At 35.7% G+C, this 144,179-nt stretch overlaps 1 pseudogene; it reads right to left on the reverse strand.

The window, feature by feature from the left end:
* Positions 1-8,070: 8,070 nt before the first annotated feature.
* On the reverse strand, positions 8,071-8,916 carry LOC129514609 (nucleophosmin-like; annotated as a pseudogene).
* Between the last annotated feature and the right edge of the window lie 135,263 nt (positions 8,917-144,179).

The raw sequence follows: 144,179 nt of genomic DNA on the forward strand, positions 1-144,179 counted from the left end.
ATAAAGATTATTTGATTTGAGAGGGTATGTTTTTCTTTATTTCTTTGCGACATATCTTGAAAGTTCTAATTCATTGTGAATTCATTAGAACTTGTGATTTACTTTATTCTCAAAATGTTTGTTTTAAGTGCAGTATGTGGTTTCAATGATGAGAATATTCCTGGATATATCTAATTGACTTTAAAATTCTGTAAGAAGTTGATGAAGTTGATAATGTACCTAAAATTGGAGTGAAATAAAAGAAGTTACTGAAAAAATATCCACAGTTAAATTTGGTAGTTTAAGCAACCTGCACAGGCAGTGAACCAAAACTTTTTCTTTATTCCAGCGAAGCTTTGTTCAGCACCATACTTTGTACATTTTTTTTCCTTTTTATTTAAGGTCAGAGAGTTCACATTCATTGTTACTTTTATTTTTTTAACATTTGACTTCTATTTTTTCTTACTCTTTCTCTTTCTCCTTTTGCTGCATTTGCCAGATTTTGTATTGAAAAGTTTGAATAGAGCTGTAAAGGAATAGCAGAAAAAATGGCTGGGATCTCCTCACTTGTCAGATAAATCCCAGGGTGCCTCTGCTGTCTAACCAACATATTGATTGATTTCTTTACTCCTGGAAGTCTGTGACATTATGGCACCGTTTAAGCTCCAAAATGAAAAGTCTTTGCCTTGAAGGTACACTGTGTTACAGGTACATGTCTGTAGTATTCATGATTGAATATCATTTTGCAATTTGAATTATCATCCAACAAATATCCCCTAAAACAAAAATACTGGACTGCGGCTTATTTGGGACATATTTCATATAATGTGGATATATTAATCACCTAATGTACTGGATGAGCAATTTGCTTTTTTGTTCCTTCTCCATCTTCTATATATTTTTATATTTTTGGCTTAATGAATATCCATAAAACAAATGGGAGTAGCATTCTCTCCCATTCAGGGTGGCTGTTACAATTGGAAGTACTTTTTAACTAGGTAGATTTTAATAGAGTAGATCTAGCAAATATGCTTCATTTATTGCAATTTTACTTTTATAACATAAGGTTTTGTGCTTTTCATTGCTTCAAAATCAAGTAATCAATATTCTATAGTTCAAAAATAAGCTGAAAGAAATTAACCTAACCACATATTAAGTTGGTGCGTAAACGGAGAAAATAATTTACTCGTGACTACAATATAGCATTAGAATGTTTTTCAATTCCTCCAGAGATTCTAAGTACAAAAAGAGCAACAAAGAAATTTTAACTTTAAAATGTATTCATAGATTTATTGTTACTTTGAAATTATTATCATACAAATAATATAAAACAAATGCATTATTATATTGCTTTTAACAGCACTGGGTTTTTTTTTTCAGCACTGAAGTTTTCTATATATAAAAAGATATTGGTATGAAATCAGGGCGGTTAAAACAAAAAGTATATAATCTTAAATCTCAAGTAGAAATTTCAGATGTGAAATTTCTGAAATTATGAAATATATATTTATCTGTTTTGTTTTATTTTTGAGAGCTGCTTTTTATTTCAGTACATGATTAACATAAATAATGAGAAGAAAGAAAAATAATCATTGAAACTAGTAATGAATAAATGTATCTTCTGAAAAAAAAATCAGCAAAGTAATCAAAACATCTCCTAACATCAAAGGAGAAAATGTTGTCAGAGGGACAAAGAAAAACACAATACACAAAATAGGAATTGGCAAGGAGAAAATAAGTATCAAAAAATAAAGAAAGAAAGAGAATCGTTAAACACCATACTGAATGTTAGGACACAAATATATATATAAATACCTGGATGAAATGAGACTATGTTATGAATGAATTATATAGTAAAATAAATCTCATTAGAAAGAGAATGTATGAAAAAATAATTTGCATATAGCACTCCCTCCAAGTTAACCAGCTTTTCTTGTTTCATAACTCAATGATTATCAATAACATAATACCATAATCCTATCATAAAAGATAATAAAACAAAGAGGGAAGATAGGGACATTTTAAGTGAAAGGAATGATAGTGAAATTAATAAATTACAAAATGAAAAGAAAAGATGGCAAATAGTGAAAGAGATAGAATAAGGCAAAGTACAGTTAAAAATTTATTTTTGAGCTAAGTAATATGCTTTGGGAGAAAGGTGCTTTAGTGAAAAATATTTATTTGCTAGATATTTTCTAGAGCACAAATGAGTTTTATTACAGTGAATGAAAATATTCATAGTATATCTGCTATATAAAATACAGAAGAATATTTATAATTTGTGAGTACAAATTATATTTGGGACCAAAATGAGCCAGTATTTAATAGCAGTGATTACTACAATTTTTCCTCTCCTTTATTCTTACTGCCAACTGTATGATAATATTTGCATATGTGCTCCGCCAGTTCTTTTAAAATGACCTTTTTTACATATAATTATTTAATCTACCTAGGTGTATATAAAACATGAGGGAAGCATCTAAATTATTTTCTTTTTCCAAAGAAACATTGTTCTTAATACCATATATTGAAAACATGAGCTCAATAAATTGACCACATAAAAATGGTGCTAGTGTTTGTAATCTTCACCAACATTCTTAGATCAATTTTAACCCTTCACAATGTTGCCATAAATATGATGTTTATGAAGTTTTCAGGTTAGGAATGCACAGTATTAGGAATATTATTTCTTAATACATGTATTAGGAGCACATAAAGATATAGTTACTTAAGCTTAATGTTTTAAGATTATAATATTAATGACCTTTGAAGAATATTATATTTTGAGCATTTTTTCAGTGTCTGTTAGCCATCTGGATTTAGCCTTTGGAGAAATGTCTATTCATGTCTTCTGCTCATTTTTTAACTAGATGATTTGTTTTTTGGGTGTTGAGTTTGAGAAGTTTCTTATAGATTTTGGATAACCCTTTATCAGTTATGTCTCTTGCAAATATCTTCTCTCATTCTGTAGGCTGGCTTTTAGTTTTGTTGATTGTTTCCTTCACTGTGCATAAGCTTTTTGTCTTGCTTCTGTCCCAAAAGTTTATTTTTGTTTTTGTTTCCCTTGCCTCTGGAGATGTGTATAGTGAGAAGTTGCTATGGTGGAGGTCAAAGAGGTTACTGCCTGTGTTCTCCTCAAGGATTTTGTTGAGTTTCCCATCTCATATTTAGGCCCTTCATCCATTTGGAATTTATTTTTGTGTATGATGTAAGAAAGTGGCCCAGTTTCACTCTCTTGCATGTGGCTGTCCAGTTTTCCCAACATGATCTTGAAGAGATTTTTTTCTATTAGATACTCTATCCTGCTTTGTCAAAGATTAGTTGACCATACTTTTGGGCCCATTTCTGAGTTTTCTATTCTGTTCCATTGATCTATGTGTCTGTTTTTATTCCAGTACCATACTGTGTCGATGACTATAGCTTCATACTTGAAGTCTGGAAATATGATGCTTCTAGTTTTGTTTTTCTTTGTATTTCTTTTTTCGGGATTACTTTGACTATTAGGGGTGTTTTGTGGTTCTATACTCATCATCAGGGAAATATAAGCCCAAACTATGATGAGATATTACCTCACACCTGTCAGAATGGCTACAATTAACAATGCAAGAAACAACAGATGTTAGCGAGGATGTGGAGAAAGGGGATCCCTCTTACACTGTTGGTGGGAACGCAAACTGGTGCAGCTACTCTGGAAAGCATTATAGAGATTACTCAAAAAGTTACTAATAGAACCACCCTATGATCCAGCAATTGCACTGCTAGGTCTTTACCCAAAGGATACAAAAATACATGTTCAAAGGGGCACATCCACCCCAATGTTTATAGCTATCAACAATAGCTAAGTTATGGAAAGAGCCCAAATATCCATTGACTGATGAATGAATAAAGCATATGTGACACATATACACGACAGAGTATTACTCAGCCATCAAAAAGAATGGAATCTTGCCATTTGCAATGACATGGATAAAACTAGAGGGCATTATGCTAAGTGAAATAAGTCAGTCACAGAAAGACAAATACCATGTGATCTCACTCACAAGTGGAATTTAAGAAATAAAACTGATGAATGTAGAGGAAGGAAAAAAAAAGAGAGAGGGGGAAGCAAACCATAAGAGACTCTTAACTAAAGAGAACAAATTGAGGGTAGATGGAGGGAGGTGGACGGGGGATGGGCTAGATTGAGGATGGGGATGAAGGAGGGCACTTATTGTGATGAGCACTGGGTAATATATGTAAGTGATGAATCATTAAATTCTACACTTGAAACTAATTTTACCATATATGTTAACTAAGTAGAATTAAAATAAAAACTTGAAAAGAAAAAAGTATCTTTTTAAAAATTTTCATCTCTTAAGACTAGGATGCAAAATGTCTCAGAATTTCAGAAAATATAGTAACAAATTTGAAAATGTACATCCTGTTATAGTATTTTCTGCAAATTCACCAACTTATTTAAATTCTATTGATTAATAAGTATTTAGACAATAGTGAGGGTAAAAAGTAATTGAAGCCATCCTGTTATCATATCTTTCTCTAACAATTGTATTGCTCTTTACATTCACAACCAATTGAATTAAATCAACTTTTAGTAATTGTAATTTATATATATTGTTCTCCTTTATGCTTTTAGAAATTAAACTACAATTATATGATATGAAATTCATGTCCTATATAATAGTACAATATTCAAACATGAAGACAACATAACATTAAGTGGTAAAACTATGTAGATAAGGGTAAAGATAGATATAGATAGATTTAGGTCATATTTTATAATGATGATAAAATATACACAACATAAAATTTACCATTTTTATCATTTTTAAGATTATAATTCTGTGGCATTAAGGACATTCACATTGTAGTGCAACCATCACCACCATCCACCTCCAGAATTTTCTCCTCTTGCAAAACTGAAACTCTGGACCAATTCAATAATAATCTGCCATTTTCTTTCCCTCTAGTCCCTGGTACCCACCCTTCTACCTTCTATCTCTGTGATTTAGAATACTCTGGGTACCTCTTGTAAGTGGAATCATATGGCATTTACTCTTTGTAACTGGCTTTTTCATTTGTCATAATTTCTTCAAGGTTCATTTATGTTGTAGCAGATGTCAGAATTCTCTTTCAAGACTGAATAATATTCCACTGTATATCCTTCATACTGTGTGTATATATATCACAATTTATCCGTTCACCTATTGATGGACAGTTCAGTTACTTGCACCTTCTGACTATTGTGAATAATGCTGCTATGAACACACATATACAAGTATCTTTCCCAGCTTTCAATTTTTTGAGGAAGACACATATTCTCATAATGCGTTTCTAGTTACCTCCCATCAAAATTTAATAATTTTTGAAATATAACTAAAGCCCAGAAAATATTTATTGAAAGTGTACACTGTATTCTATGGTCTGATTATTTGGCAATTCCTCCAAAATTATGGCATATTTTTATGGATCCTCAATTCTCATAATTTTTAAATGCAGTAACTTGGACTCATTCCAAGAACACTCTATCAATATGAGCTCCTCCTATAGAAATACAATAACATATGCTTATATTAGTATTTTAACTTTTAAAATAGCTTTAAACTGCAAGTGAGATGCTCATATAACGTAAGTTACTAGCACATTTTACAATTATTTGAAAATTCTGCACTCCCTTTGAAATGTACCTATCCACATAATATATCTAAAGTGTTTCATAAATATCAGTTAATTCTTTCAAGGCTTTAGTCACATATAATCAAAGCATCCTAATTTATATATTGAAATTGTTTTGTTACCTATTTGCTAACGTTATGTTTATCTACTTCCTTTAACGGCAAATTATTGATTTTTCACTTTCTTAGTTGTAATTGAATAAGCTTTAGGTAAAACTTAATAATTTATGGTATTATTGACAATCTATTCCATTTGTTTGTAGGCTTACTTCTTAAAATTTGTCCATTTTGACTTTACCAGTTTCTTCAATGGTATTGGTAAGTATGAACTTCTTGTAATTCCTTTTCAGACTTAACATTTTGGAAATAATGCTGCTAACTCTAAATTGTAAAAACTCATGTTGACTATAAAAAAGCCAAAATTTTCTTCACTCAAAGGTATTTTTCCAGATTGTATTCTCTTTCTTTCAGTTTTTCATTTTATTTTAATTATGAAATTAGACATTTAGCCTCTTCTTAACATGTTGGAATTTCTCGATTTATAGAGTAGGAGGGAAGAGTTAAATAGTGATGTTCAAACTTACATCTAATGCATTCTAATACATTTTGAATTTGCTTCTTAAATAGGCTGACATGTGGCAAATGAAATTTAATGTTGACAAATGTAGACTAATTCAAATTACCCTCAGATATAATAAGTGACAGATAAAAAATTATAGATAATTGAAGTGATGCATAAAGACCTTGAAAAAGACATTCGATTGTTTACAAACTTTAAGGAATCTTCTCCACTAAAAAGCAACTTTGTGCCCTTTCTTGAGGTGTCAGAAATTAAATGCAAAAATCCCAATCCCTCCAGCTACCTACTAAGTAATGTTTAATTGGACCCCATGGCTCCAAATTGAAAAAAGTTATATTCTTTTTCTGGCCAAGTCATATGTCTTCTAGAGAGACAATTAACTTTATCTCACTTTAATGCTTTCTAAAGTACTTGAACACAGAATAAAGCCATTTCTCATATTAACATCTGGAGTGCAACTGTTGGTATAAAGACCAGAAAAGACTGCAAGTGCGTTCTGGCATGGAACTTCAACTCAGATGTCTCGCAGTAGGGAAGCAACTACCAGATAGCAGTCTTGTCCAGCTCCTGGGTCCCACACAGGTAAGCCATTTAAGACATTTTTCTGTCTTAGGCTATGTCTTTCACCGTAGTGGAGATAAACATTAGATTAGAATCTGCTTTAATTCCTTTTTAACGATACAATTCTTGAGAGAGTAATCAAAACCCACTAACCATTAAAAAATATGAAGCCAGAATTGGAACATCAAACGTTTCCCTGTTTGCTTCTTTCTTTAATCCATACAACCACAGGAAGCTAGACAGTATTTTCCTTCACTTGTCTCTAGCCCTTAAACTCAAAACCTTGGTCTGAAGTCCTATCCACAGAATATATGCACTACAACATAATAAATTAGAATTTCCTAATTGGCGTTTCTAAATACAAAAACTAAAGAAAGTGGTGCACTTACATGTATTTTATGGATAAATACACATGACATATTTGTGTGATCACACTATATTAATGCATGTAGTTGTTTTTAGGAATATATAATTTATGTTACACATATTCTCACATGAGTTTACTTCTTTGCCACACTATTATACATCTTTATAAATGAAGGAGTTCAACAACAGAGATGAATAGTCTTCTGCTTTCCTTAGTTATAAGTAACCTGTAGGAGTAGAAGAAATAAAGCTTAAAATGCACAAAATTTTAAAGGACTTCCAAAACAAATTTAGATAAGAGAGTATTTAATGCCTTCAATTTCAATCTAACTACAAACAGCTCTTGGAAATCAACCTCTTGTTTTTTTTTTTCCTACTTTATTAAAATACTGAGTTTATTTCACATGTATATTTTTGTCTCCCCAACACTTCCATTTGTCTGACCACCACTACTACTACTATGTCTTATCATAATATTCCATACATAATTAAACCCAAGCAAAGGGTGGAGTTCCATCTTTAAAAATTAAACAGGGGGATCCCTGGGTGGCGGAGCGGTTTGGCGCCTGCCTTTGGCCCAGGGCGCGATCCTGGAGACCCGGGATCGAGTCCCACGTCGGGCTCCCGATGCATGGAGCCTGCTTCTCCCTCTGCCTATGTCTTTGCCTCTCTCTCTCTTCTCTGTGTGTTCTCATGAATAAATAAATAAAATCTTAAAAAAAAAAAAACTTAAAAAAAATAAAAATAAAAATTAAACAGGCATTTTGGACAGCACATTCATGGCAATGGAACCTGGACAACATTTATCAGACATGGTAGGGAAAGTTCTCACTCTGCATTGTAAAAAGGACAGCCAGATATCAACTGTTACAGAAATGAAATAATGCAGAAAATTTTAACAAACTGTTTAAACTATTTTCTTAAAGAGACTTCCTCCACTGCCAGAGATCTTGAATAGCCTCTTGGTCAGTCATCTGGATGCAATTCTTCACATAATTGATGAACTTGGTTGGTAAGAGAACCACCTTTTTCTATACTTGCTTGCATGTTTGCTTTAATGTCTTCTACAGAACTAGGTCCTTTTGGCGCTTGGGGAGTCTTTTCCTGTTTTTTGAGAGATTCTTGACCTTTTCATCTTGGTGTTGATGGTTTTGACTCTTTTCCATTCTGGTTTGATTTTTGGGTATTTTTGGCTGGAGTATCTCATATAGATTTCCTTACTGGAGCCTTTTCTTCAGCTTACTCATCATCAAAATCATCATCATCTTCTTCATCATCATCATCATCTTCATCAGCAGCAAGTTTTACTTTTTTCTGTGGAACCTTGCTACCACTTTCAGGGGAAGAACGCTTCCCAGATATACTAAGAAGTTTCACATCCTCTTCTTCTTCATCTTCTGACTCTACATCTTCCTCTATAGCTACTACGTGCTGTCCACTAATATGCAAGGCCGGGAACCACACTTAACTGTAAGACCACAGGTGGTGTTATTTCAAAGCCCCCAAGGGACACCGTTGGCTGTACAGATATTTTCAAAGTTGCCAGTGTGACTTTAATTGGACTGCCTTCATCATTCATTGCCTCTGCTTTTCATCCTTTGCACCAGCTCCCAAACAGACCGTTCTTAAAGATAACCGGTGTTCATTTTCATCATTATCCACCTTAGAGTGGTAATCTTTGTCAGTCTTTAGTTCACAAACAAAAAGATAGTTTTGGGGCCGCAGGGGGCTCATGTCCATGTCCATCGAATCATGCATGGGGTGGTGGCACGCACTTAGGTGGGCGAGAAGGCGACAGAGATACACAACAACTGTTCCACAGAACATCTGTGCAGGACGGAATCACACCAGGGCGGAATCCAACCTCTTGTGTGGTAAAGGACTGACTTACCTAAGTCTTCCCCACATCAGTAGTATATAACTACGTACATATGAAACTTGACAAATGCTTTTGATAATGGTGGCATGTTCTTACATAGGACTGTATGTGGCATTGAGAAAGACAAAAAGAAGGTAATCAAATATCTTAAAAAAGATAGGTAAAAAAGAAGATAATCAAATATCTTAAGATTTTTATATCTTACAATGTACACATGCAGGTATCTCATTTAATCTTCATTAAAAATGTAGTGAAATTAGGTATTATTCTGCTTTATAGAACACTGCATATGTGCATGGAGCATCCTTCATTTCAATGTGAATATGATTATAATATATAATATTAAACATGTAGCTGTATTCAGAGATTTAAGAGAGGAGGAGTTGCCTATAATTCTTCATGAGTCATACTTGGGTAAGCATGCATCAGTGTTTACAAACCATGATAACTGAAAAATGAAAAAAAATATCAGGATACATATAGACACTTTTGTAATCATGATTATAATTAAATTTCATAATTTTAACTAATATATTTATAACAGGAATTTCAACCTTCTTGTATCTAAATTATTACAGATGGATGTACTGATAAATCTAATATACTCATTATACACACCTGGGGAAACCAATCTTACATGGTATTCAGAAAACAGAGTTCAAACTGTTTCTTTTCCTTTTAAAGCATTCATTTAGTTGAATTTTTTGTTCATTTACAGTAGAATAATGTTCTTCCCAACAGAGTTGAACAGAGGAGTGCTAATCTTTATTCATAAGGCCAATAAATTTGTTCAAAGAATACATCTGCTAAAGGCTAAAATGACTATGAGCAAGATGAATGGTGACTTTGTTTAGTTTTCTAGTGACAGCTACTACAAAAGGTTTAGGTTATTTATTTTTGGCTCACTGATAAAGATTGTGGTATGGCAGATAAAACACCATATAAAATGCTCTCAGATTTGGTTTATAATTATATCCCTAAGAGAAAAAATTTTATATTTATATATAAATATATATATATATTTATATATATGTTATATATATATATATGCAATTTCAGTTCACCAAGGAAAACATTTTAAATTTTATGTAAGTCCACATGTGATATTATGATTTCTTTTGGGAAAGTAAGCCAACCATTCACAGTTTATGTTGCTTTACTTTATTACAAATATTTCTAATAATTTTATTACCTTAGTTTTATGACACATTATTCTGAAAGGCATTATTTCTTCTGTTCAGCAAGAATAGCAAAATTCTCTTTTACTACTAACAAGTCAATGGGGGCTTGAAAAGTTATGTGGCATTAAAAGAGAGGTCTTTGTGAAAGATTATCAGAAAGTGTTGTTGTCCTTAGTAAACATGAGGTTATTTACTGTTTGTGATACTTTAGTTAATTGTTTTGGCTTTTGAGTCTATTGATAATAATTTTTGTGGCTTCCATGATAGAAAGGCATTATATAGCTTCATCCAAATATATAAACAACTAAATCCCTTCTTCAAATAATTCTTGCTTTGTTTTGATTTTGGCCTTAGAAATTGGGAGCCTGCTAATTGGCTGTTAATTTGTACGTAGCATGCTTAAGGGTAGATTTATTAGAGTTAAACATAATATCTAATTTTTTTAGTGCTAATTCAGATTTTACAATGAATTTTTGAAAAAGTATTGTTTATGATTAAATACAAACACAAAAGCATTTCCCAAAGTCATGTGTTCGTGCTGGATTATAAATTTCTATATATTCCCTTTATGGCAGTTAACAATGTTAACTTCATTATTTTGGTCAAAACATTTCGAACTGTCAAAGTAAAACATGGCAATTAGGTGCTGAATACCTCTGGTCTTCTCTTATCGGCTCTCTGTGGTTAGGGTTAATCTTGCTGTTGGGCTTTGATGAGAACACACTGTCTCTGCTCACATCTGCTCTCTTAGTTTAAAGAAATACCATCTTGTGAAAGCCTGGGTGGCTCAGTCAATTAAGCGTCTGCCTTTGGCTCAAGTCATGATCCCAGGGTCCTGGTATCAAGGCCCCCCCCCCCCATGTCTGGCTCCTTGCTTATGGAGGAGTCTGTTTCTCCTTCTGCCTCTGCCCCTCCTCCCTACTCGTGGTCTCTCTCACTCAAATAAAGAACTAAAATCTTAAACAAACAAACAAGCAAACAATGAAAAAATAAGAAATTCCATCTTGTTTCACCATATTTCTTGGACCATCGTGGTGAAATACTATTCTAGTTTCTTTTTCTTTCTTTTTTTTTTTTTTTAAATATAATTCAGGCTTTGATTGGTTGTAGCTAGAGAACTCAATCGAATCACTGCTAAACAAATTCTCTCTGCTTCAGCTAAAATTCTACATTAAAAAATCTTTTTATATCTTTGCTAAGAAAAGGGTGTGGGGTGAAATCATTAAATTATTTTATTCCCATTTCTTTTTTACTTTTCAGAAAATTATTTTGGAAGGAATATTGTTACAGAGAGAAAAGGAAAGAAGGGAGGTAGTATGGTGGGAAGGAGGAGATGGGAGGGAAGGAGACAGAGAGAAAGGAGAAGATAGGAAAAAGCAGCACAGAACATTTTACTCTGATTTTCTGTTCCAGAGAAAGACTTGGTGATAGAGTGAGCACATACCTCAACTAATGTTCTGGGAGCTGTCTTTTGAGATTTATAAAGCCTTTAAAAATATAATCATCTTAAAAGCTGGTGTGTGAGTATGAGATGCCAAAAAAATCCATAGATGATTTGTATATTGGCACTGTAAAGTGATTGATTAAGAAATTCTTCCATTGAAATAAATGATTGTTGCTCCTCTATGTAGACGTCTTAGCAATTTGGGTGAGACTGTGCTTTAGAATTTGCCATGCTGAGAGAGAGAGAGAGAGAGAGAGAGGAACAGAAAGACAGAGAAGAGAACCGAATTAGACTTGTACATTCTCACACTTGTAGGAAATACTTGTTATGTCTTGGTCATAAATGTCCACCTCACAATCACCTTTCTTTCCTTTCTTTCCTTCCTGGGCTCTCAAAAAGAGAGAATTGCCACAGCTTTCACATGCATCTGTATTTTCCTGTCTACAAATCCTTGCTGCTTATTCATTTAACAGCTATTAGTCAGTTTCTGCCTTTCTAGGCACAGTGTATATCACAGCCAATAAAATGAACAAAATTCCATTGCCTTTGAATTTACATTATAATAGAGAGATGTGCAATAAACAAATAGTTTTTAACTAATTAGGTGTGGTATAATCATAGGAGGAAAATAAAGCATAGAAGGTGATAGGGACTTCATATGGGAGTCAACTGACAGTTGAAGGTCTCATAGTGTAGGAAAGATTTGCACAGAGAACGACTAATATGAAACATGAAGTCCTAGGGGTACCTGATACAAGATGAGTCAATCAGGCAGATGTATTAAATACAAAACCTTGAAACAAAAACATGTCCATTCCAGGCATAACCAGGCTGCATGGAATGGCTGGTGCAGAGTTAAGTGGGTGGGAGAGCAGAGCTTAGCCAGGTTATCCGTTTGGGGGTATTCGTGTAGGAACTCAGGGAGCATGGCACAGATTATGGTTTTTGTCTCCATGAAAATGGGAGCATCTGCAGGCATGATGTGACTTGAATACAGTTGTGACAAGACTGACAGGAGTCCAGTGTACCCTGGTGGTTTGCAGCTTGGGCAATGGAGTTCAAATTAGAGATAAAATTTGGATGGCAAGTTCAGTTTTCAAGATATGCAATATCCATGGAAACTAGTTACATTTGGTGTCTTATTTACACACATTCGATGCTACCAGATACGTCAGAGAGCTTTCTCATTTCATTCTAATGTTAGGCTGCTTCTAAAAAAACACTATAATTTTTAAATCTTTCATTTAAATAATGAAGTGGACTTATTTGTTGCCGGAAGGCAACTTCAGCCATTAGTGAAATTTTCTTCTAATATAATATGTGCCTTATGCGGGATGAGAACATAACAGCACTTAACATATTTAGAATCTCTATCCTTTACCAACTCAAAAAGTACATTTGGACTAATATGACACTAAGGAAGACATAATAGCTATTTAGCATGATGTCTCTGTCAGATTTCCATGATTGTGCTTGTGATACATTCTGTGGCTATGTAAAATGTAAATGTTGTCTAATGAGGGGTTTAAATAAGTTTCTTAAAGTTCTGGAGAATTCACAGGTGTTATGTTTGACATTAGAAAATCCACTTCCTTTACATAATATCATAAAATACTATGTTTCTTTTTAAAAGATGATAGCTGCTAAAGGTTTTTTGAGTTTTGAGTGCTCATCATATTCCAGAAATGAATCTAATTGCCTTATCACTTCACTTTATTGATTCTTTGTTAATCCCTTAACATAAGTATTGTATCAATGGAAAAGCTGGGGTTTAGAAAGCTTCAATAATGTACTAATAGTCCAAAGATGAGTAATTGTTGAAGATAAATGCTAAACCAAGAAAGTAAGAATTGAGAGCATGTTCACTAACCTTGCTACAATCTATTCCATATGAAATTGAATCAATTTAGGACTGATATGAGGGAGAAGCCTCCTGAAATAAAGACCACAAAAGATCAATGAAGAGAAAGACTTTATTCACTGCAAGAAGCAAGAATAGTCTGAAAGTTAGCAGAGGTTTTATGTTATAGGCACTCAGATTGGTCAGAGAGAGAGATGGAACAAAGAAATGAAATTGTAATGCACAGAGGAGCAAAAAGTATCATTATCAGTTCTTACACGTGGGCGACCAAAGGAAAAGCAACTCCAGAAAGTGCATTCTATATATTTGAATTTCTCAAGGGAAAGGAAAGTTTAAGTGAATCTGGGACAATATGGTCCATGGTTTCAGTTTTAGGTTCAGAAAAAAAAAAAAAAAGATTCTTTTGACTATAGATGCAACTTCTAGTATGAAAGCCGAAAAAAATAAAAAGTTAATCCTTTACCTGTTTTATTCAGTTTATTGTTATTTAATGCCTAGTGAGAACAGTGAATGCATTAGCCTTCCATTTATATCAATTCCTACTTGTTCAAAACTTATGTAATAGTCATGGAAACTATATTTGAAGCTTTTTAAAATATCTAGCCTCAGATTGTGAAATCTAATTTTAGTTCAGTGATATCCAGCTCTGGAGTAATTTAACAATACTGTCAAATTAATCTCTTAAATACGTAAGTGATACCTCAAAGTCCCTAAGACAGAATTTGAGACAATATTGAGCAAAGCAAACACTATTTCATTTCACCTAGTTAACAATTTCAATATCCTTCTGTGTGTCATTTTAATTTACTCTGCCTGAAAAAAAAATGAAATTTTATATAGAAAATGTAGTCTCTTTAGGAAATGAGATTTTAATCTGTTCCATAGTAGTAGTAGCATATTTTATTCCAATCCTACAGTAACCATGCACTGATTGTCTACTGTCTAAAGAATTGATTTTAGCTGCCGTGTGGCCTATATACTATGATGAATTAGAAATGTAACTTCAAATGTAAATTGATAAGTACAGATTTTATGTTTACTACTAGTAAATCCTGTTTTCTGTACTAGACAGCATAGACCCATAAGCTCCATGTAGTCTGTGTAAAATCTTGAGTGTAAACAAATATCGATAGTAATAGGAAGAGATAAGTGAACGTAAGGGGCACAGTTAAAATTTACATTCATTATTCAGGATTCCAGTCATTGAATTTAACTTGATGTACTCTCACTTGGCATACATTCAAATGAGCATGAATTCACAACTGTCCCACACACATGCTGAGCTTTGATATGGGCTACAGGCTAATTTTAGTCAACATACACAAAAAATTTGCCAATGTGATAAGGACATATTTTCAAAAGAAGGAAGATAAAGCTCCTCTTTAAAAAAGTGCTTTTCTGTAGCTTCTTGTAGTTTCTATTTGTCTAATATATTTTTTTAAACTGCCTAAAAGATCTAATTCTTATTTCTTGGAAGACAGGAGTAAAATTCAAGAGAGAGAACACATGACATGGGCAGTTCTGGGAAAATCCAGTTAGGCCTTCTAGGAAGATGGCTTCCTTTGTGCGACCTTGTCTCAAGTTTGGAGGAAAAAGACACAGATATTTCCCCAGAGCCTTCTCCACCTGTTTTTAAGCTAAGGAGTGAAACCCAAAGAAGAGACAATGAGAACTAGAAACAGAGTTCAGGATACAAAAAAGATTTCCATTCTCCCAGTTCACCATAATTTTATACTGCCCAGAGACTCAGCAGGAGTGATTCAATATTGGGCAAATATTTAGAAACATAACATTCTACTTCTCCCCTCAATATCTGAGATAATACTAATATTCACCATGAAAAATTTAATCTTACACTTTTCAAACATTTTTTTAGTTAGTTGAGTTGATGAAATAGGCTTAAATTGTCTCTTATTTCCACAGGGTATGTGAAATGAATGCCTTTCAATGATTAAAGTATGACATGTTAAACTATTATATTTGTTAATGTATTAAAAATAAAAGTAAAAAATGAACTAAGGCTATATTTGTAAACTGTTATAAAAATATATAGTATTTAAAGGTATTGTTTGTGTGTGCATTAAAAATGCACTATACATGCAGAAGAATAAAGAATGGTTGCAGTTGCATCTGATAATCTGAAAGCCTGTTGAGAAAAGAAGTAACATTCTTCTGAAAAAGGTAACAGAACTCAATACTACTCTACTTTGTGTCATCTACAAAGAACTGTTATCTGATGTGAAATATAAAGTAAATAAAAACAGTAGGGACAGAGATAGCCAAAATATAGGACAGAAGAAGATACTCTATATTTAATAATAATAACAGTCAATTGAAATTAAATTCAAAGGTCAGATCCTGGACTTGAAAGGGATTTAAAGAATTAAAAGAATATATGTTCAGGTACATAAATAAATGATCTTAATAAGGAAAGAGTCAATAAATCTTAACACAGAAATTAAACATTAAAAAAAGAATCAGAACAAAATGGACTACGTAGCTTATGGTCTGTATGGAATAACTGGGACAGGAGCTGCTTCCCCCTGTCAACAGCTGGGAAACTGAACAAAATATTAGTAGTTGAGGGCTTTAGGACATTGGATAATTGTCAGTGCAACACCATGATCCCTGAGAGACAGGGAACAGATGGGTGGCCTCTTTGATGACCTTGGATTCTGTCTGGAGTTGCTTTCTGGATCATAGTCCAAGAAGGGTTGTCCCAACAGAGCATTGCCTCTTCTTATAATGAGACAGAGATCATAGCTCAGGGGCTGCTGCTTCTGGGATTTGCAAAGAGCAGATCTGATCTCTACATAGGTCTCTGATTCTGGATGTTAAGCCATGTACATGTAACATACAAATCCACAACATGGGCAAATCGTAAGAGGCTGGTGTAGACTGCACAATTTCTGGAATCACATATGATAGAGTCTCTGGGACTTCCAGCCAGCCAGGGTGGATGTACTTTTAATGGCTTCAGACCTGTTCCTATTATGGCATCCCTGCCTGTCTCACTCTCAGTAATAAAGTATCACTATGTGGCCATTGTGACTCCGGGAATCCTTACAGAATTCAAAGAACCCACTTTGAGTGTCCCATCATTGTCTTGTCTACAGGTAACAGTCACTTTAGAATTCTTCAAGGTTATTGGGACTCTTGTCAAGAATGTATTTCATCTCTCATGAAAAGACTGTCCTCTGGACAGTCTTGAGGGACAAATTTAGGGTTGGTCAGTCTTACATGATAAATGTACCCTTACACTCCAATCTCCATAAATCATTGGATACTTTTCTCTGTAATACACTAAGGCTGATATTTTCACTTGATTGCTGTAGACCATTTTTAGGGTCCAAATTTTAGTCAACTGAACTGTCTATTCATGATGGCCACTTTAGCCATCATAGCTCCCCCACCAAGGATGGGATGAGGTCTCTCATTGATAAAAGAGTCTCGATGGCATTTGGGACCATCAAATTCAACAGAATCTGCCTATCTCCATACCTCCCCATATTAAGGATCTCACACCTTCCCAATTAATATTATTTTGCCCTAACTTTAACATTACAGATCTTGTGAGTTAGTGGATTAAGTGTGTGTTTAATTCAGTCACTGATAGGAAGGGATTTTGTATCACATTTACACAAATCCTGGCCAGGAGGATGGAGGGGATAAGATTTTCTTTTCATGAAATCATAGATGTTTCTGGTCCCTTACAGGACATTGGTTTGATGATCAGTAGCTCTGATATTGTCATTTTTTTCCACCAATTTATCTGGTACATATAGAAATAACTGATGAAACATATATTCCTTAATTATATTAAAGAGTTCTATCACAGCAATCACTTTGTTACCCAGAGCACTTGCTTTTTACTCATTGGATATCTTTGTAATTACAAGTGGTTATTTAAGTAACTGTTTTGCCACTGTGTGATGTGTGGATAGTGTACCTTTTATCAATAGAAACAAGTTTCAGGGCACTTGGGTCACTCAGATGGTTAAGCATCTGCATCCTGCTCGGGTTGTGATCTCTAGGTCCTGGGATTGAGCTCCATGTTGTGCTGTCAGCTCAGTTGGGAGTCTGCTTCTCCCTCTGCCTCTCCTCTTGCTTGTGCTTTCTCTATCTCTTTCTCTCTCAAATGAATAATTTTTTTAAATCTTAAAAAAAAAGAAATAGAAACAGATTTCTTACTCCCTTTTAATCTAATCAGACCAGAGAATAAACTCCAGAAAACAAAACAAAAAAAAAAAAAAAACTAATTCAGATGTTCACTTTTAACTTCATCAAAAGCATTCTCAGTACCAATCTAGGTTGATCACAGAAACTGCTTAAAAGACAAAGAATAGAAGATTACCAAGGTGCCAAAAAGGTATGGATTTGGGGGAGATAGTTTTGCTAAGAATTGAATTCTTTCCAATCTTTTCTTGCTCTAGTAATTGAACTCTGGACCTAATCATCTGTTTTAAGCACTCTTCAGTTTGGAGGAGGTGTTGCACCACTGATATGCTGGAAGGTAGACCTCTGGCTTAAATTATAGCCTTTTAAATGATGTGTAATCCCTTTCAGCTTCAGTGTACTTGTTCAGTGCATGGCTTGCCCCCAGCATACCTCTCAAAAGCCTGAGACATCACACCCATGAGGTCTTGAGGAGGAGGAGGCTCCTGAAGGCCAAGGCAGTTCCTGGAGAGAAACTTAGCTGAGAGCTGCCAGCCACCTGCACTTGCAGCCTTTGAGTGCTTGCTTCCAACCAGTAAAAGACAAGAGTGGTCCGAGTAGAGCACCAACCTGTCCAGAAAATAGAGCAAGAAGCAATACCTTACAACTAGTTTTATAAGATCCGAAAATGTCATCAAGAAATATAAATTAAAGACCAATCTCTATCAGGAATTCTTAAGTACTACCAAATCAGATCCAACAATACAAAAGAGGAATAGATGACTAACTGGGGGTCGGGATATCAAGAGTGCATGTTGGCATTAATATCTAAAGGTTAGACAATCACCATATTGACAGAAGGAGACAATCTAGACACCCTTCTCAATAGATACCAAGAAAATTTTTGTCAAAATTCAAGCCAATTCATGAATAAACTCATGGAAAACTAAAAATAAAAAGATATATTATTTTTCCATTGAGAGTCATTACTGGAAAACGTACAGCAGACATTATACTCAAACACAGAATATTAAGCAATGTCCCTCCTCTGGTAGAAATAAGTAAAGAGGATCTGCTCTCACTACTTCTGTTCAACATTGGATAGATGGCACGACACAGCACAAAACAAGAAAAATTTACATGGTCTTAGCATGGGAAAAGAAGTAAAATTGCAGTTAGTTACAGAAGGCATGAATGTTTCCAGAAGAGTCTGAGGCATATAGAAAACACCGTGATAAATGATTTTAGCAGGGTTGCATATATGAAGTAATATAGATATATCTCATTATTATGTGCAATCTATAAGCTATTAAAAATGAAACAATTATTCAAAATAGTATAAAAATGATAAACTGTTTAGGAGTCATTGCACAAAAACTATTGAAGATTCTATGCTGAATATTAAAAAGTATTGCTGTCACAAATAATGAAAGACACAACTAAGTGATGATTTTAAAATAAGTAAAATTTTATAAATGCTTTAAAAATAGCATTTTTCCATGGCATGAACATTATAAACATTTTTTAGCCAACACTACAATGAATTTAGAATTTCTTTTTTATCCCTCCTGTATCCACTTTCCTCCTCATTTTCTATAGTTTGTCATCCTTCACCACACTCAACATAAATACTTTCCTCTGTTATATGATGTAGATGTCATTCAGCTAAGTGGTTAGTTATGCCATGTACTCCACTTTCATTAACTCAATATCCATAAAAGTCTATAATATGAAATATGATACCAAATTTGTAGATTTGAAAGCAAGAGGAGATTTATCAACCAATGAAAAGATGAATGAATCTATGTCTCAGTTACTTCAAAGCTAGACTAATCTCTGTACCATTTTATTCAAAGGATAAAACTATTTAGGCTATGATGTCCATCCAGAATATTTTACAAAGTAATGAAAGCAAAAGAATAAGGTCACCACACTAAGGGTGCCATAATTTGGAGCAGTCATAGATATATTTTAGGCATGTTAGGAACAGTTTGTTTTAAAATTTATCATGTTGTAATGATAATATTGGACAGCCCACATTCACTGGTTGCCTAGTAATATAAGTACAAGTACATTGATTTAACCTGCTGGTCTATAAATTTTGAGATAGATATTTAACTATCTATGGGGTCAAGTTATTTTCCCTTTAGTTTTTAAAAAATTATTGTAATATTCATTTAATACCTAACATGCTGAAAATTTCTTTCCAAAATGGATGTCACATTATTTTTTTCTTAAGATTTTATTTATTTGAGAGAGAGAGACAGCAGGGGAAGGAGCAGAGGGAGAGGGACAAGCAGACTCCATGCTGAGTTTGAGGCCTGATGCAGGGCTTGATCCCATGACTCTGAGATTAGGGCCTGAGCTGAAATCAAGAGTCAGATGCTCAATAAACTAAGTCAACCAGGCATCCCAAATGTCACTTTAGATTTTAAAATACTTTCAAAGTGAAACAGTTTTAAATGTCTTAGAATTATTTTTTTTAATTTATGATAAAATACATTTTTTATTCTAGCTTCATACAATGACTGTAATGATATTGGTCAATCTTATCTTAGACAGTCATATAATCTGTTTTCTGTATATTGATAACCCTGAAACCTATATTATGAATTTTTGCTCATAAAACTTGAGTCAGAATTTAGGAATGAATATTTTCTTAGAACCAGCTAGAACTTTGAATAGTTTGGAAAGGATCACATTGAAGTTAGAATACCTAGTCATTTGCACTTGACATCAGCATTAACAGATTGTGATAATTTTTCATGTAAAATTATTGCACATATTCAAAGTTGCCTTATTTTGAAATTACTTCTGCGCACAATTTTTGCTACATGGTACTAAATTGAGATGAAGTTCTGTTTTTTCATCCTGACTTTTTTCTTAGCCCAGCTTTTCTATGTGTTATTCATTCATAAAGTATGACTCTTTTCCGTTATGTTAGGAGCCCTGCAGACAATTTTTAATGTTTTTCCCACTCTTCAGCGTGAGCATGCTTTCATTTGTTTCCTATCTTAACTCACTCTTTTCTGAGTAAATTGCAGGCTAATAAGTGATGAAAACAGGAATCTATTGGTTCATAAACTACTCCATTTGGTGGATTGAGTACAATGGGTGGCTAATTAAAGCTTTTACATCCTGAGGAAAGTGTTTACATTGAATCTACATGGGACCACCGGCCATGCAAAGCAGGCAAAACCTGGTTTTGTTAGCAAACCAATTTCAAGAGCTTCCAGAGGGAATCCCTTTCCTCGCCACCAATTTAGAGCATTATGAGATTGCCATGGCTGGGCAGCTAGGAAAAATGTGTGCTCACAGCATAAAAGCATTGCGAAATGGTCTAGTTTGTGACCTGGATGTTCAATAACAGAAAAAATAAAAATAGTAGTGAAGTCAATGCAGACAGTAAAAGAGAAAAGATATGACTCCCTCCACCCCACCCCCCACATACCCACCCTCAAAAATATGACAACCATAGTTATAAGAAAGTAAGTCATGGGTAAGGGGCACCTGGGTGGCTCAGGCGGTTAAGCCTTGACTCTTGGTTTCCACTCAGATCACAATCTCAGGGTAGTGGAATTGAGCCCCACATTGGCAGTGGGGTCCACCTGAAGATTATCTCTCTCCCTGTCCTTCTGCCCCTCCTCTCCCCTGCTCACACATTCTCTCTCTCTAAAATAAATAAATCTAAAAAATCATGCGTAAACATTTTCCCAGAATGAAGCTAAGCAATTTTTGATTTTGGGAGGAGACGCTAACATTCTTCAAAATCTACCCCGTTGCCCACCGGCTCCAGAGTGATAACTATAATTAGATCACAAGTGTGCCAGATGATGAGCTAGAAGGCCTGATATTGTAGAAGGTAGAAATATTCATCTATATATTTGTATTGATGTTTATACTTATTTATACCTGTATATGTAACTACAAACTTACACATACAATTTTAAAATAAGAGATTCATGCAGTTATGCATATACCTATATGTTTGTGTGTGCATGTGTCTGTGTGTATGAATTGACCCTATGGTAACATAGTCACTTGTGCATGTGTTCACTTCTCTTAAAAATCCGTGGTTTACATGGACCAGGGTTAACCATTCTTCAATACTACAAATAGTACAGTGCATTTAGTGCACTGTTCTTCAGGAGATTCTTCTGGAAAGAAGGTCATCCGTGTGATTTACTACAGTTCTCGACCAGATCCATTTCTAATTGTTATTCTCTGTTTAGGTACTAGTATGAAGCATGATTTTGACAATAATAACCAAAATCAGTTTGGAGAGTATCTCTTAATTTGTTCTAAGAGCATATAATGTATTGAATCGATCAGGTAGTTTATATGAGAATAAGAACTCGTTTAGAGTTCTCATGTGGCTAGAAGTTAGATAACAGGCACTTTGCAAGCATAGTGTTCTGCCAACAATCCCTTCTTTTATTCCTTTTGTGCACTAAGCAATGTGTAGCCAAATCATGAGCCTTGCTCATTTCTGGTTTATTTCCTTTGGTTTTACTTTTATGATACCAAGGTGTCTATGAATGGGTCCATGCTATTTGAATTCAGCCATTTAAACATATTATGATATATAAGTAGGCTCAATATGAAGGCAAAAATCTAACTTTTACATAAAAATTGGGATAGAAATAAAATATACATGCCCCGAATGATAACATGTGTTTTAACTTTCAGTGACTAAAACTCCTAAATCTAGCCTTGTGACCAAAATAAAAATTGTAAGCTGTTGGATTACATTTCTCACCATTAATTGTGCATGTTTGCATCTGTGTGTGTGTGTGTGTGTGTGTGTGTGTCTGAACAAATTGAACTTACTGACCTTATTTAGTAAAGTGTAGAAAAGCTATGCTACACACCAAGTCCAGGCATGTAATGCTATGGGCTATTAGATCTAGGTTCTCGAATTCTTTTTACTTGTACATTAACTTCCTCTTAGCTATGTGCTGCTTCAGATTAAAGTCACTCATGTAAATGTATTATTAAAAAGTGCAGGATAATTAGGGTATAGAACAGATGCATGAGAATAAAGTACTATGACAAATCCCTTGCCAAATAATTTTGTTCAGTATATAAGACAGAAACAAAAACAAAACCCACTTTATTAAGATGCCATAAAAAATCAAGAAACTAAATTATTTTAATTGGACTGGTAATCTCTATCATAGATTTTCATGTTTCTGAGGTTGTAGACTCCAAGTAAAATATATAAAGCATGATATGAATTGGTCCATTTTTCTTTATATTTCATACTTCATACTGAGTAGTTTACAAAGGGACATATGATAATATTTTACACAGAAAATCTTTGTCCAGTGCCTTTAGAATTGGAGAGCTACTTCGATCTCCATCGACATTTTGGGACCACACTTTTTCTAGGAATTTTGTGCATTTTATACTATATCTGCACTGAGATCTAAGACATAATTTTGAGGCCACTTTCTACAATTCTCTCTGAATTCCCGACTAATATTTAATTCTTTTTTTTAAATTTATGATAGTCGCAGAGAGAGAGAGAGAGAGAGAGAGAGAGAGAGTCAGAGACATAGGCAGAGGGAGAAGCAGGTTCCATGCACCAGGAACCTGACATGGGATTTGATCCCGGGTCTCCAGGACCGCGCCCTGGGCCAAAGGCAGGCGCTAAACCGCTACGTCACCCAGGGATCCCCCGACTAATATTTAAACATCTACTGAGGTTTATCAGTTAAAGTAGTTATTTTTTTTAGACTTACCAATATTAGAAACATATTTTGTCCAGTTTTAACATAAAACAATAGATAGAAGTGGTTTTTACCTCCTCCTAAATTTCTGCAATATTCTTTTGTATCACTAATCACCACTGCAAAATATGAATAATTTATATGCTTACTAAAAGATTTTTCACTATACAAGGGAAAATGTTTATTACTTTATTCCTTTAATTATAGCATAACATATATATATATATATATATATATATTCATTCATCAACTTCCCTTTCCCCACCATTAAATATAAGTTTCACTCAACTGGAGTTTTCATTCAAGCTTTCCCATAGCCTTTCACTGCGTTTGGAAGTTGGTAGCCATTTGTCCAGTTAAGTAGTTTTGGAATAAGTGATTATATGCATCAGATACAATGACATTATTGTGTTATTAGAGCTAGCTTGGAAATATTTAAGTTTCTTGACAACTGAAAATATGCAAAATATAACAAATAGTGAAGAATTTTGATTAAAATGATATGGTGAGAGGCACCTGGGTAGCCCAGTCAGTTGAGTGTCCAAGTCTTGGATTTGGCTCAGGTCATTATCTCAGGATTTTGAGATCAAGCCCTGCTTTGGGCTCCATGTTCAGAGCAGAGCCTCTCTCTCTGCCCTTCCCCCCACTTGTGTTCACTCTAAAATAAATTCGTTAATTAAATAAAATTTTAAAAAGAAAACACTCTGTGTGATGATTAAAGTGATCACACCTTACTATATTTATAAGTCAAATTGCTATCTGTTCAAGAATTGCTTAAAAATGTGGAATTGTTTTGTTAAAGATATTATGCCTGAAATTGACAGAGAATATTAATTTTCTGAGTAATATGAAATATGCAAAAATTGTATATCTGTATATTGATATTTTATATAAAGAAATTCTTATTAAAGCAATTAAATTGAAATATCACTCTGTATCCTAAACAACATGCACAAAGTTTATGTACAAAAATAACATTTTCATAAACCAAGACTCTATGATTAAAAAAAATACGTTGCGGTTGAAAGGGAGCAAAATATGTGACCCCAGAATATGCCACTTTGGCATGTGAATTATTTTGAGCTAAAGGCAATCAAGACCCAAAAGCCTCAAAAAAACAAACAACAAAAAAACCACTTTTACCTCTCCCTTACCTATCAAAATTACTTAGACTGGCAGCCTGGCCCAGAAAGAGAGCTATTAACAGAGATAACTTTTTATCTGAATGCCCTTAAATGTATGGCAGCCAAACAATTACCAAACATCTACCCTTCTTATTGTCCTGTGAATCATCCTCCTCTCCTTTGAAACCCAGGTCCCTTTCCCATGCTTTAGCTCAGGATGACATATAAGCCTTGACTAACTGGCTTCCCTTGGGTCTCATATTCCTATGGGTTCCCCCATACATGCATAATCAAATTTGTTTTTCTCCTGTTAAACTGTCCAGTTTAATTTTAAATTATTAGACCAACCAAAGAACCAAGAAGGGTAAAGTACATTTTTTCCCTCCCAACATATTGTCTTCTATAAATTTTTAAGTTAAATTAAGTGCTAGTATGCCTTGGTGAGTATATCAGAAATTTCAGTCTCCTTTTAAAAATTCTATAGAAAGAACAAGCATGACGTCATCTTAAGTTACATATTAATTTCAAAATAAAATAAATGGCTGACAATAAAATCTTACCAGCTAGCTGTATTTTTAAAAAATTGTGTTTATTTGACTACTATAATAATAGGTCATCATTTGCCAATACCCAGTGTTGCACTTTCTTCTTTCCCTGGTTATCTTCACCAACACAAACTGAGGAAATCATCTTTGCATCCTTGCTCCTTGCACATCACCTGGCACAAAGCCTGCTAAGCACTGTGGGGTTAGAATGCTAAAGCACATAGTGTGGGTAATGGAGCCAATGCTGTCCATGCCCACTGATGGAAATAGTCTATGTCTAGTTCCCAGGCATCAGACTGACAAGGGGTCCAATCGATCTTTCTCTTAGTTCCTATTCCTGTTATGTGTCCTAGAATCCACAGGTGGTTATTAGATTTACAGTTCTGCTGGCTCTGAACTCAGGCATTATTACTTATGAGTCTGGATAATATCAAAACTGCCAAAACTGACTTCAGCACGTGTCACACTGTCACCGTCTTGGATAACAGGACCCTGCGGGACATGCAGAAACCGGTTCAGTTACTCCTCCAGGAATGTTAGGCTGGGACAGTCTCTACTGTCACTAGCTCTTTGACCTTGGAACAAAATACATTATTCTTTGGTAGCATCAATACTTTTCTTTTTCTTTCCATATATGTTATTTCTGTTTTGACATTTTTTAAAATTTATAAACAATAAAGTTTTTTTTCTAGATTTTGTGTGGCACTAAAGGTATCTCTTCTTATGTGATATCAAAACATGTTCGTTCCTGTGTGTGTTCACATATCTTAGAAGCTGGGATTTTAATAATTGTCTCTACAAAATGTTAAATATTCCTCTGAGCAAAGGCTACCTTCATATTTAATTTTCCCTGAAATTTTGGAAATTTTCCATTTAATAGTCCTTAGGGAAAAACACATGTTAGATAACTCACATAGTGAAGATAGCCTATTTGATGTACCTCCCTGTGTTAACTCATATTAACTTATAAATTCACCTGTCATCTAACTAAGACTTTTATCTAAGGCATTTCACTCATTAAATTATTTTATACCTATGACTTGAATGTCACACACGTCACCTACTATTTCATAGAGTCTCCTGGTCTAAATATAAATTTTTCTCAGCTTTTAAGAGTTTCTGTTCCCATCTAGATCGTCTATGACTTTCCTCCACATATTTCTTAAAAGATTACTTTCTACTAATAAGGATTGATATAAACAAATTATTTTTCATGTTTTTATGTTTTTATTTAATGAATATTCACAGAACAGTCACCATATGCAAGAGCATGAGGCTATGAATTCTCCAGGAACAAAATCTAGGGAATTTTTCTTTTTAATTAAGAAATCTAGCTGATGAAGTACTAGGAAACTGAAGGAGGGCAGAGAGGTAGAATAAATCCCAGTTAGAAACAGATGATTTCAAGACAGTCCTTTAGAAGGCAATCAGGTGTTTAGCCCTTGATGGCAGATATGCAGGAGCTGTTCTACACCTACTTATGGCTGGAAAAAACATGGGGTGGCTTAAAGTCACAGCCACCCTGCCCTCCTTCAACTGCAGAGATGTTCTGCAGGGTATCTGTGAGTGGAAAGTCTCCCACGTGATTTTCAGGAGCCTGAGAACCCTCCACTGCTGTGTCTGCTCTATATATTCTATTTTTTTTAATGCAGTACATGTGGTACTTAGACTTAATATTAAACATCCTACCACATCCCACTTGCATCTCCCCTTGGATCCCTGGAGGTTACTACTTAAATCTCTCAGTGGTCTCATTACAATGTGTTGCATTAAATAATAGGGGTATGTTGATAACTGTGTATATTTAAATACAACCATCTGTTGTAGCTCTTCATTTTGGGGTCAACAGATTTGTTAAATAAAACATTAACCCTTTTACTTCCCTGCCGAATATATTTACATTTAAGAGTAAATTCCCATGCTGATTTTAATTTCTGCAGATTATTTGGGGATGAACAAGAGTAGTGTTCTTTTCCAAATAAGTTGCTAAAAGCAAGCAGACGACAATCTTATGTAACACATTCCCGGAGGACTTCACTTTGCTATCATAATTCATATAGGCTTTTCACAGTTATTAAACACTGTTTTAAAATATCTCTAAATCATTTTGAAATGCAATTTATTCCACAAAAATCAACTGGCATCAATTTTAATCAAAATTCAGGAGAATACAAGAAAAGTATTTGTAACCTGGAAGTTTCATCTGATCTATGCTTTCTGTGTCAACCTGATGCCAAATTTATGCCTGTAAAACAGGAAGTGACATTCATGTGAAGCTTCTTAACTCTAGAACCTTTTGTCAGTATCACTACCAGCATTTGCTCTGCCTTTTGCTATTACCCAAGGCTTGGGGGTATGTTTCTCTAGGCTGTCTTAGCTCTAACAAAACTCTTCTTTTCCATGATACCATCATTGCAAACACCATCACCTGGCTTCAATTCCGTCTCTTAGGCATTAGTCCCAGACTATTCTTTACCCTAAAATCAAAGCACATAAAGAATACTTAGTCTTATGATATTTTGTATTCAATGTTGTCTTAGGTTGAGCTGTTATAATGAAATGCCATAGACTAGGTGGCTTAAGCAACAGAAATTTATTTTTCACACTTCTGGAGACTGAGAATTCAGAGAGTCTTCTCATGGTATCCTCATGCAGAGGAAACAGAGAAGATCCTCTCTCCAAAGTCTCTTCTTAAAGAGGCACTAACCCAGTTCACAAGGGCTCCACCCTCATACCTAATCACTTCCTGAAGGCTTCACCTTCTGATATTTTCTTATTGGTATTTCAACATGTGAAATTTAAGATGCAAATTTCAGCAGATGAATTTGGTGAGTTTCAAGATAAGACTTTTTGGGGAACACAAACGTTTAGTCCACAACAAATGGTGCACATTTCTTTAGTCCTGATTCAAAACATTGTGGCACACCATCCCCCAAAAGGACTTCAATTTGAATTGATGTGTACGTTGTGACCTGCCAGACCATGTGCTTGGTTCATGCCCACACATCTCCCAGGATCAAAGTTTGCTTATGTCACAATTATTTAGCTTCACATATAATAAGGGGTTAGCATTAGAAGAACACTTTTGGAAAAAGTTCTCATTATGTGAAGGCTAATGAGTGAACAGTTATATGTTTGAAAACTCAAATGTTTGTATGTGAGATACAGGTGGTATATGCCAACCAAAGAAGATGCACCTGAACCATTTCAATTTCAATTTTAAAAATATATACAGGCAAGATAACAAAATATATGTGTAGTATATTGAACTTACCTTTTTACTCTTGTGGGGTTCTTATTTCCAGCCAGAAGGAACTGACCTAGCCATCTACCAGGAAAATCTACTGACCTAGGTACCTAGGAAACTGTTTTGACATACTTTTTTAAAGGGGTGCCTAAGTGGCTCAGTTGGTTGAGTATCTGACTCTTAATTTTAGCTCAAATTGTGATCTCAGGATTGTGGGATCAAGCCTCACATCAGGCTGCACACTCAGTGAGGACTATTTCTTCCTCTCCCTCTGTCCCCTTCTACCCCCACCCTCATGCTCTGTTTTCTGTCTAAAATAAAAAGACATTTTATTTTATTTATTAACATTTCAGAGTATGTGAAGACTTGACTATGATGGTCAGTGATGATGCCAAGAACATTTTCTAAAGAATAGTGGGAATAAAAGCACAGTGGTTTTGGGATGTCTGGGTGGCTCAGCGGTTGAACATCTTCCTCTTGCTTTGGGCATGATCCCAGAGTTCTGGGATCAAGTCCCACATCAGGCTTCCTGCATGGAGCCTGCTTCTTCCTCTGCCTATGTCTCTGCCTCTCTCTTTCTCTGTGTCTCTCATGAATGAATGAATGAATGAATGAATAAATAAATAAATAAATAAATAAATAAATATCTTTTAAAAAACCCACAGTGGTTTTAATTTGGGACAAAACTACAGTGGAGGAAATGGGGATTACGGGCATACTTAAATTTTTCTGGATATTTTGTCACATAAGGAGTGTGTGCACATGATGAAGAAAAGTGGAAGGTCACAGGATCATGGGAGTTTAGTTTAGTTCATAAATTGGGTTTTTTAAAGAAATTCATTTGAAATTCCAGGAGAAAAATAAAGGTTGAAAAAATGGCAGAGAATGTGTCCTAGGAAAGCATAAAAGGATAAAAAGGACAGGGTGAATGAGTCCTGTAGAGAAGAAAAGAACAAAGTTACTGGACAAAATATGCTGGAATTGCTGCGTGTGACTGAGGGGCCCATTCAAGTTGACACTTATCTGACACATTATAGGATAGTTTCCATTAGCAGCAGTCAATACTGCATTTGGTTATCCTTGAAGAAATGTTAAGGGTTGAGTTCACTTAGAGGCTTTGTCAGGAGAGAAAGATAAAGTTAAGAGGGAAAATGAGAGAAGAGATTAAATTCTAGTCTAAGCAAGTTATTTAATGGATATTATTTTTATATATTTCTTATCTGCCATAATTTGTTGTTAGTAGACATGTTTATTTTCATCCATCTCTTATGTTTTATGTCAATTTTTTGTTGTTCATTTAACCATCACAGGATGTTGAAAATCAAAGAGTAGAAGCCTTTATACCAGCTTTGACCTTAACAGTGCGGACACAGAGTTCCAGAACTTTCCTTCAGCATTTATTTATGTTGATAACTCCCTCGTGCCTCAGTTAAGACAATTCCTTAGTTAAGACTCTGATTTTATGCTTAAATTATCTTGGTTTGGGATCCCTGGGTGGCGCAGCGGTTTGGCGCCTGCCTTTGGCCCAGGGCGCGATCCTGGAGACCCGGGATCGAGTCCCGCATCGGGCTCCCGGTGCATGGAGCCTGCTTCTCCCTCTGCCTGTGTCTCTGCCTCTCTCTCTCTCTCTGTGACTATCGTAAATAAAAAAAAAAAATTATCTTGGTTTACCTTTTATTCTACTTACAACTTACACAATTTGCAATTGTGACTTAAATGAAGAAATTTATGGAGGTGTGTGCTGTTCATACATTCGTGATATTACAGTGTATGAGGTAAACACAAACCAGACATAAAGAAATAAATAAAGCATGTTGTATGAATTGAAGAAGATGAGATGAGATATTGCAGGAAGAGGTTAGAGACCATGAAGACATAGCAAATGAAACTACCCAAAAAAAAAAAAGACAGAGAGGAAAAAAAATAATTGAAATTAAATACAGCATCAGTGAACTGTGGGACAGCCTCATGAGAAGTAATATGTTTGCAATTAGCGTCTCCACAGGGGTGACAGAAAAATATTTGAAGAACAATGGTCAATATTTTCCCTAATGTGATAATACTATAAACCAATAATTTCAATAAGTTCAAGGAACTCCATGTGTAAGAATCATGGAGGAAACAACAGCAAGTCAAAGCATAATTACATTGCTCAAAACCAATGTTAAAAAATAATATTAAAGACAACTAAAAGAAAAAATATATAAGCATCACAATAGATTTTTTGTTGTTGTTGGAAAATAATATGAAAATGAGAGCAAGAAGATGCTACAGCAGCATCTTTAAAACTCTGGGGAAAAGTGTCCAGGTAGAATTTGACGTCCAGAAATAACGTTTGCCAAAAACAAAGATGAAGTAGAGGCTCTTTCAGACATTCAAGAGCTAAAAAAATTCAGCAGCAGCAGACTCATGCTATGGGAACTTGTTAAAGAATTTGCTCAGGTGGAAAGAAAGGGATACCAGGTGGAAAGAGGAAAGCAAAGGGAAAGAGCACCGCAGATGCAACAACATGGGGAAAGATACAAGATTTATCTTTTAAATATTTTTAAACCAAGATTGAGGAACTAAACGAAACTAGTACCAATGAAGTGCATGGTTTGCCACACATGTGAAACGTCACAGAAGCACAAAAGTCAGAAAGGGATTAATGCAAAGCATACTATTGGAAGATTTTTTTACTACGAAGATGAGATACAACATTGGTTAAAGGCAGGCTGTGATAGGCTAACTATGCGTATTTAAGCCCTAAAGCGACCACTAAAATTACACAAAACATGATAGGAGAAAAAAAATCTATATATCACATAGGCAATTCTTTTTTTAAAGTCTGCAGTTTTTAAAGTTGTTTCTCATGAGCACAGGAGTAAATGATTTTGCATCTGCCTTACATGAATTCTCTGGTCAAAACTATGTAAATGGACGGTGAGTGGTAGAAGCAATTGAGGTAGGAAGGCAAGGATGAACCCCTAGAGCTCAATGGAGAGACAGACAGAGATACACATAACTATTTATATGTGTGGTTTGGTGTGCATACACACCCCAGCTCGGTCTACACAGATGTGTGGGAGCAGTACCCAGCCCTGGCAGCCCAGGAGTCAGGACTCGGATCCTGGCTTGTCTTCAGCTACTTTCCAGGCAAGTATGGCAGAGAATGTGTCTTGGGAAAGCTTGGGGTGGGGATGGCAGGGTGATTTCTTAATTTTGACAAATCTACCAAGGTTACTTAAGATGGTTAACAAAAGGGAAAACCGAATGATGTGTATCTGGAAATTTAAGGAACTTTCTTTGCAATTTTTCTCTAAATCTGAAATATTTCAAAATAATAAGTGTATTTGAAAAAGACAACTGGAGTGGCTCTGTCAATATTAAGCAAATTATTTTTCAGAGTAGCAAATATCACCAGAGAGAGGGGCTCCTGGGTGGCTCAGTGGGTAGTGTGTGCCTTTGGCTTAGGTCAGGAACTCAGGGTCCTGGGATGGAGTCCAGGTTGGGTTCCCTGCTCAGCAGGTGTCTGCATCTCCCTCTCCCTCCGCCCCTCCTCCCAGCCCATGTACTCATTAGGTCTCACTCTCTCTCAAATAAGTAGATTAAATACTTAGAAAAAAAAATCACCAGAGATAAACGATGTCATTGCATAATAATAAATGTGCTATTAATTAAGGGGACTTAATAATCAAAAACAATTACACACCTCATCTAACATCAGACCTTCAGAAGACATGATCTAAAAATGACTAGAACTCAAAGGAGAAATAAGTAAATAGCTATTTCCTGTCAAAGATTGCAACACTCATCTCTCAATGATTGATAGAACAAACAGGAAATCACTAAGGATGTAGAAAATTGGAACAGCACAGCCAACTTATTCTAATTAAAACATATACCATGTTCCACTCAATAACAACAGTAGATACATTTATTGTAAGAGCACATGGGATATTTATCAAGATAGGCTGTTTTCAGGATCATAAAATGACTCACATATATCTGACAGGATCCAAATCATATCAGCAATGTTATTTTGACCACAGGGGAATTAAATTAGAAATTAACAGGAAAATATTGGGAAAAATCTCAAATATTCACAAACTTAATATACATCTAAATTATACACAGATCAAAGAAGTATCAAAAAGTCAATAACAAACTATTTTGAACAGAATGAAAATAAAGACACTTAGGAAGAAATTTAAAGCAATAAATGGCTACATAAGAAATGTCTAAGAAAAAAAATGTCCTAATTATCTCAGCTTTCACCTAAAGACTTTAGGCAAAGAGGGACAAATTAAGAGAAGAAACAATAAATGCAGGGGCAGAAGTCAAAGAACTAAAAGACAGAAAAAAATGATTTTTAGAAATCAGTGATGTCAAAAATTAGTCCTTCGAAAAGAACAATAAATCGATAAATCCCTTGGTAGAGAGAGCAAAAGAAAGATAAAGGGAAAAAAAAATCAGGAATGAGAAAGGTGTATCACTACAGATGTAGTGATTTTATTTTATTTATTTTATTTTATTTTATTTTATTTTATTTTATTTTATTTTATTTTATTATTTTAAGATTTTATTTATTTATTCATGAGAGACACAGAGAGAGAGAGGCAGAGACACAGGCAGAGGGAGAAGCAGACTCCATGCAGGAAGCCAGATGTGGGACTTGATCCCAGGACTCCAGGATCACGCCTTGGGCCGAAGGCAGGCGCTAAACTGTTAAGCCACACAAGGATCCCCAGATGCCACATTTTAAAAGATAAAAACTGTATATTATGAATAATTCATGGCAATTAAGTTGATGGATTAAATTCGGCAAACTACTCGAAACAAAACTAAAACTCTATCAAGAGGAAAATGAAAATCTGAAAAATACTTTCTCTAAATTTTAAAAGTAAATTTTTAGTTATATACTTGGACACAAAGAATGTTCCAAAACCACACAAGTTTACTGGAGAATTCCAGCAAATACTTCATTTTTGTAGTGTTTGGTAATAATATTAATGTTACTACCTGACAATCTTTAAGAAACAACACTAATTACAAATACACACGCACATACGCAGAGCAAAGACATGACAATAAAACCAAAATGACCTTCAATACTGCAAAATAGATTATACATCACCTATGCGGTAAATGTAAGTATTCTAAATGAAATTTTAGTAAATCTAGCCTACCAGTTTTTAAAAAGAATCATACTTCATAACCACATAGGAGTTATTCATTGTTTGTGAATCAATGTAATGCTCCATGTTTCAAAATAAAAATAGAAGTTATATGATCGCTTCTAGTAGATTTAGAAAAAGCATTCGAGAAACTCTGGCATCCACTTCTGATTAAAAATTCTCATCAAGTGGGAATAAAAAGGAATCTCTGGTTTGACAAAGGGAGTCTAGGAATAGAACCCTACAAGTAACATGACTAATGATGGAGACTGAATACTTTTCCTTCATGGTAAGTGGGAGACAGGGATGTTCTTTACCCTTGTCATGTTTTTTCTAAAGATTTTTTATTTATTTGTTTGAGAGAAAGAGTAAGCCTGAAGGGGGGCAGCAGAGGGAGAGCGAGAAGAGACTCCCCGCTGAGCAGGGAGCCTGTTATGGGGCTGGATCCCAGGACCCTGAGATTATGACGTGAACCAAAGTCGGATGCATAAGGAACTGAGCCACCCAGGTGCCCCTACCCTCATCACTTTTATCCAACATTATAGACAGCTGAAAATGAATCTGGGAGCTGGCAACACAGTGTAGGTAAAACTATATCTATATAATGCCTAAAAACTCAGAAACATAAAATGACTATGATTACGAAGATGTTGAAAGAACAAAGTATATTATAATAAAAATTGGATTGTTTTTTTTTTAAGATTGTATTTATTTATTCATGAGAGACACACACAGAGAGAGAGGTGGAGACATAGGCAGAGGGAGAAGCAGGCCCCATGCAGGAAGCCAGATGTGGGACTCGATCCTGGGACTCCAGGATCATGCCCTGGGCCGAAGGCAGATGGTCAGCCGCTGAGCCACCAGGCATCCCTAAAACTGGATGTTTTACCTAAGCAGAGATACTCCTCCAACTGATAAGGATGAATGTTATATTTCATAGCTGTTAAAAAAAAAAAAACAGCTTTTCTTCCTATATTTTCACATCTGGAATGCATCACATATTAATAGATTTGATATTATGGCTTATTTTATGTACATTTGAAGGTTTACTATGTATAATGTGATCATTATTAATTTTACTAACAGATGGTAAAATAATATCATTAATTAAAATAACTTAAAAATGTTGAGCAGTGAAATATCAACAGTTTTGTCTGGCCAGTGAGATTTGGGAAAATGTTTGTTTACTTTAATTTTCCGCAATTAACATATATAATCTCTAGAACCAAAAAATAATTAGATAAATAATTAGATATTAGATATCTAATTAGATAACTAAAATAATGAATAACTACACATTAAATAACTAGTAGAGTAATACTTTACATATAAGTTATATCCATATAGTATGTAGCTCTAGAGGGGATACACACATATACCCACGCATCCATACCACAGTAGGGTGTCAGGCACAGTAAAACATATGAAAACATTAGGATTCATCCTGGTGTTTAGCAGCTAAAAATTTAGTCAGAGTTTAGAAAACAAGTACATCCTGGCTTATTCTTAAATTTAAAGGTAAATAAGAGCTACAGATAAAGGAGTCTTGGGATTCCACTGAACCCCATTGGAAAAGAAATGTTCGGTAGGAAAGATCGTGAAAGGCTTTATGGAGGTGATAGTATTTGATGAGAATCTTAAATACTCTATAAAATTTTGATGTGCAAAATGGGATTAAGAGCATTCTAACCAGTCTAAAGATCAGGCAGGGGAGCACAGCCGTGTGCAACACGAACTGCATTAGAGAAAGAGTCGGAGGCTGAGTAATGCTCCCATAGAGAAAGAGTGAAACCATGATGTGTCATACCAAAAATTGGTGGCCATTTTGTGGATGACCTTAATTGCCAGAAAGAGAAAATTGCACTTACTTTGGTAGGCAATGGAGAGAGTTTAAATGCATTAGAACAAGCAGAAAGGAATCTGTCATTTGTGTACCTGATATGCGTCAGTGTGTTCCTTTGGGTTTCCCCGGAGATGGAGCCTGAGACGTGGGCCTGTGGGCAGAGGGTTCACTTGAGACGAGATCCCAGCAGGAGAGGTCCTGGCATGAGAGATGGAGACAGTGAAGGAAGAAAGCCAGTATAATGGTGCACTATCCAGCTTGCTATGGTGAGCAGTAGAAGCTCTCCTCCACCCTGACTTCTGGAATGCACACAGGATGCAGCTGAGAGCTGCCTGCATGACAGAAATGAGGAGGGGACACTATCCCTTGATGTCCCAACACCACTGTTCCATGGCATTGGAACTGAACTCACGCACAATTCGATGTGCACTTGCTTGTAGGCAGTGAGCAGGGTAGAGGCTGCCCCTGGGGCAGGTGGAGGGTTGCATTTGGGGCTTAAAACTGCTGGAGCCCAGGACCCAGGGACACCCGGGCTCTGGACTGAGGCGCTAGACAGTTTGTCTCATTTGGCCGCTTCACTGATCTTGTGAAATAAATATTATTTCAACTTGGATTAGATACTTTCGGCTAAGATCTAAGTCATAACAACTGTTTATCCTCACGTTCTCTCACTGAAAATACCTTAATTCTCATCCCTCCTTGAAAATGACATTTTATTTCATGTCTGCATATACAATGTCCTTATTTGAAATATATTTCTACCCCATGAGCGGGTTCTTTGTCTTACTGATTTTTTTTTTAATAGCTATTGTATGCCTGGCTTATAACACTCAATACATTTTCCTTCTAGGATAAAGCCTGAAAAGTTACAGAAGTGGTGATGTTTAAAAAGAAAAATAAATGTGACTTTAACTTTATGCTCTGCATTTGGTTGCCATTTCAATTCACAGATCTTTTGATAAATGCGTCACCTTTTTTTTTTCTTACCCATTCGCAGTTAGGATAACCACATTTAAAATACTGTTTAAGAATGAAATAATTCTTCCAATTCAGTCTTGGCTCTAATTGTATGTTACTCTTGCCTATGCTGTGTCCTTTATGTTTGCATCCATATCATTGCACTTTTCTCAATACTGAAGTCATTCTTCGTGTTCTTTCCTTTTTGTTCCTTTTGTGTGTATGCCCCTGAAATATTTTATTTCCTTCTTAGACATTTTATTTCCTTCCTAGAAAACACTAATGGCAGAATATGAAATAAGATATTTTCCCCTGTCCTGATCTTCCTACATGCACGTCTTTCATGGGATTAGCTGAGATCTGCATTAGCATGGCTTAGTCCTCTCAAGTTTTGTTAATCACCTAAGTCATTTCCAATGGCAATTTCCTGGTGAGTTTTTATCTACAGTAAAATGCTACTTGCAAAGTAACATGTCCAATGAAATAGGTGTACTGTGAAGACTACAGGAAGCAATCAATATGAAGCAAAATCAGTAAAGTTCATGTTGCATCTCAGGGATGTGATTTTTATCCATTCCCATTTTGACTGACAGTATTTACAATGTCTTACACATTTACCATTATCAGAGGTATGGAGAATTTATGTGCCTCATCGGATAATTGACCCCTCCTCACAAACATACTTTCTTACGATAGTGTTTATTATAAAATTATCTTTGAGGCTAGCAGGCTCACATTCCATCTACTAGGACCCCATACCATAGTTGTGAATATTATTGCTCTGAGTACATCGCTCTGATTAGCGTAGCACATGGCTGGGGTTCTGGTTTTAGAAGAAAAACTATTTCAGATTATTAGCAAATAAACGTATTGTAGCAACCTGAGGGGAAAGTAGGTCTGAAAAAATAGCACAAATATAAAAGTGTATATTAATATGTTTCTCTTTGCATTCACTGGAAATAATAGAACATGTGGAATGATTACAGTATTTTTTTATGATTACAGTATTAATGAGAGTTTACAGGTATCGAATATCTATATCAGTTCAAATTTTATGAAACATTTAAATCCATGTGTCCTACATTCATCCAAATGAAAAACATCGTCTCCTCCTCTGCCACTCAGTTCAACACTTTCTACCTCCAGCCTTATCCAGCTACCTTTCATTTCCACGACATTCCACTGCTTGTCCTTCTTCCTGAAAGCTGGCTCCAAATCCCCTCCTCTTCACCCTATCTTTCATGCCACTTCCAGAACCATTGTTTTAAAACAGAAACACATTTTTTTCTTCGAACCTTCAAATGGAGCTTCAACATTTAGCAATTTGCATGCAAATTTCTCCTTCTGGCATATCCAAGCCCCTTCATAATATGGTCTCAAACTTGCTTTTTTAAAAACCCAGCTCTGTCGGAGGCAAGATGGAAGAACTATTCATTACAGATTGCACATTCAGGTTTTCCAATTCATATGCTGAACCCCTAGTCTCCAGCGTGATGGTATTTGGAGGGGGGTTTTTGAGACGTAAGTAGGTCAGGTTGAGCCCTCATGATTAGTGCTTGATATGTAGTTTGCATGTTTATGTCCCTCAAAATTCATTTGTTGAAGTCTAGATTCCCATAGGGACAGTTTTGGAAGGTGGAGCCTTTGAGGGTCATTGGCTGGTGAGGATGGAGTCCATGTCTTTCTTATCTATAGTGTGCGTGGTCCTGTGCACTTTCATTTTGGTTAAGAAGGTAGAGCTAATGTTAGGCATTCTTACCAAAACAAACTTACTAAACCATCTTAACCTTTCTCTTTAAGGTCAATTTCAAAGACAAACATTTCATAATGGCTTTTCTCATCCAATTCATGGCAGAAAGATGCTGTTTGTCAGCTATCACTCACATCACCAGAGCTCCTATCATCATACCTATCCTCTTCTTGATTCTGTTGCAAACATTTGTTTTTGTTTTGTTTTGTTTGGTTTCTCGCTGCTGGCCCGAAAACCTCTAGAAGCTTGAAATGGCTTCTACTTACATGCATGTCTCCTGAGGCATCCATCACAGAACCCAACATCAATGAGGTGCTATGTGAGCACATTTTTAATTTTATGTTATTAATTCTGAAGAGTTTCACAATAAGCATGTAAGAAGTGAAGCAAATCTTCCCAATCACTCCACACAAGTACAAACAACCCAGTCAATTCTTCCAACACAGCTTTCTTTTCTCTGACCTTCTGCTTACATGTCCAAGTGCCGCTTTAATTTATACCCAAATCAGTCGCCAAGAGGTACATTCCTGTTCTGAAAATTTAGTAACAGAACAAATGTAAAGGTAATTGAAGAATTAGGGATTCATCTGGCTAGATTTAGCACCAACATTTTTAGGATAATCTCTGAATTAACACCTTAATTTAAAAAAAAAATTGTCCAGCATTAGCCAAAACATGAGGCAATATAAAACCCATGCTTTTCACACAACTGGAAAATGTGTCTTGGTCTAAAATCAAATGAACTCGGGTGCCTAGGTGGCTCAGTTGGTTGAGCTTCTGACTCTTTTTTTTTTTTTATAAATTAATTTTTATTGGTGTTCAATTTACCAACATACAGAATAACACCCAGTGCTCACCCCGTCAAGTGTACCCCTCAGTGCCCATCACCCATTCACCCCCTCCCCCTCCACCACCCCTAGTTCATTTCCCAGAGTTAGAAGTCTTTATGTTCTGTCTCCCTTTCTGATATTTCTCACACATTTCTTCTCCCTTCCCTTATATTCCCTTTCACTATTATTCATATTCCCCAAATGAATGAGAACATACACTGTTTGTCCTTCTCCGGTTACTGTGGCCAAGTTCAAAAAGGGTGTTGCCTGAGTTCTCCTCTGGGATTTTGAAGGAATCTTGTCTCACATTTAGATCTTTCATCTATTTTGAGTTTATCTTTGTGTATGGTGCAAGAGTGGTCCAGTTTCATTCTTCTGCATGTGGATGTCCAATTTTCCCAGCACCATTTATTGAAGAGACTGTCTTTCTTCCAGTGGATCGTCTTTCCTCCTTTATCGTATATTAGTTGAGCATAAAGTTCAGGGTCCACTTCTGGGTTCTCTGTTCTGTTCCATTGATCTATGTGTCTGTTTTTGTGCCAGTACCACACTGTCTTGAAGCTTCTGACTCTTGATTTCAGTTTAGGTCATGATCTCAGGGTTGTGAGATCAAGCCCCACATCAGGCTTTGCACCCAGCATGGAGTCTACTTGGGATCTCTCCTTCCTCTGCTAGAACTTTCTCTCTCTCCAAAATAAATAAACAAATAAAATCTTTAAAAATAAAATAAAATAAAATGAACTCAACCTATGTGTGCCAAGCAAATGTGGACAGCGTAGATCTTTCAACAGTTTGGTAATTATGCATCCTTCTGCTTCATCATTACTGATCAAAAAAAAAAAAAAAAGATGCTCAATACACAAGGCATTCTATGGAGAGTTTACATAGCTTAATGATACTGGCATATCCATTACAAATTGTATTGTCATGGTGTTTCTCAAAAAACAAAACAAAAACCTCATTCTTGTAATCTATCTCTTAAATACAAATAAAGAGCACAGCTTTTCTGATTGTACTGATAGTATGTAATGTCATTTTTATAATAGGAGGAATACACTTTGCACCTCATTATAGAGCAGATATCACTGCTAAATATTAGAGGAAAGTAAGTGCATTATCAACTAAATATATGTTTAGAGCAAGACTTGTGTCTTACTGTTACCCTTTCCAAAATGCATATACTTGGTGCATCTGTATCCAAATGTATAAAGTAATACACATATCTACAATGACTTATATCCTATACAAATGTGATAGTGATAGTGAGATCATTTAGACAATCTCATATGATGTTGACTGCTCTTTCAGAAATTTCACAAATATTTATTTTAAGCTAGGTGCTGTCCTATGGTGCTGAAATACACTCCTGAGCAAAAAAAAAAAAAAAAAAAAAAAAAAAAAAAAAAAAAAAGCATATAAACATCTTGAATGTATGTCTTCCTTAGTGCCAGGATACAGCTGATAGAGTAGAGAATTAAATAAATTATGAATTGGTTGAAAATGATAAGTGATAGGGAGTACTTTTCCCAGGAAAATATAGAATAGTTACATCAATGTTATCTTCCCCTCAGCATTGAAAAGAGCATGCAAAAGGGTACATATTAAAATGAAAAATAAATGGCAAAAATGACAATAAGCTAAAATCTAAATATGCATCAAACTACTATCCCTTGTCAGGGAATTATAAACCATATATGTGTTTTTTTACTATCTTAAATGTTCTGAGAAATGTATTTCTTTTCCCCTATGAAATTACCTGCAAGTTTTGCTTAATACATTCTATACTTTCTCTGAGAAATATAAAATCCTTCTATCCTTATATAGAATAACAAATTAGGATGGCTTAGCCCAGTGGAATTTCTACAATATAACAAAGGAATCTGAACATAAGGTTTTCACTCCCATAAGGACTGAAGTCAGCTAGGAAAGGTATCCCCATATGGTTTGTTATAGGATGTTTCTCTACCAGTCACATTAATTATTTTACAAGCTGAGAAAACACATTGACAACTAACTCTACCAAGCATGCTGTACAAGTCTGAAGGAAATACTTTGTTCCATGGAAAGGAACATAAATGATTACATATCACAAATCCCAATTCTGAACACGGATGTAAGATTTTTGTTACAGTCTTAAAAAAATGATTCATGTGTTTATTCTTCATCATGTGGGGAGGGAATATAATTGTGTCTTCAAGAATTCTAGCATTTGTGCTTATATTAGAAACCCACCTGCTGAATATGTGTAAGTTATTTAATCTCTCAGGTCATTTTAACAACTATTTTTCTAATGTAGGAATTATAGTACTTTGCTGTGGCTTCTTCATGAGTTTCCTAGAGCTGCCATAACAAATTACCAAATACTTGGCCACTTAAAACCACAGAAACTTATCCTCTCATAATATTAGAGGCAAGAAGTCCAAAATCAAGGTGTCACAGAAGCTCCAGGGTAGGATTCATTCCTTGCCTCGTCTAGCTTCTCGTGGCTGCTGGTTTCCTTGGCTTGTGGCCACCTCGCTTCAATCTTGGTCTCCATAACCACATGGCTTCTCCTCTGTGTATCAAATTTCCTTTTGCCTCATTCCTTTAGGACACTTGTTCTTAGATTTAGGACCTACCTGGATAATTAAGGATAAGCTCCTCCTCTCAAAGTCCCTACCTGAATCATATATTTTGCCACATAGGGAAATAGTCACAGTTTCTCAGGATTAGGACATGGACATATATTTGGGACTCCACCATTTTTAAATGTTCTTACTCAACAAACACTATACACCACGTGAAAACGTAAGTGGTGCCGTGTTTGTGAAAATGTGCTCAGTTCTTCCGATAAAATTGCTTTAAGGAGATGTTCACTTCAAGTTGAAAATAAACAGGCAAGCCAAAACTTTCCTTGAGATTTCGCTGAACAAAGATGACATTCTCAAAATCTTATAAAAGTAAGTGTGTGGCTCCTTTGCCCTTCTCTTCGCAGCACTGCAGTTCCACTTCTATTTATAACATATTGATTTATTTAAAATGAAAAGACTGAAGTGATCTTCTGTTTTACCCCTCTTTTTCTAGATGTCAGATATAGATTCTTCTGCTGATTTTTCTTCCTTTCATGCAGAAATATATCTTAAAGGAAAAATCATAAAAGTTCATATCATCATCGTGGCACCAATATATATTCAAGACTGCCCCCAAGAGTCTACAGAGCCACAGTTAATGTGATCTTATGCCTCAGTGTGGTGTGTGGTCAGTTTTGGAATTCAAATATTACTCTTCCTTTTAGCCTAGACACATGCTAAGGTGTCTAATAAAAACAGACTTGCCCATTCTAATTACAGAATTTGAATCTTGCCAGCTGTACTTGTTTTAATAATCTCCTATAACCAAATATCATAGAATATATCTGCATAGGGAAAGAAAACCTTTCCCTTCTTCCCTTCTGCATTCTTTGGCTCATCTTATAACTAAGTCAACATAAAACAGAATATCAGGAGAATATTAATTTTGTATGCCCCAAAGACATAGAACTCAAAGAAGTGACCAAGGAGGGCAGCTTTTATACTTGTCAGACAAAGGAACAATTATTTGTGAAGATTTGATAAAACAAAGGAGTTTGTGTTTATGGTAGCAAATCAAGAACGATGTAACAAAGTTTATTATTCAATATGGTTGTAATGAATTGGTTTTACTTTGTCATATCTGAGATTTCCCACAATCCAATTTTTGTTGGGATCTTTGGCTAACTCGTCTTAATCAGTATTAAATCCAGAGTATTAAATTTTCTTAGTCATATATATGTCAGGTAAATTTCCTCAATCTGTGGCTTGTTATTTCTATTTTTTAAGGTTTTTTAAGGTTTTTTAGGTTTTCTTTTCTGCTATCCTGAAATTTTAGGGTTAAATATAATTGAATGTATCAACTATTTAATTTTGTTTTACACACTTTTGTGTCCTGTGAATGAAAGCTTTTTCCCAGTCCAGGGTCTGGAATTCATTTACTGATACTTTATTCTGATATATTAACTGTTGCTTTTTATATTAATGATTTGAATCCACTTGGAATTTTTGCCAATGAAGAGTGAGAGATAGGGAGTCAGTTCCAATTAAAATATATAGATAGATAGATAGATAGATAACCAATTATAGCAGCTTTAGCTATAAAATCTTTTCCCAGTGACATGTTATCCTACCATAATCACTCAATAAAGGTGAGGTCTTTCATCCAGTTTCATGCTGTGTTCATTGCTTGTCTACATTTGGATGAATACTGCATTGTTTTGCTTAGTATAGCTTTAAACAGCTTGATTCTTAGTTGGGTCAGAATCACTATTTTATCACCTCTTGCTTTTCCTCTTTTTTTTTTTTTGGTGCAAAATGGTGGTTTTATTAAAAGCAGGGGGACAGGACCCATGGGCAGAGAGAGCTTCTGCCCTAGGCCCGAAAGAATTTTAAATCAACTTCTCAAGATGTATGAAAATCCTTCTGGGGTTATGGCTGAAATTACTGATTTGCCCACAAATCTGAAGAGAATGTTCTTATGCAGAATCTTTCTATCCATGAACTTTGCATTAATTTGTGGCTTTTTAAGTAATCCTATAAGGTTACATTCTTATGCTTCAATGATTCAATACATATTTTATTAAATTTTTGTTATATGTCTTAATTTTTTTCCAATGAAATTTTTATTTTGATTTCTTTACAAAGACTGTCTTCTGTGCATATGCATATTCTATGCAAAGAAGTTATGAATCTATTAATAGTGTTCAGTTTGTTGATGGTAGAAAATTGAAGGAAAAAAAAGACCAATAAAACAGAATAATTAAAACAATAAATATTAGTGTGGAAAACAATGAAGTAGAAAACATACAAGCAAATAAGAAATTCAGTGACACCACAAATGAGTTATGGGAAAAGAGACATGAGCACTACAAACCTTAGTTATAGTCTCCAAAGAAGTAAAGAGAGGGAAAGGAAAAGCAAATAATTGAAGCAAAATATGAAGGAGTGGATAACCCTGCCAAATCTATAGAAATTAAAACAATTAGGAGGGAAAATCATGTACAACATTTTGTCAACAAATAATACAGTGTAGATCATACAAATTGTTGAACTGATTCAAGAAGAAGTAGTCTTGTTGGATTTCCTTAAAGTTATACTATACATTCCTAAGAACCTAGCTTAGGGACATTGCATTTGCCCACAGAACTATTTGCATATGAAGGTTCATAACAGCTTTACTTGTAATAGTTCAAAGTATGAATAAGCCCACATTCTACTTAGAGGTGAATGGATAAACAAAACGTGGTACAGCAGAATAATGCAATGCTATCCAGCTATAAATAGGAGCAAACTACTGATACATCAATGTGGATGAATTAAAAATTATTATGTTAAATAATAGAAAGCAAAAGCAAGAGACTCCATAGTAAATGATTCCATTTAAATGGAATCTTCATAAAAGGCAAAGTTATAAATTCAGAAAGTAAGTCAGCAGCTGCCTAGTGATGAAGCTGGACGTGAAAGACATTTTGGGGGTGATGGGAATGTTTCAAAACACAATTTTTGCATGGTTATACAACTCTATGTACTGAAAATCATTGGATTTTACATTTACAATGGTGAATGTTATGGTGTGTAAAATATCACTCAACACAGATGTTTTGAAAAAGCAGCACAGCTGATCTCGCTTCTTTATTTTCTTCCAGACCCATTCCACCCTACCCACTCTCACTAAAATATATTGAGTCTTAAACTTTCAAACTTAAACATGACCTTGAGGGTGCCTGGGTGGCTCAGAGGATGGGGTGACTGACTCTTGGTTTTGGCTCAGGTCATGATCTGATGGATTCATGGGATAGAGACCTGTGTGGGGCTCAACATTCAGCGGGGAGTCTGCTTGAGATTCTTTTCCTCTGCCCCCTGACCCCCTCTAAAATAAATAAATAAATCTTTAAACATAACTTTGAACACTAAAGTGTTTCAGAAGGAATAAATATTGTTCAATTATTGGCAAACATAATAACTACACTTTTCAAGTAGAAAATAGTAACGGCTCTGGGCATGTGATTCTTGGTTTAAATGTGATCACTTTGTTTAGTGATATATTTCACATTCTCTGTGATATTATGAGTTTTTCATCTGAAAGGAAAATTCATAAAGGCCCAAAGGGTCTTCGAGCTGGACAGCTTGCATATGTTATTTCATTCATGTTTGTCTTTTCAGATAAAAATTCCCCCAGAAATTCTTGTGGTTTAATTTGGCTACTAACTTGAAATGTTAGCAACATGCAAAGACATTCTTCAGGAGACATCTTGTGCTACTTTGTGCGGTGTTTCCAAACCTGAAAGTTTTAGAAGTACTTCAATTTATTTCAAGTGCAACAATGTACTTTCGAGTATTATTTCAAATAAACAATGTATTAATATTTAGCTTATGGGCTCTACTTAATTAATTCAATATATCTGATTCATCAAACAACCATTTTATCTACTTGTTGACACAATTTGAAAATTATAAATGACTTACTTGATCACTGAGCAAACAAGAGATCTACGTATATCATAGTTGTATGAAGATTTCACTCCATATAGGATCCTGCATGCTTTCCCATTCATTTGAAGAGGATGCCTGGAAATGATAAATGGTGCTGGAAGCCAGAAGGGCAGAATTAACAGCTCTGTACTCACTAGCTATGTGCTTGGGTAAATCGTGTCACCTTCATTTCTTCAGGATAAAGTGCAGAGCTTGGACAAAGTGACCTTCAGAAAGCTGACAAGCACAACAGGCTTACCTGGTCATCTTAATATGACTTCCCATCAATTCTTCAAGGCAGTGACAGAAATGTCCAGTAAAGGGGTTCCATTAAAAAGAAGTTACTGGGTGATTGGGAACGAGCCTAAGTGTTCTCCACGGGCCCAGCACTGCGCCAAAGACCATTCCATAAGATAAATATGCTTTTTAAAAAAACATTTGAAATTTCCATTTTTTTCCTGAGGCAAGGAGACCTGTGGTGTTTTAGAAATTAATCAGAGGAATCTTGGAATCTGGAAATGATTTTTTTTGTATTAGAAAGGGCATGATTTTCAAAGCAACTTGTATAAAACAACTTTTTTTTTTTCCTGGAGAGGAAAAAAAAAAAAAGAATTTCCCTAGACCCTTAAAACTCATAATGAAAGAGAGTCCTCATAATCATTTCAGTACGAGAATCAGCGGGCTGCTGCTCCAGTTCCCGGTGGCAAAGAAAATGCTGAGCAAAGAGACCTAGATTTTTGCTTCCTCTTTCTCGTGATTTTATGTGTTTTCCCAACTCCACATTTTATAATGCTGTCTTTTGAGGTGTATCCCTTTTAACTTCAGGCCTAGCGGGGGGGGGGGGTGGCAAGGGAAGCAGGTAAGTCCTTCAAGTTTAATTACTTCCTTGAACTGTTTCACTGATAAATTATGAATGTCTCCAATGATGCCGGGGCATTCAATTCTCCAAAGTGGATTGCCAGCTTGGTCCCAACCCATTTCTTTCTGCCAGCCTCCCTCCTTTATAGTCCCCTTTGGAGCACTGATTCAGGAGAGGAGTCAAGGAGGACATACAGCAGTGGGATTGTCCCAGGTGTTGACGTGAGGGTATTTTTCAGGTAAGTCAATTATTAATCTTCTGTTGGATGACCTGGATTTCTTCTACGGCTCTCAGAGCCAAGTATTCACGCCTTTCTAGCACAGTAGTTAGCACTTAGAGAAGCCAAATGGTCATGAGGTCCAAACTTGTCAATTGCTGTGTAAGAGGAAAAGCTCAGCTTTTTGTTTTTTAATATCCATAATTCTACTTCTAATATGCAACATTCTTGGTGTTGTATTTAATTTAAATAAATATTATTACAACCCCAAATCATGAGCTATATTACAACTATAGATCGTACAGCCTGATGAAACAAAGCCCTGTTTTTATAGTGTAGAATTTAACTTCCATGACTCCTCCATTTAGTACCCAAATTATCAGTCTGGATTCATATTAGCAGGAGGATTAAGGGGCGCCTGCTTGGCTCAACTGGTTAAGCATTTGCCTTTGGCCCAGGTCATCATCCCAGAGTCCTGGGATTGTGCCCTATGTGGGACTTCCAGCTCAATGGGGAACCTGTTTCTCTCTCTGCTTACTTCTCCCCCACTTGTGCATGCTCATTCTCTTTTTCTGTCAAATAAATGAACAACAACAACAAAAATCTTAAAAAAATAAAAAGAGGATTAAATGATTTTTTAAAAGATTTTATTTATTTATTCATGAAAGACAGAGACAGAGAGAGAGGCAGAGACACAGGCAGAGGGAGAAGTAGGCTCCATGCAGGGAGCCTGATGTGGGACTTGAACCCGGGACCCCAGGATCAGGCCCTGGGCTGAAGGCAGGTGCTAAACCACTGAGCCACCCAGGCTGCCCAAATGATATTTTTTCTTATGATCCATACCTTATTTTACTTATAGCTTCCCCTACTTTTTGCTTCACATTTTAATTTATGTGATCTTCTTTATCAGTGGTCACTAGAATGGAGAGCTAGGAAGGAAGTATGGATGTGAGATCTGCTCTTTCAGAGAGTCACTCTTTGATCTGGAGAAACTAGTTCAAATTTCTGTGCCTTTATTTCCTCCTATGCAAAAGTGGAAGAGGTTATATGAGTACTTACCTCCCAGGGTTGCCATGGGGACTAAACAAGACCATACAATGTAGGCACACTATAATGCAGTATGTGGGATGGCTTTATTATCAGATTTGTGAAATGACCAGTGAGGATCTGAGCAGTCAGCTGCCCATAAGACTTAGGGTTTGAGCTGAATTCTTCCAAATCTGTCACTATCTCAGAAAGACTTGCTACATTCTGGTGGCCACGGTCAACTGTGGGTTGATATATCTTTGGGAGGACTCTGGGTCCAGAGGCTGCTTTGGAATTCTGGCCACTGTAGTGGCTAATCAGTACAATCCTTTACTATCTCCTCAGCTCCATGTCTTACCTACACACTTTGATTAAAAGGTACAAACTGCAATCTGTTACTTTTGATGGAGCTGAGGGAGGAGAGGATGGCTTGGAGTTTGCAGTGGTGGTGGTTTTGAGGTGAAAGACAAGAGCAAGGATGTATCATGTCATATTCGATTCATCTAGGTCTTTTAGTCTGTATTTATAAAGAGATTCGGGGGCACCTGGGTGGCTCCATCACTTAAGCATTAGACTCTTGATTTCAGCTCAGGTCACTGTCTCAGGGTTGTGAGGTTGAGGCCCCATTACCCCCTGAGGATCCATGAGATTCTCTCTCCTCTCTCTCTGCCCCTCCCTACATCCTCCTCCCTCCTTTAAAAGAAAAAAAGAAAAGAAAAAAAAAGAAAAGAAACAAAAAAGAAAGCAAGCTAGACATACTCTAAGTATTATTCAAAAATTAGCTTATCATCACTACCATATTCATTCTTTCCTGCCAGTATTTGCCCACACGTGGTACCCCAAAACAAGATACTCCATCTTCTAAGCTCAATAATACTTACATATTTTGTTTTTGTATTCTAAAACTTTCCTAATTATATATATAGTTACCAAGTTATCCATTTCATGCATGAAAGGGTTAGATCCTGGAGGTTAGTGCCCAAGTGATTTCTTTAAAAACCTTTGCATCAAGACGCCTGGATGGCTCAGTGGTTGAGCATCTGCCTTTGGCTCAGGTTGTGATCCTGGCGTCCTGGGATCAAGACCCACATCAGGCTCCCCACAAGAAACCTGCTTCTGCCTCTGCCTAGGTCTCTGCATCTCTTCCCGTGTCTCTCATGAATAAATAAAATCTTTTAAAAACAACAAAAAAAACCTTTGCAACATTATATAGTTTGTGTCCCATTGTTAATATTCAAAGAAGTACTTATCTAACAATTAAAATGTATCTGTTTTTAATCATTTGGGGGAAATGTTAGTATGAAATTAGATAATTAATTGATAACATATAAAATGTGTCAAAATGAAAAATAAAGATAAGATCTCGTTGGCTATCATTATTAAATATGTCAACATCAAAGGTGAAGAGTTGATAAGCAAGTGTGGACACACCTCAGTGGCAGAGGAGAGGACAGAAGAGAAAAGAATGAGAAGGAAAGTTTAGAGGAAATGATTAAAACATATTTCATACACATGAGATTTAAGATTAGCCCTTAACCTACTTTAGTCCAGAAGCTAGAATTCAGTCTTTGCTTCTCTTGCTCTTGGATCTGAGACCAATGCTTGATTCCTCAACAAAGATAAATAAAAGTAGCTCAGATTAAGTCGTAAATATAATAAATAGTAACTGACTTTTTTTTCTTGCTCCAAACAGTGATGAGTCTAGATATGACAATTTAATCCTCTAATATTTGTTTGCAGTGGTTGAATCCAAGGTGTATTTAGTAAAAATGTTGAACATCATAACCTTTCATATCCCTTAGCTAAATAAATGCCTACTTGCAAAAATTCACATTTTCAGAGGGCTATCCAGTAAGAATTGGGGCAGGTAGAGACATAATGATTTTGAGCAAGTATAGCAAAAGACAGCTTCTGTCTTCCATTTCAAGGCTTCCTAGGTAGTGCAGATCTATAGATACTTCTCTTTTATCTACAGAATACCTGACAGAGAGTCTTTAATAAAAATGGTCTTAATGAAAGTCAAAGGTATTTCTGAAAAATTTCTGTCAATTTTTGCTGGTCAAAGACAGAAAAAAAAAGAAGTTTGTTGGATTTTTTTAAAGTAATATCCTACTGGGAGCTGAAAGGAAAGAAGAGATCTAAAATTAGAGAAAATATTTGTACAGGTAGATAAAGTAGATAATTATATACAACTATAAAAATTCCAAGAACTTCAAAAATACATAAACATTTTGAAAGAGGATTCCAGAAAGATGACAAAGTAGAATTGCAACAGGAATCTGTCTCTCACCTACACAACTAAGCCAGCAGAATCTGTCTCATGCAAGTGTTTTGGAACTCTGGAGCTTGTTGTAAGCTTGCAACTTCCAGCAGAAGGCCCACATGACATATTATGGGTAATATGGCCAATTTCAGCTCTTAGTTGAGCAGTGGCCACCCATGGCTCTTCTCAGGCAAACTTGGCGATAAATTTAAACAACAGTTTACCCTATTAACAGTTAAGAGCAGTCTTCCTGTCCATTTGTCTAATCCTGTTACATGTGATTAAGTACTTGAGCTGAGAGAGTCGGACATGTTATCTGACCCTACCTACCTGAGAATTCTATAAAATGTGCACACAAGTTAATTATAAAGTTTCCTACTGATTGAAGAAATCTAATAATAACCATTAAGTAGTTTTCTTTCACTGTATTCTAATGTCAGGAATGCAATTCTAGGAAATCACATTGATTTGACTGTAACAATTAATACTTGGCCTGTGGATGGAATTCTAGGTCCACTAGATTCTAATTCTAGGTCTATAATACCCTTGAGGTTTATAAAGACATCATTCCATTGTGTTTCAACTTCCATGGTGTTCCAGAGAAATTTGCTGACTCTCTGATTACTGGCTTATGCAGTCTTATACCATTATTTCTTTATATGTCTGGAAAAATTATTAAAAACAAAAACATAAAAACATATTTTCTCTAGCATCACTGCATTATTCATATCATTCTATATGCCAGTGCATGATAGATGGAAGTGATATCAAACACAAACAGCTATTTATTAAAGAATTAGGAAGGATTTTTATATTTTTGCATCCAAAATTCACAGAAAATAATACAATATTTAATTTCTTAATCAACATGAGTTTGAGTAATAATTGTCATGATGTGTAAAACAAATATTTCTATTCAAGTAATTTGCTACTACACTGTAGAAATCAACAACAAATTTAATCACCGTGATAGGTAGACCATGGGGAATTTTTCCTGGGATACTTATTGTTTAAGTTTTTATTTGCTTTAATCTCAGGCTTTATTCTACAGAGTGACTTACCTTTACAAAGAGCTAACATATCTAATAAGTTTGATCATATAAAAAAAGTTTCCCTCTCCACATATTATTACGACCTAAGGGAAACTGTTTAGGTTTTCCATCAAGATCTTTTGAAGGCATTATCTGGGTTCCTGCAATTTCCTGAGAACTTGTTCTTAGCAAGAGCTCTGTGGTGGGCTGTGCATTTATGGTTCATAATGTCTACTCAATTTACATGGCCAACGCACTCGTTTTACTCATGAACTATTTTGACCTGAAAAAGATGGTGCAGTGTGATGTCAATTAGTTTTTTCATATCCATCAAATGTCATTTTAAACTTTAAAAATATTAACATAAGAAAATCCATAAACCATATTATTATTACTTCTATTCATTTTTTTAAAGATTTTATTTATTTATTCATGAGAGACACGGAGAAAGAGGCAGAGACACAGGCAGAGGGAGAAGCAGGCTTCATGCAAGGAGCCCAGCGTGGGACTTGATCCCAGAACTCCAGGATCACATCCTGAGTCGAAGGCAGATACTCAAACACTGAGCCACCCAGGCAACTCAATTACTTCTATTCAAGTAGTAAATTTGGAGAGAGCGAGTGGGAAAGAGTGTTTTGTCTCTTTGTTCTTGCTAAATAAAAATATTCATGGAGAGTTTTAAGTATATTTGCATTTATAAGGCCATACTTCATTCAGATAATATTAATTTTCTGTAGTCTTATGTGTGCTCATTTTCATTTTCTTTCTGGAGCGTTATATTTGCTTCAATGACACCAAAAATGACTAACCAGGATATTTTAAAAATCTAGTAAAAGCTTTTTCAGTTGGATTTGACTAAAGGGTCTAGACAAATTTAGTAAGATTATGTATAGCATTTTCAAGAGAAAATGTGATATAACAAGACAATGCCTAGAAAGGTGACTGTCATGTAAGAGGCATCCCATAAATACAGGCTCATTCCTCAATCTTTTCTTTACTCATAAGGCACATATTGAAGATATTTTTCCTGAAATAGTAATTGTTACAGGGTTTTGTAAATCTTACCTACCTCAAGACAATGAATGTAGCTAGTGTTCAGATTAATATTTGCCTGCCGAATGGCAGTTGACAGGAAAATAACTATCATTACCATGGAAAGTGTTCAATCCTAAATAGCATGTGCAGCTATCATGATGTTTTGCTTCACTACAAAATATAACTCTATCTAACTATATTTTAATGTAGATTTTCAAAAATAAAATATAACTAGAAAAAAATATATATATACACAGAATGAACTGCAAGCTTTGCCACAAGGCTTCCTCAGGCTATTTTAAATTGCATAACTCCTCATCATCAACTGGCTCAGTCCTAGACAGCAGGCAGACAGTAGGGCACATTCTTGAAGCTGTAATAAATAACAGGTTCAAAATGCTGATATCAAAATTTGTGTCATGTTTCAAAACAGCAAGGGATAGAAATGTAGCATGTAAGTTTTTCCCCTCTTTCCTTCAGAAGGTTAGAAATTGGATTTGCTTCATAATCTTTCACAAAATACATTTTGTGCAAATGGAATATATTCTAATATTCTGTTTAGCTTACCACAGTGAGTTGTAACATTAAAAGACAGAATTTGATCTCTTCTTAAGAATATTGCTTTTCCTCAAAACATTCTAATCAAATTTACAACTTCTTATGAGATATGGGGACCTGGGTTTATGATAAATTTTACAAGTATCATACGCTCATTTAGTGTGATCCCCTTTCCTTTATTATCCTGAGTATATTTGTCTTGAAAATAATTTGGAAATAAATTGCTGGGATCATTAGAGAGATCATTTAAGCCACTGGAGTATAGGGAAGTGCTTTGTTTCTTTCACCCTGTTATGACACACAATTCTCTCTGATAGTTAAGAGCTGGCTCTTCAGTATAAGCTAGAAATTCATCTTGGGGTGTATGTCAAAGTTCTAAAACTCATTATTAACACTTACCATTATTATTAACACCATTCTAAAGTAGTGGTGATTCTCCTCAAACCAAAAATTCTTAACTTTTTTAGAGAAATGCTGAACGACACAGAAATGCCCATTTTATAATGTGCTAGCCATTGGATTCACAGGTTGAAAGTCAAGCGGCATCTTTATGTGCAGTCTTGCCCATCTGTGAAATGGGACAGCTGGCAAAGTCACCACAGAAATACACAGCACGAAGGACTTTATCTTACATGAGGACAGGGCCTGCAGTTAAGTCTCCTGAGATAGCAATTCTGGGCCCTGCTGTCAGTGCAGCAAGATAAGAGTAGGAAGTGCATTTTAGAGACAAAGGAAGGACACAGAGAGGCAACGACCCAAATCGATGGATAGCAGCATAAAGTACAAGCTTCATTGGAAAGGTCCATGGAATAGCAGTGGGCAGCCACAATGCCAGGTTGTAGCCTCTTCAAAAAAGTTCCAGATGAAAACTATATCTAGTACAATTTGTGTACTCTATATTTTACTTTGCCCTTGGTCTTTTAACATCCAGCGTGAACACTATTTGCCAAAGAGCATGTCAGAAAATCTGCTGGGATTTTAGAGCGGACATACCAGGCATGTTTTTGCATGAAAGGCCCAGGGAGGAATTATTTATGGCAAGAAAGATGTGTCATACTTGTCTTAAAACAACGGGTCAGGATCCAAGAGAACCATTGGTTTTGATCAGGATAGAACACGTGGCTCTCAATCGACTGTTCTGCAAGAGAATTGGGGCTCTGAGGAGAGAAAAATGGGGAGAAATTGAGTTGTCATAACTTACAGATATAAACCACACTCACAACCACACTCACTTGTGCACATACAGCATTGAGAGCACAAAGAGTTATTGATTGTGTTGCCTCAGCCACAGCGTGTATCACAAAAGCACATAAACGATACTTTTGTCGCCTGTGAAATCTCCTGAAATATGTTGGAATGTGAAATGAGGAGTAAGGACGGTACACAGTGAAGCCACCGGGATTCAAGCAATTAGCCAAACGTGTTCTTCATAGGAAGCAGGGAAAATCAACATAAACCAGTAAATGTCAGAATTTCACAGTGAGGCAACATAAAAGAGGTGTGGAGACATGGGGAGGCCATGCTGGAAAGGTGGGAGCTGTGTTCCACGTACATAGTTGAAGGAGATTGATAAGGTGGCATGTGTCTGGAATACATGAGATAAAAAATGGGAATTTATTCAATTCACTCACTGGTAGGAGTTCTAGGAGTTCTTTGGGGAAAGAGGGGATGTGGTGAGGATTTCCCAGAACTCTGTTAACAAGGAACAAAACCAAAATAATCTATTTCCCTTTTGTTATGAGATTATTTTATCTGCTGCCTGGTGCAAACTGTAAGGCCGCGGATTATGCTTAACCCAGTTTTGCCCGCAGAAAGCTGTTTACTGGCACAGAATTATAGTTTGTGCTTTTATTTATGATCTCTGTTAGGAAATTACAAAAAGGGAGATTCAGACACAGGACACAGAGCACTCAAGACACCCAGAAGTCGATTGCTAATAACTGAGTGGAACGTGGGGTCAGCTGACTGGGAGGAAGGCCAATACTTTTAAATCATGGTTGAGGCACAGAGTTCAAATCAGGTAAGCACAAAGGAAATGATATCCTTAGGATCCAAATTTGGCCCAGGGATCATCCCTCCTGCTTACAGTCAGGAACAGTCTCACATGGGATGTGGGGTTGAGAGCTGAAAAGTGACCTCGTTTTAAGAAAAGGAACACAGTGATGGAATTCTAGCCAGAAGCTGACCTAAGTGAAGGATTACCCATGCACTTAAGGTTCTATTACTTTTTTCCCCATGGTAATAGAAATATAAAATAAAATGGTAAAATAATAAATAAATTCATCTAGGCACCAAGCAGTAGTTTACTTTGATATTTGTTTTTACCTGTTTATTACTGGTAAATTTTTATTATTCAATTATTATAAATATATAGAGTCCCAAGGATATTTCTGAGTATTTCTTAATGAAAGGAACACAGGTATTGAACTACCATGCAAGTCAAGTATAGATAAAAAAGAAAATATTTTATAACCTCCTTCTTGTGCTTCTCTTCCTCATAGCCCGTAAGTTAACTGCTATTCTGATTTCTATCATCATAGGTCAGTTTTACCTTCTCTAAAACCAATACAAATGGAAGCACATAATGTATGCACTTTTGTGCTGTCTTCTTTCCTTCAAAATTTGCTGGTGGAATTCTGCGTTTTGTTCATGTAGCAAAAGAAAGTACCCGTTGTTGACAAAACAATTATCCCCCGTGCAAAGCAGCTTAAATCAACCATATTCACCGTTTTATAGTTTCTGTGAAAGAGGATGGGAAGAGCATCTCCAGTCTGTCCTCTTCAGCATCAGCCTGTTTGGTTTGAAGGCTGAGGGCTGGAATCATCTGAAAACTTACTAAATCACATGTCTGATGTCTCAGATTGAAATAGTGAAATAGCTGGGGGCTGGCACAGTTGGTCTTGGATGTCATTCTCTATTTCTATGTCAGAGATTAGCAGAGTAAAATGAATATATATATTCATGTATATGTATATATATGTGTATACATGTGTATATATGGTCCAACTATGTGCTGTCTGAAAGAAATTGACTTCAAATGTAATAACTTACATAAACTGAAAGTAAAAGGATGGGAAAAATATGCCATGAAAACATCACTTTAAGAAAACAATACCATTGAAGTGGCTCTATGAGTGTCAGATAAAGTAGATTCGGAGCAAGGAATATTAATAGAGACAAAGATGAACACTGAATAACAATAAAAGGTTCAATCAAAAGCAGATACAATGATCCTAAGTCCATACATCTCAAAGAGTAGCGTTTCATAATAGATGAGGTAAACACTGATAGAGGTAAGAGGAGAAATAGACATATCCATGATGATAGATTTGGGGGCTTCTACACCCTTGGTCAAAATCAAAAAGAATATAGAACACCTGAATGGTCCAATCAACCAATCAGATCCAACAGATGCATCCACAGAATCCTTTACCTACCAATAGCATAATGCACCTTTTTTTTTTCAAGAACACATAGATCATTCCATATTATAAACTATAACTTGGTTCAGTAAACAAACCGAGAATTTAAAAGAATTGAAATCATACAAAATATTTTCTTCTCACACGAAATCAAATTATAGGTCAGTAACAAGAAAACAACAGAACTAAGGGCACCTGGGTGGTTCACCGGTTGAGTGTCTGACCTTGGGCTCAGATTGTGATCCTGGAGTTCTGGGATCGAGTCCCGCAGCAGGCTCCCCACTGGGAGCTTGCTTCTCCCTTTGCCTATGTCTCTGCCTTTCTGTGTCTTTCATGAATAAATAGATAAAATCTTAAAAAAAAAAAAACAACAGAACTATCTCTAAACACTTGAGCATGAAATAACAATCCACAGGCCAAGAAAATCAAAGATGTGTCAAAGTTTTATTTATAATAGCACAAATGGGAGCCAGCTCAGATGTCTTTCAACTGAAGCATGCCTGAATAAACTGAGGCATGTAATACCATGTACTACTATCCAGCCAAATAAGGAAGGGGCTTTTGATGCACTCAACAACCTACTGATCTCAAAGACTTTATACCAAGTGAAAAAAGCCGACTGCAAAAAGTTAAGTTCCGTTAAATTCTATTTATATAACTTTCTTGACATGATAAAGTCAGAGAGACGGAGATCATATTCATGCTTTCCAGGGAGGGAAGAGGAGGCAGGGAACCGTGGCTCTATAATGAGCTCATGGAGCCAGTGAAATCTGAATGAGCAAAACTGAATCAGTGCTTGATTCTCTTGTGGAACTGTGCTGGGGTTAGCAGGACGCCACCGCTGGGAGAATCTGGATAAACATTACGGAGAATCACCCTGGACACTCTCTTGCCACTGCAGAGAATCTACAAATATGCTGAAATTAATAGATTTAAAAAAAAATACAGTGATGTCAACTGCAAGGCAGTACATCTGAAAGTGATGCGATCAAGTGGAGAAAAAAGTAGAACAAATATCATTAACAGAAACATTAGTCTATAAATAAGGAAATATTAAAGTTTCTCAACTGAATCATGATGACGACTCTGATGATATTTAAAACCCTTCATAAAAAAAAACTTTCATAAATTGTAAATCAAGGCTTAGATTTGACCAAGGAAAATAACATGTTTGAGTTCAGAGAAAATTTTCTATGACCTTAATTATATATTTATTTTCCTTTGAAGCATCCGTAACATCCTTGATATATCAGCATATTTTTTCCTACATTCTAGAAAAAAATTCTAATAGTAAGAGACATTCATTCTGGAGGAAAGAGAATATTAAAATCTAACATCAATCTGATGGATTTTTTTTTTTTGGTTTTGTGTTTGACTTTTGGAAATTTCTCATAGGTGATCAATCTCCCATAGTTAAGGAAAAAATCTTGTTTTGTTACTATTGGAAACCATCTACAACCTATATTATTATTACAATAATTGTCCTTAATAGCTATTGTATGTTTACATTGCAATTTAAAATATTGTGAATGAGGTCTATGCTTTTGCAAAGGGGCAAGTAAAAACTGGTATTGATGATGTTTTTATTTTAACAAGCGTATTATAATTGTCCTATATATAATTTCAAATCTGCTAAGCTAGCATATTTAAAGATTCATTTAGATGATAGGACTAGCTGAAGTAATTCCTGCACAGTCCACACTATTTCAGTTTGTTCTTTTTGAAATGCGTGATCTTGCTTAATCCCACGGCATTAGTACTTGTCCCTCTTCCAGTGCCCATATGGCATTTGCTCAGATGTTCTATTATTATCTCTTTTTGTGTCTGTTCTACCAACTGCAGAGCAATTCATAGCATTACCAATAGAAGCTTCTTCATATATATTTATTTATATATATATATATATATATATATGCACAACTCTATAATATTTACCCCATATTGGCATTTGATATTCTTTACATTGCCGTTGTGATGTATTAATGCATAAAATGAAGTTGGAACTATGAAACCGTTGGAAGCTTCCTGAATCTGGCCGATATATAGAATTCTATTGTTCTTTTAAAGATCTATTGCTTTATATAGAAGTATAGGAACTGAGAACATAGGTTCTTACTTTGTAAAAAGGAGCAACCACAAATCCATAGCAGATATGATAGAGATGCCAGACCACAATAAAAATTCTGTAATTTGATGAGAGGGTGTTACTAAGTTGCTTCATCTGGTTTTGTTTTCCCATTTCTGTGTTTCTTATGCTGCTTGGGGCTCTATATACAGGACATAAATCCTTAAGATTTTTCTAGGCATAAAATACAAATGGTATAAGTTCTTATGGGATATTTTAAATTATTCCTGATCTTCCAGAGGGCAATGATGTTATTGAATTTCTGTTACTACTTCACTGTTTAAGGGAATGATATAGCCATTTCTATGAATTACTAGCAACTTATTTTTTAAGACTTGACTGCTTGATATTTCAAGAAACTCATATTATTTCAAAATATCTCATATTGAATGTTAAAAATTTGGAAGGGGAGGTGGAGGGGGCGATAGGAGAAATATATGATGGGGATGAAGGAGTGCACTTGTGATGAGCACCAGGTGATATATGGAAGTGGTGAATCACTATATTGCACATCTGAAACTAACATAACACTGTATATTGACTATACTGGAATTAAAACTAAAAGTCAATAAAAAACGGAAAACAAAATATTCAGCAAATGACTATGGATTACTTGGTTTATTTTTTATTTTATAATATACTATAATAAAATATCTATATTTAATGAGTAATTTAACACAATGAAGCTCATAATCATGATATTTTTGGAGGTATTAAAACATGCATATTCAAATAACTTGGAAATAAGGTTTTGGCATTTTACAAAAATGCTATTTATAAACCTTAGTGAGAGTATCAGTGAGCTCATCAGTATCAATCTTATAGTCAAAGTAAATGAATCTAAATTTTTTTTAAAAATGCATAATAACAGCATTAACTACAAATACATTCCACTTTAGGGTATTGATATCGTGGTTCATGACCTTTGAATACTTTTTGATATTGTTTTTCCACAAATTGTAAATATATGCTGAAAATGTGTTATAACAAAAACCCAATAAAATAATTGGATGTTAGTGTTGACCAAATGTCAAGCACTTCTACACAAGAAGTGAATACAATCTCATCTTCATGTCAAGTAATGCATTATTTGTTGGCAGGTTGTCAAAAAAAATTGCAGCCAAACTTTCATATCACTTTTTGCATCAAATTTTTATAGCAATAACAATTCTCATAGCAAAGTGAACCGTAATATTCTAAGGATGACAAAGCTGCAATATTCTGCTTCACATGCAAAAATGACCTTTGATGCAACTTGGAATAAACTCTCCACCCCACTATTCACCCTTCCTGAAGCAAATCCCAAGCATTCTGATGGATACTTTCCAGATGAGAATCCGTTAAAGCAGTTACACAGTCAAATTGAGTTACCGTGTCCTTATACTAGGAAGATGAATCTTTAACAAAAAGGAAAATAAACATTCAAAAGATGGTCTAGAAAGTCAAAATACTGAATCCATCACACTATTTCCATATTCTTACAACAGATTAAATCCATCTTTTAAAAAAATACATTCTTTGAGAAAAAAAAGTATACTCTCCATTTAAGTGAAATCAAAAGTATAATCACAAAATGTAGGATGTGCTATGCCACAGACACTCTAGTTACTAATTCAAGTGTTGGTTAATGAGGGATTTTTAGGCCAACTCTGCCTCATGTGACATTGTGCATTATACTTGCTGAACACATGCTAGCAAATTATGAGAAAACACAAAAAGTAGAGGTTGCAGGTGCCTGGCTCTGCGATGAGTCCCAGCTGGTTTCAGCCTTTGTAGAACATCTAGATGACATAATACCACCATTTATTTAGGCTGAGGGTTGCAGCTACAGGATTTTTGATCATGTAAACCGAGCATACCCACCTGCTAAACGTGGATATAGCCTCACAGTTATTTTACTTGAAATGTTTTAGGATAAGGAAAAGGAAAAGATTTGTTATGCTCTGCCTTTAGGGAACAGAATCTACGATAATTACCAAGGGACTAAGTTTACTGTCCCAAATATGCCACCTGAAATGCCCTAAGAAGGTCTATTTCCAAAGTATGTGGCAAGAATTACAAACCCTGTCAGACAATGTCAGTGAGAGACAATCACAAGCATATTTACTTAAATCCAAAAACAATGTAAGGTTCAAATATATATATAAATATATATATATATACACACACACACACATATGCACATGTATACATTATATTTATTATATAACTACTGTACATATAGATGGGAGAGCATTACTACCTCAAAAAATCATCTGAGTTCCTAATGACAAATGCAATGGATGATTTTAATTTATAATTTGCCAAGATGTTCAACTTAGTTTTCAGAAAAGTAAAATTCAGTTGGTGTACAGATAGTATGCTCTTTCTTTCTCTTTCTCTCTTTTCTTCTTCTTTCTTTCTTTCTTTCTCTTTCTTTCTTTCTTTTTTTCTTTCTTTCTTTCTTTCTTTCTTTCTTTCTTTCTTTCTTTCTTTCTTTCTTCTTTCCTTTCTTTCTTTCTTTCTTTCTTTCTTTCTTTCTTTTTTTTTTTCTTTCTTTCTTTCTTTCTTATATCCAGAACTCACCCCCCTCAGCTTCCTTCAAGTGTTTCATGTTGCTGGCATTAACCCTGCCTGATAATACAAAAATAAGACTGGCTGGAAGAACATTTATCTTTCCCTGATAAACTCATCATTTGTCACAATATCTCTAGGGATAACTGGGAGGAAGACACAGGCTGGTATGAATCCCATGCATTTCCTCATCATTCCTGCCTCAGCTCTCTTGCTTCCTGAATATCACAAACTCTCTTACGTGTAAGGCTCCCGAACAAAGCTGAATAATAGTTCCGATAGCTTCACGGCTCAAAGAACCGCCTAAACCATTAGGTGCATGAAGCTCATTGTTACTGATGGAGCTCGGGGAGGACTGCCCCAAAAGATGCCACTTGGGCATATTGATTATTTTAAACTTGAGTTACTTAAGAACAGCCAGTGCAAAAAGAACTCGTATTTGCCCCCCTCATAAGCAGGGAATGAATCTCCCATGTGAAAGGTACCCTCTCCCGTACCAGGAGGTACACATGCTTATCACCAGGGGCAGGGAGCTGAGAGCTGAGAAGGCTGTGTAAACACACATTGCTCCTTCTTCACTAATTTACTACCCCAAGCCATAAACTTCTTTATCTTGTCTATGCTTCACAAATGTATTGTTTCCTTGTCTACAAGGTATAAAAGCTTCCTGACTTGGTCACTTCTCTTCACTTCATGAGGAAAAAAATATAGTGGTGAAAATATGTTTCACATACTATTTATCTATAAATGTATGTGTATATTTATAAAGTATGTGTATATCATTTCTATATTAATATATGTATGCTTATATTATCTATAAACATATATTGTTTGTATATTATATTTTATATGTTTATATGCTCATGTGGGTTTTATATGTTTATATTGTGTTTGTATACATATACATACAGATATATGATTTTTTTTTTAACGAAGCATAGAGTGAGCAGTGGTGCCTCTGGAGAATGTCATGGCATTTAGATAAATTTCATTTTAGTAGTGGAGCCATTTTTTTCTATTTTTAAGCTAAACTATTTTAATCATGAAATGTGATCTATCCAATAGACTATCATCTTATTTTTTGTCTTTCTAAAAGCGAAAAGAATTATGCATATTCCAAACATGTGTTAAGAAAGTAGGCCTCTAAATAGACATGTATAAATAACACTATTTTAAGATTTTTAATTCAAAATAAAATTATCCAAAAGTGAGATACCAAGTATTGCTTTAGAGTTAACCCTAAGCTATTTCTCCAGATAGCATGAGGGCTACTCATGCACAGGTGCATTTAAGCAATGAAATAAAGCTTATCTAGTTGGGTTGCATCCTGTGAAACAAGAGCATCTTAACTTGAATAGAGAGAGAGGGTAGAGCTCATCCAACCTATAGCATCTATCAGTACTGCTTTTGGGGAGCTTGCTGGATGATTAAAAAAACAGAAGGATTGGAACCCTAACTTCCCTTCTCAGGAACAACTGTTATCTATTTGGTGAGATTCTCACATGGAAAGTTTGCACTTTTCTTTGATTTTTTTTCTACCTGTGTTTATCCTCCATAATTTTCTTTTCATTTTACTGTTTATTTTTCTTTGTCCTATGACTTTCTGCTTCCTACAAGTAATTCCCTTGCTTACACCATCATTTCTATTTTCTGGAATATTCTTACCACTTATCCAGTCCCCCACCTTCACTATTGCTCCTTCTGTCCTGAATGTGATTTTCATGTCATATAGCTCTTCTTCACTTTTTACACAGCAACGTATAATTGAAAAAAAAATTTAATTTCTATCAAAGTAAGATCATTGTTCTCTTCCTTAAAATAATGTTATCCTTTTATTTTTCCTCAGTCTTATTTACAACCCTTCCGAGCTTTACTATGTTTAATGAGCTCCCAACTGCTTTACTCTGAATGTAATCTTCTTGTTAATTTTTTTCTTCTGTGTTATGGCTTATTCTGTAGTGCTCTGCCCCCATCTGACTAGGATTCTGGTCAGCCATCACCTTCTCAACACTGATCTCTGTTCACCCCAGACTCAGGACTCACAGAGAACCCCATTTATACATCTGTTGTTGCATTTATATTATATTCTAATTATAATATATTCTAATTATATCATTCTTCTATAAGGAGAGTATGTGTATATATGTATACACCCATATACACATGGACATATACAATATATAATCTATATATATACACATATATATAATATATAATATATAATATATACTACCTAATGCTGCCTGTATATACACATATCTAATATATAATACATATGTAACATGCACTACATAATGTTACCATTTAGTAATTGTTAAAAAACTAAAAGTGAATCTTAATTTAAAACAATCTAGTTCAAATTAATATTAACTTCAATACTCTCCAGAAATGTTCTCCCATATACATCCTACCTCCTCCTTTGTATTATTGCCATCATACAAATTACACTTGTATATGTTAGAAGCCTCTTAGCATAGGTTTAGAATTAATCATAAATAGATAATAGAACATAAAGTTACAAACAAAAACATATTTATATTGTCTTTCATGATACCTCTGCAGCCACTACACTGGCGTTATTTATTCTCTATGTGGATTTCAGTTACCCTCCAGAGCCCTTCCGAATCAGGCTGAAGGATTGCCTTTAGCATGTCTTGGGAGACAAGGTGGACATTCCAGTTAGGGACGCGATAAAGGTGCAGTGCAGCACCATTTTACATCACGAGAGAATATACCTGTCTGTGCATTTACTGCTGTTCTCCCTTTTGAGTAAAAAAATGTTATATGCCTTTTGTACTATTAGATTACTTTGGATTTGAAATATAAAATGAACAATCACCCCACTCTACACCTGCTTCCAATAATCGTAAAGTGCTGCCCAGAGTTTGAATAGTGGAGAAGCATACCGGAGTCCTCACTCTTCAAATCAGTTATGCAGTGATGCATTTGTTCACTCACGTTCTCACACAATTTTTGTCATCCACTTGAGTCATTCACTACATTTGACTCTCTATAGGTTTTCCTTGGAATTTTCTCGATGCATGGCTGATACTATAATAATAATTTCTTTCATACCTCAAAAATTATTAAAAGAACCAGATAGAATTCTGGAGCTCTACGATATAATAAATGAAATAAAATTCCATTCAAGACACTCAATAAAAATGGAGCCTGCATAAGAAAAAAATTAGTTAACTTAAAGATAGTGCAATCAGAATTATCCAGTGAGAAGCAGAGAATAGGAATAAAAAGTTAACTACAAAATATTATTAAAATAAACTATATAAATATATTTATTTATTTATTTATTTATTTATTTATTTATTTATTTATTCTTTTACTTTTCCCATTTAGATTTATAATCCACCCACAATTAGTTTGTAAGGCATGCAGTAGGAGTTAAGATTTATTTATTTATCTCTGTGTGGCCTATTGAATTAGCACCATTTCTAAAAATGACTATAGGTTCTCCACTGTACTGTAGTGTCACAATATTATAACAGACAATCCTATACTCACTATTCTGTATCATTGGGCTATTTCTCTAAACTGTGTCATCATCACACTATATTAAATTCTATAGCTTTATAATAAATTATTTTCTGATAGAATAAGTGCTATGTCATTGTCTTTTTCAAGATTGCCTGGTTTTACAATTTTTAGTTCTTGGTATGTCTATATATGTTTTATAAACAGTTTAATGTAGATATGTATTTTCATATTAACTGGTATTTAGAAGTATGGGTAAGTATAGATAATAATTTTAATTATATACATAATTTTATATTTTACTTACAATATTAGCTGCTAAAAAAAGTCAGTTCTACATCTGCTTTAAACTCCTTATATGGCTATTTACATATTTTTTTCTGACTGTACTAATTAAGACATCTTCTATAATATGGCAAGAAGCAGCAATCATCAGAATCTTTTCTTCTTCCCTATTGACATAAAGTGGCTACATTTCTGTTATTTTTTAAACATCTCTAGCATCTGAATTCATGTCTCTCATTTTTTCCCTGAAATTTCTTTTTTGAGTATTATTTTATTTTCAGATTTGATTTAGATTATTCATTCTATTAAAATATTCTATGTATATACTGATTTCTTGAGGGTTCTTTAAAAATTTACTTTGTTAGTTAGTTGGTTAGTTAGCTGCACCTTTCATTTACCGAGAATGTGGGTTTGTCTATTGTAGAAAGGCAGGATATCACTGTGGTTGGGCATAAAGTCTTGAAACAGACAACCTGATTTTGAAACTCAGCTCTAGCTTGTAGTTAATGTTCCATCCTGAGCAAGCTTCTCATGTTTCCTGTGTCTCAATATTATCATTTGTAAAAGGAGAGAAATAGTAAAACACCTAATAGAGCTGTAGTTACAGAAAAGTTATTTTATGCAAAGTTTCTATAGCAGTGTCTAGTACGTAATAAATACTATAGAAGCAGGAGCTACTAGTACCTGTCCCTTTAAAATGATCTCTCCAGAGCATATGAAATTCTTTTAGTAAAATAATACCTCTCCCACTTAGTCTGAAACATTAATCTACTCATAGGCAGTGTGGATTGGATATGATGCACCCAACAGAAGTTTCAGAGGTTATTCTTGAATAATCTAAATTATTTCCTAGATTCCATATTCTTGGCCACTGCAAATAATTTGTGCATCTAGGGCTAAATACAACTTTCAGATTAGATCTCATCCTGAGGTTCAAAGAATGATTGAGGTTGATTTGGAGTGAGGCCTCATTTTCTGAAAGTATTCTCTAACTGGCTCAGGATGTTGGTGCACAGTGGACAGGGTGAATTATTACTGAGATGTTATTCCATGCTTGAAGATGAGTTTGGGGCCTTCCATAAATTTGAATTATTCCCATTTTGACTGCCTAATCGGAGTTTTGTTGCAGCTGCTGTTTCTATTTGTTATTACACCCAGCAGTTAATTATAAATGATGTTAAAACATTCAGGCATTCTGATTGCTAATTTGGCTAAATATTACCTGTCTTATAAATCTAAGTAATAGGTGTCATGTGGACTCAAATGGGTTCTAAAACAGATGGTTACACTAAAACATACACAGTCCTAGTGTAAGAGAAGGATAGGAAAGAAAATGAACATTAGCTTAAAATGCTTACTTTTCTTTTTAGGAGTGGCAAATGAATGGAATAATTTGTTGTTGTTGTTTTTGTTCTGTTGGTTTTTTTTTTTTTAGACCTGCTCTTTTACTAGGCCATCAATTGCATTGATCTAAATTAATATCATTCGCTTCTTGTAAAATCTGCACAAGTTAAAATTAAAAATAGCTTACTCTTCTCTTGAAACCACAGGGAGACAGTAATTAAACTATAAAAAATTCCACATTTGATTAAAATAGAATATAGATCCCCACCACATATCAAGAAGATCATTTACCACATACATTGCAGTGAAATTTGGATTAATTTGAGGGAGGATTCTGGCTACCAGTACACCCCCCCCCCCCGCCCCGGGTGTCTGGCACCATGCACCCTTTGAAGAGGGAGACCAAAATGCTTTTGAAGAAACTAAATGATGATGTATCTTCTTTATCACAGAAGACAACTGCACTTACAGGAAGCCCAAGGAAAGCAGCAAATATATCTGAAGTCCGTTTGCACAACACATGACATCCAGTTAATAAACGACTGAAGGAGGGACAACACAGATCATCATGATCATTAGTTGTCTGTTCTAGATGTCTCACTAATTAACATAAAGAAACAATCTTCAGGTTGAAGCTTCTGGGGAGGAGATAGAAAGAAAGAAGCAAAGAAACAACCAGACAAACAACTGTGTGGTTGATTTTGTAGCCAGTGAGCTAAATTTAGTAAAAATAATAACCAAAGCAAATATGTGGCAATAAACCAGAAACTACAGATATCCCTAGACGTCACGCTGACTGTAGCATGGGGGGCATGTCGACCAGAAAAGGAATGTCAAAATGAAGGTAGAAGTTTCAAGAGAAAGGGATAACTCAAATTCAGACCGAATTTTCTACTGAAGTTGCTAATTGTGCCTGTATATCCCACAGGCTCATTCCCCCGACTCCCTTGTAATTCCAAAAACACACATGAATTTTAATCAGCGGAGATCCAGATAGAAATTTCCTTCTATAAAGACAAATAGTGATAGCAAACATTATGGCTAACTACCAGAAATGAAGGGGAAAATACCAGATATATATGATACATACAGTTCAGGAGATTTACTCAAAGAAACAAATTATTTTCATATACTTTTTATACTTTGAGGGTATCTGGAGCAAAATTAAACTTGCAAAACTAGAGTGCTGTTATTTAATTATCCCTCTACTTCTTAAAACAATTAGATATGGGAGCATTTAAAATAAAAAAAAATTAAAAATAGCCAAAAAGAATTAAGTTCAATTATTGAACCTAGACTCTTGGGAATTGAATAGCCCTGAGATTTGATGCCTATACGACCATGGAACATCAAGAAATATCTTTTCTAAAATAGGATTATGAGGGGAAATAAAAGAGACAATATATGTTGAAAGCTTTACACAGTGTGCCTAGTAGGCACAATCTCATAAATATTACCTGCCATTACTATCATTGCATTTATTAAGTATTCCTCTGCATTATTAGATCATATTATAATATCAATTTAATTATTAATTAACTATATGTTTACCACAAATAAACATGTTTTTTTCCTTTTTATTAATTTGCATATTAAGTTACATATTAATATATATAACATTATGTATTTAATTTATGTAAAATTTATTATTATGAAATATATTCTATGTACACATATATGAGGAGTTATAAATGGTGACCTTCTTTATATGAACCTGCTTGGTATGATGTGTTCTTGTTGAGCAAATCCTGCCTTTCCTTACTTTATGCAACTTCTTAGTCCCTATCAATTCAAATACTACTACCCTCTATCTGCTTTCTTCTTTCTTCTTAGCTTCTGATTGGACAAATCTTAAAACCTCTCCTCCTCTAAGGGTTTTATTTGTTGGTTTTTGTGTGTACCATTTTTCTTTGTAAGTTTCTCTGAGTGAATAATTTAGCTCTATTTTCTATCCATTCATTTCACATTCAGCTTTTCCTGACCTGCTGTTTAGCCTCTCCATTTAATACTAAATTTGGAATTCTTTCTTTGTTCCCCAAATCTGGCTGTTCATTTTTCTTTTCTATCTTAGATTGTATCTATTGTTTTTAGCAGCTTTAAGTTTATAACAAAAGAGAGAGGAAGGAGCAGATATTTTGCATGTGGCTCCTGGCCCCACACTGTCACTGTCAACATTAGATCTCCTTCCAGACTGGTACAGTTGTGACAACTGATGAACTTACACTGCCACACCACCATCCCCCAAAGACAAGTTTACGTTACAGGTCACCTTCGAGGTGTGTTCTGTGGGTTTAGGCAAAGATCATGACACTGATCTTTTCCATGTCTCCATAATTTTATCTTCGCCAGACTGTCATATAGTTGAAAACATGCTATACTGCTTTTCCGGACTCGTTTCTTTCAACTAGTAATATGCATTTAAGGTTCCTCCATGTCTTTCCATGGCTTGATATTTTCTTTCTTTCTAGTCCTGAATAATATTCTGTTTGTCTGATTATTCTGCAGTTTATCCATTTAGCGCCTGAAGGACGTTTTGATTGCTTCCCGATTTTGGCAACTGTAAATAAAGCTGCTGTAAAGAAGCCTGTACAGGCTTTTGTATGGCCATGTTTCCGATTCCTTTGGGTAATTACCAAGAAACACAAGTGCAGGACCGTATGGTAAGAATATGTTTAGTTTTGTTAAGAAACTGCCAAACTGTCTTTCAAAATGGCTCTTCCATTCAACATTTCTACCAGCAATGAATGAAATTTATTTGCTCCACATTCTTGCCAGCATTTGATGTTGACAGTATTCCAGATTTGTAGCATTCTAATAGGTATGTAGTAGTGTTCTCACCATTTTAATTTGCATTTCCCTGATGCTATATGATGTGGGGCATCTTTTCACATACTTATTTTCCACCTGTATATCTGCTTTGCTGAGGCGTTTGTTAAAGCCTTTGGCCCATGTTTTAATTGGGTTGCTGTTTTATTACAGTTGAATTTTAAGGATTCTTGTATATTTTGGATAACAGTTGTTGTTTTTTAAGATTTTATTTATTTATTCATGAGATACACAGAGAGACAGAACCAGAGACAGAGAGAGGGCAGAGACACAGGCAGAGGGAGAAGCAGGCTCCATGCAGGGAGCCCAATGTAGGACTCCATCCCAGGACTGCAAGATCATACCCTAGGCCGAAGGCAGGCACTAAACCACTGAGCCACTCAGGCGTCTCAACAGTTCTTTATTGGATATATCTTTTGCAAATATTTTCTCTCAACCTGTGTCCTTTTATTCTCTTAGCAGTGCCTTTTGCTGAATAGATATATAGATATAAATATAGGTATAGATATATTTCAACAAGATCCATTAGATTTTCTATGGAATTTATGCTTAGGAAACAAATACCTGCAAACATGCAGCCATTGTATATCTGGGGACAGAGACACATGAAATGCAAAGCAGAGTAAAAGTGAAAAATGAAGGAATCACAAAGATCCAGAAAGGGAATCGTACAGTTACACAGCTGGTCTCTTGTTTTATCCGGCACAAGTTTTTATAGGAGGTAATAGATTTTCCACATGCAATAGTCCAGTTTCAGAAAGATGCTCTTTTTGATGATAGCCTTCCAACTGATACAATTTGATTATGTTTTTTTACTAAAAAATACTATATTCCTTTTACAGAAAACATGATAAAAATATTATCTTAGCCTGCTTCTTTTTTTTGATGAAAAAAAAATTTAATGTTAAAAAAATAACAAAGTGGTAGATGGTCCAGTTCACACACAGAAAACCTGAGGAACCTGTAGGTATTTTCCAACCATCTTCATCTAGCAAGATGACCCTGCTAAACTGACTCTCTGGTCTGTACTTAATTCATTTCCAAGCAGTAATTATCACCACTGCATTAACGATATTTTGAATTTATATTTATACAAAGACTGCCTTTATCTTGTAGAATTCCAGTATTTTCAACTCAAAATTTTAATTGTGTTTTTATGTTAGTCTGCTCCTTCTCAGAGTGAAGTTTAACAAAATATTTTAAGTATTCTTGATTTCTCTGAGATATTCACATCTCTATGTCAGTGTAACATTACAATTAATGAAAGCAAAATAGGAAGAAAGGTAAGATATTTTCCTTCATGGCAAAAACTCACTGGAAAGTACTCTAAGACATTTACCTTGTGGTGGTGGTGATGGTGGTGGTGGTCTTTCATTTATAACATGGCTGCTGCAAAGCAATTGCAAGAATAGTCTGGCTTTGTCTTCTTCCTGGGTACAGTGTTAGGTACTAAGTGTTATTTGCTGGTCAAAGGAAAAGTTATTTTAGATATAGTCTTCAAAAGTTGTAACTATCACTGAAAGCTTTTCTGGTAGAGTTTAAATGCCACAGTGTACAATTTGCCAGTGATTCCACAGTACAAAAGAGAAAAGGTGCTTCAACTATTATGTGCATTGTGGTGTATTTGTTGAGAAATATTTCAGACCCTAAACTAGTTTCATTTTTCTGGTAATATAAGATTTCTGTTTCTTAAAGCAATGAGGTATTTGAACATTTGTTAAAATGTGTATATTGGGGTTCCAAAAGTCATTTATTCTTTACGCCAAATATATATACTACCACCCGGGCATCCAGTACCTGTCATGTCTTGCTATTTAAATACAATGAAAAGTCAATAATGTAGAAAAACAAAACTCAGTGAGAAAAAAGTTTTACAGAGCACTCTCCTCATTAAGAAATGAAAAGCAGTTTCAACTATAGCTTGTAGAGTATGACTTCTATCATGAATTCAGGGAAGTCTGCAATGCTCCATTAACTTTACTGAAGATCTTCTTTTTTTTTTTTTTATGTTCCTAATAAGAAAGTGGATTTTATTTTTTTTATAAATTAATTTTTATTGGTGTTCAATTTACCAACATACAGAATAACACCCAGTGCTCATCCCGTCAAGTGTCCCCCTCCGTGCCTGTCACCCATTCACCCCCACCCCCCGCCCTCCTCCCCTTCCACCACCCCTAGTTCATTTCCCAGAGTTAGAAGTCTTTATGTTCTGTGTCCCTTTCTGATATCTCCCACACATTTCTTCTCCCTTCCCTTATATTCCCCTTCACTATTATTCATATTCCCCAAATGAATGAGAACATACACTGTCCTTCTCCGATTGACTTACTTCACTCAGCATAATACCCTCCAGTTCCATCCACGTTGAAGCAAATGGTGGGTATTTGTCGTTTCTAATGGCTGAGTAATATTCCATTGAATACATAAACCACATCTTCTTTATCCATTCATCTTTCGATGGGCACCGAGGCTCCTTCTTTAAGAACACCAAAAGCTTCTCTGAAAAATCCTCCTCTGGTTCAATTTAAACAGATCTATTCTCAGATACTTATTTTGCCTTAATTTTTCACTGATGGAATTAATTTCTCTCTTTATTCGATAAGTAAAGAGATTCCACCAAGGATCATTTTGCCATATAAATGTGCTAATAGGGTCAGGGCATGGCTCAGTGACATGTGAACAAAAACCTGAAGGAGGGAAGAATTTTATTTAGGAATATTTGGGAGAACATTCATAGTATGAGGAATGGCCTGAATGACAACTCATGGGTAGCCCCTTAGCAGGAATTGCCTACGTAGATGTGTCAGAAAGGGGGCCAATATTGCTGGAAGAGACGACGGGGGAGAATTTTCTGTCTTGTTCTCATTATTTGGATTTCAATAATGTGCTGAAATTTGTGCTGAAAGAGAAACACAAATCTGCATTCATAATTTTTGTAAATATTCTAAATTCTCCTTCCAGTGGGATTATTTACACTGAATCAGTAATGCAAATAAATCCCTGCTTAAGTCAGGTCTTACCAACATCAACTGTATTCAAACTTTTGGATAGGATCTTCATGGAATTTTAACCTTTTTAAAAATATATATTTATTTATTCATGAGAAACACACACACACACACACAACAGAGGCTGAGACAGAGACAGAGACAGAGACAGAGGGAGAAGCAGGCTCCATGCTGAGAGCCTGATATGGGACTCAATCCTGGGTCTCCAGGATCAGGCCCTGGGCTGAAGGCAGGCGCTAAACTGCAGAGGAACCCCCAAATTTTAATCATTTTATTTAAATTCTTTTATTTTACCTTACTTAAAGGAGTTTGCACATTTTTCATATGTTTAAGTAAAACATCTGTGGGTATTTTGGGGTTTGGTGGGGTTTGCCTGTAAAGAATTAGTTAATCTTTCCATTTCATTTTAGGTCTTTTTTTCATATTCATTTCACAGAGCTTCTTACAAGAAAAATATAATGTTAATAGTTGTAAATATCTTCCCAGATTTTAATTTTTATTTATACTTCCTTCATAATTGCATGTGTGCACGCACATGTGTAGTGGAAGCAATTGTTTCCCTAATTTCTGACAAACTAACAACACTTCAGTATTCTCCCACAATTAAAAAAGTGTTTGCACATAAAAAAAAAAAGAAACTACTGGGGATCCCTGGGTGGCGCAGCGGTTTAGCGCCTGCCTTTGGCCCAGGGTGCGATCCTGGAAACCTGGGATCGAGTCCCACGTCGGGCTCCCGGTGCATGGAGCCTGCTTCTCCCTCTGCCTGTGTCTCTGCCTCTCTCTCTTTCTCTCTCTGTGACTATCATAAATAAATAAAAATTTAAAAAAAAATACCGTATTTTCTTCTTATTCTTTCACTTACTCATTTTCCATTGAAACATTTGGTTCATCTATAATTGTTCTTGTTGTATAGTGTAAAGTGCGGATCCAAATTTTTTTTACCAAGATGCTTACCCAGTTGTGCCAACATCTTATATCACAGGCATAGCTTTCCTACATTGATTTGACATGCCACATTAATCATAAATTGAAGGTTTGTTTCTGTTTATAGACTCTATTCTGTTCCATATGTCTGTTAGACTGCTCCCATCAATGTTTTCATTATGAGGCCTTTATAACCCTTTGTGATAGCCGATAAAATGCCAACCAATTTAGCGTCTCACTATTTCTTATTTTAAATTTATTTCTGGGTGCCTGGGTGGCTTAGTCAGTTAAGCGTCTGCCTTGGACTCAGGTCATGATCTCAGGGTCCTGGGATCCAGCCCCACACGGGGCTCCCTGCTCAGGGGGAGCCTACTTCTCCCTCTCCCTTTACTCCTCCCCCCACTTGTGCTGTCTTTCTCTCTCTCTCAAATAAATAAATAAATAAATAAATAAATAAATAAATAAAATCTTAAAAAATAAATTTATTTCCTAATCTGATGGAAACTATTCTTAAATACTTCCTGTCTTACAGCCAGTGTATTTTCACTGTTCTCCTCTGCCTCCACATTTTTACATGCAGGTTTCCCATCCTGTGTCTTTACTACCCTGGAACCCGTCATGGGGAAGTTATCAATGACGGCAGACACATTTCAAATCCTCCATGTATTCAAAGGCATTACCCCCATCTATGGCTTCTGTCTTCTGTCTTAAGAAGTTTCTGACATTTTGTTTAATATTGTTCCTCAAGTACATGGCCCATATTTTATCTATGACATTTGCTGAGCTTTTCTTTCTTATATCTTAAATATTTACATTTTTCCAGTTTCTAGTCTTTTTCTTTCATCACTTAACACATTCTATTGGATATTATTCTAATTCATGATGTAAATCATTCAAATATAAATTTGGAACCACTTTTATATTGAAAACATTCATATATATTTGCATATCTATGTTCTATAGTATTTCTAGTTGATCACTGGACATCTCCACTCATGTATTTCAGGAAACGTCACCCCTATGGATTTAAAAAGAAGTTTATCATATGTTCTGCACATCCATACTTCTGCTGTTCAGTTTTTCTTGATAATCCAGGTACTCAAATTTGATGAGAAAAGCTTATATCTGATAACATTCACAGATTTTGTAATTATCTCTTCCTTATAAAAAGTTTTCTTAAAGCACTTGATATATGTGCCCTTTCAAACATATGCCTCATTAGTCTTCTCACTTGACTTTTTGTGGCTACTCATATAGTGGAAACTATGTTGACCTAATTGTTGGAGGCCTTCTAAGATGCATAATTGGTTTGGTTACTTTTGCTATGAAATATAGATATTTGTATTATACATTATATATTATGTATATACTTATATTAAATGCTTTTCATCACATTTTCATGATGTAGCAATTTAAATCAAACTTCTAAATGAAATATTTATTTCAGACTTTCTAATGCTGGTTCGGTATGAATCTATGCATTTTCTCTAGCAATTAGCTGGTATACTTTTTAATTCTTTCAGTCAGTTATAATATATCCTTTTTCTTTATACTAATAAATCTCTCTTGCAAGGAGTATTTTATTTTCAGACTATTACAGTGAAAAACTACTGCTGGAAAAATGCTTTTCTTTCTTTCTGATATACAACTGATGCCTAATCTTATATTGGAAGCAATTACTTCTATATCTCCTAAGTCCCATGTCATGATTAATAAACAGATATATATAATCCTATTATCACTTATTATCATTTAATTATGAAGCCAGAGCCGAGATTCTCAGAGCTAAGCTTCTAAATTTAGACTTTAAAATTACCCAACTTCTCCATACTTCAGGAGACAACATCAGCCTTTGAGTTTTAAGGCTTATCATAGACTCTTAGGATCTTCTCTTCTTAGTGGTTAATTGGCAGCTTCAGCTAGGGAAATCATTTTAACTCCTTTCACTTTTCTAGTGAAAGTAAATGACAAAAATGGTAGGTGTATTGTGCTTCTTAGCTTACTTAGATTGCCTTGAAGTTACTGTTAGGACATAGATGAAGTATAATGTGATGGCTATGAGCACAAATTCCAATTCTGAGTCCTGGCTTTCTATTGTGGTATAAATGAAAAGCTAACTCAAGGCATTATGTTACAGATAAATGACAGAGTAGGCAAAAATATATACCATTACTTCTCAAATATTAAATGTTTCTTGACCTCTGGATTGTATCTTCCACTGCCAATTAGACAAAATTTTTTGGCTTATATGAAGAATATTTACAAAGCCACACTGGATTTATGGCAAAGTTTAATCCAGTGGCAAGAAGTATTTAGAATGGAGTCCAAGAATAATTCTGTGGAGAACAGCTGATTATAATCTCAGAAGTCTACATTTTCTTCCTTTATTTTTAATTGTGGTAAGAACACTTAACATGAGATCTACCCTCTTAAAAAATTTGGAGTGCACAATCCAATGTTATTAACTATAGGCACTATGTTGTACAGCAGATTTCTAGAACTTACTCAGTTTGCATAATGGAAACATTTTATCTGTCAAAGAGCAGCTTCCCATCTCAGCCTCCTCCCACCTGCTGGAGACCACCATTCTATTCCCTGGACATGTCTTTGCTGATGTTTCAAAGGTATTTTGATAAAATCCCTTTCCTAGGATATTAAGAGCTGGCTAATACCTTGCTCTTACCTTGAGTACAAAAAAGCAAATAAATTACAAAATAATAACTTTTCTAGAACCATTGTGGTCTCAATGGAACCAATTAGTGAGTATGTAAAAACAGGCCAATTCCAAAAGAGATGAGGCATGATCCCTGGTCATCTGTGGCAGAGCAACAGAGAAGCAGCTGTCAATTGTATTTTTTTCAAAACCCCACCAAAACCTTCTCCCAAACAGAACAAAGTCTTATGCCACTGAGAGAGAGGTTAGTAATCCTGCCATCCCCAGGGCACAGGTGAAGAACCACTGTGACTAGAAGAAAAAGAAAGAAAAATACCACAGGAGGAGAAGACAAGAGAATGCAGAGTCATACTAATCCTAATCTGATGATATAATAGGGCTCCTACCTCTAGGGAAAGGACAATCTGTGGTCTCTCACACAAGATTCATCAAATTTATAAGACAAGGCATGGTTGCCATGGGGAGAAAGGACGCAAAAATCAGGAAAACCAGAAACTTATGAGCATGGAGAATAAGAAACATATGAGTCCAGAAAACATTGACACCATTAGACTACAACAACAGAGAGTAAACTGGGCTTTCCCACCTAGTATGCAACCACTAGGCAGTGAACAGTTGCAATTTGTCACATGAGGGAGACAAAAGAGTAGAAAGAAACCACATCTGAGGTATAAGTACAAGGGAAGTCAGTAGCTGAATTACAAAGAAAAAGATCTTTTGCACATCAGTTTCTATAGTAGTTATAACATAAAATTACAGGCATTTGAAACCAAGGTTTGCTGAAGGTAACCGTGATAATAACAGAGCCACACCCAGCCTAACCACTGCTTAGATTGATTCACTCTTCCATTTCACCAGCCAAACAGAAGAAAATGCATTCTTATTCCATTATTCACCTCAGTCAGCACTGTTCTGTAAACAATGTCTAGCACTCAATCAGAAATGATGCACCCCATAGAAAGCAAGCTATAAAAAAAAACGTTATCAAGAAACAAAACAATCAGTGGAAGCAGACTATTTTATTGCTGCATAATAAATTGCCTCAAAAATGTCAGATTAAAACAGCACACAGAGATCACCTAAATGTTAGAACTATCAGAACATTTTAAAATGCTTCAATATGTTAAAACATCTTAAAAGTAAGAGACAAATGGGGCGAGATCCCAGAAAAAAAGAGAGAGACAAATGTGCATGAAGAGATGAGAAAATCTGGTAGATGGATGCAAATTGTTAAGAAGCCAAACTACAAGAAGCCTAGCATAAAAACAAGCAGATGAAGAATGCCTTGGACAGGCACATCATCACCCAATAGCACCAAGAGTAGTCTGTTAAGAAAAATAGTAAGTGTGAAAACAGAAAAAAAAGGAGTGAAGCAAACAAACAAATACAGCATCCATGAACTACGGGACAATGCGAAACAATATGTGTAACTGGACAAAAAATGAAAGGAGAAAGAAAAAGAGTATAGGAAAAATATATGAAGAGTAAATAATTTTTCATAAACAATGAATAGTATCAAACCACAGATTCAAGAAACTCAGAGAACTGCAAGAAAAAGAAACATAAATTTTTAAAAATATACACCAGGATAAATCATAGTTAAATGACAGAAACCAAAGGGGAAAAGGAAGAAATCTTGTAGACAACTACTTGGAAACTTCAGCCTTCCTCCTTCAGTAAATCATAGACCAAGTAGAAGGAAAACAGTAACCAACCTGAACTACCAACCAGCTTGAACTGTGGGTATTTCAAAATCATGGAGCACAAAACAAAACTTTTGCTTCTCCTACCATCTTCCCTATTTATGTAATGACAGTGCTGTTCATCTACTTCATCAGGGCCAAAACCCTGGGAGTTACAAGAGAAGACAAGAGAATGTTTCACTACTTCTTCTCACATATGTTCTATGATCAACCAGTCAGCAAATATTGCCTGTTCTACTTTTAAAACACACCCCAAATCTGGCAGCATAGCAGCTCTTCTATTACCAGGAAACTGGCCTCTTGCATTGACTAATACAAAAACCTCTTAGCTGGCAACACGGCTTCCCTACCATAGACGATTCACAAAGCAGCAGACGTTTTTTTGCATAGTACACAAATCAGATGATTTTATGTTTCTGCTGTAACTCTTCAAATGCCTCCTAAAGTCCATGTGATCTGGACTCTGATTGCCTCCGATCTTCATATCCTACCACTCCGCCTTTACTTTCACTGTTCAAGCTCTCCAAACCTTGCCGTTCTCTTAAACAAAATACCTTTTTTAAATTTATCATGGCATTCACAGCTAAGATTTCCTCTGATTTGAATATTCCACCCACCAGTTTTTGCCAGTTTCTGCCTCCTTCACATCACCCCAGAGATGCTTTATCATCTATCCTGGTATGTGTGCTTCCTGCACCAACATCATTATCTAAACTTGTAGTATTTTTCCACTGTTCGTGTGTTGATTTCAGTCTATTTCATCGTGATGTAAGATACACGACCCCACCTAAACAATGTTGGTTTTCAACAGCAACATCCCCAGACCCACAACAAATATAGAAAGCATTTCCTAAATGTTCCTGAAAGATTAGATTGCAAATTATATGAAAATGAGTATTTTCCAATGATTCCCTATTGTGGCTGTACAGTTTTAGGAATAAAATAGGATATGACTAATCATAAATCTGGAAAAATCAGTTTTACTATTAAAAGCCTTTAAATTTATTTATTTATTTTTTTATTTACTTATTTATTTATAGATTTTATTTATTTATTCATGAAAGACACACACAGACAGAGAGAGAGAGAGGCAGAGGGAGAAGCAGGCTCTATGCAGAGAACCCAACGTGGGACTTGATGCCTGGTTCCTGATCAAGCCCTGAGCTGAAGGCGACACTAAACTTCTGAGCTACCCAGACTGCCTAAACGTTCTTAATCTTAATAGCATTTTTTATTTAAAAAAATATGAGCTTTACACCTGCTGAACTACATGATATGTCTCTTTTTTATTAAAAATGGATGCTATGCAACTCATTATTTCCATTTTATTGCCTTGACTGTCATGGAGTTCAAGTTACATATTCTAATTTGCAATAATTGTCTTTAGTCTGGGTTTTGAAAGTGATTGTAGAGTTCTTATCTTATTTCAGTGTTTTAATAACACAATGGAATTGACATTTTTAATTAAAAAGTCTCCCATGGTGTCTTTTTAAGTATGGCATATACCTAACAGTATTCCTGACATATCTACACTATTAATAGCTAATAGGTCAGAAGATGTAGGTTTGGGTTTACCAAGGGTTTCTCAGGAAATATTACAACAAATCTAAAGATCATACAATGGCACAATGTTACTGCAGCCTAGCACAAAGTCACCATTGTTATAGTGCATAGGTGCCTATAAATATTGTGGTTGCATCGTTGTCATTGACTGTTGGCAAGATTAATTAAAAAAGAATAGCAGAATAAAATACAAAGCCTTCTCTCAAATATTCTTCAAATTCCAGAATTTATACTGTCACTGCCTGAAGCAGAAGAGAAATTTAGATGTCTAAAATTGCAGTATAACTGTTGAAAAATTCAGTCAGCTCTTATTTTCATTCCTGCAAAAATTTTAAAGATGAGGTATTTTTGACAAACAAACACCTTACATGTCCTGTGACCTAATCTGATCCCAAAGAAACATCCATATAACCTTAGAGAAATATACATTGTCATGAATTTGCACAAATGCCTCTGGCTATGCTATGATCTAATTTTTAATCCAACAGAGAAGAAAGAAATCTTATTTATTTTCCAGGTGTTTCCAGTCATTCCACACAGACTTTGACATTTCTGAACAATAATTTTACAATCAAGATTTTATTGTGTGAAAGTTTTTGCTCTTGTTTTCCTGGGTTTAATATCTTTAAAAGTATATACATTATAAATAGTTATCAACATTGCTATACTAGCTTCATTTTGCTGCATAAGAATCACAAACATTGTAGCTTGAAACCACACACACATCTATTATGTCAGAGACTCTGTAGTTAAGAAGTCTGGCCATGACTTAGGTGTGTCTTCTGTTCAGGATTTATCAGGGCTGTAAGCAAGCTATAGACCTGTCAGGAAACCTTTCTGCAACTTCAGATTCTTTCCAAGCTGTCAGGGATGTTAGCAGCCATCCTTGCATTGTAGAATCGAGGTCCTCTTTTTCTTGCATGCAGTTAGCTGAGTATTTTCTCCAGCTCCTACAGGGCACCCCCAGTCCCTGGCCATGTGGCTCTCTCAAGTTTGATAATTGTGGTAGTAGCATAGTATTACCTATGCCATATAATGTAATCTAATAGAGCAAGTATTATCCCATCCTTGTGATAAACTCAGTCAAATGGAGGGATTGGCTATACCATTATCTTTGCCATATTCTAGCGATTAAAACCACAAAGCTGAGGGCTTACTGAGGGTCAGCATTGTGTGCACATTATAGTTCGGTTGATATTGATGTGCTGAAATTATAAGGCATCATCCACAGTTTTACTTATTCACCATTTCCCTGAAACAGGGAATAAAGGTAAATAATAAATGAGGTCATAGTATCAAAATTTTGTCTTTGGGTAATTCATGCTCCAAACCCATTTTCTCCTGATATTTTCTGTCTTATTTTTACATTAATTCATTATTTATAAAACTTAACTTTATAAATTAGATGTCATTTTTGCATACCTGCATTTATTCATTCAGAACATTTTATCATTATGTGTCTATTATGTACAAGAAAATATTCTAGAAGCCTGAGAGAGAATGGTGAGCAGGATATATGGAACCCCATCACTTACATGGTTCATATTCTAATGGGGGATATGGATACTAAATATATTTAAATAAATACATTTTTATATTAGGTTATAGGAAATCTGTTTATAAAATATGACAAAGGGATATTGAGTGAGAAGGTACAGCAATTTGGATAAGATAATGAAGAGAAGGCTCTGTGGACAAGTGTGATGGGAGTAGAAATTTGAATGATACCCTGAACTATAATATAACCTATTGGAAATGAGTCTTCAGATTAGAAAATATCAATTTCAAAGATTCTGAGGCAGAAAATATTTTGTCATATTTCAAAAAGTTTCAAAATGGCTTGGATGGAGTTGACTGAGGGAGGTGGCCATGATCCATGGTGACAGGTGCAAGACAGGTATCACTGAACTTTACTGCTTATGGTTAAGAAATTAAATACTTCGAGTGTGAGTAGAAGCCTTCAGAAATTTTTGAGAAAAAGAGTAAAATGGCATAGTTTGTGTGATTGTAATCATTGTTTGTATACAACAATTTTAATCTTCAAGAACAAGAATGGTAATATGGACCAAATAGGAAGTTGTCTAAGGAAACAAGGGAAGCTAAGAATCTCTCTGAGTATTTTTGGGCAGAGCCACCCCATAAAAGGTAATGGCATTTGCAGACATGGAGAAGACCAAGGGACAGGCAGGCTTGGGAATTTTTTTTCAATCTGTTTGAGTATATTAAGCTGAAGACGTCCAACAGCATTTAAACTGAGATATGAAATATGCACAGGATCATAAGAACTGAAAGTGCTGAGAAGAGAAAGAAGCTGGAGATGCATATATGTAAAACAGAATATACATAGATATAAATAAAGAGAATAGTGCCATGCCTGAGACTTGGAACATTTCAACATGGAAAGTTCTAGAAAGAGAACTAGCAAAGAAGACGGATATTGCAGCCAAAAAGATAGGGTGAAAATTTTTAAAGTTTGGTGCTTAAAGGCTAAGAAATGAAAAAGTTTTAAGGAAGAGGAAATCATCTACTAAAGCCATTTTTCATGTGCCATGGATTGAATCCTAGGAGAATTTTAGGAATTTGTGGGAGCATTTTTTATTTGTATATTTGAGAATTGCTACTAGTGAGTAGTTAATGGCAAAGATACCAGATCTGTCTGACACCACAGAAAAATGTAATTACACATCACTCATTGTGCCTCAAGGAATAAACATATTAATAATTACATGGATTTAAAACTTGACTCCATTTATTGATAAGCTCAGTTTTTTCACTGTTGTTACATACACAACTTTCTAAGGATTCAATGAGCTTGACAAATGAAGAAAAAAATATACAAAATCTATTGTTTTTATCTATGGGTCTTCATAAAGACTCCACAGCTATAGAAAAAATACCCCCGAACACTATTTTGCAGAAATAAAGACATGAAACCTAGATTTTACTTAGAGATCCTCATTGACTTAGGATATGAGAAATGTATTTTCATTGATAAAAATGAGAGAGAACAGACTTTTTCATTGAAGTTTTATTTTTTAGAAGCTTATTTTGAACATACTTTAAAAAGCAAAGATGTTTCACCTAATTCTATGTCAAGGAAGCAAAGTAGAATGTTTTCTCCTTACCTTTGTTAGTCATCAGAAGTTGAATTATTGACTTACTTGCATGGATAATCAGTTCAAATATTTATGTTACTCAATTTGTCATCCAATAAACTTTACTCTTCCACTATCGGGGATTTTGACCAGTAATGTTGGATGAAATTATTCAATTAGATTATTATATGCAAATATCAGCTTGAGAGAAAGTGATCAAAATTATTATGTTGTTATTATGATGTCACAGTCAAAACAATTTATTATCATTGTGTTGCTGGTTTTAAAACAAGTTAATGTAAATCAAATTTAAAATATATGGAAGTATAAATTTTAGCCATAAAACTGAATTCAACATTAACACTTGAGAATTTGTTGAAAAACTAGTCAATCTAACCTTTGACAATTAAGTTACAGAGCTTACAGGACACTATCATTAGTGAAGAGGCAATTATCCCCCCCCCCGCCCCCCGTGAAGAGGCAATTAGAAACAAAACAAGAACAGCACTGTGTGTAAACATGAATAAAATGCAAATTAGCAGGACCAGCACCCTGTTGACTTCATTGCATCTGCTGGCATCAGAAGACTGTGGCTCCCACTGTTATTGCAACACCATATTGTGGGTCAGAGTTTAAGCTAGCTTCAGTATGAGCAGCTTCTAGGGCTTACTTCAAATAAAAACTACAGATGGAAGAGGAAGGGCAAGGAGAAAAGGGTATAAACTAAAAAAAAATAATAATAATAAATGGAAAGGAACCCCAGAAAAGTTAATGGAAAGGGGCTTAGTGAGAGCATATGAGATACATTTCCAGATGGGAGAAAGCAAGAAAAACTGAAGAATAAATACAGTCAACCCAGGACTTGAGTAAATCTGGCAGGTGCTTTTCATAAATCTACATTACTTAAATGTATGATACATTTTTTTAAAAACCATTGGCAAATCATTGCATTCACACTGAAAAAGAAATTTGGTTAATGGAATGGGCTAAATTCAAACAGTCTCCTAGAACTTAGGGGCAAAAGACACAACAGAAAGCGAATGTTAAATTAGTTTATAAAGAAATTGAAAGTAGGCAATCCAGGCTAACATTAGTTTATCAGTAGTTGTCTCTGTTGGGTGAACTAAATTATGAATGGTCTTTTGCAGATGCTATACAAACTGCCCAAGTAGATTTCCAGTAAGAGTTAAAGAACTGTGTGTGTATGTGTGTGGTGTGTGTACACAAGTACGTGACTGTCTGGGTGTATTGTGAGTGTGAGTGGTGTGAGTGTAAGTGAATGAGTGTATGTGTGTTTATGTATGTAAATGTGTGAGTGTGTGTGCATATGTTTGTGAGTGTGCATATGTTTGTGAGTGTGTATGTGTGGGTGCACATGAATATGTGTATGTGTATGTGTGTTTGTGAGTGTGTATGAATGTGTATGTTTGAGTATGTGTGTGAGTACATGAGGAGTATGTGTGAATGTGGGTATGTGTACATTTGTGAGTGTGTGGTATGGTGTGTGTGTGAGTGTGCATGGGTATGTGTGAATGTGTGGGTGTGTTTTGAACTGCACATATTCCTATACCAACCACCTCTGCAGCATATTGTGAGTGAAAGCAGTTCCTGGAGGGTGTGTGTCTAGAAGTGGGAGAGAAGGCAAAGGAGGAGAAGGAAGGAGGAAAAAATCAGAGACACCAAGTAAGAAAAAGGTGAAAGAAGTGATTGGAAGGAGTGTCAGGGGAAGGACAGAGAAGAGCTGAGAGGAAAGCCAGAGAGGAAACAGAAGGGCGGAGGAGTAGGAGAAGATGGGAGACGATGGTGGGAGACAGTTGGGGGAAAGAACAAAGTAGAAGATTTGAAGAGGAAGGGAGAGTGGAAAGAAGGGTCCTGAGTAGACACACTTCTCCCTGTCCCTGCACCCCCAGCTGGAGGAGGAGAACCGGAAGGAGCAGGGTCAGTTCTCTCTGTGGCATGAAAAGGAAACTAACATCTGGGCAACAGCATCCCGAAGGGCCCTCAGGGCCACAGAAGAAATGGTTGGGGACCTGAACTCAGAGCCAAGAGTGATGTCCAATAAACTGGGGTTGAAAATAGAGCGTTGCTTCTTAGGAGTTTGACTATTTTGCTACAGAAGGAGTGGTTCAAGGACCAGCAAGATGGAAATCATATAGGGGTTTGTTTCCATATTTGGAATTTCATGTCCCACTCCACACCCACTGCATCAGTATCTGCATTTTAACAAGCTCTCCAGTGGATCTGTATGCACACTGAAGTGTGATAAATATTGCGCTATTCTCTATGGATCTCTGGGGCAACGTTAACATTGCTTTACATTCAAACAAATGAAGAGCCAGCCACAGGGGTGCTATAAAAGCAACCTGATATCTAAGTCAAGTGACATTCCAAGGAAGGTGGTAATTTCGAGACTCCCTGAAGAAATGGCGGCCTCTCATACAATGCACACTGATTGGGCTCCATTGCCTGGAAAAATAAATGCTTGTTTTTGTAAGTGGTAGTGGAATCGACCACCAAGAGTACTGATCTTATTTTGGGGGTATAGATATACTACAGTCTCTATATGGTTTTATAAACAACCTACTTCTTCAATGGATATTCCTTTGATTAACAAGAGAGTATTCTGAAGAGAGTCGAGTGTTAGAACACCAATCTGTTACTAAAAAGAATTGCCCTATTGGCTTTATAAGTGGGAAGGCATATTACCTTATTTTCAGTCTCATCACACAATGACCATCATTATATCTAGAATATCAAATAAAATTAATAAGTCCACATCTTCATTGTACTAAGGGATACATATAACAATGAATTCACGAATTCTGGAATACATGGAGGGTATCTAACAAAGATCAGAATAACTGAATTATGGCAATTTTCCTTAATTCTCCAAATTAAACAGGACAGAATATTTCACCCCAAAATATGCCTTTTGGGCATAAGGATTATTTTGAACTGATTACTATTAAGAAACAATAGACAACACTAGAGAAGCTCTGAAAAAGGAGAAGTCGTCCTTTTGTAGCATTTACATTTATATTTATAAGGGAACTCTCCATTTGTGAGGATGCCTCCATCTCTGTATCCAGAAAAGGAAGATGACCTGATCTCTAGAAACTCTTCTCCCTGGAGAAGGCATTATTAAAACTGAATAACAATCCACCTTTGTTTACTGTGCTTACCTTGGTAACCTCCCATAACTCACTTCTCCTTCCCCTCCCCACCCTACACTGTCCCCCTCAACATCTTCTATTGTCTTTAGCTGGCAGTGGTATTTAAGGTGATGGTTTGGGACATTTTGGGGAGCTATTCAGTTTTCCTGGGTAAATCCCATGTGTACAAGAGGTATGCATGTTATTAAACTTCAGCTTGTTTTGCTCCTGAGAATCTGTCTTTTAGTACATGGGAGTCTCATCCAAGAACAAAGAAAAGTAGAGAGAAAATTATTTTTGTTCCCTACAAAATACTGACACTCATTTAAATTCCACTTAATACCAGTTCCTACTTCACTTATGTATTTTTTAACTAGACAAGTAAGTAAGTGGGTTATATGTGAGGGATTATGGAAAGTATTTCTGTTTTATTTAAAGTACTTCACAAGAATTAGTAATAAATACCTGTGGGTTTTCTCTTTCACAATAAAGATTTATATCCCCATGATTTGAGAAAACGTATCAAAGATCATATTTTTAGGTATCCATCTGGATTTAAAAGACTAATTATCACTTAACAATAGGATGGGAAAAGAAAATTTTACTCTCAGATAACAATTCTCACCTGCTGACTGGAGACTGAACATTTCATGTCATGTACTAGGAAATGAAATTAGAAATGGCAAATTATTAGCTAACAGACATTTTTACACTATTATTAATCTATTTCCTTAATTCTTCATATTTCTTTTGTGATTTAGAGAGTAGCAGTTCTTAATAAACATGGACTAATTTCCAATGATCCTTCCATATACTACATCTGGTTCTTTTCTAAAACTAAATCATTCCTTTTGCTATACCCATTTCACTTTTAGATGCCAGTGCAATTCTATGTTTATTGATCAGGGTTAAGATAAATAAAATTGTCTATAAAACATGCAAGCTGTCTCCAAATTATATATATTTGGGGAAAAATATCTTTTAAATACCTACCAACATGCAGTAAACAAAAGGTACCTATACATTTAGACTCTTAGAAAATATATTTAGTAGAAATACGTTGTACATATACAAATATATGTATATACACATATATGAATGTTAGAATATATGAATAAATGAATACTAAGTGACTTCACAATATACACATACAACTTTCTTTCAGAGAAAATTCCCCTGCAATTAAATGTCTATAATTCAATGATAGAAGTTTTGTTTGATCACACTGGTGTACTGGAATCTGGTTGAATTGTTAATTTAGATCCTGGTCACTAAAACTATATTTCAACAATCTTCTCAGAAAAACAAATCAGGCTATATTCTAAATTATCAAGGATAATGTTGGATAGCTGAATGTAACCAAGAATATGCATTTAAGGTGCCCTTCTGACTTTGACAACCCTATATAATTTGGCCTCTGAACCACACCTCTCCTGTTTTCTCAAATTCAGCTTTTGACTGGGCATTGTTTCTTGACTTGAATCTTCTCTCTTGATTCCTGTGTAGTGCAGTTTCCTTGTTTTGCTTGAAATGTATTTCAAAAAATAACATTGCAAAGTTTTTTGTACTTACCCTAGCTGCGAGGGCACGATGAACTCAATCCTGTTTTGTTCTCACTGAAATACAACTCCCCCTCAAATTGTATGTTGTATATGTATATTCTTCATTTAAAAGAATTCTGATACTTTATTAATAAGTACATATATTTTATATACAAAATTTTAAAATACAGAAAAATAAAATGGAACAGTTGTCATTAAATTTATTAGGTGACATTGAACATTTAGTTTTGTGGAAATAAACAGAGATCACCCAAATGAGAATAGAGACCATTTATTTGGAGCTTGGTATAGCCACTTGTTGTGGACTGAATGTCTGTTGCTGCCCACTGCCTGCCCCATTCATATACTGAAGCCTAATCCCAAGGTGATGGATTTGGAGATGGGTCCTTTGGGAGGTACATGTTTTTTTTTTAATTTTTTTTTATTTATTTATGATAGTCACACAGAATGAGAGAGGCAGAGACACAGGCAGAGGGAGAAGCAGGCTCCATGCACCGGGAGCCCGACGTGGGATTCGATCCCGGGTCTCCAGCATCGTGCCCTGGGCCAAAGGCAGGCGCCAAACCACTGCGCCACCCAGGGAACCCGAGGTACATGTTTAGATCATGAACTTAGTTTGCATGAATTAGATCAGTGCCCTCTTTAAAAAGGTTCAGGGAGCGCTAGCTCTCTATTTCCACCATGTGAGGGCACAAACAACAGTCAGCAGCCTGTATCCAATAAGAGAACCCTCACCACAATCTGACTGTTGGCACCCTGATCTTGGACTTCTACCTTCCAGAACTGTGAAAAATAAATGTCTGTTATGAGCCATCCAGTATATGATACTTTCTGATAGTAACCCAAAATGACTAAGACATCAGCCTCGCTTGCATTTGCAAAGACCTAAAGACAGGCAGGAAACTGGAAAGATTCAAAGTGGAAAAAAAAAATAGGGGAAGGCTTAAACTATGCTCTGAGTAAATGTCCTTGTGGTGAGGGAGATACTAGAAGTTGGGCTTTTTGTGTGATTGATTTAGGGAGAAGATTTGCCTTGCTCTGACTAGTCTTATGTTAAAAGGGGGGATATAACCTAGGGAAGCTGGTGTTCACTGCTCAAGACTAGACATTTTTTTGACTTATTGATGCAGAGGGTGTGGTTTGGCTTCCCAGGCTGCCTGCTGCCGGGATCAAGATTCAGAATTCTGTAGTCATATAGGGTCTCACCATTGTCCATTTGTAATTGTTCTCTTGGTCTTCCCATTAGTAAGCCTCTTCCTTTCAAAATATTGACCAATTCAGGAAAAGCTAGAGATCCAGATCATCACTTCCTAGGATTTGTCCAGTTATGTCCATATTTAAACATATTATATAATCTTATTTACCTGTTTTGGTGTTACATATTGTATCAAATGAGAAGAAAGTGGCTGCACAGAGGCATTTAAGGCCCTTGATAAAATACAATGGACCTACATGATGGCCACTCCAACAAAAACAACAGTAACTCATAATCCATATAAGATCAGAGCATAATCCATATAAGATCAGAGCTTCAGCATCAGAGCCCCAACAGCCCAAATCAGATGAGAAGACAAATTCCATAAATCACAAATATTACCTCTAGAGAGCCAAGTAGTTTCCCCCCACAAGACAAGGCATAATCACTTCTAAATTATCTGTTTTATTGATCCAGGCAATATTAATATTACATGATAAGAAACACCAGCCATGGCACAGATGTTACCAAGGTTAGCCAATAAGAAATCTCGAGCAATGCATCATCCATCACCAATCATGCCATGTTTTGACTGATCTATATTCCTTCTAGAGCACAGTTCTTTAGTGGTATCATTAATAGATATATCACTAATAATGGTAGGGCATGGTATTATTAACAATGTGGTGTTTCCATTTTGATTTTTGTATTTGTATGATTTTACCTCAAGAAGTGGTCTATAGTCTAAAGAAGAGCATAAGTTAATGATACCATATCCTGCTTAAAACCTTTAGTTTTAGGGGTGCCTGGGTGGCTCAGTCAATTACACATCTGCCTTGGGCTCAGGTCATGGTCCCAAGGTCCTGAGATTGAGCCCCGTGGTAGGCTCCTGACTCAGTAAGGAGCCGGCTTCTCGCTCTCCTCCCTGTTTATCCTCTCCTGCTATCTCTGTCACTATCAGATAAATAAAATCTTTAAAAAAAAAAAAAAAAACCTTCAGTTTTAGTTTTGAGATATGATCCCTCAACCAGTAGTATTTGGTGGGTTTCTCAATGGTAGTCACCCATAAGAATGAGTCACCCATTAAAAATTTCCATAACAAAGGTAAGACAATTTTGAGTTTCTCCTTCTAGGAGAGACAGAAGAGCAGCAAGATTCAGAGTTTTATAGGGACAAAAGTTATGATGGGAAGGAGAGATTAACGGAATCTCAAGAGAGGTGAATTGTCCCATTGGAAAGTGTCAGATGTTCTTAATCAGTAGTTGTGGCCTTAATGGATAAGGAACCATTAATCAAGCAGTGAGGTTTGAATTAGTTCAGCAGTAGTACCAACAGGTTTTATTTTGTTTTTAAGATTTTATTTATTTATTGTAGAACTAGAGAGAAAGACAGACAGCAGGGGGAGGAGCAAGTAGACTTTGTGCTGAGCTCACAGTCAGATGCAGGGCTAGATCCATAACCCTGAAGTCATGACCTTAGCCAAAATCAAGAGTCAGACACTCAACTGACTGAGCCACTCAGGTGCCCTTTACCAACAGCTTTTGAGTAACAACCATTGCCCTCAGGGGTTTAAGCCTTTGTAACCAATTAAGAAGGAAGCTATAGCAAATAACTTCTTTGAAAAAAATCCCATAAAGATGAGTCAAAACCCCAAAGCTTTTCCAGGTTGCTTATGTACAGACAAAATGGCTTTTTTTAGTTTGGGTTATCTAGAGGAGAAGGCTATTGAGGATCCCTCTGTAGCTTACAGAAGGCCTTCATGTTGTCTTACTAAGTCCCATAACAGGGTTGTCTTACTAAGGATATAGTTAATAAAGAGGTACAGTAACCTCAGAGTAGTTTGGCACTCACTGTCTATAATATCCAGTTAAACTAAGAAATCATCTCACTTATCATTTTGTAAGGTGTCTAGGATACATTCAGAAAATCTTTAGTCTGTAAGGAGAAACTCTTTCCCTGTTGTTCAATAGGGCATGCCCTAAATAATGGACTGTGTTTTGGCAAAATTGTAAATTCTTTTTGAAATTTTACATTTCTTTTTGGCTAAGGTTGAACCCAAGTAAATGGAATGTTTTGTAATAGCTTTCCTTGTTCTATGAACAAAATAGGAATTCACTCATGTATTGTATAGTCTCAGAGATTACATTTTATAATGATATTATCTACAAAATATTTTAACAAAAATGAAAAAAAAGTATATATACTTCTATAAACATTTTCCCAATAGTAGGATAAATTTTTTTTTCAAAACCCTTTAAGTTGGGATCCCTGGGTGGTGCAGCGGTTTAGCACCTGCCTTTGGCCCAGGGCTCGATCCTGGAGACCCAGGATCGAATCCCACGTCGGGCTCCCGGTGCATGGAGCCTGCTTCTCCCTCTGCCTGTGTCTCTGCCTCTCTCTCTCATTCTGTGTGACTATCATAAATAAATAAAAATTAAAAAAAAAACAAACCTTTAAGTTAGTATGGCCTATCTTTCATAAAATCTGCCTAAGACTCTTAGATATATATGCTAAAATGTAAATAATCAATTTCCTGTTTAGACATTTTGGATCCCTCTAACTTTTGCTATATAAATAAGTTTTCCATATGCCCTCTCATAAGCTATATATTAAATTACTATCTATTTTCCCATACTTTTTTCAGACAGGATATTATCATTTCAAGGAAGTATGACTTTAAAACGTTGCAGCACAGTCATCTCAAAATATCCAAAAGCTTAACCACTAACAACTATATTTCAGGACTGTGAGACACATCTTTGATTTCAACTCCATTTCAGAAAAACTGATTAAAGAAAGAGAATACAAGAAAATCTTTTGAAATTAAAAATTATGGTCCAATTTTTTACTTCCTTAAATTGTTCAAACATGATTCTAATGACTATATTTATAAAAGCAGGGAAATGATTTTCAAAAAAAAATTGTAGTTCAAATGTACTTCATTTGGAAGAAAAGCAATTTTTTAAAAAACTTGAAGATAATAAAAAAAAAAACCTCGAAGAAATATTTTCCATGTTATAGTATTGATAGTAAGGACCATATAAATTTGATTTTCTGTTTCTTCTCCCACTATCTTCTGTATAAACCTTTAATTAATTCTGGGTGACCATTAACTGGCTTTTCACCTTCCTTGGATAATCTCCCATCCTATTAATTTCCATATGTTCAGCAGTTAGCTCAAAGTAGGCCATAGAGTTGTGGCCAACAAATGTTTATAGAATAACTGAAAAGATGTATAATTGAGAAAATGAGGAAATTCTTTTCTTTAGGACCCAATCTTTATTTTTCCTCTCATACAATCTCAACAATGAATCACTATTCCTGATTTTATGTATAACTTTATTCTTTTTTTTTTCAAACTTTTAATCATTGATCCTTTCCAACAAAAGACGGATCCATTTTTTAAAATTATTTTTTAAGGATTTTATTTATTTATTTATTTATTTATTTATTTATTTATTTATTTTTATTATTTTTATTCAAGAGAGAGAGAGCATGAGCCAGAGGGAGGGGATGAAGGAGAGAGAATCTGAAGCAGACTCCACACTGAGCACAAGCCTGAAGCAGGGCTCAAGCTCTTGACTGTGAAATCATGACATGAGCTGAAATCAAGAGCTCAACTGAGCCACCCAGGCACCCTCTTTTTTTTCTTTTTTTATCTTTTAAACATGTCCACTGTTCTCTCAACCAAGACAATAACCAAAACTGGGACCAAAGGGAAAAAAAAATAAAGAGTTAAAGGAAAGGATAAAGGAAGGAGTCTATCATTTACTAGATCATCAAAATTTGTTTAACAGGTAATTTATCTTACACTTCTGAAAACGTTATGAAAACTCTTCAACTGCTTCACCTTCCTCAAACTGATTTTTAAATTGTGGACTCCATTGAACATTATATGCTTTGTATCTGTGTATTTATTTTGATAAAATCCTGAATTTTAAATAGGAAAATGACTTTTTCTCCCAAGTTATTTATAGAACTTTGGATCAATATTAAAGCATTCTTATCAGAGAAAGTGGGCTACTTTCTGATTTTGTAGCACATTCATTCATAAATATGATACTGATGAATGAGGAAAGTTTAACAGAACAGCTCCTCTTCACACCTTCTTCTGCCCTGGCTCTGCTCCTATATGTGGTAGATGGGAAGGAATGCTATTAAATGATACAGATCTCTCACTCTATCCCCCACAAGGTTAAACTTCGGCTAGTGAACAGCTACTAAGTAGTCTCAGAATGTAATTTGACCATTAACTCCTCCGGAGTTAACAGTAAACAGCAGCTCTGCAGTTTAGTTTTATCATTACATAAAAGCTCTAAACCTATAGGACTGAATGTAAAAGTTTCTTTACAGGTACAAATACACCTGCCTTTGATTCAAATAAACAAGAAATGTTTTTGTTGTTTAATTTTTAATATCCTACTTTCTTCTCTTTTGAGAATATTAATTATAAAATGCAAATTAAATAAATTGACTATGTACTTGTAACAATAATTATCTTCATAATTCTAGGGGATTTTATAATATCCCACCCTATCTATTCAGCTACCTATCTTTGTTAAAAGAAGTTTAATATTAGATACTTCATTGGTTTTACAAGACCAATTAGCAACATTTTGCTAATATTCCATTCAAAGACACTATCAATATTTAAATTAATCCCATTAAAAATAGTTTCAGGAAACATCCAATATGGTATTGAAGACTAAGTAATACTTCATTTCTAAAATACTATTGTTTTATCAAGACCCTCTGATTCAAGAAAGAAAAAGGGATGAACTTATGGAGACACCGTGTGCTAGTTATACTCAAACTTTCCAATCGAGGACCTATTTTCAAAATCTACAAACTCTGATGTGAAAGACACACAAAGAAGGGGTGAATGTAGTCTTACCAGTTCTGATACTTTGGAATTTGAGATGACAGGTAAAGATTGGACAGTTAGTGCACTGAGCAGGTGCAGGATGGCCAAAGCCCAGTGGTCTCCAACAGTGCACTGTTGGAACTACGTTTCTATGTGACATGATCAATACACACAATTTTGTTAGGTAATACTGAGCCTCACTGACCAGGCAGCGACTGGGAGGCCAGGTCAGAGCCCTGATAGTCACACCCAAGCCAAACCAATCAGACAGGTAAATACTGCATGTGATGGAGAACAGGCTCTAGAAAGTCTGCTTTAATCGATAAGCATTCTTACTCAATACCTTTTAGTGCTGCTCCTTTGTTTCCCAGTGCACTCAGAGCAGAGTAAGAGTTTATGAGACAGGAAAGCTGTCTCCATATAAATAATACACCAAAACTTTTATGATCCATTTTATGCCACAACTTAAATATTCACTGAAAGAGGGCAATGCTTCATCTTGATGGCAGGAGAGTTTGACTTTTTATCTATCTTTTTATTGATTTCCTTCTACAAAATCCAAAAAGAATGAGGTTAAGATGTTCGTATGCATTTGATAACAAGAGAAAAATATTCTTGCTTTTGTGTATTCAATGAGAAATAATGGAAATGTGCCTTTACAGTAGAAAATCCACTTTAGAAAATAATTTCAAATCTTTATAGTCCCCAAATCACTCCATTTTATTACACTAAACAGTCAATTTCCTAAAGCAGAAGATTATATTTAACATGAAAAAATATGAAAGTAAAATAAAGTACGATCAACTGAGTTCAAAAAGATGACTTTTTCTAGGCTTCAGGATAGTCAGTCATTAGCACCTATCATTCAACTTTTCCCAAAGCTCAGCTGGTATTATTGTGAGCATCTGGTGTTTTACGTAACTGGACCCAGGCCTCCAACAATTCATCATTACTTTAGAGTCCTTCCCTGAGTCTTCACTAAGCTTTTTGCTAACAAAATAAATAGGTCCTCCAATATTTATATATACTTTTCTGTCTTATTGTTTTCATTTGTTTATCCCTTCTTTAATTATACCTTTTATGACATTATCACATCAAACTTAAGGATGCTGCACTAATTCTGACCAAATGAATTTGAGAAAAATGTGTAGGGAATCACTTCACTTTCCTCACCATGGGAAGCACACAGATTCACTCGGGACTATATTTCTGAGGGATCTAGGGTGCCAATATAGGGAAACAAAGCTGGCTTGTGTAGGATGTAGCAAACTTAGGCTTGTATATCTTTAAAAATATATCTGTGAAGCCAATGGAATAGCTAAATTTTTTGATGACTACTGTTTTAGAATACAACGAAAATACAAATACTCCAAAGTAGGTGTGTTAGTGTAGAGACTTAATTCTCCTAGTGTCTGCAAACCACCAACATGGAGATCACCTGGGAAGCCTCCTAAAAGTGCAGGTGCCTGTGTCCATGGACCTTTTACATCAGTGCCTCTTGGGGAAGGGTCCTGAGTCTCTACATTAAAAGTCAGCCTGGAGAAATACTTATTTAAAATAATAATGACAAATGTCTTGTTCACTATTCATGGACAAGTGAAAGGAAGTCTGTTCTGAAAGACAGAATATTAGAAACATTCGCTTAGATACTCAAAGCCTACACCTGATTCAGAGTGCTTAAACACCCTGTGATAAGCAATTTGGAATGGACAAATAACTTCAATGGTTTTATATTTTTACCTAAGTTTAATTTGAATACTGGCTATTGGCACTTAACTAAAAGCTACTTCTCCAAAGGTGTTTGTGCTGTGGGAAGCTGTAGTTAGGAGAATATTTGGCTAGCCTCAGAATATCAGAAACAATAGATTTGAAAAACATCAAACCATTTTTTTTTTCCTAACTGACTACTTGGCTACTCAGCTACTATTTGAAAATGAAATGGTCATTTCCATATAAAACTTAATAAAAGAATTTGGAAAATTACAGAGGGATCCATTTTAAGAGTATTGAAATTAAACAGTAACTGGAATGCAAAAAAGGGGGGATTACACACCAATTTAAGTAATAAAAGATATATCTAAAAAGTCAATTTTTATTTTTTTTAAATGCAGAGAAATCCTGAAAAGTAGTCTTACTCCACATATTTTTGTATCAGATATTATAACTTAAAATTTGGAAGGAATTTTTTCCTGGACACAGTGTTGTGCATGTAACAGACCTTAAATGTGGTATAAACACATAGCAAATAATAGTAACCCCATTTAAAGAATCAATCATGACACAATCATTCTGTAGACACTTCCTACTGGAGAATCTCTATATTATCACACATAATATCCTCAAGTACAAAGATAAATGTTATTATTGGATGTATATTTGACCAGTTTTTTAACCTAGCAGAGCTCTAGGGGCATTTGTTGTGAATGATACATCACAGTCATGAATTAATTAGTGTTCTTAATGCCAAGAAAAAAAAAGAGATGGTGTCAACAAATACAGTGTATAAAATGGTAAGTATATGATAAATGGGTCATTCAAAGTTTTTTATTAAATTAAATATATTCATGACAAAAGCCAACACTGCAATATTGACTGAATAACTTAATCTTGTCATCTTATAGAGTGGGTTGCAAAATAATAAATTGTTCAAGCTGAGTAAGTTATTGAATACTTTTAGACTCGAGAGAGTTGTGGATTTAAAACAGACTCCTGCTACCTCATTCCTCAGCGTTGACAGATATTAGAGAATTCATAATAAGCCTGCCATTAGATGCACTCATCTTTTCTTTTTTTATTTCACTGACAGAAAAAAATATCCATTTTTGGCTGAAATATTATCTTTCAAGAGGCCTAATTTATGAGGACCAAAATAACTCATTCCAAAAGGTCTGCTGAGACTTTATTTATTGGAAAATAGTAAGACTTTCATGACATTTCTTAAATCCTGTTAACTAACATCATGATGATGAACAAATGACAAACAAGTCAAGATAGATTATCAAAAGGGTGAGAAAAGTGAGTATAGTTAGATGATTCTAAATATCAAGATAAGAATAGGGTTTAAAATGTAGTTTGTTTAAACTAGTGATTCATTGTCATCTATTAGCAATCCTATGGGGGGAAGGGTGGCTTAAGCTTTTCTCTTCTTTGCTTCAAATAAAGAAAACACAATCTTAAATCATTTGGGCCAGAAATGAGGCATAAGACAGGAGTCTGAATGAGAAGAGACATTACCTCAACAATGACTACTGTTTAGCATATACTCTCTTAGACCACCCAGAGTATCACAAACGTGTAAGCCAAGGTGAAACATGTGGGTCAAAGTGAGGGAGCCAAAATCCAGATTTACCTCTAGGTATTCGTTCTATATCTTCAGGAGGAAGATTTTTCTCTCCTAGTAGTTAAATAGGAGGGGAAAATAAACTGATGAAGGAACCTTCCAGTGATGTGTTCTTTGCAGAAGTAGAAAACTATAACCCACGTTTATGCTTTTGAAATTACTTCAAAAACAATGCTTAGAGCCTATTTATTATCAATCATTCATGTGCCAACAAAAAAGGAACTAAAATGATAAAATACAAAATATACAAAAATCCTGGAGAAACCAGTCCCTCCTCTTTCTTTCCATCTCTCCCTTCCTTCTTCTTCTCTTTTCCCCAAGTATTTGTTGAATACCTGCTACATGCCACATGATATCCTGGATCCTGGAAATGGATTGTTTACCAAGACTTAAAATGTTCCAATATATATTTCAATAAAGGCAAAAAGATAATAAGTAAACATATGGGCAAAAGAGAAATGTTTGAGTTGTGATATTTCTTATGATGATATTTTTATAATCCAAAGGGTAGTTTATTTTTGTCTTTAAATTAGCAGCTCAAACTTCTTTTTTAGCAGAAAATGAAAGTAAGATTTAGTAAAACTTAATTTTCTGACAGAGGAAAATTGTATCTGATCTTTATTTCCTCACAAAGAATCTCTAAATAGAGAATTAACATGGTAAATTTCAAAAAAGTATCTTTAAAAATTAAAGCCCTTTGGTTTTATTTTAAAACTTTTCATACAATCAGCTCTGCTCTTTATAGTGTTGAATTTAACAAAATCATGGAATCATGTATCTACCACCACTGTACCATGCAGAGCTGTTCTGGTAGCCTACAAATGTCCCTTTTGTAGCCAATCCCTTCCTCTACTCTCAGTGACTGACATTACTGTTCTGTTTTATGTGCTTATAATTTTGTCTTTCCCAGAAGGTTATATACATGGAACTACACAATTCGTCACATTTTGGGCCTGGCTTCTTTCACTTAGCTATAGGTACAGGATCCTTCCACAATGTTATGTGAATCAGTAGCTTACTCTTTTCAATACTGACCAGTGTTTCATGGTTTGGATGCATCATGGTTTGTCCATACATTCATTCCCCTGTTGATGGACATCAGGATTATGTCCAGTTTTTTGATGATTACTGGTAGAGTTATCACAAACATTTGTGTATAAGCTTTGTGGGAAAATAGGTTTTAGTGCACTGGGTAAATATGAAAAATAACTAGAAATAGGATTGTTGGGTCATTAAGTCTATTTTTAACTTGGTTTTGAGAAACCACCAAACTGTATTTAACATTTCTATAGCATTTGTCTTTCTACCAGTAATACGTAAGAGTTCCACTTGCTCTGTACTATTGTCTGCACTTTTTATTGTTTGATTTTTTTTTAGCCACTCAAATAGGTGTCTATTGATTTCTCTTTTGGGTTTAACTGGTATTTATCTAACATTTAAGGATGCCGTGTAGCATTTCATATGCTTCTATAATTTCTTTGTATTTTTTCAGTGAAATGTCTATTCAGAATTTGTGTCACATTTAGGGCGAGCTTTTTTTTCATCTTACCCAGTATTAGGGTACTTTATATATTCTGAATATGAGTACTTTATTAGATAAGTCATTTGCAGACATTTATCTTTATGTGTTCCTTGTCTTTTTGTTTTGTGACCAGCATTGTTTCAGCATTGTGTTTTGTTAACAGAGTAATTTTTATGATTCAAATTTATCTTTTTTATTGCCTATCATTTATATCATTCTAAAACATTTTAGTCACTCTCTATGCTCCACAGTATATACTGTTAACTATTTTGAGTCCACATTTACACGAGATCATATAAATTTAAGTGTATGGTCTGGACCTCAGAAGAGCACGATCTCTTTTAATCCTTGTGCTATTATTGTCATGTAATTTACTAGTACATATGCTATACTCATAATGCATTGTGCTGTTTGTTTTTCTTTAGAAAGTTGGTAATATGTTAAAGCAATTAAAGTAAGAAAAAATGACTTTTCTTTCACCTTCATGTCTTATTTCTACCACTCTTTATGGTTTCAGCCTATACACTTTCTGATATATGACATCCCTTCCTTCTGAAGAAAGTTTCAACATTCAAAAAAAATATTTTATTTTATTTATTTTTTATTTATTGAGAGAGGGAGAGAGCATGCACAAGCAGGGTGAGGGGCAGAGGGAGAGGGAGAGAGAATCTCAAGCCAACTCCATGCTAAGCTTTAGAGCCCAGAGTGGGGCTCAATCCCAGGACCCTGAGATCATGACCTGAGCTGAAATAAAAGAATCCAATGCTTAACCAACTGAGCCACCCAGACACCCCTCAACTTCTCTTGTAAAAAAGATCTCCTAAGAATAAACTTCCTCTTTTATGTATGAGTCTGAGAAAGTCATTGTTTCTCCTTCAGGTTAAACAGTATAATCCTTTTATAGAGAGTTCTGCATTGATAATTTAATTCTGTTTGTTTCCCCCAGCTAATGTGGTTTTCTGTCAGCCTCCTTAGATGACAGACTCTGTGCCTCTTCCCCTCGAAGATAAATATTTTGTTCTTTGGGGAAATGGAGCAGCCAGTTTGAGGGGAGTTTATTTTCTGGTTGAGGCAAAAGTTATTTTCTTCTCTCTCCACAGCATCATGAAAAACAAACCACAATCAACCTTTTCAGAATTCTCGTCCACCTGTCTTGTGAGAACCTGTTTTGGTTCGTATGGAAGAAAACCCTGCAAGAACACAAGGCCTCCTGTATCTGCAACCCCAGGGGCTCTACTGTCTTATGCTATCCCACACCCAGCCAATCACAATTCGTTCAAAATATTTAACTTGATCTTTTTATTGGCTTATATGGTATTTGGCAGCTGGATGACTTTCATGAGCTTCTGACCTGTGCAGCCACGACAGCCTCTTGTTCAGATAGGCCCAGGCATGACTTAATTCTCTCTTGTTGCTGTCTTGAAGTTACTAGTACTTTACAAACAAAGATTTCTACATTTTTGTTTTGCTGTATCTGGTAACTTATGGTGCTCCATCTGTCTGGCATCAAATGTTTGGGTCCGTTTAGTCCAAATAGATGCTGTAAGTGTCTTCCCACATTTCAGGTTACTTGGTTGACTTGTGTTCCCAATTCTCTGATTAGTTAAGAAAAAAATCGTTACTTTGTCATTTGTCTAGATGTTCTCTTTGTGTGTGGGTGGGAGCAAAACTTTCTCTAGCTTTCTACATTTCTGAGATGGAACTGAAAGCCCAAGTATTCTATAATCTCCTACTTTGACTTCTAATACATGTTTAAACTGCTTAAGTGATTTTTATTCATCAACTACATTTTAAATATATAATTGAAGAAGTAATTTTAATAAATAAGACATATTTTATTTTATTACAGGAATAGAGTTTTCCCTCATAAAAAAATAGTTTTCAATGAAATTAAAATAATCCTTATCAGTCATCTTGGTCTTTCATTTAAAAATACATCTTGCAGATCAAGGTATTTCTTTTTTACTTTTGAAAGATATAGATGCTGTATTAGTCAGCTCAGGCTGCTACAGAAAATGCCATAGATTGTATGGACATTTATTTCTCACAGTTCTGAGGCTGGGAATTCCAAGATGAAGGTGCCAGAGATTCAGTTTTGGGCCATGGGCTCTCTTCCTGGCTTGTGGATCACCACTACCTCACTGTGTCCTTGAAGGACTCTTGTTTGCATGCATAAGAGATAGAAAGAAAGAGAGAGAATGCTCTCATCTCTTTCTCTTCTTGTAAGGACACTAACCCCATCAGAGATCCCCCTCCTCATGAGCTCATCTAAACAAAGCTCCATCTTCTAATATCACAGAACTGGGGGCTTCAGACTTCAATATTTGAATTCTGGGGTAAGAAATATTCAGTCCATAACAGATGAATTCCTGTATATGTTTATACACATTTAAGTTGACTATTTAAAGAACCTAGTGTATTGACTCTAACTGAAAGAGTAAATTGGCTCCTGTGAGTGGCCTCAGGACACAGGAAGAGCAAACTCTAATGAGCAAAATTATATAACGTTATACTCCTCAAGAGAATCAAGGACTAAAATATGTAACCAACTAATAAAATTTTATCTATAAATTATTTATATTGATGCACAATGAATGCATATAAATTTCTATCTCTAAATGCTATTGCAAATAGTGTTCTAACCAATGGTTTTATTAGCAACATGATAAATGTTTTAACTGTCTTTAGTTCTATAATTCTCTGTGTGTTACTCTCAGTTCAGAAGTTGTTTACAAGTCAGAAGTTGCTTATCTACTCATGCATCATGAACAAGAGATAACCTGATTTTGATAACCTTTATTTTTGTTGTTTCTCTTAATAGGACCACTTTGATGGGTTGTAAATATTAAGGTTCTTGCTACAGCAAACAAACAGCATTAGTTAAATCAACAAATAAAATTATATGGGAATGAGATGGAGAATTTCTATATATGTGTTCACAGCTATTGAGTGTATATATGTGTATAAAACCTTGAGTTGATATGGTATTATTATTATTGTTGTTGTTGTTATTTTCAACTGCCCTTCTGAACTATTTTCCAGTGAAGAAGAAAAAGATCATTTTCATGCATCCATTAAGAGCATCTGCCGTATGCAAAACAATGTAAATGGTAGCTGCCCTATGATTTACGCATATGGGTTACAATCTGACCCACTCAATATAATCAATTTTAAACCTTATGTGAAATATGATGTACACTCAGAACAAAATTGAAGTCATAATGAATTTTTATGAACTATATAGTTCTCTGTTATCAAAACTTCTATCAATACATAGAGAATTATTAACATTCCAAGTTTCCTTCTATTCCCTACACTTAAAAGTAAACACTATCCTACTGCTATGCAGTAAAAATTAGTTTTGTTAATTCTGAACCTTATACAAATGGAATACTGCACTATGTGCTCTACTAAGAAATATAATGGGATTTAAAATTGTAAATTTTCTTGTTTTATGATATTAGAGTAAAAAGTATTTTACTCATTCACTTCTTGAAAGTCATCCTGAAATGACCAGATCAAGAAACACCACTGCAAATTTATCTTTGAAAAAAATTTAAGGATATATATCACAAAAAGTAGAAACATCTTATATTGCCATGTACAGTGGAATGGAAAATAGATGGTGACTTTTTTCTTAAAGAGAGGGAATTGGGGGAAGGGCAGAGGGCAAGGGAGAAAGAATCTTAAGCAGGCTCCATGCCCAATGTGGAACCGAGGCAGGGCTCAGTCTCACAACTTTGAGACCTGACCTGAAATCAAGAGTCAGATCCTAATCCACTGAGATACCCAGGTGCCCCAAATAGTGACTTTTTTATACCAAGAAATGCAGTATCCTTTAAAAATGAAAAAAAAAAAGTAACTGCTGCTACATGCTTCAACATGATAGAATCAAACATAATGTTGAGCCAAAGAAAATAGACACATGATGAAACTCTACTTATACACAGCTCACAAATGCAAAAAAAAAAATTCAATATCAGTAGAAGTCAAATCATTGTAATTATGGTGGTAAACTCTGAGATGCATGTAGGAGATTTCTGGGATGTTGCTAAGTATCTATTTCTTGATCCTCCTGATGATTTTATGGGTGTGCTTACTATGGAAATCCCACTGAGATATACATTCAGAATTTATGCAACTTTCTGCATAAATTCACGTTCACTTTGTAAATTCACGTTCACTTTGTGAATTCACATTGTGCTGTATTTCAATATTTCAATACAAGAGATTTTTTTTTTAAAAAATGAAGGACACAAGAGTAAAATTTTAAAAATAGACGTGATATAGACCATATGGGATTGAGATGATACTATGAAAATGAACTAATTAGGGATCCCTGGGTGGCGCAGCGGTTTGGCGCCTGCCTTTGGCCCAGGGCGCGATCCTGGAGACCCGGGATCGAATCCCACGTCGGGCTCCCGGTGCATGGAGCCTGCTTCTCCCTCTGCCTGTGTCTCTGCCTCTCTCTCTCTCTCTCTGTGACTATCATAAATAAATTAAAAAAATATTAAAAAAAAAAGAAAAAGAAAATGATCTAATTAAAATTAAAATGGGCAAATGTTTAATATTACAATGAGTTTATATATTATTGAAGTACAGGACCAACCATACAGAATTTTAAAAAATGACATGAAAATATCCAGATGTATGCAACTTTAAATAAAATCTAAAACCACTCAATGAAGTTATATCACATCCCATAAAAACAAACCACAAAGAAGTGCTGATTCAGACTCTAGTTCAGTTTCTAAATATTAAATGTAAAAGAAAAAATAAACTTTAGAAAAAGACAAAAGTCTTAAATAAATAAGCACTGTACATTCCGGTTTGCCTGGGCCAGTACCAGGGGTGTCCTTTTTATACTAACTCCTTTCACTCTTAGGAATGTTCCAATTTACATGATGAATTATATAGTCACCCTTAGGTATGAGAGGTCCCACTTAAATCTACTTGCAGGTATTTCCCAAGTGACTTTTACTTCTCTAAGGGATTAAGGGCATACACGCATTGGTGTTTTAACTTCAAGCATTTTCAGAAAAATATAGTGTGTGCATGAATTCACATATGAAAACAATGGTTTGATTTGGGCTAACCCACTCTGAATCTTGTTTGTACTCTTCCATGTGGCTATAACTCTGAGTTATCTCATGATATAATCTCATCACTTCCGTCTCCCGCAAAGCCAAGGGACCCTGGTTGTGTCTGCCAGCATGATGCCCTCTCCCCAGGTAGGGTCTCTCCATGGAAAGTACGTGCATTGCCCAAGGAGAAAGCAGAACTGAATGCCCATGACTGGCACTTGCTACCTTTTCTTTCTTCTTGAAATTTTATGCCAGGTGGCCTTTAACCCAGAGGTTGGAAATGTGAACGTGAAGAAATAAAGTGAATTTTTCTGTCCTGTTTTGGATCTAAGATCCTTTGTCATTGGAACTTATATCTTTAGAGAACAGAGATGGGGAAAAGATTGAAGGTACTTATACAAGAAAAGAACAATTGTATCCGTAGCAAGATACAATGATAAATAAAATGGATCTGGTTCAAAAGAAAAATGTTAGAACTGAAGCCCTTGGATCCACAGTCGGGAGGGTAGTTAATAAAATACTTAACCCTTCGCCATAGAGTGCCTGGCTTCTATCTCCAGCTTTATTTCTTACGGACAGTGTGATCCTGGGAGAACTACAGATTGTCTCTACTCTTCCAACCTCTCATTTGTAAAATGAGGTGGAGATAATAGAGGGAACCTCATAGATTTTTTGTAAATGAATGTATGTTATGCACTTAAAACAAACACTGGCATAGCATATGTGCTAAATTAATGCCAAATATACACAGTCCTGCAGCAGTTCCTGTGACTGACAAGAAAAATGAGAATAAAGATTCATAAGTCCAAAAATAGAAAATAGTTTTGAAGCTAGAGATTTTTCAGGTAATCCAGATTTTAATCCAATAAAGATTGTGTCACTTCCTCTGGTAAATTCTGAACCAATGAAAAATATATTAAAGGGTAGGCAAATGGATAGCATAACATCACCTTTATTAAGTGAGAAAATTGACATAGGATGTTGAGGCAGAAACATTACTGTTAAGTTGACGGCAAGGGCAAGGGCTTCCAAGAGAACAAGGTCTCTGTGCAATTTCGTTCCTAAATGCCTGAAAGAGAAAGGCCAAGCAGTACATCCTCATTGTGGATGCCCCAATTTCCCCATCAGAATTATGCACTGTGCTTCTAAGGGCACCTGAGTGGCTCAGTTGGTCAAGTGTCTGACTCTTGATCTAGGCTCAGGCCTCATTCTCAGGGCCTTGAGTTCAAATCCTGCATTGGGCTCCACCCTGGACAAGGAGCCTACTTACAAAAAGAAAAAGAAAGAAGAAAGAAAGAAAGAAAGAAAGAAAGAAAGAGAAAGAAAGAAAGAAAGAAAGAAAGAAAGAAGAGAAAGAAAGAAAGAAAGTTATACACTGTACTTCTCATGGGAAGACTAAGTTGGTTTGTTGTGTGATGGTGGGGTAGGGAGCAGAGAAAGGAGACACCAAGAAATCATAAGCAAGTTTAATGCTAGCAGAGACCATGCCACAAGGAATAAAACATCTCTCTACTCTAAAACAGTGGTAAGTATTGATGTCATTGACTACTGGAAAGATCGTGAGTAGGGGAAGCAACATACTCAAAACCAGGGAGATGGAGCAACCAAAAAAGAGCCTTATCAGCTAAGCTCTTCTTCCCATGTATACTTTCTTGAAATCTATCATATTCTCCTTTTCTTTTAATTTTTTTTTATGATAGACACAGAGAGAGAGAGAGAGAGAGAGGCAAAGACATAGGCAGAGGGAGAAGCAGGCCCCATGCACCGGGAGCCCGAAGTGGGATTCAATCCCGGGTCTCCAGGATCGCACCCTGGGCCAAAGGCAGGCGCCAAACCGCTGCGCCACCCAGGGATCTCATATTCTCCTTTTCTCCCACCTTTCACCACTTCTATGTTTTTGTCAATGACTGAGATAACACTCTAATTTTATCCTACAGTTAATATGGCATCAATCTCAATCAAGGGCTGTCTCTACCGACTTACACCTAGCCTTTATTTTTTCTTTGCTGGATGTATACTGCCGACATGCTACCACCTAAGATTTACTCCAAGACAATCCATGTTTACATTTCATAGCATTTAGGACAAGGAAAGTTGGTGGATAACATGTGGAGAGATGATGACATGCTTTTATAATTTAAGATTATAATGATTGACACCAGGCCATATTAGAAGAGAAGAAGGCAGCACCTGGTTTGTTCAGTGAATGGAACATTTGACTCTTGATCTTGGATTTTAAGTTCAAGCCCCATGTTAGGTGTAGAGATTACTTTAAAAAAAAATCTTAAAGGAGAGAAGATATCCCACTAAAAAAAAAGGAATGTAGAACTCTATGAGCTAAGAATATGCATGTTCCAGGGATAAAATGGTGACAAATATGGATCTGGTTTCTAGAAGTCTGTATTTGTTTCAAAATGGCTTTGAGACTAACTCACTCTCCTATTTAAGCTAGTTTGTGTTTTGACTAAACACACATCATCTTTTATTATAAATCTGCTTTAATAAAAAGAGTTGGGTCTGGCTAGTGTTAAGCATTTTGAATCAAGAAGAAACTTGTATAAACTTGTTCCATTAATGTCCATCATAACCCAGGATGTGTGTTTTCCCAATTGCTGTAGTTGTGGCTGAAATGGTTCCTTTGCTTTTTCCACCAAATTTGTCTTCTACTCAGCCAGGAAAATCCCAAACCATTATTTTATTAATAGAACATGACTTTTAATTCAAGAGATTTCTAAAAGTCTGCATGATATTAGTGGGATGCCAATTTTTTAAAAGACAACTTGCTAGTAAAACTATTAGGGAAAGAGGTAAATATACAAGGATATTTACTAAAAGTAGAATAAAAGTGCATGATGGAAGATGAATATGTAGAGTGATATCAATAATAAGAAAAACCTTTAAAAAGCAGATAATTTAGAGAGAATATGGGGGTTTTGTAACTCGGGATGCACTTTTGGATATGAGATATAAAGAAGTCAAGGAGAAGAAATTGAGAAGTTGGTCAAAAGGAAAAGGAAGCTATGGTGAGAACAGACTGGATATGGGTCATCCCAGCTCTCTGTAAACATTGGAAACATTGTGAGTGGTACTTGCTCAACTTCTCACACATGGACGTACTGGTTATTGACAATGTGGTATATACGAGCTCAGCATTCTGCAGGTAAGAAAGAGTATGATCAAGTTATCACACAATATGACAATACCAATCAAAGCTAATTATAATATCAGGCCTGTATTACTTAATTATGTATAGAATTAGTTGTTGCAAAAAAAAATAAGCTCAAAATACAGTGGCTCAAAGAATACAGAATTTTTCCCACTTATGCTTGATTCCCTTTGGAGGGTTCAGGGGTCAGCTCAGCTGTGCACATTCCAAACACCAGAAAGTGGAAAATACTGAGTCCACAGCAACATTTCTGCTCATACCCCAATGGACAAAGTTAGTGATATGGCCACATCCAACCTTAAAGGAAACCAGAAAGTTTCTTTCTTTTTTTTTTTAATAAATTAATTTTTATTGGTGTTCAATTTACCAACATACAGAATAACACCCAGTGCTCATCCCGTCAAGTGTCCCCCTCAGTGCCCGTCACCCATTCACCCCCACCCCCCGCCCTCCTCCCCCTCCACCACCCCTAGTTCATTTCCCAGAGTTAGAAGTCTTTATGTTCTGTCTCCCTTTCTGATATTTCCCACACATTTCTTCTCCTACTGGGCATCAGGTAGCCCCATAAAATACGGGACATTGCAGGGGAGAATGAATACTGAGGCATCAAGTAACAGGAAGTGTGACCACATGTTATATGTAAAAATAATTACTGTGGAAGTGGGGCCAATTAAAATCTCAAGTTCATAGGATTGCTTGAGTGTTAAATAAGAAGGAATATATTTAAAACTCAGTAGAGTGGAAAATTTTGATTCACTAATATCTACTATTACTAATAAAATGTATTAGTAATTATATAAAGCCATTTAATATTTATCATTCATAAAGTATTAATAACTTAGTAACATCTATCATTTAAATAATTGTTTGACTATATTATTTAATAGAGACCTATGCATTTCTTTATTCTGTTTAAAAATACTTTAAGTCATTATTTTAATATGACTTAAAACATTAGTGATGAAATAAAATTATTAAACTACTTTGTTAATAAATGAGTATTTTGGTTAATAACATAATTTTTTTTCAATTATACTGAGTCCATTTATAGGCTCTGATGATGCAGGCCAATGATGTGTTTGGGAAGGTTCTTTATCAGTAGCACCCATAACAGTATCACCCCAGGAGTTGCTGGTAAGTGCTGTGCAGGCTGTCAGTTGGCTCTCAGTATTACAATGGGTCCCAGAAGCTTTATAAGTTTGCTTTAAACCAGGTCCTAAATCTTCATTTTCACCTATTGCTAGACAAATATGGAAAATATGCTTTAAATAAATAGTTTTATAAAGGATCTGCAATGTCTTATTTTTATGGAAAAATACTGCTCTCTAGCTTATAGGTACAGAATATAAAGATTCAACATTTATGAAATGCTGAAGGAAAATGAGAACATATTGTTAAACTTTCAATATAAAATCAGCAACAAAAAATTCTCATGCCTGGGGCACCTGGGGGGCTCAGTGGTTGAGCATCTGCCTTTGGCTAAGGTCATGATCCCAGGGTTCTGGGATGGTGTCCTGTATCAAGCTTCCTGCAGGGAGCCTGCCTCTCCCTCTGCCTATGTCTCTGCCTCTCTCCCTCTCTCAATCTCTCATGAATAAATAAATAAAATCTTAAAAAAAAATTCTCATGACTGCCTGTGATCTCAAGGCAGTTACATATCTGCTGGTCACCCCTTTTTAGAAGGCATCCCAATGCTTGCATACCACATAAAGGTTGATGGTCAATGGAATCTGGAGAGGATCTCTCCATTTGGGCTGGTGTCAGCATGTCATGGAAGCTAGTATCAGGGATGCCCCTTCATGGGTGCCTTGCACTCCTCCACATTTTCTGGGTGTGTCAAGAATGCAAGGATGTGACCTCTCTGTGTTTAGACCATTTTCCAGTAAGCAACCTTGAGAGATGAGGTGACCTCTCCCCCATGACCAAGAGCAGGTTTGGTTATATTACAAGCTGCTGATAAGGCTTACATGTTACTCGCCTGAAATGCAAGCCACTGCAGGACTGCGTCCGGGACCACCTGTATTGCCCACGTGTTCACTGGAATGCAGGGAACTGATGTGGCCATTCTGGTACTTCCATAGATGTTTTTCTTTTGCTATGTATAAACAAGTCTTCGATCTCTAAACTAGGAGTCATGTGTCTCTCCCAGCATCCATAAAATTATTGCATTCTTCTCCGCTAGCACACAGTTAGGTAAAATCTTGGACCCTTTATAGTTCCTGACAACTAGAAATGGATGTAAAACAATATCTATCATTTGGGCAAATTTTGCAGGAATGATCAGTTACTGTGATGGTGAGTAAGAGGTGATCCGCCAATGTTTAAGGCTGGAAAATCATGCATAATGGAAGCTCTTATGCCAGGAAGGAGAATGAAAAATTAACATTTTCACATGTATACGTAGCTATTACCTCAGAATTTAAAGATTCATGATTTCATTCATTCCTGTTATGAAAACTCTATCTTGCTGAATACAAATAAATAAGAAAAGGCTCAAAATTGTAAAAACTATAAAATATAAAATTCTGGGGTGAGAAGCATGTAATGTGAATCCTTGAAAACCCCTATCATTGGTGATACATCTGTTGTTTTACTTACCACATACTGAGAGATAGTGAAATGTAAGATGGACTAGTATTTTTTTTTCCCCGCTGTGACTTGATCAGTGATTTTTTTTGTCTGTATTTACCCCTTCTGGCCATAGTTTAATTTCTCAATATATAAAAATGAATTGTCTGTATTAAATTTAATTGACTTAATTTAATTGATACAGAAATCCCTTGGTAATTGCTAGGTACTGAAGTGCAATTCTTGATATCAGAACACCTCTCCATTTGTTCTCTTGGGTGTAGCACAAAAATGGACTGTTAAGTGGCTTTCACAGTCTGTACCTGAAGAGGGAAATTTTGAGGTAATTTATGTGCCTTGGAGAGTAGTTAGTGTTCCACGGGCTGCAAGTTTGAATCTTGATTAAAGCCGGCAGGGGATTGATGTCACTAATGACCAGTTAATTTGGGGCATCAAACAGTCCTTAAAAGAGATTTGGAGGATGTGATATCATTAGGCTGAAATGTAATCCCCTAACTTTATCCTTATTAAATTGGTCTAGTCTTTTCTTCCATCCTTTGGTATGTGTGGTTTTAATTAACACCCAGCCTATATTTCAGGACATTGAGCAAGGCTGGAAAATGCAATCTAACCAGGTTGATTGTGGCAAATTGGAGCTCCTGAAAATTGTGCTTATATATTTTTGTCAACTACATTGGATTTACCTTAAAACTAGAATTATGGGTTAGAATTCTAAAATTGGTGATTATAATTAGTGATGTTATAGAATAGATGAGGATGGCCTAATTGGCATTTTCTTAATCCCAAATTTCATCTACAAATGCACGGAACTTCCATACAGGGCAGGCACATCACACACATCATAGTAAGTCTCTTCTCAGCTCTTTGAATAATAACCACTTCGTGTATGTAATAAAGTTTCTTGGGGGTTTATAGATGAGTGCTACTTCATAATCGTACAAACACAAATGTTATGACTGTCACAGTAAAGTCAGTGGCTTAAAGCTGTGAAAACACAGTTAGGAAAGTCCTGAATGTGTGCATCTCAGAGCTTCTGAAAATAAGAGCCATGCGTGTTTATTTGCACATTGACTCAGTACACACATGATAGGATGTGGCAAGAAGAAAAAAATCTCAATAGATTTGGTTTAGGGGGATGCCTGGGTGGCTCAGTGGTTGAGCATCTGCCTTAGGCCCAGGGCTTGATCCTGAGGTCTGGGGATCGAGTCCCACATCAGGATCCCTGCGAGGAGCCTGCTTCTCCCTCTGTCTAAGTCTCTGCCTCTCTCTGTGTTTCTCTCATGAATAAATAAATAAAATATTTTTTAAAAATTGGTTTAGGGATTTTTTTTTCTGTTATATTTATATGACTTGAGGTTTAAAGAGAAAAACAAAAGAATAAGTATGTTCATGATTTGAACATAATATTCCAGAGGGTCTAGACATTTCCTATATGAATTATGTAGTTAAAGAAAAATGTTTGCTTTTAGTATCCTTAAATACCACAGAATCCTGTTTTTTGAAGGATAATTAATGTGTGTTATTGACTATATTAAGTATATTCTTTCAAAGGCTCTGTCAAAAATATAGTAATAGCACATAATTAAAGAAGCCCAAAGGAAGACATGAGATATGGGTTAGTTTATGTTATTCTTTAAATTTTTATTTCAAAGGAAGTCTCCCAAATAGTGTCCTAACTCGTTGAGAGTTTTGTGAACTTCAAGAAATGTTAAATATTCTTATATAAACTTTCTTTGAAGTTTTTTTTGGAGAGAATGCTGATCCACTCATCTCCAAACTTCACTGGGGTCTGAGTAGGGAAAGGCTTATATTAAATTGGGGAAATGAATTGAAATGCACCCTTAACTATGGTTTTTTTTGATTTTTTTAATTTATTTATGATAGTCACAGAGAGAGAGAGAGAGAGAGAGGCAGAGACATAGGCAGAGGGAGAAGCAGGCTCCATGCACCAGGATCCCGGGTCTCCAGGATCGTGCCCTGGGCCAAAGGCAGGCGCTAAACTGCTAAGCCACCCAGGGATCCCCCCTTAACTATGTTTAACAGATATTTGCTCTACCTGGAGATGCTTTTGTTCCTTCCTCTAAATTAAACTTTGCAGCCTTCGTTCCCCTTGCCATTGTTGATGGGACAGTTGGAGATTTTCATATGCAATAGGGACTGACAATATGTCTCTGTAGGAATAACACGATGATAATTCATACGTAACCCCATAAAATAAGGAATACACATTTGATGCTCAAAATTATTGCACTATTTTAGGTCCTTCAAGATGCAGACATCAAGATGTGAGAAGATGTGCGAGAGATATTTTTTTGTGATGGACCTATGGGAGGGACAGAGAAGAGGATGGGAGATACTGGGGTCTCTTCAGAGCACTGTGGTGTTCTGAAACCCGAGGAGATTTGCTCCTTTAGAACCCCAGGGGCTCAGCACCAAGAGTCTACCAATCTGATGCAGTGTGTCCCAGCCTCACATGCCCTCCAAAGGAGTCCTCTATACTGCAGGAGACAGCTGGCTTTCGACTCTCAGCAGCCCTGAGTCATTGGCTCAGAGCAGCCTGGAGGAAGCAAAGCTTTGTTGTTAACACGGTGGTGGGCTCAGAGCAAAGTATCTGGGGCATCTCTCAGTAATGCCTCATAAAGCAGGAGATCTGCGCCATGTGTTCTCAGTCACCACTTCCCTCCTGCATCACATGTATCTGCTTCTCTACACAGGATTGGGGAGCAGCTCCTGCAGGGTGGGGAACTGAGAGGAGGCAGGGTAGAAGGCAAGCACAACAGTCATTATTTTGAAGTTGCCCTTGGGGCCACACCTGGAACTCGTTCCCTCCCTTCTTCACTATTTATTCATGATTTTCCATTGACCTCAGCTATTCAAGGATCTTCTTGTCTGAACTTTGAACAATTTATCTCTGCCCAGGGTTGCCACTTTCACAGTTATGACAGGGAAAAGGAGTGCCAGGAACACCTAGGTAGACCATCTCAGTTCTAGATGGCCACCTCCCTATGTGGATGGTGTAAAATCAGCCCCACCTGCTCCTTTTGATCAGGGTCAAGTACTACTGCCAATATGGTGACTTCTTACTCATGTCATGGTCCCTGTACATTAGGAGTCCAAAGTCTCCCGGCAGCAACTATAACTTGTGCTTCAGTGGGGTCCTTAATATGGGTCAGGGCATAGAAACTTCTGTTCTGCAGAGCCTAGCAATGTGGGGATGGGAAACACAAAATCCCTCAGTGAGACATTGGGGGTGATGGTCAATAGAGCCGCTCATGTATCCATACCTTGGTTCTCAAACTCATATTTCCTTCTACTGAGCACAAAATACCATGTAGAAATCTGATACATTACAGATATGACACCCTGAAAGTCAGAACCACACCTATTCAGGGTACTGTCTCTGGGCAGGCCATTTGAGTGTGCCTTTAGAATCCTACCCCAGCATTCAGGGAACCCAACTATTCTGGATTATACAGAGTTCTAGAGTCATTCTTTGTTTTTTTGCAGAGATCAGACTGGAGAATTAAACAGAGAGTTGATGGTGACTACCAACTCTGCGTCCCATAAATTTTAAGGTGACACTAATTCCTGCTCTCCCACCTAGGATGCAGTAACTGGTTTTCATTTACCCTCTTGACCTGAGTGCAATTTCAGGGCTTTCTTACACTGATGAGTTTTCCACACGGAACAGGAAACCAACATGGGGTTATGCAACAGCTAAATATATCAGTCCCAAGTGCACAGTTGGGTACTAGACAAATAACCACTGAGCAGCTCTGTGGACATGTGGAACTACAGTGTGCCACGTTCCAGTCAGGACCTCTCCTGGTCCCCTTAGTTCACCCCTTAATGGGGTGATGATATTGACACTTTGGGTCTCCATAAGCCAATGTCAATGCTTTATTATCAGGGCCACATTTTTTCATTTTATCCTCAGGTAAATCAAAGACAATTTTAAAAAATTAGAACGGATTTAAATGTATTTATTCTACGCATATAAAATTCATGTTACAGAGAAAATGTCATCTTCTCTTATGTCAAGACTGCTTATAATCCCTGTTCCAATCGAATAAGATCAACCCTATTTAAAAATTCTTTGACTGTTTTAAAGCAGCAGTGTACTCAAATTTGGTCGTGCCGGTAACCATGGCAACCACAAACCTCAAAGGCTACCTCTGTGGAAAGTCCAGCTGTTAGAAGTTGGCAGCACTCCACTGTCAGCCTCTCCAGCTCATACCGGCTGTGGGGAGGAAGGGGCATCAAACGTGGCCTCCGGTGGTGAGAAGATTGGAGACACTGGCTGTATTCTTGCAGATATGGAAACCCAGTAACTTCCTTTCAGACACAAGCCCAGCATTGAACAGACTATTTTTATTTTATGGCAAATGAAAGACCCAAACCTAAGTTACATATAAGGAAAGCATAATGGAAATAGGACATTTCTAGCACCGAAGAGAAAATTAATAAAACAATTTGAAACACTTTTCCAAGCTCAGAAAAATGCATTTAATATTTTTCTTTTTAAAAAAGATTTTTGTTTATTTATTTGAGAGAGAGGGCATGAGTGGGTGAAGGGGCAGAGGGAGAAACAGACTCCTCACAGAGCAGGGAGCCTGACATAGGGCTTCATCCCAGGACCCTGGGATCATGACCTGAGCTGAAGGCAGACACTTAACCAACTGAGCCACCCAGGCGCCTCACATTTAATAATTTTCTGGATGTCTCTACAAAGTAGGGCTATACATTCTTCTATAAATAAATTTTTAGTCAGTTTGAATGAGATTAAACATGCAAACAGTAAAATTCACCCATTTTGAGTGTGAAGCTTGATGAGTGGTGACAAATATGAAGGATGATTGCCACCACAGCTAAGACAATGACATTCCTGCAGCTCCAAAATCTTCCCTCATGCCTCTGACAGTAGATCTCACCTTCCCAACCAGCCTTTGGCAACAGCTGATTCCACTTCTATAGCTACAGTTTTGCTTTTAGAATGTCATATACCAACATACTTCTGAGATTCATCTATGTGGTTTCATATGGCAGGACATCATTCCATTGCACTACTGATACATATTCCCTTAGTCTAACATGTCCCAGGTTTTTTATCCCTTCATAATTATAAACATTCATCTACAGATCTCTGTATGGACATATTTTACATTTCTCTTGCATAAATATCTAAGAATATTCAATGTGACTGCTACATGTCAATTCCATCAACAACGTATGTTTCCAGTTGCTCTATTTTTAAGCATTTGCCATTGTCAATTTTTGCTTGTTTGTTTGATGTTAGCTATCTTAGTAGCTATGTAGTGATTTCTTATGGTGATTTTAACATGAATTTCCCTAATGAAAATTGACACAAAGCATCTTTCTATGTGGTCTAGCTTGTTGGCTATCCAAATAATATATTTGATAATGCACCTGTTCAAATATTTTAATGGTGTCTTTGGTTTTATATATTATGGATACAAATCTTTTATTTATTTTTTTAAATATTTATTTATTTGAACAAAAGAGAGTGCATGCACAGGTGGGAGGAGGGGCTGAGGGAGAGAATCTTCAAGCAGAATTCCCACTGAGTGGGGAGTCTGAGGCAGGACTTGATCTCAAGACCCATGAGATCTTGACCTGGGTAGAAACCAAGAGTCAGACACTTAACTGATTGAGCCACCCAGGTATTTCCAAAGAAATCTTTTATAAGATATGTATTTACAAGCATTTGCTCCCAATCTGTGCATTGTGATTTTGTTTTCTTTTTTTGTGTGTGTCTTCTGATGAGTTCAATTACTCAATTTTTAGGGGCTCTGCATTTTATACACTCTGGATACAACCTTTGCATATTCTAGGGTTACAAAGACATTGTCCTATGTTTTCTTACAGAATATTTATCATTTTAGGTTTTGATTTTGGTGTATGATCCATTTCAAGTTGATATTTTTTTTATAATATGAGGTATAGATGGAGCTCTACTTACTTGCATATTAAACTCTATTTTGTTGAAAATATTATCTTCAACATTGAAATATCTTTCTGTAGAACCAATTAATCTCATTTATGTAAGTTTCTTTCTGGGTTCTGTTCATTTTTTTTTCATCTATGTGACTCTTCTTACCCAAATACCACACTATACGACTACAGTGATCACTACAACTTTATTTAAATCTTGAAACTAGCAAGTTCAAAAACTCCATAGATGATTTTTGTTTTTTTATCCAAAATTACTTTTGTTATAGAGATCTTTTGCATTTCCACCAAAATTGTAAAACCTCTTAAAAACTTCTCAACATCTTCTACTTGGATCACACTGACACTATAGACCATTTTAGGATAACTGATGTCTTTAGAATGTTGAGTCTTAAATCCTTGGACATAGTATACTTCTCCATTAATTCAGGTCTTCTTGAATGTATTTTACTATTTAAAAAATATTTAAAGAGGGCACCTTGGTGACATAGTTGGTTAAGAGTTTCTGCCTTTGGCTCAAGTCATGATCCCAGGGTCCTGGGATCAAGCCCCACATTGGGCTCCCTTCTCAGTGGGGAGCCTGCTTCTCCCTCTCCCCTTGTAGCTCCCCTGCTTGTGCTCTCTCATGCTCTCTGTCAAATAAATAAATAAATAAATAAATAAATAAATAAATAAATAATCTTTTTAAAAAAGTTATTTTAAGGACATGCATTTGATATATTTTGTAGATTTATCCCTTAGTATCTCATGGCTTCAATTTGATTTTAAATGGCATTTTGTATACTTCAATTGTCGATTGTTCATTACTAATGTAAAGAAACACAAATTTTTATGTGAATGTTTTATCCTGAAATGTTCCTAAACTCATGTATCAGCTGCAGTAGCTTTATTGCAGATTATTGGCTATTTTCTACCTGACTTTTTTTTTTTTTTTTGCAAATAAAGTCAGTCATTACTTTTTTTGATGTTCTGTTTCAATATGTGTGCCTATTTATTTTTTAAATTTCCCTCCTTCATCCATGTGCCTCTTTCCTCTAGTATTGTGTTGATAGAAGTAAGGAGAACTGATAACCTTGGTTTGTTATTCACTTTAAGAGGAAAATATTCAAACTTTCACCATTAAAGATAGTATTAGCTGCAGGTAATAGATTTTTTTCTGTAGATATTTTTTTATCAGACAAAGGAACTCTCTAGTTTGCTGACATGTATTTTTTTAATTATAATTGGAATGTTATCTCAAATAATTTTTATCTGGATTTTATATAACTTCTTTCAGATTGCTTTCCCTTCCTTGTCTTGCTGCTCTGTATTTTCTGTGGCTAATTTAAGCTTTTTCTCTCTTCTTAAATTTTTCTGTATTTTTACATTATTAATGAAATAAGGTCATTTTTGAACTTGCTTCATTTCTTTAGATTTGTAACCTCCTTCTTAATGTCATCATGTATTCTTAATACTATACTTTTTTATCTCTCAATTGGTTGAGTTCATGTTGTTCTAGAGCTTAAAAATCTTATGGAAAATTTCCTCTTTCGTTTGTTTCAGGATGGTGAATTAAGAGGCATAATTATCTCTATAATTCTGCTGGTAAGATTACAGCTATCTATTCAGTGGTGCATTAAAAGCCTGTATATGAACAATGACAAGTGGATATTTAGAAATATTTGGATATTTGCAGCAAGAGACTGAATACATGTCAGACAAGATTGGAAATGAAATTACCATATTAAAAAAAGAAATTAGCATGTTAACAATGTTTTTTTACAGTCACCTTGATCTCCCATTTTTATGGAGTTTCTTTTTCATTTTTTTAATATAAGTTGTATTTTTTTCCATATGTTTTTTTCTATCCTGTTTTTATACATTCTAATGTATACCAAATTTTTAAAAATCCTTTTTATTGTTAGTTTAGCAAAGGATCTTATTTTCTTCTTTATCTCTACAAATTTCCTCTTCCCAAAAACTGTATTTACATTAAAAAAAGTCTCTTAATGAGTAAAAGGTATTCTTAAAACAATATTCTACTCTTTTTTTTATTTTATTTTTTTATGATAGTCATACAGAGAGAGAGAGAGAGGCAGAGACACAGGCAGAGGGAGAAGCAGGCTCCATGCACCGGGAGCCCGACGTGGGATTCGATCCCAGGTCTCCAGGATCGCGCCCTGGGCCAAAGGCAGGCGCCAAACCGCTGCGCCACCCAGGGATCCCTATTCTACTCTCTTTTAAAGAGAAAATTTAATACATCCTTCTAGTCCTATCTAATCTTTAAACACGACTAAACTTCCACCACAGTCAAGTTTACCAGATTTAATTTGTATAAAGTACAATGAAAACAATTTGGAAGACGATGGGGGCCACTTACTTTTATTTTCTAAATTAATTTTCTCCTAACCAGAGCAAAGAGAAAAATGAAATGTACAATAAAAATAAAACTGATTTTTAAAAATATCTTCATAAAACCTTAAAATTGTTCTCTGGAGTCCTCTTTAGGATTGTAAAGTATGGTTTTAAGGCAGGAACTTTCTTTTCATCAAAATTTTAATTTAAAAAGTTCAGGCAACCACCAACAGACAAATAAACAAGTAAGCCCACAGGGAAAGACTGCATAATTACAAGTACTCAGTGTCTGAGATATTTCTACACACTGGCACTCAGTTCCCTGGGGCATTTTTCACACCTGCTTACCCAAATAAATGTCCATTATATATGATTTTCCTTGTGTTTTTTTTTTCACACTTAATCACCAGCCTTGTTGTTTAGAAACACTGTCCTTGTAAGTTGGTGTTCCTTTTAAACCCAAAATTACATCAACACAGGCAAGAGTGATTTCAAGGTACTAAACCCTTTCCCAAGATTCTCATTGCTTAAACAGAAGTTATTTTTGTTTTAAATACAATCAATTCGAATTCTTTCATTTCCTGTATTCTCTCCCTCTGTTCTCTCTTTCCTTTTTCCCTTCTAAAATTGCAAATTCCACATATCACACAAATGTAGGTCAAGATTATGGTTATGCAAAGTAAGAAGCATTAAAATAAAACTGTTATCAAAAAATAAAAAAATAAAAAAAATAAAGATAAAACTGTTATCATCTTCCAGTACTTCATTCTGAAGAAACACAGCAAGTTTTGAAGTTTTGGATACAAGTCACTTACACTCTCTAACCCAGTTAAAACTTCAGTTTCTTGGTTCTTCCAACTGACCAGTTGGAGTTCTCATATTTAATATAAAGTTTTAGCAATCTTAAACTAAAACAAGGCTGTCAGTGGTTAAAACAAATACGTTCATCTTTATGTTTGTAATTCCATTTTAATTCAATGAGATATGTTCCTTCCATCATGGATTACTGACCTACTGATAATCAATTATTATGGTGCTACATACAAGAGAAGAAGAGAGTAAAATGAGGTACGACTTATAAATATCAAGATAGTCTTTGATGGACTTAACAAACAGCACCCATGCTATTAACAACATGACACAAATTTTACCTAGTGTACTTTTATTTTTTTTAAGATTTTTTAAATTTATTCATGAGAGATACAGATAGAGAGGCAGAGACATAGGCAGAGGGAAAAGCAGGCTACCTGTGAGGAACCTGATGCAGGACTCCATCCCAGCACCTTGGGATCATGACCCAAGCCAAAGGCAGATATTCAACCACTGAGCCACCCAGGTCCCCTTTAGTGTACCTTTTAAAATCCTATTTTAAAACTTTTATTTTCTACTGAATAAAGCTATATTTTGAAAGCCAATGCCCTAGAAATAAACAAATTGTTCAGACTGAGTTTCTCATCCTAAATAAAACAGCCACGATGAAGAAAAGCAGAAATCTATGTCATTCATTTTCCAGATGGAGAGAAAGTTTATAGAGAAGATACATAGAAGTATTAAGATAAACAAGAAACTAAAACATGAAAGTAATTGTATCTATAGTCTTATTTGTTTTCTCTCTTAGACTTTGGACTTTGGAAGGATGGTTTCTCATTGCTTATGTTTTTGAATCTATTTAGTAAAGCCTGATATTAAGTTCTCTGATTGGAATCACATTGGACAATCTGATCCTACGCATTCATTCAGAAACATGTTTATCTGCTTGCTTTTCCAAATCAGAATATTGATATCAACTCATGCATAATCTTTCTATACCTTGCTCCAAATATGCAAATTAATACATTAAAATATCGCTAGCTTGGGCAGCCCTGGTGGCCCAGCGGTTTAGCGCTGCCTTCAGCCCGGGGTGTGATCCTGGAGACCCGGGATAGAATCCCACATCTGGCTTCCTGCATGGAGTCTGCTTCTTCCTCTGCCTGTGTCTCTGCCTCTCTCTCTCTCTCTTATGAATAAATAAATAAAATCTTTAAGAAAAGACATTTAAAATATTGCTAGCTTTATTAAACATCTTAAATATTTCAGTTTAATGAGTATTTGACAGAATGGTGCTCATCATTTTTTAAGAAATAGATGTGTCTGACTCACCCACTCACCCCTGCAGGCCCCCTGACAGCTCACAGGGCTGCTCTTAACAGCCAAGTGATGTGGTTCACCAATCTGCCTCCCCAGGGTTCTGCCCCTAGAGACATTCAGTTGAAATATGGCCTGAGTCCAAGATCTCAAGGCCAGAAGTCCAGGAAGGTCCCACCTTTCTGCAGGAAGGAGACCTCATCTGATGGCTCAATGTGGGTGTCTCTCCTTCTGCCCAGACTGACCTCTCCAAGTCCTCCCAGATTTCCTACACACACGCTTCTCCATCTCAGATTCTCCTTCCAGGAACCCAATGCAGGAAGGCTATCATCTCTGACAGGGTCCTCAGTGACATGAGGAGGTCCCTTAGTACCTACAAACCTGAGGTTTCTCCCCCTGGTGACTAATGTGCCCATTCAGTCCCTAGACAGTACCTTGTATTTTTATACAATGAAAAAAGATCCAGACACACTGGGTGCTCTGGGTTTTGAAAGGCAATAAGAGAGTCACATCCATTGGATGGCAAATGGGGGACATTGGGGTAGTTGCTGCTGCCTATAAAGTGACCAGAAGAAGCACAACCACAGGAGCAAGATGCAACAGGGGTGCTGTATCACTTCTGTCCCCAAAACTTGTTCAAGAATCTCCCTTTACACCCACCCTACCCAGATACATGGACAGAAAACACTTCTGTGAAATACAGGTCAGCCGGTCAACAATGACACTTAATATGACACCACAGTCGACCCTCAAACCTATGAAATTCACCCAGATCAGCACAAACCACAGTCTCTGAATAAAGAGAGTGTTGGTGGTCATGTTGCCACCTAACATGATAAAACTATCCCATGAACAATTACAGATATGCTCACCCTTTCCCCATGAGAGAATGAGAATACATTTTTCTTTGCTAGTGAATTTTACCTTTCTGCCAGCAGATTGATATCCTCTAACATCAATATTGAGATAGAAAGTTAACTGTTGTTAACACGTCTGATGTTAGATGATAATGAGCTAAGACGGGAAAAGGAAAGGAAACATAGGATTAAAATGCACCCCAAAATATCCATGTCAACATAGGGAAGAAACACTTGTTACTTATAGTGTTTCCTTTCTGCCCCAACCGTGTGGTCAGTGTGGTCTCTATAATTACCTTCTTCAAGAGCCCTGGACCCCTTACCATAGCAAATTCCTGAGCTAGTCATGATCCTCCCCATTTGGGTTGACCATGCTTTTATTCTGGAAGGTATGTCCGTCATCAGACCTGCTGAAATGGATTGTGGTGAATTTATGACTATAATCACAGTCCCAGGTATATTAGGGGACCTTCTGAATACATATAGTCCTGCTTACCCTAATTGTGTTGTAGATCTCCAATTGCCTCATGAAACACCCATCAGTGCCCCCCTACTATGAATCCCTTCCAGAAGGAATCAGAAAGTTCCATGGCACACTCCCCACAACCAGAGCAGGAAAATATACACCCTCCTCCCACCCCGGTCATGCTCGGCCCCCAAAGAACCCAGAGTCTGAATCCAGCACACTTGGCCCCCATCATGGTCTCCCCACATTGTCTCCTGTTTCTCTGGGAAGTAGGCTCTCTGGCAGTCACTTTATCTGCCATGAAATGAGGAAACTTAGACTGATGTGAGAAATACTTGTTTTCAATTAAATGATACAAAATATTAAAAAAAAGAAATAGATGTCTCCATCACTTTCATTAAGTGCATCTTCTTTCAAACAAAATGATGTATAGTGAAAATAGGAATAGTGGTTAATGATGTTGAGTATCTTTTTATGTGTTTGCCATCTCTACCTCCCTTTTAGTGAAATGTCTTGTTTTTTACTCATTTTTGTTTGCTTTTTCACTGTTCAATTTTGAGATTTCTTTGTATTTTCTAGTTACTAGTCCTTTGTTGATTATGGATTTGAATATTTTCTCCTTTTATGTAGCTTGTATTTTCATCTTCTTAAGGAGGTCTTTGCTGAACAATTAAAAAAAACATTTAATAATGTCTGATATATCAACTGCTTTATGAATTGTGCTTTGGTGTCAAATATAATAAATCTTCATCTAGCCTTAGAGTCTAAGATTTTTCTTTTGGATTTTTTTCCTAAAGACTTTATAGCTTATTACTTTATATTTAAATCCATGACCCATTTCTGTTAATTTTTATATGAAGTGTACAACTTAAGTTGAAATTTATTATTTTGTTTATGGATACCTAATTGCACCAGCACCATTTGTTATAAAGGCTATATTTCCTTCATTAAATTTGCAACTTTGTCCAAAATCAGTTGGGCATATTTTTGTGGTTCTATTTCTGAGTTCTCTTTTCTGTTGCATTGATCTATATGCCTATCCTCCATGGAAATTCTTTTGATTACTCTAGTTGTATAATAAGGCTTGAAATTAAAAAAAAAAAATAAGGCTTGAAATCAGGTAAAATGATTCCTCCCACTTATTTTTTTTCCTTCAAAATTGTTTTAGCTGTTCTAGATATTTTGCCACTACATAGAAATTCTAGAATAATATTGTGTATTGCTATAAAAATCATATTAGGATGACTAGGTTTTTCAACAAATTTTTAAAGAAATATTCTTAGGTTTATAGAAAAATTGGAGTTCCTATTCCTATTGCACATCCAAATTCCCTCATTAATACCTTCTAGTAGTGTGGTATATTTGTCACAATCAAAGAACCAATATTGATATATTACTATCTTCTAAGGTCCCTGTCCTAATCATATTTCCTTGATTTTTCCCCTTGTCCTTTTTTTGTTACAGAATCTCATCTAGGACACTACATTACATTTAGTGGTTATGTCACCTCTGGCCCTCTTGCTTTGACAACTTTACAGATTTTGCGTGTTCTTGATGAACTTGACAGTTTTGTGAACTATATGGATGCCCCCAGCTGGGAGTTGCCTGATGATTTTCTCATGATTAGACAGTAGACATGGGTTTTGGGCAGAAAGACCACAGAGGCAAGTGCACATTCATCACTACAAATTAGAAGTACTTAGTATCAACATGAATTATCACAACTGCTATTGCTTTTGCTTACCTGGCTGAGGTAGCATTTGTCAGCTCTCTCTACTGTAAAAGTGGTCTTTGTCTCCCCTTTGCACATTGTGTTTTTTCAAGGAAATCAGTATGTGCTGCTCATAGTTAAAAAGTGAGATATTTTGAGTTATGCTCCATCTTTTTAAGGAGCATCTCTGTTAGTAACTTGAAATCCTTCTGCACAGATTTCTCTCTCTCTCCCATTTATGTATTCCATCATTCACTTAGGTCAGTTGAACTCCTGGATATTTATGTCAGACATTAGGTTATAATGCAAAACAACTTTATTTATTTTGTTTCTCAAATTATTCCAGCTTTTGGTCATTAAGAGATCTTCCATTTGGGTCCTCTATCCTTTGACCTCTTCAGGATATCCTCTATCCTCTTCATTGTTTTAATTTGTTCAATTCGATTTTTTTTCTATTTTGAATACTTCCTTACATTTGCCACTTACAAGATGGTCCAGGTTCATCTTGCAAATTTGCAGCTCTTCTCCTATAATTGGCCTATTCTCCAAGGATTCTGGAGCCTGGTTCCTTTCATTAAACAGTGGTATTAAAAAATGAATGAGTGTTTTTTTTTTTTTACTAACTAAAAACCACTAATCATTTCTTTTCAAAATGCTGCACAATAGTTATTGCTTAGTGGGCCTAAGCATTAGAAAGGGGGCAAGGATAGCATAGTAGAAAAAGTGCATCAGGAAAATACATTATAGGTATGGAAATTAAGTACTCTGCTTTTTTTTTTTTCTTTTAGATCTTAGATTTAAAACTATTGATGTTTAGGTACTTCCAGGGAAATGACTCACACTTTATATACTTTATAAAAAATGTGAGTCTTTTCATCTCACCTGGATACATTTGATTTCTGTATTTTATGCAGTGTAAGAAAACTATGAAACCCACCCTGCAATGACTGTGAGGTAGAGTTGAACTTCATTATTAACTTTCTTTTATTTATTGCAGAACTCCTTGTAAAAATAACTGTGCTGACAATATAAAAACACCAAATTAATTAGGCCATTTGCCATACCTTCATATGAGTACAGATTTTGAAAGATGAGTTACTGTTTATTATCACTTCAGAGCATCTTTGTCCCCCAAAAAAGTTTTCCTCATGACAGTGATCAAGTTTTATTTAAAAACCCCTATTTCGGGCAGCCCGGGTGGCTCAGTGGTTTAGCGCCGCCCACCTTCAGCCCAGGGCCTGATCCTGGAGACCTGGGATCGAGTCCCATGTCCGGCTCCCTGCATGGAGCTGCTTCTCCCTCTGTCTCTGTCTCTGTCTCTCTCTCTCTCTCCCCCCGCCCCATCTGTCTCTCATGAATAAAAAAATAATAATAAAAAAATTAAAAAAACTTTGAAATAAATAAAATAAATGCCCCAATTTCATATGATTTACTTTAGTTGAATCATGGAAGTCAGGTTTTGGTCCTAGAAAGTACTTTTCTAGGCTTCCCTTATTAACAGAATTTAGTCTGAATCCTAGAATTCAATTTTAGTACAATATTCATGTATAATTTCCTAGCATTGTCATATTTCCCTTTATGCATACCTTATTACTTATTAAAATACTAGCTCCAGTATAATAAAATGTATTTGATAGGACAACTCAAAATAAAAATGATATTCATTATCAAACATTGACTGTATAGTGTCAAAGTGATAGATTTTATCTAGGGCATATTTATGCATGATTATATCTCAATTACTTTTATCTTAAAGAGTAAATATTTAAAAAAATTTATAGCCAAACAAGTGGTAAACCAAAATATGATTAATTTACATATTTATCTCTGGGAACATTCTTCAAGTATGTATCAGTTTGGTTTAACATTTGTTGAGCAACTAATATACTGCAGATTATGGGTCTAAGGAGATAAATGTGATACAGAAGCCTCTCCATAGAACTTATAATGTTAGAAGGCAACTCCATACTGTTCTATCAAGTGCTATGTTCAAAAGTGGCAAAATTGAGACAGGAGCTATATTTTATTAAGTTAGGTTTGGGGATCCCTGGGTGGCTCAGCAGTTTGGTGCCTGCCTTCAGTCCAGGGCGTGATCCTGGAGACCAGGGATTGAGTCCCACATCAGGCTCCCTGCATGGGGCCTGCTTCTCCCTCTGCCTGTGTCTATGCCTCTCTATCTCTCTCTGTGTCTCTCATGAATAAATAAATAAAATCTTTAAAATAAATAGATAAATAAATTAGGTTTAATTAGGTGACTTAATTTCCTCAGCAAGATTAACAAAACTTTTTTTAAAGATTGTATTTATTTATTATTTTAGAGAGAGGGACAGAGAGACAGAGAGAGCAAGCTGGAGGAAGGGCAGAGGGAAAGGGAGAGAGAGAGAATCCCAAGAAGACTCCTCACTGAGCACAGAGCCTGACACCAGACTTTGGGATCATGAACTGAGCCAAGAGTCAAATGACTTAACCAACTGAGTCACCCAGGTGTCCCTTAACTACATATTCTTAATATCAAATCAGGGACTGTGTTATTTTTAATATATTCCTCCAAAGTTCTTGGTTAATGCTCTCCTTTAAAATACCCTCAATACATTTTAATGATCTGCCTGTACAGGAAGAAAAGGTTTTCTTTCTTCTAATCCAGTCAAGATTTTTATCATCTTTAAATTATAACTTAAGAACAACTACATATCATGTGATTTCAGTGCATGTTTTTGGATATCAAACAGATCCACGTTTTATTTCTAATGCCAAGATTCCAGGAATGTAAGCTAAATAACCTTGATGAATGTATTTAACCCTAGACTTGTTTTTCACATCTGAAAAATAGAGAGAACATACCTCATGGAATCATTACAGAGATTAATAATTTTATCTTAGGGTTGTAAATGATCAACTAAAATAGTGAAGAGTAATTAGGCCAAATAATTATTCTAAATCTCCTAATTATTTTACGATTAAACACCAGGCTCTGCCAATGGGACCATTTATTGCATGTAGTAGATAAAGAAACCCATTTTTCTTTTTTCTTCCTCATACATTTGTTGAATGAATTACAAAATAACCCTATGGAATAGTCAAAGAAATTGAAATAATTTTCTATTTTTAGATGCTTATACTTGAGTCATACAGGTTTTTTAAAAAGACTTATTTATTAGAGAGAGAGGGAGAGAAAGTGTGAGTCAGGGAGAGACAGAGCTCAAAGGAGAGAATCCTAAGCAGAATCCCAGCTGATTGCAGAGCTTGAAGCGAGACTCAATCCCATGGCCTTGAGATCATGACCCGAGCCGAAATTAAGAGTCAGGCATTCAATCTGCTAAACTACCCAGGTGCTCCTAAGATTATGGAAGTGGTGGGATGAGCTGTAGAATTTAAAAGGCATGTATGGTGCAGTGTTATTGCAAAGTCTGAATGATATTTCAGGGTGTCTAGCTCTACTTCATTAGTCTTTGTTTCAGCTAAACCTGCATGAATATGTTTCAATTATATCGGGAAGATCTGTATTAATCATCTCTTTGAAAATCATATACTGAGTTTCCCAGTCAACACTATATAATTGTTAGAATTCTACAAAACCATTCTTAACCAGATTTATAACTCACATCATTTTTTAAGTGTGATAAAGATATAACAATGGGTCCTTTGTTCCAGTTTTTGACACTGTGTCAACCAATATTTCACAATTTACTAAAACCTAAATTTGATAGGCAAGGCGTCTTTGTGGTTTGCTTGAACTTAAAGTAAACCTGCAGCTTCCTAAAAGTACCAAGACATGGTTCAATATGTATATATTTGTATATTGATATACAAGAAAGGAGCTGCACTATAGGTTCCTTTGCTTTTATTGTTTGAAGTCATATTCAAAATTCAAGCCAAACAGTTTCTTTTCAAAGTTAATGCACTCAAGTGGATGCCTGAAAAGAGAATGCTGTGAAAGCTGTCATAAATCTTATAATAGTCTATAAGATTTTTGGCAATGTGTGCATCCAAATAAAGGGTTTTTGTTTTATGTTAAAGGCTTTGTTTATAGATTGATAAATGGCATGTGTATGTGTATCAAAACCCATTTTTGTGTTGCTCTTATGCAGAATTAGCTTTTAGCAAAGATGTACATAGATGGCTGTACTGTCAGTGTTTTAAATAAGGAACATAATTTATGCTTGTGGGCTTCTGTTTTCCTCAGGAATAGGTAGGAATCTTTCTTGTCATAGATACTCAAAAAGGTAGCAGAGCACCACACATGTGGTAGAGACTCAATAACTATATGGGCAATAGATGAATGAATGAGGGAGGGAAAGAATGAATGAATGAGTGAATGAATGAATAATGATCAATTTTTTATCTGCAGTTTAGGACTGAAACATGATCTTGCTGCCAATGTTTGGATGTTCAAATAATTGCTTGGGTTAATAATAAACTTCTCAAGAGAGCACCGAATGTCAGTGTATGAGAAATTTCTTTTCCAGTAGAAAAGGATTCCAGGGTTCAAGCTTTCCAGTAAATTCTGAAGAATTGTTAGTTAGCAAACTCCTCTGGAACTTCCAGTGAGTAATCTGAAACAGGTGTCATGTATAAAAGGGAGGAAGAGGCAGAAGAAAGAAGGAGGTGACTCCAGATTGGTAGGTGGGAGTTCTAAGAGCAATGTAACTGAGTATGACACTGGTCTTGGGCGGACACAAAACCAGTAGATCCCTAAATCCCGGGGCAGAATCTTAAAAGATTATATAGAGAGGACTTAGCAGAAGCAGTCACAAGTACTATCCAGATGGTCTCAACAACACATTTCTATCTCAAGACTGCATCTTTGGGGTAACTTCTGAGAGCAGGGAAGGGAAGTCAAAGTACATTCCAAGGACAGGGAAGGGGTGGACAGCCTCAGTTGCTGGGGTCCAGCCTGAGGATCATCAGATGACCTCCTCACAGCTTACAATGACCTTCCTTAAAAGAATTTAACTCTTGGTCATCTGTGAATTTAGTTCCTGTTTCCCCTTATAAGCCCTATCCTTGTTTGTTTAGTTTTTTGTTTGTTCGTTTGCTTTCTGACTTGATCTAATCCATTATTGAATAATACTCTCAGGATGTCCATGTCCCTAACTGCCTTGCCCTGTCCATGCAACCACCTCCTACTTTCCAATTTCACTCACATCATCTCCTAAAGCTCCATTCAAGAGTAAGTATTGCACCCACTTTAAATAATTTGTCATTCTCCCACTCATACCTTTCACTGGTTACAGACACAAACTGTACCACTTTGGTTTTTGCTAGATTATCTTAGACGTGGTCATTTGAGTTGGTCCTCAGGAGGTCCACTTTACTTTCAAGGCATATTTTAGATCCATGACAATTAATTTAAAGTGAGATTGATATAGTTGTCATATTTTTTTCCCAGCAAAGTTCAATTGCCCAATGACATAGAAAGTTCAGATTAATCCCATTTATAGTTAACCAGGCAAAGATTAGAAGTTCTCATTGTGGGAGTGAATAAAATAAAGGCATATGGAATTTGTATTGGGAATTGAAGATACCAAATGCATGAAGTCAGGAAAAATGAGATAGCATCAGTGGCCATGTGTCTTGGTATAGTTCAAGTGTTGTAATGGATGGAAATACAGCAAAAGGAGAGAGAGCATGAAATTTGAAACTGGAAGTATGGAGGCATTAAAGTTATAGGTACCAAAGAGTTCGGTACATGACAATGAGAATTAGTGGGTGAGGTATACTATACAGTAAGATAATTAGAAGAGAAATTTCAAGGATCTGAGAAACTAGATTACTGCAAAGATCATCAATAAGGACACTAATATCATAAAAAATTGTGACATTAGGAGTGCTATTCATTAAATTAAAATAATCATAAATAATTAAGAGTGAACTATGGCATACTAGGAGAGAGAACTGAAGAGTTTATTGGCAAATTAATCTGACAATAAAATGTTTGGGTGATATTAAGAGAAAAAGGAAAAAAAGAGAGAGAGAGAGAGAGAGAGAGAGAGAGAGAGAAAGGACTAGTGCTATCATACTGTGACTCAAGTCTGACCTCAAATGCTGGAAAGAGGGAGGAATTTTGTATGGGAATCTAGATCACAGTATAGCCTAAGGAAAATTCAGCAGACACAGGGAAGTATCTTAGAGCCAATGTCACCCATTAGAGGAACAGACTCATCTTTTAAGGATAGGTCTCCTTTAGTCCGTTGACTAATGACACTCGGTTATTGGCTGGAAGCCCTGTGGGAAGGATAGCTTCAGTGAAAATACAACAGTGGACTTCTGAGAGCAGTAGCTGAAGCCTCTGGTGAGATATGGCCCAAAGATTTAAAAGTCTTTGAGGCATATCTGTGGCCACTACAGATGACTCATGGCACACAGATTGCCCTCCACACACAGGTTCAGGAAACACTTCCTCCATGTCCCCCTGACCCTTTTTTGCTGAGGGGACACTTAATAGGGGGAGTTTGGTCTGAACTACAGAACCTTTGCTGCAAGTGGTCATGGAGCTGGTTTCCATCCTCTCCTTCTCCTCTCTCCCTTCTAAACTCCCCTTGCCCTTCTCTATCAGCTCAGCAGGCCTGATGGCTTGACTGGTGGTATGATCAAACCCTATATTCATGAGGCATCTGAGCTCTTGCTAACCTTGCTGCTTTTAGCCTGGTGTTGCTATGTGGGCCCTTTCACTAGGACAGCAGGGCATGGGAGTACAAGCTATCACCCAAATTGCAGACCCAGATTCTGTTTATCTCTCATCGCTCCTACCTCCTGCGGCTGGCCATGGTCGATTATCCCAGCCAATGTGCTACCCTCTGGACATTGAAAGCCAAAAAGTGTCCTGGAACAAGCTACAATCTTTACTTTGAGACCCTTACGGCAACCACTACCAAGAATGTGCCACTCTTGGGAGCAGGATCTCAAACCCTACAAAGCCTGCTGTGCAGAATCTCATGTTTCCATTTCCGGAGGCCAAATTTGAGTATTGCCATTCTCCTTATGGTTGAAAAAATACCTGTGAGGAAAATGAATGCTGACAACCAAACCATTAGCCACTGGCCCAACCTGTATCTGTCTCTATATTGAATCATTTTTCATAATATTCTCTAAAACACGATTATTTAAAATAATTATGATTAGTAACTCTAATAACTATCTTTTGAGGAATGATTTTCTTGCCTTAGTATTTTACCTTAAGGAGAACTCAAGAAAATCTTTTTTCTTTAATTTTCTGGTGTCTCTTCTTATAAGAATATTAATCTCATCATAAGGTCTCCATCCTAATTACCTTCCAAAAACCCCATTTCCAAATATTATCACTTGTAGGTTAGAGTTTCAACGTACGGATTTTGGAGAGACACAAACATTCAATCCATAATGCATGTCTTTCAGCCCCCAATTTCCACAGTGTAATATGTCAAGTGTCATTTAACATGTGCTCACATGGTGGGCTATGGTAAGGAGAAGAACCCCCAAACTATTAGAAGACGGCTGCCATTAAAACTGTCCAAACTGTGTGGGAAGGAGATGATATTAATTAATTGTTAAGATAATAAAATTCATCTTGAGTAAGCATCCCATTGATCTATCTATCTGTCCATTTTCCAGACTATTTCTTCTACAGATATGTTTGAAAGGGTGGCATGGAATGAAAGTTGTCAAAGGTTTTGTTCAGAAAATATACAAACGTGTAAGAGATACAGAGAAAATTTTCTCTTAACAGCAAAATGCTCTATTAGCCAAGAGAAACCAGAAAAAGAAGAAAATAGAAACAAAGCACAAATGGTAAAATATACAACAAGCAAAGTGATAGATTTTAATATGGTATGTATAAGAAACATGCTTCAGATATAGAGCAAGATTAAAAGTCCATGGAGGATAAAGATCAAATGCACAAGCATTGTCTTAAAGAACGATGGAATTGTTGCATTAATATTTGACAAAATGGACTTCAGAACAAGCAGTGTGATTAGTGATAAAGGCAGATATTTTATAATGAGAAAGCTAGTGACTCTCAAGGAAGACATAACAATCTCATCTATACATCTAACGATAGAGACTTGAAGCAAATAAAACAAACACTAGTAGGGCAGAAAGGAGAAATAGACAAATCCAGTTCTAGCACACAATTTGCTAGTCTCAAACAACTGATAGAGCAATTAGGCCAAAAATGTGTAAGGATATAATGACGTGAAAACCTTATCAGGAAACTTGCCATAACAGCCATTTAATGAGCCAACCAACAACAGAAAACACACATTCTTTCAAGTATGGTTGGAATATCCACCAAGATAAAACATATTTTGACCATTAAAAAAAAGATATTTAAAAGAATAAAAATAATGCCAGTTTTGTTCTCAAAGCATAATGGCATTTAATTTTAAAAAATGAATAATGGTAAGATAGCCAGAACGGCTCAAAAAATATGGAAATTAAATGATATACCACTTTTAAGTGAGCTGTAGATCAAAGAAGAATTTTAAAGCAAAGTTATTAAAATATTTGGCCTGAATGAAAATGAAGTATAACATTTACAGATTACATTCCTAGGTATTTTTCCAAGATGATAAAAGTAACTCATGCACTAGTCAAACCTGGATGCCATTCAAAAATCCATCAATGTACATGATTTACACACATACATTCCATACTACATAGCAATAAAAAGAATTAGCATTTATACAAGATACAACGTGAATGAAAGTAAATATTAGAGAAAGAAGCTAGGCAAATAGATTCCATACTGCATGATGCCATTTTTGTAAAATTCTAGGAAATAAGGGGTGCCTGGGGGACTCAGTTGATTAAGCATTTGCCTTTGGCTCAGGTCATGATCCCAGGGTCCTGGGATCGAATCCCACATCGGGCTTCCTGCTGAGCAGCCTCTCCCTCTACTTGTGCTCTCTCACTGTCTCTCTGTCAAATAAAATATTTAAAAAATAAAATAAAATAAATTCTAGGAAATATAATATACTGTACTACACAGGAAGTAGATCAATGGTGACCTGGGGACTTGGGTCCGAGGGAGGGTAAAATACTTTTGAGGGTGGTGGATACATTCATTGTTCTGATTTCATGATGATGTCACAGGTGTATAAATAAAATCAGACTTGAAATAGTGTGCTTTCAATATATGGAATTTATTGTATGCTACACTTCAGAAAAGTGTTAAAATAAGTAATTCAATAAACAAGCAGGCAAATAAATAAGTAAATACCTACTTTTATTTTATTTTATTTCATATTTAACATATCTGAAATCAGGATGGGCTTACAACAGATGACACAGTAAATGTGGCCAGTCACAAGTCAGTGTCTGTCAGCTCCAAATCCATCTCCTTTTCCTGTTTTATGGCATTCAATCTGGGACTCTCCAAGCTACACCATGGCTACGTAGCTCCTGTCTTGTTAGAATTTGCCAGTAAGGTGTCATAGAGGAACCCCACACAGGACTCTAGAGTTTTGGAGCAAATCTACACTTTCTTCAAAAGATTAATATCTTTTGCTGAAAAACACTGGTGGATACCACAGGACATTAAGTAACTTGAGTTCATATCATGAATTACCGGACCCACAAAATGATAACATTGCGTATGTGTAATATGAATTCTATTATCGTGGCAATAATATATAATAAATTGGCCTCAAGAGCAACTAGACATAGAAGTTATGTGACCAGGTATCTGACTCCTACAGTGACTCTTGATGCATTGTCTCCTCTAAATACTCATCTGCAGCCTCATGGGCCACTCTTCACAGACAGTTGATGTAGAAGGCAAACAAACAAACAAACAAAAACCTAGGGTCTAATATTAAGAGATGGCTGAGCAAAATATATACACACTAACTGAAAAAAAAAAAGATGGCTGGATCTTTACAGCATGATTCAGCAGTGGCACTAAAAGTCTGTGGTTAACTGCATTCTCCAGGTAGGAGGTGGTATATTTGGGTGTTCAGTTATTCTGGACTTAGAAGTAAGCTGAAGAAATAATGTACATTGATTCTTCTTAGGTTGTTAATTTTTAGGCTCAATGTTCTCTGATATGAAAAAAATCAGGATGGGGCATCCTGGGTGGCTCAGCAGCTTAACACTGCCTTCAGCCCAGCGCTTGATCCTGGAGACCTGGGATCGAGTCCCACATCAGGCTCCCTGCATGGAGCCTGCTTCTCCCTCTGCCTGTGTCTCTGCCTCTGTGTGTGTGTGTGTGTGTGTGTGTCTCATGAATAAATAAATAATTTTTTTAAAAAAAGAAAAAAATCAGGATGGATGGATTGGCAACCAAGAATTCTGGGGTGGCGTCAGTATAGATAGCTACATCAGCATGACAGCAGAGAGCATGATTACATTGGCACAAAATGTGAGTGTCACCAAAGGTATCCATTACAGAAGAGACTCTTAACAACCAGGTTGGCAGGATGCATGTTCTGTATATGCCAGCCTCCATTATCAGCCACTTCACCGTTTGCTCAGAGAGTCCATGTACAAAGTGGCCATGGTGTGAAATGAGGACTATGCATGGGGTCAACAGTTATAACTTTCCCCACTGAGGATTATCTGGGTTTTGCTAGTGCTGAGTGCCTAATCTATCAACATCTAATGCCCATACTGAGCCCCCAATGCGACATCACCTCCTGGAGGACAGCAACCAACAGATGGCAGTTAATTACATCGGGTCACTTCCATCTTGGTGGACGTAGGAATTTGTCTTCACTGAAAAAAAAGACAGGTATTCTGTATATAGACGTGCTTCCCTTCCATGATGCTTTCTGTCAGCATCCAGCATCCACAGGCATATGGGATGTCTTGTGTACAGTCATGGTATGACATGCAACATCTCTTCTGATCAAAGACCTTACTTCAGAGAAAGCAAACTGTGTCTTCTCAGAGGTATGAGTCTCATTCCTGTGAGTACTTTCTTCTAGATTTCTAAGTTTTAATAATTTCAACTTCTCCTCATTTTTTCTCAGCTATTTTTGCATTCATCTATCTTTCTATCTGTATCTATCTTCAATGATAATTCAAATTGTACTTATTAATTCTATGACATATTAAACTATCTCTGTTCAAATAACTGCTGTGGTTTCTGTCTTTCCCCAAGACCTTATGAACCCATCATGCTTTAATTAGTAGCATTTTTTTTCTTTATATACAATATTATGCATCTTCAATTAATGGCAACCTCACTTTTATGAAACTGAGTACTTAGCATCATTATATTAATTCTATCTTGCACAACTGCTGACACAAAAACTATTTTTAAGTGATGCTGGGACAAATATATGCATAGTAATTTTGGCAGGAAGGTGATTATATAGCTATTCAAATAGTAGAACTGAAAGGGGTAAGAGGTTACATTGAATTTTAAATGGAGAAATTATTGCTTTTTTTCCAATGTATGACTTTAATATTTTTCTAGATAAATGCCAGAAATAATTCATAACAGAAGTTATTTCTAATTGAAATTAACCAAAAACAGGAGGGAGAGGAAGAAAAACCATAAACATATATTAAATATTGATGAACTATTTTATTTTATTTTTTTAAGGATCCAGTTTTCAACTTTTTATTGGCAATCACACTTTTGTTTAATATAATTGCATTAATAATAAATAAAATGTACTATCAAAAAGAAAATATACTATCATATTATTAGAGGACGTTATTTATGTGCATTATATCCCCTGAGGAATTTTATTTTATACATAATAAATTTAGCAGTAAACAACTATCCTCTGTGATCTAACAAATCCTCAATATTATTTTGTTTTAATTTCAGTATTGAATTAATTTTCAGAAAGTGCACATTTTTAAAAGCAAGAATATAGGCCATCTGTGTGTATAACATTGAAAATGACCATATCTTAAAAGGATAAATCTCTGTTAATATTTATTATGTATTTTTGAAATTATGAATTTACCCTGAATTACCTCTTAATAAACATTCACTCAAAACTTAAAAAAAAAAAAAAGAGTCATGAATTCCACAGAGTAAATGAAAGCACTTCCTTCTTAGAGTGGCAGACTCTGATACAAGTAATTTAAAATTGCATTTAGGTTATCCTTTTTTTCAATATCATGCCTTGCTTTGTCTAGCCTAACAATTCAAACACTGTAAGACAGGTATGGCATTACACCAATTATGTCCAAAGAGTAATTAATGAAACTGACACAAAATAGTTGATTTGTAGGTAGCTGTGTTTCTGTAATGGAGCTTGTTAATGGAACTGAGTTCTGTACAGGAATGTTGCTTCATGTCACATCACTTTATATTATGTTAAATTATTGTCAAACATAAAACAAGAAACAGCTTCTACTGAATCTTAAATTAATCCAAACTACATTGCAAACCTTTTGATTTGTGATGCAATACAAAATTTCAGAAAATAAAATTTAAAGTAACACAATGTAATGTAAGGGCATCTGTATATTTTGGCAAGTAAGTTGATGAATTGCAATACATAGGAAATTAAAATATGTAAATCTGCGAACATCTTCATCTTACAAAGCACTTTAAATATTTAAAAATTAAATAGCTTGTTTAGTTTCTTTCTGAAAGTGCCCTCAATTCTAACGTATTTAACAGCATAGCTGACTTATCTCTTTGTACATTCTCTTTTAAATGAATGTTTATTTTATTATATAGAAATATGTCTTGGACATTATTTTTCACAAATATGTGAATATTTACTGGAAATGTTCAAAAACCCTGAATACAAAAATTCACTATGGGCTTTTTTTCAACATTGTTCAGGTTGATTTTTTTTTCATCATACCTTAGACTCTTGTTTATATTCTCTTTTTATCAGTTTCTTTACATAGAAAACCTTTTTTTCCTCCAGTGGATTTCAAGTTTTTGTCTTCCATGGATTCCTCTTCCACTTAAAAACATGTGATTTATTTTATTTTTATTTTTTTATTTTATTTTTTAACTTATGATAGTCACAGAGATAGAGAGAGAGAGGCAGAGACACAGGCGGAGGGAGAAGCAGGCTCCATGCACCGGGAGCCCGATGTGGGATTCGATCCCAGGTCTCCAGGATCGCGCCCTGGGCCAAAGGCAGGCGCCAAACCGCTGCGCCACCCAGGGATCCCAACATGTGATTTTAATACTTGTGATTATCTTAAAGCTGTCTTTCACATCATTAATTCGATTATTTGAATTAATGCCCAAATTATGCCCAAATCATAAGCATATAGCTTCAGGGTTCATCATAAATTGACAAACCCATGTAACCTTAACCTCATAAATAAAAAGAAATTGACAATGATAGTAAAATTTACAATTCTGCTCTCCCCAATCACCCTTCATTCAGTCACCCCAAAGGTAATAGGAATCCAAATCACTGACAGCATAGATTTGCTTGCTCTCACGTATTAGTGTTCTTTTGCTGCCATGATAAATTAACACAAATTTAGTGGCTTAAAGCAGTACATATGTATTATCTCACAGTTCCATAGATGATCAATCCAAAGCAAGTTACATGGGGCTGAAAGGGCTGAAAGTATTATTGTTGGTGGGGCTGTGCTCCCTGCTGGAAGCCCTAGACCACTTGTTCCCTTGACTTTATCACGCTCTAAAGCTGTGCTCGGTCCTTGGCTCATGGCTTTTGTGTCAGTGGAGTTCTCCGAGAAAAAGAACCAATCGAAGAACACTAGCTGAACAATAAACTGCTCTGAGCCAAATTCAGTGCCTGGGAAACTGGGTGTGAATAAATCACATTCGTTCCTGAGGGTTTAGATGACTGTACATGCCCGTGGCTGCATCCTTGGAGAAGCGACCAGAGATAGAAACTCTAAGCTACCAGTCCCTGGCTGAATGTGAAAGCAGTCCCCAAACCACACACCCAGGTGTAGAAATCAAGCTGTCAGAATAGGAAGTTGGGGGCATGGGGTACCTGGGTGATAGGCACTAAGGAGGGTACATGATGAGACAAACACTAGGTGTTATACTATATGTTGGCAAATTAAATTTAAATAAATACATATATTTTTTAAATCAAGCTGGTTAAGGAAGCTTAAGCATAATAATCCTTGACCTAGAAGTGGCTTATGTTGACCCAGGGATGATGTTTAAGAAGCCAGAATAAAAGACAAAAATAAAGGAAAACATCTGAGTTGAGACATCAGAAATTACAAACTGTGAGGCAGATAGATTTCAAGCCAAGCGACTAAACAAATATTTAGAAGACCAAACAAAGGACAAAAACAAGCCCCAGACCTGGGGAAAAGGGAATCTAAGGATTTTTCAAAGGAATCAGAGAATTAGAACAAGTGGAAGAGTCTAAGTGGCTGACCTCTGTTTGGGACAATTTATGTCCCCAGGGGTGTTTTTGAAACAATAGGTCAGTGGAATGAGTCAGTGGAGGCCAGTCTCTGTGCACCGTGATGCCAATAGACCCAGACCTCTCTGGAAGCTCATGGGGGAGCTCAGAGAAAATATTCAGGGAGTGCAGCGAAAGCCCCTGCCACTGTGGAGACCATGCACATTCCCAGTGCCATGTCCTCGGGGGAAAGGGCCTCTGGTTCTCCATCCTGCCTGAATAAGGCAGATGCCTCAACTCCCTGAACTGAGACCGAGCACACACCAATGTGGTGCTAAAGGTGGAAGTCTCCGTGGTCCAGGGGCCTACAGCACAGCCAAGGGCGGACTCCTCTGTGGTCCTACTCCAGGGGAGTGCTGAGAGCAAGCACATCAGAGCCCACGCTGACCCAGTCCAGCCACATCACTGAAGCAACAGCATCTTTACCTTCAAAGACAAAAACAGTTTGAAGGTTAAACGACAGGGAAAAGAAAATACACTACAGAAACAGCATCCATGAGAGAGCAAGTGGTGCTGGCCCTGCTATCCCCACACTAAGGTTTTCAGACGACAGGGTGGCTAGAAATCAAGTCACGTTTTCCGACTCTGCCCAAGAAACACTGTGTCTGAGCTCTGTCCCATGCATCTCCTCCTGCTTCCCGAGCTTCACTTCAGTTTTTGCTATGGGTTTGCTCTCCTTTGTCCCCCACCTTCCATCATGCCATAGAAATAATTTCCAAGTCCATTTACATGGAAATTGTTTAGAGTAAATTTAAAGTCTTTCATAAGCTGGACTCTTGGAAAGAGCTTTGATCAAAAGTTATGCTATCAGAAAGCTTAAAACTCCTCTCTGAGTTACAGGTTTAATGCTTGTGAAACTAGTGCTGAAATATTAGGAAAGATTTAGCCTAGCTTCTAAAACAATGGGGTATCTTTCATAGCTTCAAAATAAAGTTTAGTGCACCTATGTGAGGACCACTCTGTGCCAGGCAATACTTTGAAGTCTGACAAAACAGCACTGGAAATCAGATGATACTAATAGAAATGCTGTAAGTTAAAAAAAAAAAAAAAAAGCCAGGGGCTGCAAAGGTCCCCAAGCATGAGGATTCAGAGGTATAGTCTAGCACCCCCTTCTACAGGCTCTGATGCTGTGCCAGGATTGCATAAAGAAAGATAGATAACATGAGGGAGAGTATGGTAAGTGCTAGAAACTGATATTGGTAGGTTTCCTCAAAATCCAGTGTTTTATTTTTCCTAATCAAGTTGCAGACAAGTGTCTTTTATGTTTCCCTACTCCATATGCACTAGAAAGGGCGGAGGTGTCATTTCAGAGTGTGCACAATGATCAAATCAACTCAACAGCATCTGTTCTTCTGTGAAGGTCTTTTATTGTATTCAGACCTCAATATTCCTTAAATGATTAAAGAAACACCGATTTCAGCTCCCACATGGTTTTGTGGTGCCCCTCCTTCAGGTTATGATGGAAAGAAATAAATGGCATCATGCAGGGAAAAAGGAAAGGCAAGTTTCAGCCAAAAAGGAAGAAGAGGGCCAACATTCTTTTCTGTACTTTTCTGTACAAAGTCTTGCGATTTTGTCTGAAAGTATTGCTCAGTCAGTCAGGATCCTTCACCCTGAACTAACTGAATATCTATAATATGGCAATTTCCAAATAACTGGGGTTAAATCTGTATAAAGGGACAACTGATACTCAGCTAATGACATTTTTTGAAAATTATTTCATTCCAAGAAAGATGTGAATGTTTAAATACATACTACATCTATAAACAAAATTATTTTTACTTATTCATCAAGATATTTTTCAAGTTAATGAAAATATTTAACCTTGATCAAATGTCCTCTCCTTTCTGAAATCTTCAATTTATAGCCCCCCTTGAAACACATTTTGTTTTTAAATAGCAGTCACTTGTATTTTTTTTTTCACATTATCTGCACTGAAAGTAGGGCCAATGCACAGATTGCAACAAGTTGAGATAGCTAAAATCTATCCAAGTGAGTGGCGTTTATTTTGTTTTTCTGTTTTTGCTGTTGTTGGATCAAACAGTTATTAAATATTTTATATCACCTTTATATAAAACTGCAATATTTGTTTCCATCTCAGAGATATATACATATTAGAGAAGAGAGAAATTATATATTGTCTATCTTGAATCTTCTCTATAATTATATAATATCTCTAAAATAACTTGTTTATGCAAAACATAGATCTATGTTGGAGATACATACAATATATAATTACATACATATAAGTCTACCTATCTAATTCATTTATAATCTATTTGGGTATATTTCTGTAACTTTCTGAGTCTTCCCCTGCCCCCAAAAAGTGGTGGTCTAAGCATGGTTATTTTTCTTTCTTTCTTTCTTTCTTTCTTTCTTTCTTTCTTTCTTTCTTTCTTCTCTTTCTTTCTTTCTTCTTTCTTTCTTCTTTCTTTCTTTTTTTTTAATTTAAGGAAGTTTAGTGCTAAGTTCATAAAGAACACAGAACAAAATGATAGATAAAAAGACTTCACAGTTCTGTCAGAGTGTAGTATTTGTATTTTAAAAACCTACTATTTTACAAAACTTCATAATAAAATAAAAGACAGTAAAAATAGGATTGGGATGAATCATTCACACACATGTAATGTGACTAATAGAATACAAAATCAATCACGATTCTGGTTAAACTAACAACAGATTTTTAAAAGACATTTTAGGATCCCTGGGTGGTGCAGCGGTTTGGCGCCTGCCTTTGGCCCAGGGCGCGATCCTGGAGACCCGGGATCCTGGTGCATGGAGCCTGCTTCTCCCTCTGCCTATGTCTCTGCCTCTCTCTCTCTCTCTCTCTCTCTCTCTCTCTGTGACTATCATAAATAAATAAAAATTTTAAAAAATTAAAAAAATAAAAGACATTTTAAATACCTAATAATACATATACCTAAGTTAAAATAGGGCATTACCTTCAATCAGAGTCACTATCATAATAAAAATGGGTATTATGAAGATTTGAGGTTATTGAATCCTAGAAATTAAGGAAGAATTTCCAGACAGAAAGACAATGCTGAATTTACATGGATTCAAAGATAGATGGCATGACCTCGACGTCTTTATTTTTTTTGTCTTTTTTGTCTTTTTTTGGTAAAATATTGGGATACCTCTGGATTAATGCCCCTAAGTTGCAGCATCTGGCCAGACGAAGGAATGAGTATCATATGCATTATTGAATTCTTTACAACTTTCTACATTCGGCCATAACTGTGTGCTCTGCACTTCGCTGCTATTATCTGGTGGTACTAACCATTAACACATGTGGAAATTTGCATACATGTATATGTTTTAAAATATGTATATAGAAAACGGGTGTACGTATCATAACACTTAAAGTGGCTTGTTTTAAAATGACAAAGGTGATATATGCCTTCAAGTGACTAATAGAAGTTGTGCTTTTCCCAGTTTTTAGTTTACTTCACATCAAGATCCATTTTTCAATTGTTAGGAATCAAGAGTCTAATATAAGAAGGAACCTGACACAAATTTATTCAGAGTGTACATCAATCGATATGTGAGTTAAAAAGGTACTTTACTTGAGATCATGAACTGAAAGAAGGGAAAGATACTTTTGTCTTTATAGTATGGAGATAAATTTTGCAAAAAAAACCTGAATGAGCTTGAAAGTAGATTTATCACCCAAACTCCCAGGAAGCAATGCGGTCCTGTAACCTCCTTGATTTTGCTCTTGTTAAACCCAAAGCAGAGAACCAGCCTCATTATGCCTGGACTTCTAGCTTAGAGCACAGTGAGGTAATAAATAGGTATGGTTGTCATTTCTGATAATTTGTTACAGCAGCTATAGAAAACTTACACACCTTCCTATCTAAAGTCAAAGCTATGATCAGAAATATCTCAGCAGCAACTGTAGCAATCATTTGACTAAACAATATTTGTATCAGAATTACTTGCTAGCATGCCCTGGAACTTAGGATATAGAAAGTCCTCATTAATCTGTCCCTGGTGTGCATGTCAGTGTTTAATATTTAGACGATGGGGTTTACTTTTTTGAACCAAATGTGATTGGATCAGGAGTGAGAGTCTGAATCATTACAACACAATTATATGTTCTGTCTCGAATGTTGACCTACAACACCTAGAAGATTGAATTAGAGTGTATTTTCCAACTATAAAGTCAAATCTAGGAACAATCCATCATCACAAAGACATGAGATTGTCAGTCCTGGTGAGGACAACTAAGAGCCTTTTTTTCAGAAGGGAGTTTTCAGGGTAAAAACAGTCATGAAGGAGATAAGTAGCAAACAGGAAATGCTGTGGGGGTGGGAAGAGAGAGGGAAACCATGCTCATATTCATAATTACATAATTATTTTGTGCTTTGAACACCCTAATGCATTTTGTACCATTAGATTCCTTTAGATTTCATTTCTTAAATATTATGTGTATCTTCCCTTAACTGTCTATTTAGACTACAACAATAAACTCTAAATCATTTTTCTTGGTTTCACTCTTGGTCTCCTAAAGACTTCCCTCTAAACATGTACTAATCTTGTGCTATAAAAATGTAAGCCAGGGAGCACCTAGGTGGCTCAGTTGGTTAAGTGTCAGAGTCTTGATTTCAGCTCAGGTCATGATCTCAGGGTGAGGAGCCTAATGTGGGGCTCTGTGCTGGGCTAAGTGTGGAGCCTACTTGGGATTCTCTCTCTCCCTCTCCCATAGCCCCTCTTCTCCCCCCTCCCTCACTGCTCATGCTTGCTTTCTCTCTCTCTCTCTAAAATAAATAAAATAAATATTTAAAAAATAAAAATGAAAAACTGATCATACAGTTTCACTGTTTCAAACACACCAGTGGATTCTCAACAAACTTTGGATAAAATGCAAAGCATTAAAATGACCTACAAAATCCTCAATGACCTGACTCTTCCCACTTTCTCATCACTTACTATTCTCTAGCCATAGTGACCTTCTTTCTGTCTTTTTAAGTGACAATGGTCATTTGCTTCTCCTGGCTGTTCTTGCTCTTCTCACTACTAAAAATACTCTTTCTTCATATTACCACATCAATACTTAAAAAAAAAAAAACATTATTTTGTAGAGAAGTTTAAGTTTACAATAAAAACAGATTTTTTCATATAACTAACCCCTTCCCCACACATGCTCAGCCTCTACCATGATCAACATGTGGGCATTCAGGAGTCTCAACATCATTTGTTGAAGACACTACCTTGCTCCATGACATTGTCTTTGCTCCTTTGTCAAAGATCAGTTAACTATATTTATGAGGGTCTATTTCTGGACTCTGTTCCGTTGATCTCTTTGTCTAGTCTTTCACCAATATCATCCTGCCTCAATTACTGTCACTCTCTTGGGAATCCCTGGGTGGCGCAGCGGTTTGGCGCCTGCCTTTGGCCCAGGGCGCGATCCTGGAGACCCAGGATCGAATCCCACATCGGGCTCCCGGTGCGTGGAGCCTGCTTCTCCCTCTGCCTGTGTCTCTGCCTCTCTCTCTCTCTCTCTCTCTCTCTCTCTCTCTGACTATCATAAATAAATAAAAAAAATTTTAAAAAAAAATTACTGTCACTCTCTAGTATGTCTTAAGTCAGATAATGTCAGTCCTCCAACTTAATTCTTCCCCTTCCAATAGTTGGCTATTCTAGGTCTTTTGCCTCTGCACATAAACATTAGGATCCATTTGTTGATATCCATAAAACAATCTGCTGTGATTTTGATAGGAATTGCATAGAGTCTACATTACCACCTTCTCATGTTCATTTTTTCAACTCAAATATCTTCCCAGAAAGGATATTTTCCTTCCATTCTCCCTAAAGTTACTCCTGTTACCCTATGTGTTTTTTACCATGGCACTTACCTCTCTAAATTTGCCTGGCACAGTTAAATCCTTTATTTTCTGTCTCCTTTCTATGTAGGCCATATGCTCTCTAAAGATGGTGACATTTTTTCTTCTTAAATGCTGATATTCTAAGTTTTGACACATTGTAGGTGCATCAAGAAACATGAAAGATCAGGTGTGAAAAATCTGTTGGCCAAAAGAAACATGAAAAGATGTTCAATCATAATTTCAGCATCAGGGAAACATGCTTCAAAACTGCAATATCACCTTACATCTGTCAGAATGGCTATAATTAAAAAGAAAGAAGAAAGAAAGAAAAAAGAAAAAGAAAGAAAGAAGAGAGAAAGAAAGAGAAAAGAAAGAAAGAAAGAAAGAAAGAAAGAAAGAAAGAAAGAAAGAAAGAAGAAAGAGTGAGGATGTAGAAAAAAACTTTGTGCATTGTTGTTGGCAAAGTAAATTGGTGCAGCCACTATGGAAAATAGAATGAAATTTCCTCAAAAAATTAAAAATAAAAATTCTATATAATCCAATAATTCTACTACTATTTACCCAAAGAAAATGAAAACAGTAATTTGAAAAGATATATGCAGCAGTATGATTATTGAAGTATTATTTATAATAGCCAAGCTAGGGAACCCAAATACTCATCAATAGAAGAACAAATAAAGAAGATATGAGATTTTTTTATATTCTTGTGTGTGTGTGTGTGTGTGTGTACTGGAATATTATGCAGCCATAAAAAACGAGATCTTGCCATTTGTGACAATACATATGGACCTACAGGGTATTATGTTAAGTAAAATAAGTCAGATTGGGAAAGACAAATACCATATCATTTCACTTAGATGTGAAATTGAAAAACAAAACAAAACAAATGAATAAACAAGCAAAAAATGGAATCAGACCTATAAATACAGAGAACAATCTGATGATTCCAGAGGGAAATGAGGATAGAGGATCAACAAAATGAGTGAAGGAGAGTGGGAGATACAGGCTTCTAATAATGGAATGAGTAAATCATGAGAAACAGCACAGGGAATATAGTCGATAATATAATAGTGTTGTATGGTGACAGACAGTAGCTACACTGGTGATGAGGTATAATATCAGGGATAGTGATGTTGAATCACTAGGCTGTACACCTGAAACTAATGTAACATTGTGTATCAATCACACTCAAATTAAAAATAATAATAAAAATAAAGATCTCTGATTCAATCACATTCATGCAAATTCTAATTGTATATCAATGTTTATTTGCATTACATAACTATTAAAATTTCTTAAAAGAGCCCATATGGGACTATTAACCTATACTTTCAAGATGGAAAAAGAAAATTAATAAATTATTAATTGCTATTAATTGGTATTAACCTGTAGCAACTGGTTTGTTATACAATTTCACAATATCTCAGGACTCAATTTATATAGAAGGGTCTAGGAATTCCAGGAATACATATAAGAGATGAAGGTAAAACCATCACTCAAACATTCTACTTCCTTTTATTGTGTTACATAAACATCAAGATGAATTGTAAGCAAATCTCCACAACGAGCTATCTTAGGCAAAATATCAAGACTAAAAAAAGCTGAAACAACAAGTTAAAAAGACTAGAGGATAAGAATTATTTTAATGCTCTGTGCATATTTACCTAAAAATAAAGAACAAATTATTTATGAGTCAGGCTGATCTCTTAGCCTATGCTTAATTCCTCAGGTCAGTTGAACTATTAACAAAAGAATAGATCTGCTATTTTATTAATAAAATATTGATATCAAAGTGGCATTGACTATTGGTTAGCATACAATAGATATGTGCACAATTATTAGTGATGTTCTATTTTACATACATGTAAAATACATATTTTATACATATGTAATATGTATAGCTAGAAATAGCTAGAAGTGCAGAGATGAATAATTAGATACATAAAATGACTTTCATTATCTCTAACTGTATCAGTTAATCCAACTGCAAAATAAATACTTTAAAGTGTTTGCATAATCTTGGATTTTGAAAAGTAGTAAAAAAAAAAAAAAGAAAAGTAGTATATTTGTCATAGTTATTTTCTACCCCACAAATCTTGGAGACAATTTTGAGATTTTCTCTAACTAGAAAAATGTCACCTGGATAGTCACCCTGAAAGACAGTATAAGGAAGATGTCAGTTAAAGTTATGCAGATGGGATCACTACTAAGTTGGAAAAGAGGCAAAGGGCATAGTTGCAAGCGTGGCTAGCCATTTTTCTTAGACTATTCAGAAATAAGCATCATTTCAAAGTGCATCGTTTGATTGGATGCTATAATGTTATCCTCTGCTTGTGTTCTATTATTTTCCCTAATATCACATGAAGCTTTTTTCCATAATATCATAAGGAAGTAAAGAATCTATGTAACATTTTTGCTCTGTAATTTACCTTTTTTTTTCACTATTTACCAGTATACTTAGACACTAAGAATTTTTTAAATGGCACCTTTGCTCATAGAGTTGTCCAGGCCAAAATCCTCACAATGACTGTTACCCTCCCACTGACATCTTAATCCTGCAAGATTGTATTCATCACTCACAAAACATATTCCAAGCCCTCCCATTTCTAGCTCTTTAACACATCCAATGGAAACCACCATCTTCCTCCTCTTTTCTATTCAAGACTCAGCTCAAATGTCAAATCCCTCCAAAAAGACTTTTATGCCCATGATAACTACATGCTGGCTAT

The sequence above is a fragment of the Nyctereutes procyonoides genome, unplaced genomic scaffold (assembly GCF_905146905.1).
Source record: "Nyctereutes procyonoides isolate TBG_1078 unplaced genomic scaffold, NYPRO_anot_genome, whole genome shotgun sequence".
Classification (NCBI taxonomy): Eukaryota; Metazoa; Chordata; class Mammalia; order Carnivora; family Canidae; genus Nyctereutes; species Nyctereutes procyonoides.